Here is a 144,179-nt window from a genome sequence, read left to right as displayed (position 1 = left end):
TAGAGTAGTGGTTAATGTAAAAGTAACCCATATGACTCCAGTGGTTCAATCCATGTCTTCAGAAGTGATATGATAGGTGTGGGTGAGAAACAGATCAATATTTAAGTCCTTTGTTACTATAAATCTCCACTGTCATTTCCACATTCTTCTTCTTGTGTTTATGGCGATTTACATTTGTTATGCATATCGCCATCTACTGGGCAGGAAACCCACACCTGTCATGTCACTTCAGTTTGCCTTTATGTGCTTTTTGGACCTCCAAAATTTTGATACTCATTCGCTTGCATTGTGTGGACCTACAGAGCTGAAATATTCTTCTAAAAATCTTCATTTGTGTTCTGCAGAAGAGAGAAAGTCATGGCATGAGTGTGAGTAAATGATGAGAGAATTTACATTTTTGGGTGAACTGTCCCTTTAAAAGACATATTTGAAAAACGCAAATCGTACTGGGAGGAGTTTGAGATTTGGTCTTATTAGCCAGATAACTCAAAGCATGTACAACTGAGTTTTCCTCACATGCTTTGGGTGAAATTCCTATTGGTTTCTCTTTAAATTGAACCTCTCTTTTCATTCAACGCCAGCTATTTATTGAAACAAAGCCAGGATAAAATCTTTTCTTATGGTTTTTAGAAGTGGCCATTTTCAGATCATCTATTCATCTCAATGTTTTCAGGTTTACTGTAAGGGAAATGAGTGTTGCCTCATTATTCTCATAGCTTGAATTTAAACGGTTTGTGTAGCATTTGATGCAGCAGACATAATGCATGACAATCATGCTTTTATATATGCATCGTTTTATAGTTAATAATTGAAGAACTATTACATTTGTACAAAGCCAGATCAGTTGTATCACTTGCAAATGTCCTGAATATGACATGTATTTTATGTATATTTATCTATTCACTTTGTAAATGCCATTTATGTTGTGTTAAATTCAACGGCTTGTGGAAGAAATGTGAAGGGAAAAACTGGAATAGAAAAGCATAATAGTTTATTTAGAATGATATAATAAATAATATGACTATTACACCCCTATCCATGTGTTAGCCATTAGTCTAAATCTATGATCAAATGTCCACTTTTACCCATTCACACACACCAATGGCGGCAGAGCTGCTATGTAAGGCGCTAGCCTGCCATTGGGAGCAACTTGGGGTTCAGTGTCTTGCCCAAGGACACTTCGGCATATGGAGTCATGTGGGCCAGGATTCAAACCACCAACCCTGCGATTGGCAGCCGACCCGCTCTACCAACTGAGCCACATGATGTGAAGTGCTGCTGCTGATATTGGACTCAATGTACAGACAATACACCACTAGATGGCAGTATGACTCAATTCAACTCTTTATATCTCTATTTTCAGAGGACTAAGTTATAGTAGCTTTGAGGCCATCTATATGCTGGTGAACTTTAAAAGTATAAACAAAATACATATTTACCATATATGCACATTTAAAAACTAAAACCAGAGGTTACCTGAAGAGAGCTATATCGAGAGCCAGTTATCTCAATGGCAATTTCTCTGCTGGCACATAATCAGCAGTTAAACAAACAAAATGCTAATTTGAAAATGCTGTTAATTAAGTGTCTCAGCAAACAGTGAAGAATGACCCAATGTAATCATTTCTATTTATTCGTCTAATAGGATTAAAAAGCTTTGACAAATATTCAAGGTGGATTTCAGGGCTAGAAATCTCCTTATAATATCAACGCTGGTGAACAGGCCTGATTAGCATTTACACAAAGAACAAAGCAAATGTCAACATATCACAGCGAATCTCTGGAGTAGCTGCTCAACGCCTCACAAAAACGATGGGATTACATCCATCAATTGGTTTATTCATGAAACATCACTTGAGCTTTTTCATCGTTATTTCTCGTGTGAATCCGTCCCCAGTGTAGTGCTGTCGACAATTCACTCAGGCGAGCCGAAGACGACTTGACTTTCTGACGCACGACCTAACAAACAAATTTAATTGCAAAAGCAAATATGACAAGCTATTGGTTTTGCTGGGTGTCTTTAAGTAAAGCTTCGGCCTACCTGGAGTTTCTTCCGCAGAGAAGATAAACAGGAATACACAGCGCACTGAGAACTTTAGGCTTTTGTGGCATGGTGTGTCAAATCAAATCAATATATGGAATTGATGTATATGATGCAGTCGCAGGTATTTCAATTTCAAATGTGGCTCATCTTAGTCAATCAACAACCGTCAGAAGTCATATATGAGGCGCAACTCGTTCATTTGGTCATGACTCAAATTAAACATTAAATGTGTAATATGTATTTGGGCTCGTGAGACTAGTTGTTGATGTTACAGCAGGAGTTTTGTTGCCATTTATGGTATTTTATAGAAATTAATTTTATAAATATAATATCTTAAAGGTCTATGTAAACACCATTTGCAAGGTTCTGCTCTAATAAAGGTGCTGTAAGCGATTATTTTTCATGGAAAGGTATGCAAAAATCCTACTATTAATGAAATAAGTGTCTTGAGATATCTCACTGGTCTCTGTGACAGCTGTAGACTTTGTACACAGCAAACAAAGATGTGCTTTTCACCTGTCAATCATTTTGCTCGTTCTCATAGTGTTGTATTTGAAGTGGATCATTGAGGCTGTGATTCATAATGTTTGTCAGTTGAGGGCGCTATTGTGCCACTGTTGAATTTCAAAGCCACAGGAACAAACAATGCTGCTGTTTTGCTCGGCTTTGGCCTAAAAATGATCTTTGGAGGGCGTTTTTTTTTAATAAGGGGGCGTGGCTAATTCAACGGCTCAGTCATGTGAAAATTTCCGAATGCTAAAAATCGCTTACAGCATCTTTAAAATATGAAATTGAAATCGATTCCTTTGATAATGAATTGGGTCAAATTTAGTGGAAAACTCTGCGAGTTGCGTGCCTCCGGAGTCGTAGCTGGGCACCACCGACAGACACCGAGCGGCGACGGCGGTGTTCGTACCTTCATAGAAAATAATCTTTAAAATTTTAGAATGCACCATGTTGGCCGCAAGATGCGTCCAGTGCACTTCCCCCTTTGAAGTTTCCCTGCTGCTCACGCTTTACCAAAGTTGTGTTGAGAAATATGGATGAAGAGACAAAAACTATTGTGCAATGAGTAGCCCTATTTATATCTGATAAAAATGGCATAATAGATCGATAATTATCAGGAAAATTTCCTGATTGTCAATGCATGAAAAAGGCATCGATCCCAAGCCTACTACTCATCCAGTCAAATTTTAGAGCCATTATTCATGTCTGAATTAAGACATAATTTAGTATAAATTCCTTATGTATTTATGTGGACAGTCTCTGTAAATTAGTTTCAACAGGTTTTTTACTAATATTGTGAATAATTTTTTTGCTCTCACAAGTTTATGTGTGTTACACGCACACACACACACTCACATACACACACTTTGACTGAACAATCCAGTAGCCCCTCCACTGGTCTCTACAGGCCCTGTAGCCCAGAAATATAGCCCTCGTCAAGTCTCGGCCTAGAATCGGCAGTTTATTCTGTTCCACTGGGCCAAAGAGCTTTAGTTCATCTCTGCAAACCAACACATCAGTCATGACTAGCATAAGCCCAGTTCATAAGCCAACACAAACACCCACACTTCACAAGCACACTATATCACATTTGTGGTGTAATATACACTAGTAAATGAAGATAGAGATCACTTCAAACCTGGAAATGTGATGAGAAATCAAGCAGAGTGAAGTAAAAGCAAAAGCAGGCAGAAATATATCACTTTTGAGCTGGATATTCAGTTCAGTCATCTTTATTTTCAAAGCTTGGATGGTCATTCCTAGCCATTCAATGATAAAATAAAGAGAATGAAAGGTCACTCTATTTTTCAAGAGAGTGAAATCTACTCTGATCCATGCAGTACCGTTTCAGACCATTCTGGCACCCTAGGCTCTTTGGTGCCCTACCAGCAGGTGGCAACCTAGGCAACCACCTAGTTTGCCTATGCCTAGAAATGGCACTGTCCTTTTCTGCATATCGCTGCCCCCTTCGGCATATAGCAGCGCCACTTTGTGGCCTGTTCTGCATAACGCGGTGGCCCATTTCAGCTTTTCGCGGCCCTTCGGGAAAAGTCCTGGTTCTCCCGATGGCTCCTGCCTCATAAGCATAAACAAATAAAACGTTAAAAGCTGACAATCTAAACTAAATGGATCCATTGTAACGCCTCTTGGTTATACACTTCGTCACACACTTTGGCTAGGATGACACCATTTCAAATCTTTGACATTGAGAGCAAAGTCATTTACTTTTGAAGCTTATCATTGAAGACTTCAATTCAAATGTCTTATAAGGGTCCACGTTTGATAAACAGAACAATCCTAATAGCTTCCATTGAAGACAATGTGACGCCATTATGAATTTCTTTGAAAATCTTGTTCATAGCCGTTGCTCAAATAGTGCATCTTGAGTGATATTGCCCACGGCTGACATTGAGAAGAGTTTTTAAGGGCATGACAGACCCTGCAATGTATTAATGAATGTTTTCATGAAATTCTTGACTCATTATCACCAAAGAAAGTAATTAGGACTGCTGTGGCATCATTAACCACGCAAATATACGCCAACCAAAGACATGAAGAGCATATGAAGGACAAACACAGTTTCAGGGCCCATTTCTAGATGCTTTTTCAACATCTATAAGTGATGGTCTGTAAGAGATCTGGCATTATTGTCTGCTCATTTACGGTAAATTCGTTTCGTTAGTTTTAAAGCAAACGTTCACCCAAAATTTAACATTCTGTAATTTATTCAACACCCTCGTGTTGATCCAAACCCATTATTTGTTTCTGTCTAACACAAAAGGAGGATTTCTAAAGAATCTTCACGCAGCAATTAAAATAGCAGTTCATGGTGCTTTTATGTTTTGTTTTTTCAACATGATCACATGAGAATTTTTCTGAGAATTCCAGTACCCTAAAATTGGACACATTATGCCGACTTACTGTCAAGCACTCTCCCATCTAGGGCTGGGTATTGAGTTCGATACATTTTAGGCACCGACCGAATTGCCTCTAAACAATCGAGTATCGAAAAATGTCTTGTCATTTGGTAACATATTTTGATACCTAAGGGGTTAATCTCGTCAACGTCAGTGATAAGCATGTAGCATGCTAGATGTGCCCAAATCTAAAAGTGCCGGTGATTGGCTGTGTTTAGGCATCAAGGAAAAACACTAGTTTATGCCGGTTACGCCCAGAGATGTGGCTCACACGTGAGGCTGTAGTGTGTATGCGTCTCAAACCCCATACATGTGAAAGATGTGGAAAAGATCAAAAGTGTGGCTACATTTCTCCAGGCTCGATGTCAACAGCGCGCAATGCAATATTTGCGACAAGATAATTGCTGCCAAGACCGGCAACACAACAAATCTGATAAAGCACTTGACAGTGCACGGAATAAACTTAAGAGCTAAAAGTTGCTCCATCTTCGTCTGCAAGAAGCCGGTGCAGTCATCCCATCAGCGTCCTGCCACAGAGCTTCCGTCAACATGCCCACCACGAGTCCTCCAAAACTACTGATGAATGCAGCGGCGCTATGACTGGGACTCTGACAGGTAAGGTTAACGTTTAGCAAACAAACAAAATCTGCTATTTTGTAGTGGTACATGCTTGTGTACTTGTTAAATTAACGTTTCTGTGCGCGGTGACATAGTCCTATAAACTGAGACATAGATAGCTAGATAAATTGATGCTAAAAAGGTTGACAGTAACTGATCATGTTTAACTCACATTAACTAGTTATCTTGTTAAACCATACTTATCCTTAGTGTTGGCTGAATTAACTGTTTAGCTTTTCTGTTTTTCCCTCTTCACATTAATGTTATAGACTCTGCCCCTGCCGACCCTGGCATGAGGAGACCAGAAGGCTCAGGAGATGAGTCTTTGAGTCTGTAAACAAAGTCAACAAACTGAAAAAATAAAACCAACGTTTTTTTAAGGTAATGTTTGTAATCTTGTTAATACGGATTTCATAAAATTGGTATTGAAAAAAGTATCGTTTAGGAACCAGTATCGAAGTCAAGATATCAGTATCTGACTTTTTGGAATGATACCCAGCCTTAGTCCCATCAGACATTTTTCATCGGCTCAAGTGTGTTTACCTTCCCTTGTGGCAGAAGGGTTTGGGAGGCAGAGTTCATTTTTGGACATTTCAACCAGAAAATGGAGCTCACACATGCTTAGACATTCAACAAGAGTTACTGTTTTGGCCACTGGGGGCAGGGTTTCAAATTTCAGTGTTCACAGACCCATTTCAGCTGAAGAAAGGTCAACCTATTATTTCTGATTTCACAGTGAGATCAATCTGTTTTAATTAATTAATTTATTTATTTATTTTGCCCTTTATGAACTGCTGTTGCATGGAAAAGAGTAATGTGTGCATTCTTCAGATTTTCTCTTTTTGTGTTCAACAGACAAAAATAATGGCATACATGTTTGGAAAGACATGAGGGTGAGTATATAATGACAGAATTGTATTTTTGGTGTGAACTACTGCTTTAATATATGAGACAATAAGTGATCTTTATGGATATTCTCAGATAAATTGATAAGCATCTCACAATCCTGCATCTTATTTGAGAAATAAACAACGTCCCCCACGGAGCGACTATGAATGCTAAAGCTCTCAAGGGCTGAAGATATCCATGTTTTGTTTCCACGGATGGTGGCAGATATTAAATCAAGAGGTCTTACACAACTCAAGACAAATGTTAACAGCACTTCAGTAGAAAACCAATGCACGGTATGGATCAGAAGACAGTGTCAACAGACACAAACAATTTATTCAGTCGTAAAATGTACCTGGTATTTTCTCCTCTGGTCATTTCCACACAGAGTGAAGTCTAATCCAACATCATAAATATGCTCTTAGTACTTCAGTCGTATATCTTTACAGAGATGTCACTGGTTGAGTCAATAGACTGTGTGCATCAAAATAATACCGTATGTTCAGATATATTTACATATTAACTGTCCATTATGAGGGACTCTTGTACTGTAAATGCATAACAAGCTTGTCTGATTTAAAAAGTATCATGAGAATTGGCACATTTTGATAGATATTCTGGTCTCCATGGAGACACGTGGCACATGGTGAAGTTTTCACAAAGGCTGTAATATGTCCACATACCCATATGCTTATTTCTCTAAAAGGGGTCAAAACTCACTTAAATAAGGATCATTTTTTGCGACATAATAAGTTTTAGACAAACTAAAACTCCAGTGTAGTGGACTGAAGCACATAACTGGTAATCAGAAGGTTGCTGGTTTGACCCCCACAGCCACCACCATTGTGTCCTTGAGCAAGGCACTTAACTCCAGGTTGCTCCGGGGGGATTGTCCCTGTAATAAGTGTACTGTAAGTCGCTTTGGATAAAAGCGTCTGCCAAATGCATAAATGTAAATGTGAACACACACACACACACACACACACACACACACACACACACACACACATAAAACTATATAATGAAGGCAGATTTCGAAAGGTTGAACTGTGCTCTTATGACAAGAGTATTTCCCATAAATATAAGGCTGGGGCAAGTTGTCATATGTGTTTTAGTAATTTCATGAAATTCATTAATTACAATTTCCACTGCACAAAACATTGGTCTGATTTTGAATGTAACCTTTTCAATTTTTGCACTTTCATAAAATATTTTCAGAATTTAAATTTAAAAACAGTTTAATTTATTGCTGAAAAGCCATCAAATAGCCATTATAATTTGTAATTGATTTATTTATTTTACTTTGGATAACAGATTGGTATTTCACTTTTCAGACAAATGCATTCTTCTCCGATCATTGTCAATTAACAGCAGGTTTCCATTGTGACAATTTACCCCACACCAAAAAAAGTGCTAACATAAAAATGTGCTTTATGTGGTTGCATCTATAAATTAACAGGTTTGATTCAAGTAAAAATATATATATTATTTAACATGTCTGAATAAACCTGAATACATTAGGTAACACTAATAAAACTACAAAAAAGAGGCTATTTGCACTAAGTGCAACAAGCATTAGATGCTATTTTATTTTGGCAGATACTCTTACACCCCTGTTTAAATACTAACATACATTATAGTGGCATCACTGCAATATTTTGATTGTGTTTATTTGGAGTCCCACAGACTCTACACCAACCCCTACCATACCCCTACCTTACAAAAACGAACCATGGTTTTACTACAGTAACCACAGTAATGGTTACCATGGTTAATTTTATCCGGATCAAATCCTTCTCTCAACTCCCCGACCTTCACTGTGACCAAATCACTGCAAGGAATCTGTTTTATTTATTACTATAAGTAGTATAGGAAATATTAAGAGTAAAGACATGTCAAGGGGTGAGATTCGAACCCGGATCTCCAGCGTGACAACACATACACATACTCAACTCAACTCAATATTATTTATAGAGAACTTTCAAAAACCACACTGGGTACCAAAGTGCTGTACATGGAATTACAAAAAATAAATAAAATCACATACACACAACACCGCAAAAGTCTCTATCACCTTGAGTTTTTAGGCGAGATCAAGGAACTGACAGACACAGCTGATCACCAGAGCGGAGAGACCTTGAAGGTTGATGCAAGCTTATTAAAGCAGAGATGCACTCTGGTGCAAGACCATGAAGCACCTTAAATACATACAGCAAACCTTTGTACTTGATTCTGTATTGGATCGGTAACCAGTGTAGTGAAATCCATACTGGGGTAATATGCTCTCGTTTCCTTGTTCCATTTAATACCGTGTGCATACCGTTGTTAGACCCAGAGCTACTACAGTTGCACATAAATGTGCAGTTTGTCATAAAACTATTGGAGTGCAGATAGTCACTTAGTTATCCAATTTCTTAATCCACTAAATGTCTAACCCTTTAACCAGTTTAATGTCTCTGCCCCATCGCGAAAAATTCAAATATGCCTTAATTTGATCAGCAGTTGACCCCAAATAAATCTGTGGCTGTTTTGAGTTTGGTCTGAGCAGTGGTGGGTGGAGTTGGATGGATGGATGGATGGATGGTGGGCGGAGTTGGATGGATGGAAGGATGGAGTTGGATGGATGGATGGAGGGTGGGTTGAGTCGGGTGGATAGATAGATGTATGGATGGTGGGTGGAGTTGGATGGATTGATGGATGGATGGATGGTGGGTGGAGTTGGATGTATTGATGGATGGATGGATGGTGGGTGGAGTTGTATGGATTGATGGATAAATGGATGGTGGATGGAGTTGGATGGATTGATGGATGGATGGTGGGTGGAGTTGGATGGATTGATGGATAGATGGATGGTGGGTGGAGTTGGATGGATTGATGGATTGATGGATAGATGGATGGTGGGTGGAGTTGGATGGATTGATGGATGGATGGATGGTGGATGGAGTTGGATGGATGGATGGATAGATGGATGGTGGATGGAGTTGGATGGATGGATGGATGGATGGTGGGTGGAGTTGGATGGATTGATGGATGGATGGATGGTGGGTGGGTGGTGTGGAGTTGGATGGATGGAGTTGGATGGATGGATGATTGATGGATGGATTGATGGATGGATGGATGGATGGATGGATGGATGCATGGATGGTGGATGGAGTTGGATGGATGGATGGATGGAGGTGGATGGAGTTGGGTGGATAGATGGATGGATGGATGGTGGGTGGAGTTGGATGGATGGATTGATGGATGGATGGATGGATGGATGGAGGGTGGGTTGAGTTGGGTGGATAGATAGATGGATGGATGGTGGGCAGAGTTGGATGGATGGATGGATGGATGGATGGATGGATGGATGGATGGATGGGTTGAGTTGGGTGGATAGATAGATGGATGGATGGTGGGTGGAGTTGGATGGATTGATGGATGGATAGATGGATGGCAGGTGGAGTTGGATGGATTGATGGATGGATGGTGGGTGGAGTTGGATGGATTGATGGATGGATGGATGGTGGGTGGATGGAGTTGGATGGATGGATGGGTGGATGGTGGATGGAGTTGGATGGATGGATGGATGGTGGAAGGAGTTGGATGGATGGATGGTGGGTGGATGGAGTTGGATGGATGGATTGATGGATGGATGGATTGATGGATGAATGGATGGATGGTGGGCAGAGTGTAAATAGACACTCCAAATGGGTCAGATCAGGTAGACAACAATTTGTCTCCTTAAGACAACAATTACAGGTTTCACATTTACATGCATATACATATTATGGGGCATTTTGTCACAAATTATATATTTTTTCCTGGCTAATAATGGTGGAATTTATTTCGAGGTATAACCCCATTCTGATTAATATTCACTTGAGTAAAAAGAGTGACAACTAACAACTAACTTAATTGTTTACAACACATCCTGTCATTGCTGAACTAAAGTGAACTTTGGCTAGTAAACTATAGACTATATTTATGGTGCTGTGAGAAAACTGTGAAAGAAAATACATAGGCCTGCATAAAATCTTTTGTCCTCTGGCATAGCACTGCTCATAACAGTGTGTGTTCGTCATCTAAAGGAAAAGACGCCTCTTCACACAGTCTACCGCTCGGGGGCGCTCTTGTGTCTTTTTTCTTTTGTACACTGTGTCAGGGTCAAATCGTGATCCATTTCTTTCACCGAAAGGCAAGTTGAAAAACGAATGACATGAAGTTCACTTGCAAAGCGTCATCTCATGTGTTGAGTTCGGTTTCTTTGTCTTTTTTATTTTCTTATTGGTTTATCCTGAGACCTAGAAAATATGTTTTTGACATTTTGTTTTGCATCACTAAGGTTTTTGGTGCATGTGTTTTTTTTATGGAAAAATTTGTATGCATATTTTCTTATTAAATTACATTATATTATATTCACCTTTTTCTTGGGGGTCTTACTGGGGAAACGAATGTGGGTGGGACTTCTGCCAGATGTCCTACAGCATTCCCTAGCTCTCGCTGCGGTCATTTCGACCCTGTTTACAGCTAGTAAAAAGATGCGTTTCGGATTATCCGATCACAAATGGTCAGCACTAAATATAGTTGTAAATAGGGTGCAAAATGTTTTGTGATTGGATCACAAAAAAACATATGAGGTAGTCAAAAACCACATTGCATATGAGGTTTAAAACACCAACCTGAAGCGTCCTGGACGGCAGCGAAGCACCACCGCTCACCAGTCAGTTACCTGACGAACAAATGTTTAAACTTGTGTGCAGATTTAAAAGGAAATAACTTTCCAATCGGAAAACTTGCATTAGCAATGACATACCCAAGGATGAGAACTTCACGTTTCTTCCTCAGTGTGTCTGTCTGTCTGATTTGAACATGCAAGTTTCAAGCACACACATCTGAAGCTGAACTAACAGAGGTTGGCTACTCCACTAAAACAACCGATAATTTTGCTTGAAATGTCTGGAAACTTGAGAAAAACATTTCACATAGGTGAAAGAATACAGTTTGGTTACTTTGCATATTGTTCCCTGTAAGGAGAGCAGACACTATGGGAAAACCCATAAGGGTTTGGGCTTTGAAACCCTAAACCATCACGGCAATTTGATTGGCAGGTAAAGCTTAGCACTCCGCCTATGCTGACGTATCGTGAGCATATAAGCATATCATCAAGATTTTCTGACTGAAGGAAAGGAGAACATTTCACTTGTCTTGTGATAGGAAATATCAGAAGCTGACATTATGGGAGTCATATAACAGAATGCCGTAGCACTCATGTGCAATGCCTACTGGCCATTACAGGGTATTCAAAGTCATTGCTGTAGCCACACCAACATATTGAGAAATAGGAATGAAGGTGGAAACAATAAACCAATGGCTCAGTACCAAGACAGAGACACTGGAGCAATGTCTCATCACATATTCCCTGTTAGCGGGAAGGAGGGAAGCAGAACCATCACCTGGCCAAGGGCTTTGGCACAATGACACTAGTCGACAGGTCAGTGAAACGTTTTCATGTGCTCTCATTCACCACAGTGTGAATACAGAGACCATAGCAAGACCATAGCATAGTTTTCAGTGATCAAACTTCTTCCTCCATAAAGATCTGGGAAGAGAGGGAAAATACATTCAGGTTGTATAACCTGGCAAATGTGTTAGCGGAAGCCCAACCTGCAGCAAGACATATGTCTTCTAGGGGCACACCCTTTGCCAAAGCCCAGATATAGGCCATACTACTGGTAAAATGGGCTTTAAGGCCCATGGGACATTGTATGCCTTGCAAGTCATATGTGAGTGCAATAGCATCCATGACCTAGTGGGACATTCCTTGCTTGGAGATGGCCAAACCCTTTGTGCGGTCTCCAAAGCAAACAAACAGTTGTTCTGATACACTGAATTGACTCATTAGTTCAATGTACATGTGTAATGCCCTCACAGTGCATTTGTAATCTCCACAGTCCGACTCAAGGGGAGATTAGGGTTACCCCAACCCTAACAACCTGAGCCCTAAGAGGGTTGCCAGCACTTTCACTTTGGGCGCATAACATTCCCTGGGTTTAAGAATAGCCTTTGGCAGGTCTGCTCCAAACTCTACACATTAGTTAGTGACCAAAAAGGCATGAAGGTCTCCAACACATTTGACTGACGCCAAAGCAATTAGCAGCACAGTCTCCAAAGAGACTTTGCGTATGCTTAGAACCTCTAGTGCTTAAAGGCTCTTAGCCATCTCATACCACACAGAAGTCTGCTGACCAGAGGGTGTTTGCTTATGGACAAGCCCTCAGAGGTCATGAGTGGTCACTATGGTAGCAACGTAAGCCTCAAGCATGGATGAAGCAAGTTCTGCATCCAAACACAATTTCAGGAGAGTATTGTCTGCACAGGGCAATGCTTTGGGTCCTCATTTTGGGAGGAGTACCAGTCCACAAAGAGTCACCACTTTAAGGTATACAGTTGTACCACATCGGGGACCAGTGGCTGTTGGGACCATTGGGGAAACCAGTGTCTCGGTCTCCTCGTCTTCCCGCATATTGTAAAGTACTTAATGTAGCAAGCCGATGGGGAAACGCATATTTGCACTTCACTGGCCATCTGTGAGGTAAGGCGTCGGAGCCCGGTGGAGCTTGTTGGCATGGAGTGCCAGAGGCAATGATGCTTGGTCTCCAGGCAGGTAAACACATTCAGCTTCCTGATTACCTCCCAATACCTCTTAACTGATTGAGGGTGGAGTCTCCATTCCCCCGTCCTGTCACCTTGACGCTAGAGTAAACTTGCTCTGCCACACAGTTTGTACACCTTTCCAGGTTTCAAATGATGGAACTCTATTAAAGAGGACTCCCTTGTGTTGTCCAAATTTGCATCTGACCATCTTGGCGAGTATCACAATTTTCTGCCGAAACTCTGTTCTCCTCAAAAGCTAGCGTGGCAATAGCTAACAGTTATGCATAACTATGTGGCGAAGGTGACCGTGTTGCCAAGCGTGATGAGGGACCCTCATACTGAGCCAGAACTGGAGGGGTCTCATACGTAGATCGACTGATTGACTGTTCCTTGTGTGGCCTGTCATTCGTGCTGGGGCAAGCCAGAGTTCTGACATACTGAACAACAAACACGAAAGGTGAATACATTTCACCTTTTTTCAATGGCAGGGCTCTCTCAATTTTTGTAGAGTGCACTAAACTTATTAGTCATGTGTGCTGACATGGTAACCATGTCGAGTTTAATTCTTAGGAAGGAAACTTACTTATTTGGCATCAACACACTCTTTATCATCAGTTGACAACGTTCACAAGGCTCAAGTAAAAATAAAATGCAACTCAGGTTTAGAGCCTGCTTTGTCCTGTTTCCCACCATCGGGGGGAAAAACAGCAAGTGCCTTACCTGAGTGCATACATGTTTCACTAATGAGGGCCCAGCAAGCATCCCTTTCATCTCCCCCAAACATGTGCGGCATGTGCACCGAGTGTGAGGCACCAATCGTCACGTTCAGGCAAATTCGGTGAAAATCCCTCTTAAATTCTCTCTGGCTTCAACGCCTTACCTCACAGATGTCCAGCAAAGTGCAAATATGTGTTTCCCCCATCAGCTTGCTACATTAAGTACTTTGCAAGATGCAGGAAGATGAGGACACCGAGATACTGGTTGCTCCAAATGGCCCAACAGCCACTGGTCCCCGATGTGGTACAACTGTATACCTTAAAGTGGTGACTCTTTGCGGACTGGTACCCCTTCTGATATGAGGACCCAAAGCATTGCCCTGTGTAGACAATACTCTCCTGAAAGAGTGTTTGGATGGAGAACTCACTCCGTCCATGCTTGAGGCTTACGTTGCTACCGTAGCGACCACTCATGATCTCTGAGGGCTTGTCCATAAGCAAACACTCTCTGGTCAGCAGATTTCTGTGTGGTATGAGATGGCTAAGAGCCTTTAAACACTAGAGGTTCTAAGCATACGTTTTCTTCAAAATACTCTTTTAGGAGTGCAATTTTACCTAGAAGAGTTTTGAAAGCAGTGCTTCTTTGCCGGCGCATGCAAGGAGAAGAGTAGAACTCGGTCCCGCCGATTAGTTGCAGATGCTCAGTAAAGCATTGGTCTGGGGTTCCAGTAGGACACTCGATTTCTACGCTGCCCTGAATAAGGAAAACTCTAATCATTTGAAGCTGGGACACCCACCCCATGACAGGTACTCCCACTTCGTCAGCTTCTGACACAGCATCAAAGTTACCTTCTTGAAAAGGAACACACACACACATGTAATGTTTAGTATGACAGTAAAGCCCAGGATGTCCTCTTTAACAAGTACCAGAATTGTAAACATTAGCGTGAATGTTCGTAAGAGATATTAATAAAAATATCTGGTCACTGCAGTGGACAACAGTGTTATGAGGTGATAACAACAGTCACCCTCGATGGACCACATTCTCTCCTCCTACAGTGTTAGTAACCTTCTCAAGTCCCTCACAGCGCTGAACACAGATGCTCTCATGACAAGGGCGGCAGAGGGATGAAAAGATGCCCTCTGCGATGACTCTAGTGGGCGGCAGTGTGTTCACGGCTCCTGTGAGTTCGTGCCACTGGCGCAAAAACCTGCACAGAGTGGGAACAACTCCCACATCCAAACACAACACCTTGAAGGCACTCTGTCATTATGTAGCATCAGCAATGCTTCTGTCTCCAACACCGATGATATATTTGTGTGCAAGATCTTGTGTGGTACATGTGTTTGCCCCGCATAATAATCCTCTAGTTTTCACAATTCTGATAGTAGGTTACTTTGTAGATCCAGAAGTGTTCAGCATAAGTACTTCAATCCAGGCAACAACAAACAATTAGCATGCAAAGGGCTAGCTGTTCAGTGTTTATTACTCAGTGCTTTCAAAAATCAGCTTGTAAAAACGATCTGACAATGTAAGAAACCTGTTTACATGAGATTCAGATTATTCTCTAGTGTTGACGTCAAAACATAAACAGTCACCCGCACAAGATTTGTGCACATTGGATGAGCCGCTAAGAACGTCAGTAACGGTGTTTGCATATTTATGACCTTACCCTGTAAAAGAAAGTAATTAATGCGATTTATATAACCTCATATGTTGTTGGCTTGTGAAAGTATAAAAGCGCTCAGTGTGTTGACAGTGTCCCAAAAGTTATGGAAACGCTCTGTCACGTGATGAGAAATACAGCTGTGTTGACCCCTTTGGTCTCCATCTGTTGTTTTATACTATTAGCACATGTTTGCAATAAATATTGGCCTCAAATATTTGGACACAAACGTCATGCATACACAGTTAATTAATCAAGCTAATATGGACCAGTTCAAGCTGACAATGCTGCGTGGACCACTTGAGACTACAGAAGCCTACATGTGTTGATACATTACGCCTAAAAAGACTTCATATCCACTATGAATGTATTTTTATTTCGATATGCTGTTTTTAGTAACCTGTGAGAGACATGATGTGGGTGACTTGACTCAATGAAGTTCTTGATTTCAAGTCCCAAAATTCGAGCCCGAGTCAAGTCCGAGTCTGTGACAAGTCCAAGTCCATTAAAACTGGACGTGTGACTCGGACTCGAGTCCGAGTCAAAAACCGAGTACCCCAACTCTAGTAAAAACATTAGTGAAACATGTTAATGTGATAAAATTCAACTGTGGTTACGCTGCTTGAACCCCTGTGTAAACTTGAAGAAACGACTTCATATATCACTTAAAATCCTCTTGACACCATTTAAAAGTAATCATAAAAATATCCCTTTGCAACCACTGCACCGCTGTTATTGGACACAATAAAACTTCTTCTAAACACTATTTCCAGAGTCTCTCTGCACTTTTCAATGCATGACACATGGTATTTCTGGTGCAGTGCATGCACATAACTATTTTGTGTTCTGATTTGGTTTTATGCTGCGTCACTTTCTGGGCCAAGAACAGATTAGCTGTTCTATTCCCAGATTACACAGCTGCACAGATTAGGATTAACCCCATCCTGGACCTGAAAGGAAACAGATCAGAATCTTTTCACTCCAAATGTAAAACAGTGTGAAGATAAACTGACAAGAAATTTCATTCATCTAAATGAAAGTGTGTGTGTGTGTGTGTGTGTGTGTGTGTGTGTGTGTGTGTGTGTGTGTGTGTGTGTGTGTGTGTGTGTCAAACTGAGTGTGAACCATTTCATTTTGATTAATTGCAGAATGAGCTTTGGATTTAGCCAAACAAAAATTATTTTGTACACCAGTGCTGGTGCTTCTTTTGTACACCAGTGCTGGTGTTTCCTGCTTCTCAGCAGGAAACCGATGGAGTGCGTACTCCAGGTAGGGAATGAGGTTTTGCCCCAAGTGAAGGAGTTCAAGTACCTCGGGTCTTGTTCACGAGTGAGGGGACAATGGAGCGGGAGGTTGGCCGGAGAATCGGGGCAGCAGGGGCGGTATTGCACTAGCTCTATCGCACCGTTGTCACGAAAAGAGAGCTGAGCCGAAAGGCAAAGCTCTCGATCTACCGGTCAATTTTTGTTCCTACCCTCACCTATGGTCACGAAGGCTGGGTCATGACCGAAAGAACTAGGTCGCGAGTACAAGCGGCCGAAATGGGCTTCCTCAGAAGGGTGGCGGGCTTCTCCCTTAGAGATAGGGTGAGGAGCTCAGTAATCCGTGAGGAGCTCGGAGTAGAGCCGCTGCTCCTTTGCGTTGAAAGGAGTCAGTTGAGGTGGTTTGGGCATCTGGTAAGGATGCCCCCTGGCCGCCTCCCTAGGGAGGTGTTTCAGGCACGTCCAGCTGGGAGGAGGCCTCGGGAAGACCCAGGACTAGGTGGAGAGATTACATCTCCACACTGGCCTGGGAACGCCTCGGGTCAGCCCAGTCAGAGCTGGTTAATGTGGCTCGGGATAGGGAAGTTTGGGGCCCCTGCTGGAGCAGCTGCCCCCGCGACCCGACTTCGGATAAGCGGTTGAAGATGGATGGATGGACCAGTGCTGGTAAAAATGTATTTTTAATAGACTCCCACATTTTTTTTTTCAAACAATACTTTGTTTTCTTTTTAAAGACACATCGAGAAACAAATGTATATATATTCAGAGATGATATTCTTCTCACCACAATTATTCAGAGTGGTTATCTGAGTTATCGTAGAGTTTGTCAGTTCGAACCAGTCTGGCCATTCTCTGTTGAGCTCTCTCATCAACAAGACATTTCCGTCCACAGAACCAACGCTCACTGGATTTTTTTTTTGTTTTTGGCAGCATTCGGAGTAAATTCTAGAGATGTTGTGTGTGAAAATCCCAGAAATACTCAAACCAGCCCATCATTCATGTGATTATCCAATCAGCCAATCATGTGGCAGCAGTGCAGTGCATAAAATCATACGGGTCAGGAGCTTCATTTAATGTTCACATCAACCATCAGAATGGGGAAAAACTGTGATCTCAGTGATTTGTAGAGTGGCATGATTGTTGGTGCCAGATGGGCTGGTTTGAGTATTTCTGGGATTTTCACACACAACATCTCTAGAATTTACTCTGAATGGTGCCAAAATCAAAAAACATCCAGTGAGTGTCAGTTCTGTGGATGGAAACACCTTGTTTATGAGAGCTCAACAGAGAATGGCCAGACTGGTTCGAACTGACAAAGTCTATGGTAACTCGGATAACCACTCTGTACAATTGTGGTGAGAATATACCATCGGTTGGCATGGTATATCGGTTTTTTAGAGTAATGAGGGTTTAGGCTTAAATTAATGTTGTGGCTGATCGGTGTATATATATATATTGTTGATTTAAATATAGCAGAAAAGATTAAAGGAATATTCTGGGTTCAATACAAGTTAAACTCAATAGACATCATTTGTGGCATAATATTGATTACCACAAAATCTTTCTTTAAAACAAAATAAATAAATCTGGTTTACAGTGAGGCACTTACAATGCTTATTTACCTTTTGAGTGTAAAGTTATATCCAATTTTACAAATTTGATACCATGACCATGTAACGCTATAAACCTTAAAACCCTAAAACGGCCATGAAAACAACACTTTACAGCTCAACAAATAAACTGCGTTCAAAAACTTGCTGACTATTTACTTTTGTACTAGAAAGTAAATCTTACTAGTCATTTCATGAATCACACACTTATATAGGCAGCCATTTGTTGATGATAATTCTATATATATATATACACTCACCTAAAGGATTATTAGGAACACCTGTTCAATTTCTCATTAATGCAATTATCTAATCAACCAATCACATGGCAGTTGCTTCAATGCATTTAGGGGTGTGGTCCTGGTCAAGACAATCTCCTGAACTCCAAACTGAATGTCAGAATGGGAAAGAAAGGTGATTTAAGCAATTTTGAGCGTGGCATGGTTGTTGGTGCCAGACGGGCCGGTCTGAGTATTTCACAATCTGCTCAGTTACTGGGATTTTCACGCACAACCATTTCTAGGGTTTACAAAGAATGGTGTGAAAAGGAAAAACATCCAGTATGCGGCAGTCCTGTGGGCTGAAAATGCCTTGTTGATGCTAGAGGTCAGAGGAGAATGGGCCGACTGATTCAAGCTGATAGAAGAGCAACTTTGCCTGAAATAACCACTCGTTACAACCGAGGTATGCAGCAAAGCATTTGTGAAGCCACAACACGCACAACCTTGAGGCGGATGGGCTACAACAGCAGAAGACCCCACCGGTACCACTCATCTCCACTACAAATAGGAAAAAGAGGCTACAATTAGCAAGAGCTCACTAAAATTGGACAGTTGAAGATTGGAAAAATGTTGCCTGGTCTGATGAGTCTCGATTTCTGTTGAGACATTCAGATGGTAGAGTCAGAATTTGGCGTAAACAGAATGAGAACATGGATCCATCATGCCTTGTTACCACTGTGCAGGCTGGTGGTGGTGGTGTAATGGTGTGGGGATGTTTTCTTGGCACACTTTAGGCCCCTTAGTGCCAATTGGGCATCGTTTAAATGCCACGGCCTACCTGAGCATTGTTTCTGACCATGTCCATCCCTTTATGGCCAGCATGTACCCATCCTCTGATGGCTACTTCCAGCAGGATAATGCACCATGTCACAAAGCTCGAATCATTTCAAATTGGTTTCTTGAACATGACAATGAGTTCACTGTACTAAAATGGCCCCCACAGTCACCAGATCTCAACCCAATAGAGCATCTTTGGGATGTGGTGGAACGGGAGCTTCGTGCCCTGGATGTGCATCCCACAAATCTCCATCAACTGCAAGATGCTATCCTATCAATATGGGCCAACATTTGTAAAGAATGCTTTCAGCACCTTGTTGAATCAATGCCACGTAGAATTAAGGCAGTTCTGAAGGCGAAAGGGGGTCAAACACAGTATTAGTATGGTGTTCCTAATAATCCTTTAGTTGAGTGTATATTGCACTTTATTTATGATTTGGTAGTCTGGGACTGAATGCTGAGTGTGTGGTCACTGTAAACACTGTAAATCCTCTTTCCTTTAATAAGGGCAGTTAATTACGTGACATTGTCATACCGTCTGGTGGGATGAACATGCCAAGTCCGCTTTAAGTCGTGGACTGTTTGGGTCACATGGGTGTCTGGCAGTCAAATGACAATGAGGCATGTGCCCGTTGAGATAAACAAGTCTGGATTTTGGAAGTGGGTCAGATCAGCCAACAAACACATACAAACACAAACAAACAAACAAACAAAACAAACACAGCTGGGCTCAGACACATTTGTCTGGGGCATCCCCTCCTCCTCGCCTCTGTCACCATTCACTCTTTGTATCAATCTGATACCTTTAAAACACAACTTTGTTTCCAGGTAGACTGATATAAAAAGCCTGTGCCCTTACTCTTGAAAGTTGCATATAAATAGTGTAAACAGCCAATCAGATGAGCGCTTACTACATCAAAAAAGTGTATTCCAGTTTGTTTGTTTTTTTGTGCAGTGTGTCTTTAACAACAACAATTGAATTACAGGTCTCTCTAGGACAAAGGAACACAAGTATCTTTTCTCTACATGTTAGCAACGGTAAACCAACTAGCAAGGTCAAGCAAATACAATACTAAGCCTATGAACATGTGGGTAAAGCATTCTTGACCCAGTAGACAGGGGTGGCTGTGGCTCAGTTGGTAGAGCGTGTCGGCCACTAATCACAGGGTTGGTGGTTTGAATCCTGGCCCACACGTCTCCACATGCCGAAGTGTCCTTGGGCAAGACACTGAACCCCAAGTTGCTCCCAATGGCAGGCTAGCACCGTGTGTGAATGTGTGTGTGAATGGGTGAATGAGTTACAGTGTAAAGTGCTTTGAATACTGTTAAGGTTAAAAATGCCCTATGTAAATGCAGACCATTTATGATTGATAGTATGAATGCCAAACATCTTGACATTTTATATAAAACGCCAATTGGATGAATTTGAGTGAGGGTTCGCTGAGCTCAAATGTCAAATACAAAGACTTCTAAAGTCTATCTAAAACAGAAAATGAGGTGTCATTACAGGATCCTTTAAATATTGAGTAAACATTTTCCCCAAAAACATCAAACTTTTACCCAAAGTGATTTATCCAGACATGCTGTTGATACTGAGCATGTCTATGTGAGAGACGTGATCAGGGCTCGACATTAAGCATTGTTATGTGCTTCACCTTTGGACAAGTAAATTGGTCATTCACAACAAAAGAAAGGACATAAGAAAGAAAAGAAAACAACCTTTTTGTAACGTGTTCCCAAATGTATATTTTTGTGTAAATCATCTCTTTGAGAGTACAAGTCAATTCTCACCAGCTGCATTTAACACCAGCTGTTTAATATTGACAAAATGCATTGAGAATATTAACTCAATAGAGAACACTGCTGCCTAATCAGTCATGTTGTATATTCAATACAGATATGCTTATTAAAGATAGATAATATGTTTTCATTGTGGGTAATTTATAAAGGTATATTGTTATATTTTTATTAAAATTGACTGATTCACATGGCAGAGAAAATACCTTGAATACATACAGTTGAAGTCAGACGTTTACATGCACCTTATCCAAATACATTTATACTCAGTTTTTCACAATTCCTGACATTTAATCGTAGAAACAATTCCCTGTCTCAGGTCAGTTAGGATTACTACTTTATTTAAAGAATATGAAATGTCAGAATAATGGTAGAGAGAATTATTTATTTCAGCTTTTATTTCTTTCATCACATTCCCAGTGGGTTCAGAAGTTTACACACACTTTGTTAGTATTTGGCAGCATTGCCTTTAAATTATTTAACTTGGGTCAAATGTTTTGGGGAGCCTTCGACAAACTTCTCACAATAAGTTGCTGGAAATTTTGGGCCATTCCTCCAGACAGAACTGGTATAACTGAGTCAGGGTTGTAGACCTCCTTGCTCAGATTGCTGCCAAGGTTTTGTGATGCCACTCAAATATCTTGACTTTGTTGTCCTTATGCCATTGTGCCTCAACTTTGGAGGTGTGCTTGGAGTCATAGTCCATTTGGAAGACCCATTTGTGACCGAGCTTTAACTTCCTGTCTGATGTCTTGAGATGTTGCTTCAATATATCCACATAATTTTCCTTCCTCATGATGTCATCTATTTTGTGAAGTGCAGCAGTCCCTCCTGCAGCAAAGCACCCCCACAACATGATGCTGCACCACCATGCTTCACGTTTGGGATGGTGTTTTTCGGCTTGCAAGCGTCACCCTTTTTCCTCCAAACATAACGATGGTCATTGAGGCCAAACAGTTACATTTTGGTTTCATTAGACCAGAGAACATTTCTCCAAAAAGTAAAATATTTGTTCCCATTCGCACTTGCAAACTGTAGACTGGCTTTTTTATGGCGGTTTTGGAGCAGTGGCTTCTTCCTTACTGAGCAGCCTTTCAGGTTATGTCGATATAGGAGTCATTTTACTCTGGATATAGATACTCGTCTACCTGTTTCATCCAGCATCTTCACAATGTACTGCTCTTTCTTCAATCTAAACACTTTAATATCCATTAGTTTCAGGCATCCAGGGAACATCCAGTCATCAAACAACAAGGTCCACATTTTAATAACATTTACAATCGTATTAAAAGTTAATAAGGTTAATCATGTTAGTCACTATGAATGAAGCACCTCCCGCTGTTGTTTTGAGTCCTTGAATTGGTCGATTCGTAGCTAACATTCTCTGTTAATGTCCTATAATATTGTCCTTGAATGGCTTGAAGTTGACAGACATCACTGATGTACCTTCAAAATGTGTGTTTTGACATTTAAAAGCATCCTTCATTAGTCACTGTTTGAAACCCACTGTATCATATCATATTATCTACACGCATTGGCGTACAAACAAAACTTTGACTTTTAATTGATCCCTGAGTCTGCCTCTTTTATAATGCTTGATAATATGTTTACCCAGCCTTCGTCGTGTCCGCCAGAGCGGGCTGACTCAGAACAGCATCTCTCCGTGTGAAAAGACTGCAGACAATAAAGTGTCATCCATTAGTTTTTTACCTTTTCAGCTCTCTGTACTTGTACCGGCCCTCAAAGCCGGTTCTTTTGTCATCGGCCCAGTGACTCAATGTGTGCTACGGTTGTAAGTTCAAGACAGATGTGAGCCACTGAAATGTGTATGATGTTCTACAAACTGATTAAAAGGGTTGCTGGACTAATGTTTGTTTTTTACTTTTGTCCATTTCGAGCCACGTCTGCCTATAAGGAGATCAATCCAGTTCCTTTTAGTTCCTGTAAAGAAAGAAACACAAAAAAGTGTGTTCTTTATGTGTTAATGGAGACTTTGTAAAGGGTGACTTGAAGGGTGGGGGAACTCGCTCTCTTTCTCTATTTCTGCCACCCCCTTATCCCAAATCTTTTCTATCTCTCTCAGTTTCTCACAATGGGAAGAAAATGAAAAACCTAATACAAAATTAATTACATTCAGAGGCTAATTCACTCTCTGATGAGTTCTTCGTAATGCTCTTTGAGAAAGAGAGAGAGCTGATAATGTTTCAGATGAATCTTTGTGATCTTGAATGAGCTCCAATTAATCTGAAATTTGTCCAGGATAATGAAGACTACAGTATGTCATAGGGCCGGTACTAGCCTGCAGTCTTAGTTGGGGCATATTGACATTTAGGGTGGGCAATAGGTTCTCTTTTCATCTGACCACTATCTGACTGGGGGGGCACAAGTAAAATCTAGGGGGGCAATATTAGAGCCAGCCATGCCATTTCGGTTCACCATGGAGGTTCTCTGTTCACAAGAAAGATCTCATGAATAACACGGCCAAAAAAAAGAGTTTAAAGTCATGTTCATCAACAAGAACTCAGTAAAGAAATAACTATCCAATCTGTACAATTGGATGGAAAAGCATGTCCTCAATCTAAATTGTAGTCTTCAGATTGGGTGTCATGTGGATGTTCAATCAGATTTATTTCATTTTCAGCAGAAATGTGGGTGGTGCTAGCTACTGGTGCTATTCCCACTGGCATGAATGAGAGCAATTGTACATGTTTCACCACCCTGTTGGCTAGTGTCAATTGGCCAGGCGATCGCTCTGCTCCCCTTCTCGATAACTGGGAAAACAACTGCGTTGAGATATTGATCCACTAGCCAGTATGGCGGAAACACTTTATTTTGATGGCACCCCTAAAGATATTCAACTCACTATAAGTGACTTATCAACTGACTTGCTATAGCTAATAAACAGTGTTTGAATAAAAACCTATATACAGGTTACTGAAAGTCTACTGAATGTTTGTTGAAACACTGTTTACCAGCTATAATAAGTCAGTTGATAAGTCACTTATATTCAGTTGAATAGCTGTAGGGGGACCTTCAAAATATAGTGTTACTGTCACGTTCATGTCTTGTTTCAAAGTTTAGTTCCTGTTCAGGTCATGTGGTGTCATGTCATGTGATTTACTGTTCCCTCATGTGATCTTGTCATGTGTTTCCCCTATTCGTGTGTCTTGTTTTCATTGGTTTGTTGTTTTATTACCTTGTTATCAGTCTTGTCTTTTCATTGGTTAAAGTTAATTTAGTCTTGTTATCTTGTTTATAGTTTAGTCTTGTGATTGGTAGTCTTGTTTACCTGTTACCTATGTCATTGTATTTAAGCCCTCATGTTTGCCATTGTGGATTGTGAGGTATTGTTTGTGAATGTAACTTTGTTGTTTTCCCAAGCCCCAAGCCCCAAGCCCCAAGCCCCAAGCCCCAAGCCCCAAGCCCCAAGCCCCAAGCCCCAAGCCCCAAGCCCCAAGCCCCTTACAGAGCCCTTATTACAGGGACAATCCCCCCGGAGCAACCTGGAGTTAAGTGCCTTGCTCAAGGGCACAATGGTGGTGGCTGTGGGGATCGAACCAGCAACCTTCTGATTACCAGTTATGTGCTTTAGCCCGTCGGTGCGCATGATGGTGCTAGGAACAGATGGCAGAGGAAAAAAAATGTCTGTGAAAAATCTAAAGAAGATCGCAATGTTTGTAATTGTAACTATATCAAATATTATTAATAAAACACGGGAACTTATTGTGTGGGCATTTTTTGCCTCCTTATTTTAAATTTTGGGGATATTTTTGTCAATTTCGGTGGCATTTTTGCCCCGAGTCCCTGTTAATTTCTGACACTATTGCCATTGTACCTTTCTAAGGTATTTAAAAGTTTGTTTTTGACATACACGTATAGTAGCAAGTAAACAAGATATCCCCACATATATGTCAAACTACATTGTGTAAATGTTTGACACAGTTAAAACATTGCCTACCTTAAATACAAGTGAAGTTTGATCAGTGGTTAAATGTGTTCAGACGGTTCCCTCATACCTGAATGAATGGCTGCTTTCCAGAATAAAATGAAATATGCAGAAAATCACAGTATCTTGTAGTGACAGGGCAGAAAGTCTCGGAGAAGCTAGAGAAGAGAGGACACTGGAGGAAGTTTATGAGAGCTCCTGTGCTTATGATGATGCGGTGACCTGCGGGCTTCCATTGTGCAGCACACAGCATGCTCATCGGCCTCATCCGAGATGATGATGAGTCTCCATATAGAAGGGAGGTTGAACGGCTGGCCGTCTGGTGCAGTCAAAACAACCTGGAGCTGAACACGCTCAAAACGGTGGAGATGATTGTGGACTTTAGGAGGAACACCCCATTATTGTCCCCCCTCACCATTCTAAACAGCACTGTGGCAGCAGTGGAGTCATTCAGGTTTCTGGGCACTACCATCTCACAGGACCTGAAGTGGGAGATACACATTGACTCCACTGTGATTAAGGCCCAGAAGAGGTTGTTCGTCCTTCGCCAGTTGAGGAAGTTCAACCTGCCACCAGGTGCTGCTGAAACGGTTCTACTCAGCAGTCATTGAGTCTGTCCTCTGCACTTCAATAACTGTCTGGTTTGGTGCAGCTACGAAATCAGACATCAGAAGACTACAAAGGACAGTTTGGTTTGCTGAGAGGATTATTGGTTGCCCCCTGCCCCCCCTTCAAGAACTATACACTTCCAGAGTGAGGAAAAAGGCTGGTAAAATCACTCTGGACCCCACTCACCCTGCCCACTACCTTTTTGAACTGTTGCCTTCTGGCCGGCGCTTCAGAGCTCTGAGCACCAGAACCGTCAGATACAGGAACAGATTTTTCCCTCAGGCCATCCATCTAATGAACAATTAAATTGCCCCACTGAGCAATAATTATGTGCAATACACAGTTTAATTTTAATTTAAATTTATATTATCCAACTTATCCACTTCTGCCATTACTTACATTGCTCTGTACATAATATACAGGTTTTTGTTCTTATATAACAGATTGTAATAGATTTGCACTACGTGTGTATGTGGGTATGTATGAAGGTGAGTGTATGTACGTATATGTATAATTATTTATTTTGTGTTCTTTTGTTTTTAATTACCTATGTCTTGCTGCTGTTTTTGGTATTGTTTGTATTGTTGTTGACTGGAAGCTTCTGTCACCAAGACAAATTCCTTGTATGTGTAAGCATACTTGGCAATAAAGCTGATTCTGATTCTGTTTGGCGCTTATAACTTTCTTCATCCCAAAAATTCAGAAATAGTATGTTGTTTTTTTGTACTTTGTAATTGTGGTAAAAAATAAATGTAGCGAAGTTGACAACTTAATTTATAATCAACTCTAAATGAAAAAAACTACTTTTATTCATTTATACTTTAAAAATAGTTTTAAAAAATTACTCAAGTACTGTAACGTGAGTAGTACCAATACCTCTGCTAGTAGGCATTGCACATCAGCGCAACGGCGTGATGGTTTAGACGGCTGTGGCTCAGGTGGTAGAGCGGGTCGGCTACCAATCGCAGGGTTGGTGGTTCAAACGACTCACATGTCAAACGACTCACATGCCTGGCCCACACGACTCCACATGTCGAAGTGTCCTTGGGCAAGACACTGAACCCCAAGTTGCTCCCAATGGCAGGCTAGCGCCTTGCATGGCAGCTCTGCTGTCACTGGTGAACGAGTCACAGTGTAAAGTGCTTCGAATACCGTTAAGGTTAAAAAGCGCTAATATAAATGCAGACCATTTACCATGGTTTACAGCTCCCATAGCATCAGCTTCTGACGCAGCGTTGAAGTAACCTTTTTGAAAGGGAACATCTCTGTAACTACGTAACCATGGTTCCCTGAAATGAGGAAACGAGACACTGCCTAGCCTTGCTGCAGATATTGATTTTTCGCTGTTATGGGATGAGAGATACGCTTTCCCTCCCTTTCTATGCTCACTATGACATCGGCATAGGCAGGGCGCCAAGCTTCACCGGCCAATCATATTGTCATGATGGTATAGGGTTTCAAGGTCACTGCCCACTTCAGGGAAACAGGGTTAGATAGTAACCGAGACGTTTTGAACTGTCCAACCTAACCAGGCATGAAATGCTGACAATTTGTAGTGACTAAAAATGGTATTAAATTAGAAAAATGCACAATAGTTGTCTCCACTATATTGACATTTTCAAGAAGCTTTTTAGCCCTGTTTATGATCTAAATGTGTTAACTGAAAGTCAAAAATGTGGAAAACTTAAAAAAAAATTAAATTAAAAAAAAGTAAATTCTTTCCAAATTTTGGGGCAGTGTGAGAGCACACCAGACAAGACAGAGCGAAACATTACTCACACGTCTTGTTCACTGGACACTGTCTGCCTTGATATCGCAGTTGTCATGGTAACACTATCACCCAATCGCTTCTAAAAAGTAGATCACTCTGCTTTAACACTTCCTGTCCTTGTCGATTATGGCACGTGGCGTATGAAAACCACAAACAAAAAAAGTCCCGGCTTCCTCTTTCGGCGGGCACACAACAGTGTTTACCTGCCTCAGTTTCTGCACATACTCTGCCAAAACCAATGACCATTTTAACATTTCAGGGAATTTTAAAAGATTACATTTGAAAACAAACACAATTAGGCTAGCATTTGGGATAAAACTACAACTTTAATGTCCTAAGTTGCCCTTATTGAGAAGATGTTGGTATGTATATCCATATCTAGCCCCCACTGATATCAACATATAGGCTATTAAAGGGGATGTGTGTAATACTTTTGGTGTTAAACTACCTTCTCTTATTTGTCCAGAGCGTGGGTGTGGCATAATGTTTACATCTTGAGATATTTGCAGACTTCCACTCCTTTCAGGCCTATAGAGTGTATGTGTTAGTGTGTTAGACGGTGTGTATACTGTATAGAGTATGTGTGTGTGTTTGCTGTGTGGATCTATAGATATGTTATCATCACTTCTGCCATTATCAGGCTCCACCCATGTGTGTTAATGGTGCATTTCATTCCTGTGCTTCTGCCTTTCTATATATTTAAGTGCACACTGTCTCCTGACCGAGTGACACTATAGGATGTGTTTCCTGCTCTCTCTCTCTCTCTCTCTCTCAGGAGTACACAATGTTCTCTTTTTCTGTTCTTTTTGTCAGACCACTGCATTTGTCCTTTTGCAGTGTTTGTGCATTTTTGTTTAGCTGGTGATCCAAGACAGAAATCCCTCTTATCATTTATTCTTGTTCTGTAAAGTAACAAGTATATGCTTCTTCAAATTCAGGCACTTTTATCACGGTAGGTTTCTAGAAAGTTAAGTCTGGTTACAGCATTTTTACAGCTAAATTGTTTGGTGTGGTGGAAATGAAGGCATAATTGTGGGACAGTTGTCATTTATTAAAAATTGATAATCATTTTCACTCAAATATTTAAATGGTTTATGTTGATGTCACTCTTTATTTAGAAGATCATAATTTAAACATGTAATAATTGTATTTTATTATGGATTTTAATAGTCCGGTCTGGTTCGGGACAATGCTAAAGCCTACTTTCTATCAGGAACACTCGCAGACTTGAGTGAAATTTAAGAAAACATTTATTTGATGAATATAAAACAGAAAGGTAATGTCTCTCTTTGGCGTAGGCCCCATCTGGCGGTCCAAAGAAGTTGTACTCGGAACCGTTATATCCTGCCGGAGATAGGAGGCAGGGGCGAGGAGCCTACCCCTGTGCAGGACGGGACTCAACAAGTGCTGGTGGGGTGGTGGAGGTTGCCGTGTTAGCACACTGAAACAGCAATGTGACTTATAAAGCAAAGGCTTACATGTGATTGGCTGGGAGTTACCCAGCTAATGGTGCAATGATGTACAGCTGCTAGTCTTCCCGCTATAAATACGCTGCGCTTACATTGATTGCATTACTGACCTCTAAGACCAACTTCAATTCCATGTGCTTGACCTGTTAATTCAAGACGGATTATAGCGGATATGAATCGCACAACTGACCTCCTTTACCAGAACTTTGACCTCTAGGCTGTCCTTTCACTTAGCACTCATTATGTGATTTTTTTCTTTGAGTATGAAGTTTCATGTGGGTCAAGTCAGTATGCACTAAATAGAGGCTCAGCACAAAGTCACGTCATGTTGTGGAAGTATTTGCACAGATAATTAAGCATGTTTATAGGCCAGTGGACAAGAACAAAAGCTGGAGTGTTTGACAGACATCTTCTCTGACATCTTTACGTGACTTCCAGTGAACCATAAATCCATTATCAATTTTATAATCGAGAATATTTTCATGTGCTGTATGACAGTTTTATTTGAATGGGATTCGTCACCACACAAATTGAAATATTCTGTAATTTACGCACCCTCAAGTTGTTTCAAACCTGGATAATCTTCTTTAATCTGAAGAACATAAAAATAAGTTATTAGCCTCAGTCACTATTCACTTTAATTGTATGGACAATAGATGCAATTAAACTGAATGGTGACTGAAATTAACATTCTAACATCTCCTTTTGTGCTTACACGGAGGAAATATGTCATACAGCATGAGACCAACACGAGGCTGATACTCAAAACAATAAAATGAAAAGTCAAGCCATAATTATTTGTTTTATTCATTTATTTGAAGAAAACAAAAGGCTACATACATTTCCAGGGACGGATTATGACTTGCAAAGGTCCTGAGGCCAATTATCTCCAAGGGCCCCCCTCCACCCAGAAGTTGTTGAGCGGGGCAGGTGTTCGTGGTTCATGGTGAAAAGTTGTTGCGCGTGGGGGATGTGGTGTTTGTTGATCATGGTGAAAAGTTGTTGCACATGGGGGGGGTGGGGGGGTGGATGTGGTGTTTGTTGATCATGGTGAAAAGTTGAGCGTGGGGTTGGGGGGTGTTCGTTGTTCCTTGTTGCCCAATAGGGTTTTCAAGCAGGGGGCACCAAACTAGATCGCGCAGCCTTAAAGTCCTGTCAAGGACCCCCTGGTAGTCAAGGGCCCCTGGGCACTGGCCCCATTGGCCTGGTCGGTAATCCGTCCCTGTACAATTCAGAAAGATTGCTTTGCAAATACATCAAATAGCTCATAACCAAACCCAGTTCAATATCGACAATAAGACATATTTCTCCACTTAAAAATATTTGTACTCAGAATAATCTGTGAAACAAGACTCGGTTAGAGGATAGAAAGCAAAACAGTTCAGTAGAAAGATAGTTTGTCGCGTTTGTAGTGATAATTGAATGTGCGTATCTCTTTGCAGGTTAGTATTCTTTACTACCAAGCTATTTGTAATAAAAAAAAGGTCTGTTAAATGGTCATTGTATTTGTTTGACCTGCAAACATTTTACAGTGGACCAGTGGGAGAGAAAAAGCCTGCGGGACAAACAAAATGTTGTTACTGTGAGTCTATGAGGTCTTTTGGTGTTTTTCGTGGTGAGAAACACTACATGCACAATCCACAATTCTCGTGACAGAGAGGTCAAAAGAAACAACTTTGAACATCAAACATGCTCTAATATAATTCTCTGGTGCTTTCAAAATGTAAGCTATGTTTTTAGCCACACCGTTAGCGTCCTAAGTATCACTGTTCTCAGAACTGTGGATTATGTCTTTGAAAGAACAGCTTGCAGTTCACCAAGAGATAAGAAACCTGTAAAAAGTCTATGAGACACTTTAAACAGGGACATTTTCAGCAGTGCCCACTGAATGGGTGAAAAATACTTGGTTTACTGTAACAAATGACGACAAAGAAAGCTTAAATGTGTGATTTCGGCATTACCAAACGACTTTTTAAAACTCACAGTTCATACAATCATAAAAAACAAACATTGATCTGCAAAGTCTGTCTGAAAGGTTTAATACCAAGTTATGGACATGCCACTGAAAATATGCAAACGGCACTTTCTGTAAAGACTAAACTCAATGCAACGCACGTTAGCGAGGAAAAGTGACGTAGTCGAAAAATGTGTCGTAAAAGTGAGGTAGAAACACTGCATATGTAAACCAGAACACTGAATACAGATCATTTCTAACCAACAGAGGGAAAACACCAATCGTCAGTGACATCTCCGGCCCGATCTCAAGAAAACTGCGCGACTGTGGTGACATTTTTTCTAAACAAAAATCGTATCGTGACAGTATCGAGGAGAATCGTCCAAAGTGTGGTGCTAAAAGTGAGTTAAATATTCTCCAAAACGGACTAGGTTTTTAAGGTTAATGCTCGATCGAGTTTTAGATCGACAAAAATGACCTCCATAGCCTAAACCCTAAACCTAAACCTAACTGACAGTGTCATAAAAAGCAAATGAAAATCAACGAGATGAAGCGACCACGTCATTTTGTGTTGCTTATTTGTCGCTTTCACCTCGCGTGTTGACTCGCGAGTGCCGCGGGACTCGTATACTAGTCCAATTGCGCGTGAAATGCAGTTGGTCATGCGCAATTATAATAAGTGTTCTGATGCGATATCACTATGTGAGGAAAAAGGGCGAAAAGTAAGTGTTTATGTACCGATCATCTGCAGTTTTACTCGGCATTTGTGCGAAAGCGAATAAAAGTCGTTTAAGCGCCTCTAGTGTTCATTTCACCGGGAAATTTGCGCGCGACTTACAACGAGCCGCGTAACAATCATTTGACAAAACATCCAGATGTAGTAACGTGATTATGTGAGATCAGGTTGAACATTTTCTGGAAAAATCTTGACTAGCAACTGCGCCCCCAAAATTTGCATCAGCACTAGAACCGTCAAGAATGTGGTCAGGATTAGAATGAACAAAGGTCGTGAACTGACGAAAACAGCGAATGTCTAACTACCGGACACATTTCTATAATATCTGGTAGTGTGTTGGACAGTTGGAGAAGAAACCAAGCTGCATGACCCGCTAGTGCCCTTAGAAACGGAACCATGTGACATTCCAACGGAACACAAAACATTCCACAATTCAAAGACTTCCAATTTCCCGACTGTGAGACAAAGTACAATGTGAATGTCACATCTATTCTGATGCCTTTTTTGATGTCTCGAGTGAAAAAGACAATGTGAAGTTCATCAGAGAGATGAAAAACCATCTTATCGCAATAGTTTAAGATTAACAGCCACGGAAGTTATTTGATCCCTTACCAAATCATAATTTACAAATCGACTGCCAAGTCAACATAGCAAATAACACACAATACTGCATTAGTATAGAAAATAGTCATAATGTTAAAACCTGATCTTGTGTGTGTCTGAAAACTGAACCTTTGAACAGAATAAAACAACTCGATTTAACAAAAGTGCCCCTGAACTGCAGCGAGGTTACTTGATCATTTATCAAACTAACAACTTTCAGAAATCACGTACAGCTTGGAAAATGCTTTGTTTAAAGATCTCTGATGGCGCCTTTTAAAACATTGAAAACACAAAACCATGGAAACAAAATACGGTGGCATTACAGGTAAAACAACATAATTGTAAAATCATTCATAAAAATAAAATTATGGAAACCATCCAATCCACTTGCTTCTACAAAACAAAATAAGGCACAAAGGTTGTTTTTGAAAGAGAGTGCTGTTGCTCGAGTCAGAAATACCGCCGAATACGAGAGACAGGGTCACTATGTACGCAAATATTCACATATTCACAAGTTCACAGTTTGCCTTCATTGTTGCAAGCTTTATAATATTCTTCTAAGGGACCTTGTAGAACATTCTAGAACGTTCCGAACAATTATTTCACTCCTACAACGCCGTTATCTACATCTAGCTACAGTATATATAGTGTCTGGTAAACCCTAGTTTTCACTCCAGACAGGATATGTTTGTTTGAGTACATAGTGCAACGTCTTTCTAAATCTGCTCTGAAACAACAGCACGTGGCCACACCAGAGAACAAGAGGGACCTAAAGTCATTGTTGGTCCCTCTTGACTTGAGGATGAAAAGAGGTTTTACTTTGTGTTTTATGCCCACTGTGTGTTTGGAGTTCCTTTGGTGGATTCTGTAACAAAATGAATCGGATCCAAAAGTAGAAAAATAGCCTGTTTATAAATATGCCTGCATAGCTTTTCCATGTGTTGAGTGAGTAATACAGATAATGAGTCCAGGTCACATCTGCTATTTGGAAGCAATCACGAAATAAAAATTCACAGTTTCAAGATCAGCTGTCGCTTTTTATTTTCCATTTGCGTGTAATTCCATATTTCACCACTCTGCAAACCTGTAGTGAGACAGCAAAACAGAGAACAATTAGTCAAATGTACATAGTCACATTTACTCGTTTCTTTTTGATTGCAAAAACTTTCTGAAAATGACTGTAAAGGGATTAATGGAAAGGAGGCGGCGAGAACCGGCTTGACAATATAAATAATAGTTTAATATAAAACTCATCGAAAAAGACAAACAAGCACACAGGTGTCGGACAGCTGTCCGTAAATCTCTCTCTCTGTCGCACTGCCGTCTTCGGTCAGCCTTTATCCCTATTGAGGGCTAATTAGCCTGATTAGGGGCCGGGTGTGCGGGGTCACGACCTGGACCCGCCCTCCGCCCTGCCACATTCCTCCCTCATTATCTCAGGCCGGGGAGCACCCCCTTTCCCTGGGGAGGGGCGTGCCTTCCGCCCTGTCTGCCGACAAGTGTGGCACCTACATGCCGTAACAGCGATCATGCCAAATGAACAAAACATTTTTAAAAAAGTGAGGGAAAGGCAGTGCCTTAACATTTACTTGCCGGTTCTCCGATACGCCGTAGCTTGGTCCTCGGCCACTCCACCCTCCACTCTCTAATGGACAACAGCCGCACCTCCCCGGGCGGATCGGAGGCAGTCCTCCGTCCCCTGGAGGACGGAACGACCCGCCGCGTATTTGGTGGATGGTAGGGGTCTCCCCCGTCCCTGGCAGCAGTAACCGCTCCAGGCGGTTGGTTGGAAGCCCCTCCTCCCCTCGCGGTCGGCTCCTCCGTCCCCCGGCAGATGGCTGCGGCTGCTCCTTTGGGGTGGATGGTAGGGGCGAGAACTCCACTATGGCGCACCCCTCCTCCTTTCTGCATTTGGGGACCAGTGTAAAGGAGGCGGTGAGAACCGGCTTGACAATATAAATAATATTTTAATTATAAACCAAAAAGACAAACACACACACAGGTGTCAGACAGCTGCACGTAAATCTCTCTCTGATGCACTGCCATCTTCGGTCTGCCTTTATCCCTCCAGATGGCCAATTAGCCTGATTAGAGGCTGGGTGTGCAAAATCACGACCCGTCCCCGCCCTCCCACAATTATATTTTCAGAAGAAAACTGGAGTGGCGTTAGCCTGCGCAAAACTCGCCACTACGGTGGTGTTAGTGGCTGCCAGGTCATTGCTATGTGGTGGCTAAGGTGTTACGAGTATTTTTTAGCACATTGCTAGGTGGTTACCATGTGCTTATAATATGGGGTTCCTTTTACACCGATTTTATCATTCAAAGTTTGTCATTTGAATGTCAGATTGCTTTGAAAGGTAAAAGCACACCTCTGCTCAACAAGCAACGTGATTTCAGGTATACTTCATCTCTGCAGCACAAACAGTGCGGGACGAGTAATGCACTAAATTTTAATACTTAGGCCAGAAACATACTATACTCAAGTATGTGTATGCAAATGCAAGCGCTTGACCAACACATTGCCAACACACAGTCCAGTTGTACATGCTTAACGGGTGTCATTGCGTTACAAACCTCAGGACTCAAGGGGGCGATAGAGCTACTGTCAAAAATCTGTGCCATTAAACTGGATGTGTTATTTTTCAGGTATGTTGACACTCTAAAGAGAAAACTCACAGTAAAAGCAAACAGTTCACATTAAAGTTCACAATAGCGGTCCTTGTGAAGAGAAAGCAACGCGTACTTCCGTTGTGTTATGAATTGCGATCTTGGACATTTTGAAACGCAACTACTCACGAATTCAAGCTTGTGTAACCAGAAGCGTTTGCTTTCACGTCCTTGCATATAGTCTGTTTTGGCCTTTACGGTTAAGGATTGTAACAATCCTATAACCGTAAATATGAGCGATAATAATAGTGATGCTTGCTTATGTGAAAACAAAATAATTCATTTATCTTAGTCACTGTATCTAATATTGTTGTCAATCAGTGTGCGAAATAACCATACTAGAAAGAGTCTTACTCAAAGTTTACTCTGCAAACCGATGAAATTGATTGTTTCATCTGGGTGTTGTCGGGCATGAAGCCTGAGTCAGCAGAAAATCATAAAGGGCAGCAAAGCATGCAGAATACTGTGGTAAATTTAACCACACTGTGTTGAAACAACAGCAAAAGCAGAGACTGTGTAACAGTGAATATGTGGGTTTGCTTTAAAAAAATCAGGTGTTAACTTGTTCTCGTTCAACACACCTGTGAATGTACTTTGAGGGAAACAAAATGTATAAACTATATATTCCATGAAACATCTCTATTAATTAGAGGTAGATCGATATATCAATTTTACCGATTAATCGGTACCGATAGTTGCTTTTTGGAACTATCGGTTATCAGATAAAATATATGACAATAGTTACCGATATTTCATTTGAAATTTTTCCCCTATTTATTTTGTATTCCTTATCAATAAACCTCATTTGGTGAATTATTTACATGCAATACTCTTCATCTGGTGAATCTATAGACTGTAAAAAGCTTCATTTGGTAAACAATCACATTCACAAAGAATTGTAACAGAGCCAAATCTTTAATTACATAAGAGTCCCCAGTGTAATTTGGGCTCGTTTACAGTAAAAAGTCCAGCATTATGCACCAAATCTTAATTTCTTTGGTTATTATTGGGATTTTGGTTGCACAAAGTGCTTTTGGGATTTTATAAATTTTGCTGCGTCAATGTCTGTGCCCTTTATATTAAGGAATACGTTTGTTTTATTATTATTTTGATCAATTTAAAAAAAAAAATAAATAAAAAAAAAAATTATACAGGTGAAACTCGAAAAATTAGAATATCGTGCAAAAGTTCATTAATTTCAGTAATTCAACTTAAAAGGTGAAACTAATATATTATATAGACTCATTACAAGCAAAGTAAGATATTTCAAGCCTTTATTTGATATAATTTTGATGATTATGGCTTACAGCTTATGAAAACCCCAAATTCAGAATCTCAGAAAATTAGAATATTACATGAAATCAATAAAAAAAGGATTTTAAATACAGAAATGTCGGCCCTCTGAAAAGTATAATCATGCATATGTACTCAGTACTTGGTTTGGGCCCCTTTTGCATTAATTACTACCTCAATGCGGCGTGGCATGGATGCTATCAGCCTGTGGCACTGCTGAGGTGTTATGGAAGACCAAGATGCTTCAATAGCGGCCTTCAGCTCTTCTGCATTGTTTGGTCTCATGTCTCTCATCTTTCTCTTAGCAATGCCCCATAGATTCTCTATGGGGTTCAGGTCAGGCGAGTTTGCTGGCCAATCAAGCACAGTAATACCATGGTCATTGAACCAGGTTTTGGTACTTTTGGCAGTGTGGGCAGGTGCCAAGTCCTGCTGGAAAATGAAGTCAGCATCTCCATAAAGCTTGTCTGCTGAAGGAAGCATGAAGTGCTCTAAAATGTCCCGGTAGACGGCTGCGTTGACTCTGGACTTAATAAAGCACAGTGGACCAACACCAGCCGATGACATGGCTCCCCAAACCAACACAGACTGTGGAAACTTCACACTGGACTTCAAGCATCTTGGATTGTGTGCCTCTCCATTCTTCCTCCAGACTCTGGGACCTTGGTTTCCAAATGAGATGCAAAATTTGCTCTCATCAGAAAAGAGGACTTTGCTCAGTGGTCCAACAGACCAGTTCTTTTTTTCTTTAGCCCAGGTAAGACGTTTGACATTTGAAGTCCATGTCCAGGACCCGTCTGTGTGTGGTGGCTCTTGATGCAGTAACTCCAGCCTCAGTCCACTCCTTGTGAAGCTCCCCCACACATTTGAATGGCCTTTTCCTGACAATCCTCTCCAGGCTACGGTCATCCCTGCTGCTTGTGCACCTTTTTCTTCCACACTTTTCCCTTCCACTTAACTTTCTATTAATGTGCTTTGATACAGCACTTTGAGAACATCCAACTTCTTTTGCAATTACCTTTTGAGGCTTTCCCTCCTTGTGGAGGGTGTCAATGATGGTTTTCTGCACAACTGTCAGGTCAGCAGTCTTCCCCATGATTGTGAATTCAACTGAACCAGACTGAGAGACCATTTAAAGGCTCAGGAGCCCTTTGCAGGTGTTTAGCTGATTAGAGTGTGACACTTTGAGCCTACAATACTGAACCTTTTCATAATATTCAAATTTTCTGAGATTCTGAATTTGGGGTTTTCATAAGCTGTAAGCCATAATCATCAAAATTATATCAAATAAAGGCTTGAAATATCTTACTTTGCTTGTAATGAGTCTATATAATATATTAGTTTCACCTTTTAAGTTGAATTACTGAAATTAATGAACTTTTGCACGATATTCTAATTTTTCGAGTTTCACCTGTATATATCTATATCTATCTATATCTATATCTATATATATCTCGCCCCATTAATCGGTTAACATCCTTTTCCACCACCTTAGTTATCGGTATCTTTAAAATCCTTTATCGGTTGACCTTCACTATATAAAAATGTATCTATATAAAATATCTGAATTTCAATAGGCAGTACTCTCCTAAATGTATGTATTTGACCCAAAAAGTGCATAAGCTATTTACAAGGCTGTCTGTATATTTTGGAAATGACACTACATGGAAGGACTGCCTGGAAGGACTGCGTGGAACGACTGCGTGGAACGACTGCGTGGAACGACTGCGTGGAACGACTGCGTGGAACGACTACAGGGAACGACTACAGGGAACGACTACAGGGAACGACTACAGGGAACGACTGCGTGGAACGACTGCGTGGAACGACTACAGGGAACGATTGCGTGGAACGACTGCGTGGAACGACTGCGTGGAACGACTGCGTGGAACGACTGCGTGGAACGACTACAGGGAACGACTACAGGGAACGATTGCGTGGAACGACTGCGTGGAACGACTGCGTGGAACGACTACAGGGAACGATTGCGTGGAACGACTGCGTGGAACGACTACAGGGAACGATTGCGTGGAACGACTACAGGGAACGACTACAGGGAACGACTACAGGGAACGACTACAGGGAACGATTGCGTGGAACGACTGCGTGGAACGACTGCGTGGAACGACTGCGTGGAACGACTACAGGGAACGACTACAGGGAACGACTACAGGGAACGACTACGTGGAATGCCGATAATCTCAAAATAGCCAAATATTGTCAATTTTAGTCAGCCTGGCCGAGTTATATATCACCACCTCATCTCGGTTTCATAACAAGTGGTAATAATAGTTGAAGACTGCAAAATTTTACAAAAACTTACAACTTTTACTCCCATAGATTTTTTCCCCAACTTTAACCACAAACCCAAACCCAACCATGATTTAAATGGCAAAATCCCTGCTGTGAACCAATAAAAAAAAAAAGAGAATTATCTGGGTTTTGAACAAGACTTCTTATGATATTTTCTTAAGTTTAACCCATAACCCAAACCATGATTTTAATAGGACAATAACTTTTGTGTACCACAGAAGAAAGCATCGAGATTTGGAAGGAGATGAGGGTCATTACAGGTTACTGACATACGTCGGTTGATTGCATAAATAAATCTGGAACGAGTTACCAAATTTGAGACGTTTCCATCAATAGTGTTTGACAGGAGGCTAGCTCAAATTTGATGGATGCATTGCATTGATTTAAATTCTGTTTGTTTGTTGATTGGTTGGACTCTATGGAAATGAACGTCGTACCTTCACGATGAAAGTCAAACAATATCTTGCGATTTTCGCCATCACCTACGATTACGAGACTGTTGTGTTGCACCTTTCTCTATTTTTGAATTGGTTGAATAATCAAGTTACACATTCCTGTAATAGTCCTTACGTTTTTGCATTTCATTTGTGCATTGAATGCCTTGCTTTGTTTCTAATATAAGGTGTGAGTGTTCGGACAGCTGATGAGTGGATGATTTATCCAGGAGTCATCCGAGCTGTAGATCAATTTCTCCACCTGATTGGATTTCGTCCAAAGCCAACCTTGACTGTAAGCACAGGGACGGGGAACCCTATAATACCGTCTGCCCAAAAGCATAAGTCTTTCTAAATTTGAGCTGGCAAAATGTACAATACAGACATTTTGAGAAAAAATACTTTAAATAAAAATCAGTTACCCAGAACCGAAATGCGCGAATTAGAGACTTTTTTTGGGTCACGCACGAATTGAATCTCGCATCTTACCATATTTAGGAATATCGTTTCTGTCCTAAAGATTTTTATGACCTCATAACTTCTTAAACAAATGGGAAATTATGCATTTGCCATCACAACGTGAAGTTTGTCGATAGATGAAAAACAGTTCAAGAGAAACAGCTTCCAATTGGACTGATTTTGTAGGGTGAATGTTATTTCTGGTTACATAACATGAAAACACTGTGTCTTACATTACCACCCCACCAATCTAAGAGCACATCCCTACTACCACCCCCAAATTTACCCAAAGGAGTTTACTCCCCCCAATGCTCATTCAATAGTTCAACAAGCTTTAATAACATATGTGATCTGACAAGAAACAAATGCTTTTTTTTTTTCAGACTGCAACTGGTACGAATAAAATATCAGATATAAACACATTTTCCTTCACTTATGTGAGACAGAAGCTGTGGTGTTGATCAACACATGTACAGAAACACGCCTACTATATATAGAACATGCTGTACCATAATGCATCTGCCCTTTAAACAGCCCTGTGCACTCAACGGCCGACTGTGGGGTCTGCCTTATATAATGCCTATAATCACAGATACAACACAGCCACAGCGAGCCAAACTACAGTAATCTGTTTAGATCAAACACTCCCTTTCGTTTTGTTTTTCAAACAAATACATACAACAATAGTTGTACAAATCACAGTAATAATTAAATAATAAAAACTTTTTTTTTAGCCATATACATAGGAACAAATCTAATTCACATACTGTCTTAAGACAGTAGATATGCAAGGGTGAATTTAGAAATGCTTTAATAATATATATTAAAGGAGAAAAGCAAAGCAAAACTGTAAATATTAAAGTAAATAAAAAGTGAAATACTCTTAAACACATGCTAGTGTAAATTTGTGTCAATAAATAGATTTAGATAAAAAAAATTAAAAAAAAGGAAAAACATTACTACAACTCAAACATAACGCCTAGTGACAAATTTGATACTCTAATAAAAAAATCAATAAACCCAGCAGATAATAATAATAATAATAATAATAGATAATAATAATTAGTAGTAATATTGATGGTAGGGGGTGGTAGGAGGGGTGTGTTCCAAGATTGGTGGGGTGTTAATGTAACAAAAACAAATGGTCTCCTAAGCAACCAAATTGGCCCGGTTGCTAGGGTGGGTATAGTCACATGGGGTAACCTCCTCGTGGTCACTATAATGAGGTTCTCGCTCATTATAGTGCCACTCATGTTCTCGCTGAACATGAGTGGCCTCAGCATATTACTGTACGAGAGGCCACAGACACCTCACTGTCTCTTAGACTGCCACAGAGAAGGATGGAGGCAGGGAGGGTGGATTTGGATGGGGGGGGCTTCTGTTTGCAGCTGCAATGACTTCTTGTCAATGGTGAGCTGATTATCTGTGGACATGGAAAATATGCTGGTGTCAATGCGTCAGAGTACCCCCTAAAATACCCCCCTATGAACACCCAGACTTGGGTCTCTCAGGACTAGCTCGCTTTGATGGATGGCTGCTTCCATTAAGGACATGTGGTTTGGTGGGTGGGGGTGGGGGGGGTTGGGTCCTGGCGTGTTGCATAACTGCTCTATATGCTCACAGCTCACTGAAGGAATGAGGCCATAAACCCTTGATGCATGAGTCACGTTCACGTCCATTCCTACCCATGCACACTGGATTGTAACGTATTGCAATGATGGTCAACTACAGGTTCTTCATATAGAGAATATTGGCTGGGCATTATCAAATATTCACTATATATTTGTCAAAACATTTTCAGCGCTATAACATTAAGCACCATTATATATCAGAGTATTATAAAGATTTGAATGTGTTTTTATTTGAACATTAAGCTTCCAAAAGAGCACGTCATTTGACAAATTTCGTGATCTTTCTTAGTCTGGTGACTCGCGAGTTGAGGTTAGGGTGTACTTTGTTTTTCCACGTGCTATTCCATCTTGCACAGCCTTTCAAAGTATACTCGACCACAAGCTTTATGGATGCATGCGCACTATGACTGCTTTGTGATGCTCTTTAGGATAGTCAACGGCAGGCACATGCGCAGATGACGCGTACAGACCAGGACTGTATGGGTGTCCAGAAATATTGGGTTGCATACAAAATTTTGTCAAGCGCACTGTGTACTTTAAATTCTCACATTAAACAATTGGAGTGTAGCTACATTAGAGTGGCAACAATGTGTACTTGGTTCCTCTGATTGAACAATTTGTTTAGAAAAAGCGAGCAAATATAGAAATATCGCAACCTATAACAAATACCGTCAAAAGACTGAAAAATAGAGTATGTTTAAGCTATGCTGCCCAGCACTCATAAGGAAGAAAGACTAATGTTTGCCTCTCAGTGGAGATGCGTGCTAACCTTTAGCTTTATAAAAACAGTCATTGTTTTAGAATAACTCGTGCAATCGTATGTTCTAGCCTTGGGACACAAAAAAACAGAGTTTTGATTAAAATAGTGCTATTAAGTGGGTTCGAAAATGCTATTTAATTTCCTCTGGCCTTTTCAATTGAACTTCATCCAATACAAAATCCTTAAAAGAATGCAATAAACTTTGAGGATATTGTCCCATCAGAACACTGCTTCAAGCTGCTGTGAAATGATGAGAGAAAAAGTATTACTGCCATTGTTTTATAACTTTTGACTCTTTCCCACGTCATGGAGCACCTGGGAATGTGTTGTCTATTAAACGTTGATGCTATAACCTCAGGCGTTTGCAACCTGCTGCTTAAAAGGTGTCAGATCTTGTTAATCAAATGACTAATAAAAGGAGTTCAGGGCGTGGTATGGGTTAACAAAAACCAAACAAGCTAGCGAGAAGGGCGATTGATAGGGACAGGCAGCCGTACAGGGTACATGTTGCCCCACAGGCCATATATGCTGATTTGATTAGAGAAATACAAAGCAGCATGATGGATGAGAAATTCTTGAATAGACAAAGAACTCTGGATGTAAACAGGTGAAATTACTGCCAGCATGTATGGCCTAGCTTACGTAAGGTCAATTTGGCACTTGAGTGGTTTTTAAGACATAAAATACATTTACGTAACTGTCAGTTATGTGAACACTGCCAATACCCAAATGTTAAATAACCTTCCAAGCACCCAAGAGGTCTTTGTGTTGAGACACAAGTATGTTTGTTGGTTTCAGAGGTGGAGCGTGTAATTTCTACAGAATTGCCAAAAAATAATTACTCATTTTCAAACAGATTTGCCAAACACTGCCCCATCCCATTGGTCGGACAAACAGATAGTCTCGCTCCACACTCACATGATTGGTTGAGCCAATGTTGCTTTGATGGACTGGTCGGAATGCTAATACAAACAGGGTGATGTTTTGATAGCACCACAGAGCCAAAGTGTTTTCCCTTTTTCCTGTGTTATACTGCAAGCCGTTACGTCTAGCCTGAATCCTTCACGTATGGACGCTTTTTCCCTATGCGCACTATGACTGCTTTGTGACAATCCTTAGTACTGTTAACGCCAGGGGCACATGCAGACAACGTGCACAGATGCGGACTGTCCGCATGTCTAGGAAAACTGGGATGCACACGGACATTAAACTCGTACTTTGATGATGATGATAACATTTGTGTCAAGTGCACAAGACGTAGAGGCACGTGGACAACCAAAGTACACTTTTGGCCTTATAGATGACTCTCCATATTAAGCTGGGAAAGGAGAAAGTATTTTAACATCAAGGCACTTCAACTTTAGGGTGCCTACACACTAGGGAAAGCACAGATTGAGCGTTTGATGGATAGGAATGCGTAAGCTCTGTTTGGAGGGTGTGGCAAGAACGTTGTCAGTTTCAATGCAAGCAGGCATTTCTGACTTCTGAAAGCACAAATGGACTCACCTCTAATAAATTTCAATTGACCATATGTCAGAATGCGTCGAGAAAAATGCTAAAAAGGGGAGCGTTGCTATTGCAAACCCTTGCGTTTTCCCTCTCGATACTTCTGACGCACAAATCAATACAGGAGCGTAAACTCTAGTGTGTTGCCACACTTAGACAGAAGTTGCACAAAATAGAATCACGAGTGCCCACCTGAAAATAGTTGTATGCTTGTTTTGGCCTAACGGGTCAGCTTACTTGGTCCATTCTAACTTCCAACTGAAATGCGTCGGGCCGGTCCTGCGGGTTTACTGCTAGCATGTCCTGCAGGAGTCGCTTAACACCCTCTGACATAATGCTACGAGTCTTCTGCGGGATGTGCAGAACCATCTTCGGATTCTCCAACAAGGCTTCGCCAACTGGGACAATCTCGCTCCCCTGTCGAATGTATGTGCCGAGGAGCTCGCGCTTGGACTCGGCGTCGATAAACGTGATCCTCTCGATCATGGCCCAGATTATGATCCCAAGTGCAAAAATGTCCGCCTTGGCAGTGTAGTGGCCCTCCCAAACTTCTGGAGCCATGAAGAAATCTGAGCCGCATGCTGACGAAAGCCAGAATTTGTTAACGTTCACAGTATTTTTGTTTACCCGATCATCGCCTTCATTCTCTATGCAGCCCGCACATACCTTGCTAAGGCCAAAGTCTGCGACCTTGATTACTGGGCTTCCTGAATTATGCGAGATGAGAATGTTGTCTGGTTTTAGGTCCCTGTGGACAATGTTGTTCTTGTGAAGGAAGGCTACAGCGCTGGTCAACTGCTTCATGAAAATCCGGTTGGTCCGCGGGTCAGGTCGCCGGGAGAGAATGTACTGGTTGAGGTCTCCACCATCACAGAACTCCATTACAAACCAAAGAGAGCACGGTTCCTCTGGGTAACCCAAGATACGCTCACCTGTAAAGATAGTAGATTGCATCAGTAAGTGCAATTGCAGTGGCTTAAGTTAGAGATCACAAAGTCAACATGAAACAACCTTTAACATTTTAAAATATATTAAAACTTATCCGAGATCAACAATGAGCTCCTAGTGGCCTCCGTTTATCAGGAAAAGTTCATATACACTCCATCTGGCTTTTGGGATTATTGTAAACCACTCTTTAGTGTTGACAAAGCAAACCTACTCCATTTTCGACAACATGTTCATTGAGCCATGTTCATTTTGCTGAGTCAGGCGTAACATTTCTGCACTGAATGCTTCTGGTCTTTAACTGATAAGCCACCATCTCTGACTCATTTGCAAACAGAGGCGGTTCTGTTTGATTCTGCGCGGTCTTGTTCAAACATCAGCAGCTTTACTGTTCATAACCAAAGTCTTAAACAAAGAGTGTTGCTTGAGCTAGAACTAAAGTGTTGTTTTAGCCAACTCAGAAAGGCTAGCAAAACACCAATCGGCCTATAGCTCAGCACAGATTTCCGTTGAGCAGCACGTTTGGACTCCTTCCAAAAAGCACTGTACATGTCTAAGAGCTGATAATCTGTCTGTGTTCTGCAATAACTAGCCCAGATTAACTTGAGGAAATAAGGGTTGGAAAATGCATTGAGAATAAACAGACAGATCAGCAGGACTCAGAACTGTGAAAGTGCTCTAAGAACTTCCAAATCCTTGGGAATACATTTCCCCCATATTTTGTAGGGGGATCACATAAAGTAAGGTGCGATTAGTAAAATATGCTACTTTGAACTATTCAAATGGAGTTTAAATGACATTATAAACAGATACTTTAACTGTATATTGAACAGGATTGTCTATGCAACATTTGGTGTTTCACTGCAGGTACATCCGGGTGCACACTGGACGATTTTTAAGATCCTTTACAATTGTTGCTTGTCAGATTATACAATACAATCCCAATTTGATCTTGGCTAAAAGTCATGGCAGACAATGCAACATTATGTCAGATCAAGGATGCATATCGTGGCCAAGAAAAATCATCCCGATTGACCGCATTGTTTGGGTGTTTCATTACACCTGGCCTTCACCGGAGGACACTGCCAGAACTTCGTCTGGGGCTACAGCCCAAATATACATCGGTTAGAAGTATTTCGGTTTGAAAGGATGAGCGTTTGACTGTACGCAGATGCGAAGCATTGGCGTCAAATCCGAAGAATGGGCTTAAAATGTATCACTAAGTTGAGCAGATCAGTGAGTGTTGATGCTGACCACCACCCCTGGAGTCACGAGTTGGACCAGGGTGTGCTGAGTAACTCCAGCCAGGTCTCCTAAGCAACCAAATTGGCCCGGTTGCTAGGGAGGGTAGAGTCACATGGGGTGACCTCCTTGTGGTCACGATTAGGGGTTCTCGCTCTCAATGGGGCACGTGGTAATTTGGGCACGGTTCGTGGAGAGTAGCATGAGCCTCCACATGCTGTGAGTCTCCACAGTGTCATGCACAACGAGCCAAGTTGGGAGAAAGTTAATTTAGACTCCATCTAGCTTTTGGGATTATTGTAAATCACTTTTTAGTATTGGCAAAGCAAACCTACTCCATTTTCGACTGCAAAATTGTACGGTTTATGTGTGTTTGGTAAAATCACTGCAATGCACAGCCTCTTGTGGCTTATCGGTTTATTAACTGACCTACTCATTATAGGTCATAAACCGACTGAACTCAAATCTAATCAACATATACAAGGCTAAACATATACCTGTAGAATAATATTAAATACATAACAAATAATACTAAAACAAATGTATTCATCTCTGCCCTAAAAACAAAGCCCTGTAAACCATGAGGATTATTTTTTCCTTTGTGGAAGAGGCCACTGAATGGTGACACTTACATAAGCACAACCACATATGGCACTTCAACATACTTTACACCAACACACAACTCTAAGCCAAGCACATACAAACCTAAAATAACACTAAAAGCCATTGGACAATATTATACGTCACTCGCACTTTATTCCTAATTTATACCCAATTATAAATATGCATTTGTACCATAACTGTACATACTATATTGTGGTATCCACTTCTATTTACATGCACATGTGACCAAAGAGAATAAGCAGAAGTGTTGAGGCAAGTGGCCTATCTGGGAGTGATGGGGTTAATGTATAATGGGACAGGAACATGATGTTCCCTCACTCACAGGGTGGCATCTGTCTTCCTACTTACAATAAGCTAATATGCATGGGTTTTTAATACAGTTGCATGCATAAAATGTGTTATATAACACTTTAACTTACTGTGCACATTTCCTTGGGATAACAAAGCAAAGCAAACCAAACTGACAAGTTTAGGTTACACTGCAACCTCTTTCCAATTGTTTCTGATCACTTGTATTGATCAGCTACTAACTGTCAGTCTAAACAAAGTCATTTACCTTTCAATGAAGTTTCCACTAATCTCAAATACTGTTTGGATCGTTTGTTCCCGTGGCTCATTTTCTGCGCCATTCCGTTTCTTTGCAGCACACACTCCTCGAGTTGCACCACATTTTCGTGTTTCTTCTCGATGCTCGCCAGGGCCCAGAACTCCGCCAGCGCCAGTTCCACTTTCTCGGGCGCGTCGCAGCGGAGCTTCTTCACGGCCACCCGGGCGCCTGACCTGCGGGCGATAGCCTCGTACACCACGCCGTAGCTCCCGCGACCCACCTCCCGTATCAAACTGTACCGGGGCGCCTTCAAAAGCGTCGCAGGTTCGAGCTTGGCGTTCTTGAGGAAGCCCGTGGAGAAACATTGTTCTTCCTCTATGGGATCATCTTCGTCATCGTTGTTCTCCACGGGCAGCGGGCGCAGAACTTTATTGACATCCCGCCTCAGGTTCGCGTTGGGCGGCTTGGCTCTCTTGCAGCCCCGCCGGAGGCTTGTTATTCTCCCCCGTGTCGCTTTGCGCAGTTCCATGAGTTTTAACCCCCTGTGTGAACATATGTTTCTGGGTAATACTCGTATATTTCATAACGTCCCTATGTAGGGAACTGCGGGCTGTCAGTGATCGTTTTGGTGGGGAAAATCGAAGGTTTGTTTGGATGTTTTAACTCACTTCGTCGCCATCGAAGTCTGTGGAATATAAACAATATTAACATCATTGACAACAGGAGAAGCGAGAGGGGGCGTGGCTTTCACGGACTGTTCCATTTCATTCAAAAGGGCGGGTGTGTTTTAAATATTGCATATTTCAAACGTTTTCTGCGTTCAGGGGTCAGTTTTAATTAATTTAATTTAACAAAATTATATTTGAATTATATATTATTCAATAAAAAAAACTGGCGCTTATAATAGAGCTTTTGTACGACGACACATAACAGAACCTCAGACAACTCAGTGAAATATACATTGATGTAAAAATCCAACGCTTATCATGTGAAATAACACAATGTTTATCTGTTTTACACGTTGACCGTCTTACGCTTTTTTTCTTGCGGTTGCTGGGTGGGTTGTTAAGTGCGGTGGACTTTCCCTGGACTTAAATATGAGAGGAGGGGGGCACGTACGGTGCTGCGTGCATCCGCAGCCACGCACAGACGGGCCTTGACGTCATCACAGAGATGTGCAAATATGTGTCAGGATCCCTATTTCTTTGTCTGCCTTTGTGTTGTTTTTATATTTTAATGATTTTTCTTAAAGGAGTTAGGCAAAAATGAAAATTCTCTCATTTGCCCACCCTCATGCCATCCCAGATGTAAATGACTTTCTTTCTGTTGAACATAAGCAAAGAATATCTCAGCACTGTTGGTCCATACAATGCAAGTAAATGGTGACCAACATTTTGAAGCTCAAAAAATCACAGACAGTCAGCATAAATGTCATCGATACAACTCCAGCTGTTAAATTAATGTCTTCTAAAGCAACACGATTGCTTTTGGTCCGAAAAATTATCAATATTTAAGTAGTTTTTTAATTATAAACAAACCCTTCTGATAAGCTTCACAAGTGCAGCTTTAGAAGACGTTAATTTAACAACTAGTCATATGGATGATGCTCATGCTGACTGTGGGATTGTGATTTTTGGAGCTTTAAAAGAGAAACCTCCATCCACTTGCATTTTAAGGACCAGCTGAGCTGAGATATTTCTAATTTTCTTCAAATGTATTCTGGTGAAGAAAAAAGTCACTCACACCTGCAACATCATGAGGGTGAATAAATAATGAGAACATTTTCATTTTTGGGAGAAATATTCCTAAAATGTATCACTCTCAGATACTTTTGTAAATATTTCCTCATTATGGCTATTTGCATAGGTTTTATATTATTTATATTAATTACAATAGATTTTTTTAACCATATATGCACATGTGGGTCAAAAAGTTGCCATATTATTTGTTATGCTTTCTCAAAGTGGTTCATGTGTCTTTGGGCGCTTGTTTTAATATTTAGTTTGCTATTTTTTTTAATACAGGAGAGTTTGTTTTAATAGGCTACCCCCAACCTCCAAACCTAAATTATCATGAACATTAATTTTAATGATACAAGACATTCATTTTTGAAATCAAATCCGATTGTCTTGTGTCACATTGCCTAAAATCAAAGCACCCAATATGACATCACAGCACCATAATTGATGGCACTATGACTTCATAATAAACTCGATTTGTGAGAGTCACAACAAATAATGTTGCATTCATTTCAACAATAGAAGCATCGAGCTTTAAAATGGACACAAACCCCTTCAGAAAACTACATGGTATGTATAATTGAATTCGAAACACCAAGTGGGCTCTGAGGAGAGTTCCTGCCCAAGAGTTTACAGATTTAATTGCATTCCACTCAAAGCCAGTGATAGTTTCAGACTGAAAGGGCACTTGGAGACGTGACAACGAGAAGTGGGTTGCAGATCAAATCATGGCAGTCTGATTTCAACTCATTAAATTCTGCATAACATACCGACACGACTCATGTTTATAAATGACACTGGTGTGCTTCTGAGGATCGTGTAATAGAAAAATAATAGTTTTGGTCGTTATTCTTGAGGCATTTGAGCTGTTTCATTACATTTCTCTTGCGGTAGTTTGACTCACCGGCTAGCTAAGCGAGGATGAACATGGGCCCCTGGACGTTAAGTAATGGACAGAGAACGGACAGCTGGATGCGAAATTAGTGTTTTACAGTTCTGGCATCGAACAAGCCCACTTGACCTCATATGTTATTTTCTTTTTTTAGGTCATTCTGACTGTGAAAGTCTTTATTAGTTGTCTTGACCCCCATCATTCACTCTTTCTGTCTTTACTGTAGGCATTTTCCTCTCGCAACTTTCAGGGTCGCTGTATTCTGTGACTCATGTGTGCTTTACTTCTTTCACTTTCCCTCTTTCTCCTCTTTGTCTGTAATTTTCTTTTACACGATGCACGTCTTATGTCACTTGCGTTGCCATGACAACATGAATGGCAACATTTTTTAACGAGAACAAATGAAATGTGGTGCGTGGGTTATTGTTGTTGTTTTGGAGGGGGGGCGGGGGTTTGTATATTTGTGTGTGTGGGGGGGGGTATGTATTTTTATAATTTCTTTAATTATATTAACTATTTATTTTTCCTTCACCTGTACTTCTTTTCTTTATGACTCATATGTTGTACTTCATACATTGTTGGATCTGTGTAATTTTGTGCATCTTATTGAACGTTTACGTTGAACCTTCTGTTCTTCAAAAACAAACCCCAAAAACATTCACAGTTTTAGTACAATGTCACGACTTTTCAGACGACTCCTTACTCACCTTATGAAAAATGTCCAACTTCTATCAATGTTACATTAACGATCTGGAACAACTTCGCCGTGACGCCATCTGAACCGTTGATTTCTTTCGGGACGCATCAGTTCATATTTAAAAATGGGATGATCCTATATTTCACGGGACGGGCGGCCCAGCGCTATTTCGCATTTAAAAATGGGACGATCCCGTATTTGACGGGACGGGTGGCCCAACGCCATTTCGCATTTAAAAATGGGACGATCCCGTATTTGACGGGACAGGCGGCACGACGCTATTTCACATTTAACCGTAGGCTATTTGACGGGACAGGCGGCACAATGCTATTTCACATATAAAAATGGGACGATCCCGTATTTGACGGGACAGGTGGCGCAGTGCTATTTCGCATTTAAAATGGGACGATCCCGTATTTGACGGGACAGGTGGCCCAACGCTATTTCGCATTTAAAAATGGGACGATCCCGTATTTGACGGGACGGGTGGCCCAACGCCATTTCGCATTTAAAAATGGGACGATCCCGTATTTGACGGGACGGGTGGCCCAACGCCATTTCGCATTTAAAAATGGGACGATCCCGTATTTGACGGGACAGGTGGCACAATGCTATTTCACATTTAAAAATGGGACGATCCCGTATTTTACGGGACAGGTGGCAAGGCTACCCGGAGGTCTATACGTTCTCATAAGATATGCATGGATGTGGAAAATCGTGAGTTATCGGGAGAAATTGTCAATCGAGTGTACAGCGGGTGTACAGAGTGTTGGCAGGTATTCCGGAGACCCTGGCTCAAATCCCGCTCGGAGCGGGCTGAGCAGGACCGGTTACATATATACTCTAAATTTAATAATTCAGATTATTTAAATGCAATACATTATTGTGGCAGACGAAGAAAGCATTGATGGGACAATACAAAAAGTTGCTTTATAATGCAATATATTGTGTCTCATCGTCGCATCATCCACATGAGTAGTGATGGATTACATGTAATCTGCATTACGTAATCAGATTACAAACATCACGTTAATGCCAAACCGATTATTTAAAGAAATTATTTCTTTCCCATGTCTGCATTTTATTATGGTATGATATATCTCCGATAACCCCGCCCCTAAACGGCACGTAATTTGACTGATTGTGATCGATCACTTTACATGTCAGTTATACAGTTTTTCCAGTCAAAGCGGGCCGTTCTTGACCAATTTAAGATGCTATATGGTCCATACCATTGCCGTTATAGTCAACAGTCTGGCGAGACTAGTTCCAAGCAAGCCTGAGTGTGGTTTGTAGTCAGTTTTGCGTTGCCTATACAGCTGGAGTTGCACTTACTGCCCCCTGCTGAAAACAGCTGGTACTTCAATTTTGAATTGCTTCGATGGTAGAAATATTCCTTATTATGGTCCAGGGACATGATTAATTGCTTCATGCATAATGTTTTATCGCACTAAATCAACATGTTAAAGCAACAGTTCAAGTATTTACATGTTTACTCGGTTCAAATTCAATGTAACAGATGGAGAGTGCTGGTAGTAACAGATTGCATGTATTCTGGATTACGTTACATTCAGGGCTGGACTGGTAATCTGGCATACCGGGCATTTTCCTGGTGGGCCGACGCAGTTTGGAGCCGATCAGGGGCAGACTGGCCATCAGGAGAACCGAGCGGGCCGGTGGGTTGTCTGCGAAATGGTCCGAATGGGCCGCGATATGCAGAACAGAACACAAAACTGCACCGTGATATGCAGAAGAGGCCAGTGAACATTTTTTGGGCTTCTTGCTATGTAAAATTCCAGGCCAATTTCTCTTCCCAGTCAAGCCCTGGTTACATTGTTTTATTAGAAATAAAAAAATGCAACAGATTTGATATAATCTTTATAATAATATGGTCAACAAATGTAAGATGTAGTGACAAGTCAACACAGTACTTGCCCGATAGAGATGAGTAAGTGACAGTTCTGTCAGGTGGCCCTTGGCCATCAGGCCTCCTTTATTGTTGAGTCCTGGACTGTCACAGTAGTCAGGGAAGTAACAAATTCTGTATACTTTAATAATTCAGTCTATTAATAAAAGCAATAATGCAACAATAACACTGTATATTAATTACAAATATATCACGGATGCCAGATTCATCAACTTCTGATTTACAGGCTGATATGATTGTCTGTGTGGACAGTCTTGCTCTATAACCTCAAGGGAGCAATAACTCCTGTTGCCCCTCTCTGATGTTGAATCTGTGTTCGTCCATGGAGTCACGGTGAGTGGTGACGGACGCCCCCTTCTGGCTGTAAACAGAAGAACACTCTGTGAAGCCAAGACTGTAAACTGTGTTTAGCAGATGCCAGACTTGTATTAATGTATGACGTTATAAGCATTTTCACCAACATAAAACAATAGCCAGAGTGTATTGTCGGGGGGGGGGGGGGGGGCAATTAAGGGGCGTGAAAGTTTGCCTGGTTTGCAGGCACAAGAGAAATAATTTTTGTTGTTCTGATGTGTGATGATCTGGTCAAATGTTAAATTAAGGAACGCGATCACAACGGGTGCGTTCATGCATTTACGCTGGGGTCTCGAGACGCGTTTTTAAAGGAACAGTTCACCCAAAAATTGAAAACTCAACATTTACTCACCCTCATGCCATCCAAGATGCTGAACACAAACAAAGATTATTTAGAAGAATATTTCAGCTATGGTGGTCCAATGCAACTGAATGGTGACCAGAACTTTGAAGGTCCAAGGCATCAGTAATCCATCACACTCCAGAGGTTAAATCCATATCTTCAGAATTGCTCAAGTTGGTTTTGGGTGAGAACAGACCAAAATGTAATTCCTTGACAGTGGTCTCATTTGGCGATCATGATTTCAAGCGCTATGCACCTGCGTGGCGCACTAGGATGTGTAATCGAGCTTGAGATCATGATTGTGGCTAGAGATTACAATGGCAAGATGTACAATGAAAAAGGAGTTATATTTTGGTCTGTTCTCACCCAAAACAGATTGGAACACTTCAGAAGACATTGATTAAACTACTGGAGTCATAGGGATTACTATTTATTTTACGATGACTTTATGTGATTTTTGGACCTTCTGGTCACCATTCACTTGTATTGTATGGACCAACAGAGCTGACATATTCTTCTAAAAAATTTTGTTTCTGTTAACATACACATCTGGGATGGCATGAGGGTGAGTAAATGATCGGAGCATTTTCATTTTGGGGGTTGGTTGTGGTTGGAGGTTTTGGTTTGTTTGTTTGTTTGTTTGTTTGTTTGTTTGAACACCATAATGTCCCTACTTCCTCACAGATATCACTGAAACAAGTGTCCTGAGGAATCACACACCTCTGTGACAGTCCAAGCTGTAAACATAAAATAAAAGTCAGGACAGCGAACCGTTTTAGCCAATCAGAAAAGCTTTCTGACTGTCAATCACTGTGGGACATGTCTCATTCGGCGGGTTTTTGGACAAAGGCATGTGGTTGAAGTGATTGGGATGTTCTAATTAGTGGGAATAATTCACCCAAAAAAAAGAAGAAGAAAGAAAGTAATAAAGAAAAGAAAATTACAAACAAATTTGACTGCTTCTATGGTGCTTTTATGCTTTTTTGTCTTTTTTTAAGCCTGACGGCCACGATCAATATGAGCTTTCATTGCACTGAAATGAGCTGCATATGCCGATATAATTATTCCGGGTTAAAAACAATTTAAGCTCAATCTGCTTAATGTTGATTAACACAAATAATAATTTTGACTCATCTCTCCTTTTCTATACAAAAAGCAAAAATCTGGGACTTACAATGGAAGTGAATGTGGCCAATTTTCGGACCGTTTAAAGGCATTAATGTAAAGCTTATAATTTTATGAAAACACTTACATTCATGTTTCTCTTAAAATACTTTTATTTGAGCTGTAAAGTTGTTTAAAATCGTCTTTTTTTTTTTGCCCCATTCATTTCCATTGTAAGCGCCTCACTGTAACCCAGACTTTTTTTAAATAAAAGCAGGGACAAGTCGAAATGTATTTTTGTGGTAATCAACATCAAGCCCCAAAATTGTTGATTGAGCTTAATTTGTACTGTACTGAACCCGGATTATTGCTTTAAGATGAATCTTCAAGTTCACCACATGAATACGGGACAATTGAGCATTTTTAGTGCTTCGTTACAGGACGGGGTCCCCCCTCGAGCATACCCGCTCTGAAATATGTGACAACTTTGGTAATACAGCACAGTTGGCAAACGCTAAGTTCTACAGAAAAATAACAGCATAAGTGTTTGGAATGACTTGATGGTGAGTAAATAATGTCAAAAATGTACATTTTAGATAAACTATATCTGAAATTACTGGCTTCAGGATGAAATATTAGCTTGTTGTGCCGTTAGGACACCCATCAAAAGCGCTATGACCATGAAGAGCCTCAAACAGTCAAAAGAAGTGATGAAGTGACTCATAATGTTGATGAATATTGATTGAAGTATAGCAGTGATGCAGGACTGTCACGTTTCATTCACTGACAGTTTTCAACGCCTTCAGGCATTATTGGATGGCTTTGCACCAGGGTCATTTCCTTTGTAATTCGGAGAATGTAAACCAAGTAAAACAATGCGTGCGAGTCATTGTCCCTTGTCATGTTCTCCTAGAACCATGGCCACCCAGACCTGCTGCGCTGGAACAGAAAGCTTTTGTCCTCCATCCGGAAACGTGGAAAAGCTTTCAGCCTCCAAACTGTATACACAGGCTCCATGCTGGTTACGAGACCCACAGAACTCTGTCTTTGAACCCTGCTCTGAGATCAGACCTGCTATTTGTCTCTGTACTTCCAGCATGTCTGGGAACATCTTAGACGCTGATTTGAGATTAGGACCGTAGAGTGGGATCGTGTGAGGATGAGCAGCTGACTTCAATCTGAATTATTTCTCAGCAGTCTTTCTCAAACAAGCTGAAAGGGAAGACTGCTGACTTATATCTCTCTTTAAATAAAGATGAAGAGAGCCAACAGCTTCCAAGATACACTGCAAACAAGTGGGGTGTTCCTAATGAGGGGTGGATGTTTTTCAATTCATCCCTGTTAGACACAAAAGGTCACTATTACTATTGCTCATACTTGGGGATCTGGATGTGAACAAATTGTTATGAACCCCTAATTTTAAGTATTAAACTTTGGTGCATAGGGTGTATGAACCAAACCGGTACTTTGGTCCATGTCTGCAGTAGGGACCAGAATATCATTGAGACTTGGTGGTTTGCTCTTTTGACTTGGGCCAGTAAATAACCACCCAATAAACCACTATTTAGGAACACCCCTGGAAACTGCCAAGGACACCTTAGAAAGTTCATAACTAAATGCTGAAAACCACTCAGAATACCTTAGTAACTGCATAGTAACGCCCTAACCAGGGACGGATTATGACTTGCAAAGGCCCTGGGGTCAATTATCTCCAAGGGCCCCCAAGGGGTTCATTGTTCATGCTCAAAGGTGTTTTCAAGCGGGAGGGGGGGGGGTCACCAAACGAGATCACGCAGCCTTAAAGCCCAGGGCACCCCCGGGCAGTCAAGGGCCCCCTGGTAGTCAAGGGCCCCTGGACACTGGCCCCATTGGCCCGATTGGTAATGCGTCCCTGGCCCTAAACACTCAAAACCTTAGCAACCATATAGCAGCGCCCTAGCATCCTCATAGCAATGGTCTAAAAAACACAATAGCAGTCGTATAGTATGCCCTGGAAACCACTCAAAACACCTTATCAACAGCATAACAACAGTCCAAAAAATTCAGAATTCCTCAGCAACTATATAGCAGTGCCCTAGCAACCACCCACAACACCCTAGCAACTGCATAGCAGCACTCCACAAAACACTCAGCACACCTTAGGATCACAAAACTGCGCCGTGATATTACCACAACACCATTTCCATTTTAGCAACTGCATGGCAACCACCCAGAACACCCTAGCAATTACTTAACAACACTTTACAACACACTCATAACACTTACACAAAAAATATAGTAATGCGCCGATAACCACTCACAACACCATTTCCATTTTAGCAACTGCATGGCAACCACCCAGAACACCCTAGCAACTACTTAACAACACTTTACAACACACTCATAACACTTACACAAAAAATATAGTAATGCGCCGATAACCACTCACAACACCATTTCCATTTTAGCAACTGCATGGCAACCACCCAGAACACCCTAGCAACTACTTAACAACACTTTACAACACACTCATAACACTTACACAAACAATATAGTAATGCCCTGATAACCACTCAGAACACCTTTTTAGTGACTGTATGGCAACCACCCAGAACACACTAGCAACTGCATAACAACACTTTACAACACACTCAGAACACCTTCTTAGTGACTGTATGCAACCACCCAGAACACCCTAGCAACTACTTAACAACACTTTACAACACACTCATAACACTTACACAAACAATATAGTAATGCCCCGATAACCACTCACAGCACCATTTCCATTTTAGCAACTGCATGGCAACCACCCAGAACACCCTAGCAACTGCATAACAACACTTTACAACACACTCAGAACACCCTCTTAGTGACTGTATGCAACCACCCAGAACACCCTAGCAACTGCATAACAACACTTTACAACACACTCAGAACATTTAAACAAACCATGTAGTAATGCCCCGATAACCACTCACAACACCATTTCCATTTTAGCAACTGCATGGCAACCATCCAGAACACCCTAGCAACAACTTAACAACACTCTACAACACACTCAGGTCACCTAAACAAACCACATAGTAATGCCCTGATAACCACTCAGAACACCTTTTTAGTGACTGTATGGCAACAACTCAGAACACCCTAGCAACTGCATGACAACAGTCTGCAACACACTCAGACCACCTTTTTAGTGACTGTATGGCAACCACCCTGAACACACTAGCAACTGCATAACAACACTTTACAACACACTCAGAACACCTAAACAAACCATATAGTAATGCCCCGATAACCACTTGAAAGACCTTTTTAGCGACTGCATGGCAACCACTCCAAAAACCCTAGCAACTGCATAACAACACTTTACAACACACTCAGAACACCTAAACAAATCGTATAGTAATGCCCCAAAACCACTCAGAACACCTTAGCGATTGTATAGCAACCACCCATAACACCCTAGCAAGCTCCTAGCAGCAACACTCTAAAAACCACTCAGAACATATTAGCAACTGCATAATGCCCTGGAAACCACTCGGAACACCTTAGCGAATGTATTGCAACACCCTGGTAACCACAGGGAACACCATAGCAATTGCATAATGCCCTGGAAACCACTCGGAACACCTTAGCGAATGTATTGCAACACCCTGGTAACCACAGGGAACACCATAGCAATTGCATAATGCCCTGGAAACCACTCGGAACACCTTAGCGAATGTATTGCAACACCCTGGTAACCACAGGGAACACCATAGCAATTGCTTAATAAGGTCCTGGAAACCACTTAGAACACCTTAGCAAGCATATAGCAGCTCCCTGGAAACAACCAAAACACCCTAGCAACCACAGAGCAACACTCTGAAGCCCAAGGTATACTTCGGCCTGAGTGTCCACGTACAGGACGCGTGACGCAGTTCTCATCATCAGCAGAGTGCTCAAGCGCTGATTGCACGTAGCCTGATTTTGTTGTAGGCCATCCGCCTCAAGGTTCGACCTGTTCTGTATTATGAGATGCTATTCTGCTCATTACAATTGTACATAGGGGGTAATCTGAGGCCTAGTCCCTGAGTGGATATATTTTAAGATGCCGTTTTCGTGTTGTGGACTGTGAAAACAGATGCTTTGGAAAACGATGACGCATTTTTAGTCATGTGATCTATCCAACCAAAACAAGCAAGATGGTGGCCCGTGTTATAGCGGCGCGTTGTTAAAAAACAAATGTCATTTTGTACAACCATCACATTGCGTTCCTTCAAAGGCGAAGGGAAGTTTACTCGGAAATGGTGTCCGGCGACGGAACACGAGGACAATTGCGTTTCAGACCGTACATGAGGCGGGGATTTTCCACATGCGCATTAACATGATTTATGCGTTTTCATACGTTTCAGTGTGGACGAGCAACTTTTGGAAAACGCTTGAAAATCGATTGGCTGATTCACCTGTACCCCTGCTAATCCCATGAATAAGCGGGGGTACAGGTGTAACTAATAAAGTGGTCAATGAGTGTATTTCAGCTCTGATAAACCTTCATTCAGGGTGTAAGTACAGCGTGGCTGGACATCCTCTGACGCAAAGAGCCTATGATGAATGCGCTGACACTTCTTTCAGCTTGTGTTCAAACGCTTTCGCTCTTCACTTTTTAAAGATATTCTTCAATGAGCTTGTCCATGCAATAACACTGGGGAAAAAAAGCATAAATATAAAGATGCATGACATGTTTCTATGCAAGAGAGATACAGAATAGCCCTCATTTTCAATGGGAATTAGTACAGAAGAAAGCGACCTTGGTCTCCAAAGAGACCGCGGTTGTGCACCATTAGTGACTAAGACAGAATGCAAATCATTTCTTGAGAATTTGTATTGCATTTACATTCATTCATTTGGTAGATGACTTATGGTGAGCATTGCAAATCTTCCTTGACAAAGAATGTATTAATGAACTTGAAATGTGGGAATGTTTAATGAATGTTTTGCAATTTTATGAGAGAATAAAATGCTAAATGGATGAGTGCTTGTCAGTCCATATTGTTGGCCTCCTGGATGTTTACATTAAACACTGTTTTTCTTATTTCATGTTTTTAATAAGAGTCATTTTGTCTCAAGTAAACAGGTTTTAACGGAGTTTCTAGCATATCTGTTTTGGGCTGAGACAGTCATGCGGTAATATGGTCTTAACACTTTCACTCGTTTTCTTTGATGATATGGCTGTGCAGAAATGAAGCATATGAAGCACATCAGGTCAACATTTCTTTTCCATTTATCTGCTAATTCAAAAGCATGCTGCAATTGATGAAAACAAGGCATTAGGCATTTCAAACAGCTTTTATGTTTCAAGTCCATCTCTGAAAAGTATTTTTGGTCCAAATGAATCACGGCAAACATGTTTATCACGTCTCTCTGAGCTTTTAGAAATACATGAATTTACCTAATGCGGTACGTCACGCGGCGCTACGCATTTACCAACCTGTAAAAAGCAACACGTTTTCTCCCTTCACCTGGTAATGCTTCTCAGCGCTTCTCAATTCTTGAGGATGAGTTGAGGGTTATGGGGTGTAATGAGAAGTTCAAAGATGCAACTCCCACTGTAATTATTTATGGCAACAACACAATTGCCTTTGCTGCTATGGTTACGTTCAAACCATATGCTGGAGAAAGTTCAGGTGATTTTCAATCTCGGTGGGCTAAAAATATCTCCCAATTTCTCTTTACATCAGGGGCTCTCTGCTTTCAAAACATCACACACAGCGATACCAACACCTAACCAAGCAAGTATGCTCAGAGATAAACAAGCTTGCATGTAAGCTTTGAGTAATAAGCAAAGCAAAATAGCATAACGACTTCCAGAACGCTTTTGAACAAAACGTGCGCTGTTTAATGCATTAGAGTTTGGTGTTAGCATGTTGCTAAGGTAACGAAGTGATACTCCAATAAGTATCAAAATACATAGCACACACACATATTTGGTAATATAGTTCATTTAATTCACTAGTAGTTTTTTACATTGTTATAATTAACCCTTAAATGCACACCTCGGGTCTTTAGTGTGGAACCTAATTAATCTCATCAATTTTCACGAGCTGTTATTTGTCCAAAAGCTATATGAAATGTGGACTTGTCAGAACACAAAACACGATTTCATTATTCTACTATATGGGACAGAGCCCAGAGAAGTCAGCGGCACTTCTAGGCAGTGCTGATGTATGGCTTCTGCTTTTTTACCAAAGTATCCCCGAGCCCATGTCATGATATCCATTATAGAAGAATCACGGTTTTTAGAACAGTGCAGTCAGAGAGACCGGAGAGCCCACGCATTCAGAAGTGGTCTTCCAGCAGGACAACGCCAATCTATATTCTCCACAGATTACAAGCGGGTGGCTGCGTAATCAGAGTGTGGGTGCTGGACTGGGCTGCCTGGAGTCCTGACCAGTCTCCAATTGAGAATGTGTAGCACATTATGAAGAGCAAAAATGGCAGCTGAAGACCTGCATAATGGATAAATAGGGAAACATTCTGCTTGCTAAACAACAAACTTGCATTCGTGTGCTTCAGTGCCCAAATGCTTAATAAGTGTTATTAGAAGAAATGGTGACGTGAATTACATTTATATTCTCATTACAATGGTACCTGTCAAGGGGTGGGATATATTAGGCGGCAAGTGAGCAGTCAGTTTTTGAATTTCATGTGTTGGAAACAGGAAAAATGGGCAAGCGTAAGGATCGGAGCGACTTTGACAAAGGTCAAATTGTGATGGTTAGACGACTGGGTCAGATCATCTCCACAACGGCAGGTCTTGTGGGGTGTTCCCAGTATGCAGTGGTTAGTACCTACCAAAAGTGGTCCAAGGAAGGACAACCGGCGACAAGGTAATGGGCACCCAAGGCTCATTGATGCATGTGGGGAGCGAAGGGTAGCCCGTCAGGTCAGATCCCACAGAAGAGCTACTGTAGCACTAATTGTTGAAAAACTTAATGCTGGCCATGATAGAAAGGTGTCAGAACACACAGTGCATTACAGCTTGCTGCGTATGGGGCTGCATGTGCCCATGCTCACCCTGTCCACCGCCGAAAGCGCCTACAATGGGCACGTGAGCGTCAGAACTGGACCATGAGCAATGGAAGAAGGTGGCCTGGTCTTATGAATCACATTTCTTTTAGATCATGTGGACGGCCGTGTGCATGTGCGTTGTTTACCTGGGGAAGAGATGGCAGCAGGATGCATCATGGGAAGAAGGCAGGCCGGCGGTGGCAGTGTGATGCTCCGAGCAATGATTTGCTGGGAAACCTTGTGTGCTGGCATTCATGTGGATGTTACTTTGACACGCACCACCTACCTAAAGATTGCTGCAGACCACATACACCCCTTCATGGCAATGGTATTCCCTGATGGCAGTGGCCTCTTTCAGCAGGATAATGCGCCCTGCCACACTGCAAAAATTGCTCAGGAATGGTTTCCATGGAGGTCCCACCTCGCAGTTTTACAGGACTTAAAGGATCTGTTGCTAATGTCTTGGTGCCAGATACCACAGGACACCTTCACAGCTCTTGAGGAGTCCATGTCTTGATGGGTCAAAGCTGGGTCAGGTACAAGGGGGACCTACACAATAATAGGCAGGTGATTTTAATGTTGTGGCTGATTAGTGTATATATATATATATATATATATATATGTGTTGTTGAAGTGCTTCCAATATTGCACAGGGTGAACAGAATTTACAAATCCCTCCTTTTTGTTTTATTAGTATTTTCCATACTGTCCCAAGTTTTACAGAATTGCAGTTGTAAATAGTGTAATAATAATAAATGCTAAAAATAGATCATTTTTAATTGCTTAATTACTAAAAGCATATAGGGTCGTTAGTGACCTGAGATATGTAATCGTGTCGCAATATATATTTGCACTTAAAATGAAGTGGCGTAGTGGTGGTGGCGTAGTGGACTAAAGCACATAACTGGTAAGCAGAAGGTTGCTGGTTCGATCCCCACAGCCACCACCATTGTGTCCTTGAGCAAGGCACTTAACTCCAGGTTGCTCCAGGGGGATTGTCCCTGTAATAAGTGCAGTCATAAGTCACTTTGGATAAAAGCGTATTTCATATCTCCATAAATTTACTTGCACAGGATATTGATTTCATTGTTTATTGCAAGATAAACTTTATTCAAGTACTTTATTCAAACAAAGGACTAAAGCATGATGATTTTCTGTGCAACGATGTTGAATTTTAAGTATCCCATATATTATGATGATGTTTCAGAGATTGACTTGATTTACATTTACCATTGCTATTTAAAATAGTAACGCAAATATAAACTATAGCAAGTTTAACACACTCAAAAAAATATTTTAAGGTTTACGCATTTCAATTCATATCAAAATGACAAAATTGAAACTTTAACAAAATAAAATTATTGTTTTTTTTTTAGCTATCCATCCATCCATCCGTCTTCAACCGCTTATCCGAAGTCGGGTCGCGGGGGCAGCTGCTCCAGCAGGGGGCCCCAAACTTCCCTATCCCGAGCCACATTAACCAGCTCTGACTGGGGGACCCCGAGGCGTTCCCAGGCAAGTGTGGAGATGTAATCTCTCCACCTAATCCTGGGTCTTCCCCGAGGACTCCTCCCAGCTGGACGTGCCTGAAACACCTTCCTAGGGAGGCGCCCAGGGGGCATCCTTACCAGATGCCCAAACCACCTCAACTGACTCCTTTCGACGTTTTCTTTTAGCTATATTAATTTAATTTGGTTAAACTTTACACAATTGAAATGAATGGAATTATGCAATATGTAATCTTTTTTAATGTATTTATTTTTGTATTCAAAGTATTTCTGGCTATTGCCATGCAACTCTTTTTGTTGATACACTTCAGTATCTTTGTAATCAACATTTCTCTTGCTTTGTTCACCGTTTGAATAGATTTTTAAATATTGTAGTAATGCAAAAAAACTAAAACAAAAAGACAGAATGTTAAGGTAATACTGCCTCTTCGTCTTTACAATGAAAGTGAATGATGACCAAAACTGTCAGTTCAGAACATTCTTCCTAACATCTCCTTTTGTGTTCAATGGGAGAAAGTCACACGGGATTGTAACATGTGGGTGAGTAAATGATGACCGAGCTTTCATTCTCGGGTGAACTATTCCTTCATGTGTCAATTCTGGATGTAAAAGAGGATGTCTCCATCGAGAATAACTCAGGATTGAAATGCTTTTGTTTCCAGGTAACTCGGAAGAGTAAACACTGACGACGGAACAGTCGAGTGTATAAAAACAGTGCCACATAGAGAATTGAAGATTGTGTTTGAACAGGCCCCAGCATTAGATTAATTATTTATTTAGGACGTATTCCTCACAACAGAGCACAAGACGGCTCCGTCCAGACCCCCTCCTTCTTTGCTTTGCCTGTAAGAATGTTCTGACTTTCTTGCTTTGACACATCTTTAAATGCCAGGACTAGATTACCACAAGCAGTAATGGTTTAATTGTTACATTTCGAGAATATATAGGACTAGACGATATATGTATTGCTCATAATACAGTGTGTGTGTGTGTAACTATGACATAGCACATGTAAATCTCTGAGATGTCTGCTTAAGAGCATTTCATCTGGAAAACATCACAATCTAATTAACATCTGCTAAACATCTTAAAAAGATCAGATTTACAAACCTTTTTAGTCTGTTTTGGAAACCCCTTGTGTAGAGTTTGTGAAGACGTACAGATTAAGTTCATTTTCGGCTCATTGAACTTCTCCTTGGAGGGGTGAAGGTTGATCTGTGAGTAGCGGCCAGAATGAATTGTTGGCAACTTGCAGGGAGATCGACGTGTCCGAGCTCAAGAGACTAACACACATTATACTCCAAGGTGATGTTGCTTAGAAACAACCATTTATGCACTGAACATCACTGACAACTGTTTTTCTCATTGTACGGTGAGACATTATACCAGATACCTTCCTACTGAGGTGTTGGCATATAAATATGTGCTTGTTGTGCCCTTTAATATTCCTTTCCAACAACACTACTGAAACAAACGTGCACAATAGAAATGCTCACAAACATTTGAATTGCTTTAATATTTATAATGGGAATTGTATTGGTTTAATGGAAGCTAGATTGGTTCATGTGGGTCTCTAAAGGTAATGTGCTGGCTTCTGTCAGAGGCATATCTTGTGGATACCAATAGGGATCGATACATATTTGTAATTTAAACCAATACAAACTATTAAATACACAAAACACAATGCAAAAACTTTTGCTAATGGTTTTAATGGTTGATGCTTTGCAATAGCAGAGACTATTTAGCAGAGATGGGCCACTTCTATCAAAACGAATGGGAGAAATTGGAACGGTCAACGGATGTAGAAAAGGAAGTTCCACCTTACAGGTAAAAGAGCCAATCGCCTTTTAGATCCAGACATCGCCTGTTAATCAACTCCAGAATGTGCATGTGCATTGGCGATTTTTGGCATAATCTGAGGTAAAGAAGCGCAATTTATGATATCAGTGTTGTCAGATTTCACTGATGTTTTGAAATATGGTCTTTGATCATAATCTTTACCAACCGTTTTGGAGAAAATAGCTGCCCGAGTGCGTTCCAAAGATGGCCGCCAAGTGGACTGACTTGCTAAAAAAGACTTTGGTAATAGTAACTGTATGTAGTTGATAATCACATTTTTCATGTATTTTTTTAACTAGGGAATTTTCCACAATCATTTCAGCTTGAACCGGTGAACGCACACACTCCATTCGTGCTTTGTTTTTCAGATAATTTAAGGTCTCCTCAGTATCTTTTTATCTTTGTCATTTTGGACTGACACCTAGTGGTGTGGATGCAGCATCATTCAAAATCAATAGATTTCAGTCATTGATGCCATTGTAATAATATACTATTCTCAGTCAGCTATGATTAATTTAATCCATGAGTGAAAGGGTCTAATTACTGGGCGGTTATTGATATTAATGCTGCGTTCCCGTCGTGTCGGAATTACTGTGTTACAAGATGGCAACTCAGAGGTTCTGCATTCGGCAGACACTTTTATCCAAAGCGACTTACAGTGCACTTATTATAGGGACAATCCCCCCCCGGAGCAACCTGGAGTTAAGTGCCTTGCTCAAGGACACAATGGTGGAGGCTGTGGGGATCGAACCAGCAACCTTCTGATTACCAGTTATGTGCTTTAGCCCACTACGCCACCACCACCAAACCACTTGGAGCCATTCACGTCCTGGGAATTTGGAAATTATCCATTTCTATGACAACACAACGGCTTTGTTGAGATTCTGAGATTCCAACTAATTACGTGTTCTACGAAGACGTGAACGCTTTTAGTTGGAAAAAGTCGGAATCTCTTAATTATGGTAATTCCTACATGTCGTGAATACACCATAAGCAAGTAGTATTTGGTTGGTCATGTGATTCTAACATGGCAGCCCCCGTGATGGGGACCCTCTCCATGTAGATTTAAACAGATTTTTTAAGGTTACTGATATATCTGGAGTCTTCATCTCATGTGAGAGCTCATTATTTTATATGTATGTTTCAAAATTATACATTATTTATTTTGATGACAGAAATCGCATTCAAATGAATGGTAACTATAGCGATATGCCGTTCGAGCACTTGTGTCGAGATATCGGACGATATGTCGATGAAACATAAGATATATATTGTTTAAAAACTAGCGTTTGTCTCAAAGATTGTTGACATTTGACTAACTGTGGTCAGACGCCAAATTGAGGACAACTTTTGTAAAACTTCATTTAAAACATGAGAGCAAATTCACCTAAAGTGCCAACTTTGCTGTCTATAATGTGCTTAAATATCTGCATTATTTTAAATAGGCCTAAGTCATATCCTTCCTAACATTACACATGTCCGCGGTTACTGAACATATCCTTCCTCGAAAGCCCCATTACATGCACATTGAATTTTGGAGTTCCAGAAACTTTTGGCATGGTGGACGTGTGCAATGGAAACGTGTACAACATCCATTAGTGGTTAATGGACAGGCAGAGGCTCCATTTTTGTAACAGAAGTCTGGGCCTTGTTGGCATCAGGTGGATTGAGTACGTTGAGATCTGGCACTGCAATCTTTTACAAAGGACTTACTGAAAAGTTCAAGCAGGCTACTAAAGGATATGACTGAATAGTAAAGAAAAAAAAGATGCATTCTTTGAAAAGAGGCAACAGAATCCTGCCTTGACCTAACTCGACGATTTAAGACCACAATTTGCTCATGGCACATCACTCCTCTTCGAAGTGGGAGTGTTTTAAATGGTATGAAAGCCTATGAGCTTGTCATCAAAGTAGAGGTAGAGTAGAGTAGAGTTGAGACTCCAACTCTACAATTCTTTATTCTTGTAGGCCTCATAAATATTGAAGAATGGGGGGTACATCGTCTGTGTTCCACAACTGCTTTCGGGTCCTTGAATTACGTATAACGTGCAAGTGATGGCAGCTGGTGCCCTCTGGTGCCCCCCAGCGTATAGGGAGCGACGGTACTGAATATTTTACTGGATATGACTATGTATTTTGTTTTATGCTTTATTTGACAGGGGTAGTGCCAGAAGGGTGGCACGGGGTGGCAGCTGCCACCTTAAAAATTAGCTTTGTTACCCCACTTGCCACCCCAACTCGGGCTGTCCTGGAGACAGCATGGTCCATAACACCCCCCTCCCCACCACCACCACTTCAGATGTACTGGATGCCACCCCTTACTCAACTGTTGCCACCCTTTTGCCACCCCTGGCAAAGAAATCCTGGACACACCCCTGCTGCTTGATTTATTTTATCATTTAACTCTTGTAAAAGAGATTTTATCTCAATGAGTTTTAATCCTGGTTAAATAAATGTTACTGACAAAACTGCGTTGACACTGAATCCTCTTTTTTTTGTTGTTGTTTTGTAGGGCACCATCCTCGCGTGGGCGGGATCAATCAATCCATCAATCAACTGGATCGTTGTTCTCATTGGTCAGATGAAAGTTCGTTCAGATGACTGCGTGGGCTGCTTGAATAAAAGAATGGAGAGTGCGTTGAATCGGAAGAAGAGCAAACCGTGGATGGATAAAGAGTGAATCTATCAAAGAACCGAAAGAAAAAAAGTTTCAGCCAGTTTCCCCAAGTGACTGACGCTTGGAGAACAAGCAAGCTCTGTTCAAACAAGGTAATGGACTAAATGTCGTGCAATATGTTTGCTAAAGCTTTTGGATAGTAGATACCCAATAGTAGAAAAAAAGAAGAAGATAATTAAACAAACATGCCTAAATCTGGATGAGTAAGGCACTTTCAGTGTAATTAATGGACTGGTGTAGAACTTCAAACACGCCAGACAGTTTCAAATGGGTTAAAAGGATTCGTGTAGGCTACTTATAGCCTGCGATGCTTGTTTGTATTCTTCTCTTGTACCTCAGGAATCACTATAGATGATGGAGTGGTCCGTTTTGGTGTTGATGCTGAGCTTGCCAACCTTGAGTCAGGCAGATTGCTCAGCGCAGTGTCTGAGATGCGCGCAACAGATTTCAGACGTGAACTCTGCAGTCAGCCGCTTGGTAAGATCGCTCTCAAGTTTCTGTATTTTTGTTTTGCATGAGCTTACCATTCAAACCATTCAAGTAAATGTAATAAATGAGCATGTCAAATGATGCAAATGACTTTAAAAGAAAATAAAATAGAGAATTTTTTTTTTCTGAATGAAAAATATCAATATTAATTATTTAAAAAATAAACAAATCGTCATGTTCTTTTGTCATTTGCACAAAAAATAAATAAATAATAATAATAATAATACAATAAAAATAAATAAAAAAAATCGTCCATCTCTTTTTTGCGCGGTTTCAGCACCACGGAGAGCGCAAGAGCGCGCGGGAAAATAGCGCGCCCAATTACAGATTGTAATGTTGTAGAAGTGGCACGTGAAAATATCAGAAATGCCTTTTAATACAAATAAAAACAAAACAAAAAAACATCTGCTATGCATGAAGGTTCTTTGAAGCATTTTAGATCCTTTTACCAAGAAATATTTTTGGATCCCCCCCAAAAAACAACCAAACGAGAGGGTTCTTGATTGAGAACCTATAGGCTGTAACTATCCCGATGGCAATACAACTAGTAGCTAGACATAGATGTTTTTTTTTTCCTACTTCAAAAGTTAAAAATGCATCCTATAGCATCCGGCAATCAACCCTTATTGATAGGCCTATTATTAAAACCTTTATTTTTTTAAGAGTGCATGGAGTCAAGTTAAACTTGCTTTCTTTTTTTCCAGACCTGTGAATGTGAAGGAGCCGTCCCATCTACTAGATCCCTAGAAAGATGCGAGAAGGCATTACAGGAGCTTTCAAATGAATTGTCGGACCTCAACGCCGATGTTGACCGAGAGCGAAGCGCGTTAAACGCGGACGAGCTCCAAGAGCCGGCGGCATCCAACCTCGTCAAACGATACGGGGGATTCATAAAGAGGATCGATAAGAATAAAAATAAAAATAAACTATTCGCCTCACCCTGGAAGGAGAACGCCGTCCTTAAAGGATTGTTCGCGAAGAAATACGGAGATTTGCTCCCGAAAATGGGCGCGCGAGACGTCCCGTCGATAACGGAAGACGAGGAGGGGGAAGATGTCTCGGATGAAAATGAAACGGGAGTTTACGACAACGATCTTCCTTTAAACGAAGTCAAACGTTACGGGGGTTTTCTTCGGAAATTCGGGCCAAAGACACGCGACCTCGGGGATGACAACAGCGGGCAGATGTTGCAGAAAAGATACGGCGGTTTCATGCGAAGAATTCGCCCGAAGTTGAGGTGGGACAACCAAAAGCGATATGGCGGCTTTTTACGTCGCCATTTTAAAATTTCCGCGCGCTCTGCCGAGGAACCCTCATCTTACGAGGACTACGGGTTATAGGTTACTGACTCAGTTCGCCAATGCATTCCAGTTTTTTCTTCACTAATGTCGTGTTTTCATCCGTGTTGAGGCTGTTTAACTATCCCAATCTGGCTGCTAACATCTGGAAGCATCAATCACGAATATCGTGCATCAATCATGCCTACAGGACGTTTTCAGTGACCAACCACTTGTTGTTTCCCGTTGACATACCCCAATGTAAACCAACAATACATAGCCTATTGCAGACAATGCATGTTTAAAATGACCAATAAAGGGCAAGAACTTTACCTGCTGAAATTGCACTGGAAATATGTTTTGTGTGACTTTTCTTGGAGTTTCTAATTTCCCCAGGTAGCACACATGCATCTCTGAGATGTCTGTTTTAGAGGGGTTCATCTAATGCATGCTTGGGCGTAGAATAAGGTGGGGGACGCGGGGGAGACGTGTCCCCCTCACTTTCAATAAACCCAAAGTTTGTCACAGGGCAAATGTGTTTACGCTGTGTCTTTCACACAGCAAATGTCTAAATGCACAAGTTTAAATTCACTGGTCACTCATGCCATTAATTCAATTCAATTTGAATCGATCAAGAGCCTTAAATAATGGGATAGTCTTGGGATAACCCCCTCACTTTTTAAATACCCCTTACGCCCCTGTTCTAATAAACATCTGCCAAGCATCTTAAAATGCTTTAAGCTAATCTACTGAGGAACAATCGCAGGACCTGCTCCGACACTGGACAGACAGTCCATAATAGTCTTGTTGGATAAACAGCACCATCTGTTGGTCAAACCCAGAATTACAAGTTAATTTCCTCTGCAGATTAAAAGCTGCTTTTCCTTTTAATAATTCTGTCCGTCAAAGTGTTGAAGACACACAGCTACAGATCCAAAAACATGAGAGGGTTTATGAGTCCTCTTCTATGTTGGTTATTCTGTGAATACAGATGAACCCCCTGATTTACTGTGGTTAACAGCCTGTGAAACATCCATTTAAATAAACACCATCATTTGTATTTATTTTGAAAGAAAAGATTCATACGGTCTAAAATATCCATTTAAAGTAATAGATTTTTAAATAACAGATTACAGGTCAAATTAATCATCTTCACCTTTTACAGATATCAATGTAAAGTACCTTCAAGACAACTAAGATGTTAAATGCGAAAAGATTAAGGGGGAAAATGTAACTTGTACATTGTGATATTAATATTTGAATATAAAAAAAAACAAAAATGAAGTACAAAATTAAAGGAATATTCCAGGTTCAATACAATTTAAACTGGATTAACAGCATTTTGGAATAATGTTGAATTCCATAAATAATTTTCGAATTGATCCTCATTTATTTATAAACAAAACTGGGTTACAGTGAAGCACTTACAATGGAAGTCAATGAGGCCAGTCCATAAACGCTAAAATACACACTGTGTTTTAAATGCATAGCAACTAGATGTAAACATTACACGTGTCAACGTGATTTTAGTGGGATAAAATCGCATACACACCTTAAAGGTGTAAAGTTATAGCCAATGTCACAACTTTGTTGCCATGGCAATAAAACTCTGTAATCCCTGTATTGGATATAACTGTACACAGATATGCGTAGAAGCGATTTTATCCCACTAAAATCATGTTAACACACATAATGTTGATGTCTTGTGTCTTTACTATATAATCTATGTGTATTTCAGCGTTTATGGATTGGCACCATTCACGTCCATTGTCCCAAGTCCCTTACTGTAACCGCTTTTGTTTTTATTAAGGAGGGACGATTCGAAAATAACTGTTTTGGTAATCAACATTATGTCACAAATGCTGTTTACTAAGCTGCATTTGTATTGAACACGAAATACTACTAAGTCAAATCTTGTTTGGTACAAAATGACTCTTTCAGAAGCTTTTGTCCGTCTATTTTTGACAACATTGTAAAAAGTTTACAATTACAAATCAATCAAATGAAACGCAACACAAGAATAACATTTAATAATCATGTCAAGCCAGTTTTGCCAAAAAGACACAAATATCTCAATAACAATACCCCTGGCAAAGTCATCAGTCTCCATGCCAAACAACACAAGTTCATCCTGTGTATACAAATTATACGACACACTGACATTTGGTAAAACGAAACTTTGCAAGAGAATTTCACTCCTTCTCTTTCTGGTCGTCACTGCGCTCGGCAGTCTGTTCTGCCTGCGGCTTAGCAGTCTCCACAGAAATGGTGTTTGCGGTACCAACAGCACTCACCGCACTAACAGGCACCGCGACTACAGTGTTGCCTGCAGCTCTCCCTACTGGTGTTGCCAGGTTCTGTATCGCGGCTCCAGCTCCCACTGTGGGCAGCGTGACCAGCTGGAACGGACTGACCACTTTGACAATAGTGGGTCCCGTGGTGCCCTCCGGTACCGCGGCAGCGCTCAGCATCGTTAGATTCGAACCGTCGCACTGAAATTCGGCCCCTCCTGGTGACGTCAGCACCGTGTATCCACCAATCAGAGGAGACTGCCCCGAGGCAGACAGCATTTTGTCCAATGGGATGCCGGCGAGTTGAGTGATGGGCAGGGTGAAGTGGGTGGGCTGCGCGGATGTGGCAGCCACTGAGGCGGGGCCGGATATGGCGCGGGTCAGGCGAGGGCGTTTGGAAGTCGGAGGCGAGGTCACAGGGGTCAGGGTCATCAAGACGTTGTTGAGGTGTTGCGATTTGCTCTTCAGTTCTTTGGCGCGCTTGCGATGTTCGTCGCACTGTTGCTCTAGGGCTAAAAACACAAAGGTTAATAGGACACTCTGGGCTTATTACAGAGCTCTCTGCATTCCTTGATTCAGATTGGTCAATCAATGCAGTTAAATGTGCAATTAATGCTAATCTGTATTGAACGTTATGCCAGTCAATCATTTTCCTATGTGCTGTGTTGTGATTGACTATGATTGCACACTATAATTGAATAAGCTGATTTAAATTCATCTGTGGCTACTACACTGATAATTAATTATTTTTGCAAACAAATGCAACTCACACAGAACATACTGACCCACTAAGCTGCGAGTGTACTGCTCTCTGCATCGGTCCATCTGGCTTTTGTGACCAGCAAGAACTTTCTTCACCAGGTCCAACATCCCAAAGTTCTGAACTATATTGTTCAGCAGAGCTGCATCTGTTCACATATTCAAACAGTAAACAATATCAGAAATGTATCAAATCTAAAGATCAGATCAATATAATGATTGGGTTAATGCACAGCAAATTTGTAGGCAATAAAATTAGGTATCTGTGTCATAAAAGCAGCATAAAAGAGAATGGACACTTCACCCTCCAACGGTGAACCATGTGTGCGAGAGATACGGGCAAGCTGCTTCGCATCTCCGGTAAATGTGCAACTTCTGTCATCTGAATCAGTTTCAAAATTTAAACCGAGAAAGAGAGATCCAGAGTGTACATGAAAGAGACTGAGAGGGACCTGGCCATTCAGCAAGCTGCAGCCAGGTATACCGGTAGAGACTGAATGGCAGCCAGAGAAAATACACCCGGTCCCTTATCAGGCAAATCAAGCCTCCGAGAGGGATAAAGGCCGACTGCGGCGGGTGGTGCAAGAGAGAGAGAGCGTTTACGGCAGCTGACCGTCATGTGTGCATTTGTGTCTTTTGTTTAAGTTTGTCATTAAAATTTATTTTAACTAAATTTATTATTTATATTGTCAAGCCGGTTCTCGCCGCCTCCTTTCCCTTAATCCCTTTACAGTATAGCGTCTAATAACGCATTGGCAATTTACACTTAAGTTTCTCTTGCCAATAAAGTTCGATATGAATTGAATTTGCCCATCTGATCCTCTGTAAAACGGCAGAAGATTTTGGCCAACTTTTAATTACAGCATGTCCACTGATTTTACAGCATGTATACATATAGTTGTATCAAAGATCAATACCTGTAAAAATGTGCCTAATTAAAACCATCAGAATGTGGGAAATCTCTGTGATTTGGACTCTGGCATGATTGTTGGTGTCAGACAGGCTGGTTTGAGTATTTCTGGGATTTTCACACACAAAAGTCTCTAGAATTTACTCAGAATGGTGAGTAAAACAAAAAGCATCCAGTTCTGTGAACAGAAATTCCTTGTTGAGAGGTCAACAGAGAATGGCCAGACTGGTTTGAACTGACAAAGTCTACAGTAACTCAGATAACCGCTCTGTACGATTGTGGTGAGAAGAACATCATCTCTGAATGCTATTCAACAACTTGAACTTTTTGTCATGTTCCTTAAATCATTCCTGAACAATTTATGCGCATTATCCTGCTGAAAGAGGCCACTGCCATCAGGGAATACCATTGCCATGAAAGGGTGTACGTGGTCTGCAGCAATCTTTAGGTAGGTGGTACGTGTCAAATTAACATCCACGTGAATGCCAGCACACAAGGTTTCCCAGCAAATCATTGCTCGGAGCATCACACTGTCTATGTCTTCTTCCCATGATGCATCCTGCTGCCATCTCTTCCCAGGTAATCGACACATGCACACGGCCGTCCACATGATCTAAAAGAAAACGTGATTCATCAGACTAGGCCACCATCTTCCATTGCTCCATGGCCTAGTTCTGACACTCAAATGCCCATTGTAGGCACTTTCAATGGTGGACAGGGTGAGCATGGACACTCTGACCAGTCTGCGGCTACGCAGCCCCATACGCAGCAAGCTGTAATGCACTGTGTGTTCTGACACCTTTCTATCATGGCCAGCATTAAGTTTTTCAGCAATCTGTGCTACAGTAGCTCTTCTGTGGGATCGGACCAGACGGGCTAGCCTTCCCTCCCCGCAAGCATCAATGAGCCTTGGGTGCCCATGACCCTGTCGCCAGTTCACCGGTTGGCCTTCCTTGGACCACTTTTGGTAGGTACTAACCACTGCATACTGGGAACACCCCACAAGACCTGCTTTGACCCCGTCAAAATCCCGTTTTGGAGATGCTCTGACCCAGTCGTCTAACCATCACAACTTGACCTTTGTCAAAGTCGCTCCGATCCTTACGCTTGCCCATTTTTCCTGTTTCCAACACATGAAATTCAAGAACTGACTGTTCACTTGCCGCCTAATATATCCCACCCCTTGACAGGTACCATTGTAACGAGAATATAAATGTTATTCACTTCATCTGTCAGTGGTTATTAATGTTGTAGCTGATCAGTATATGTATATCTGCATTATATATATATATATATATATATATATATATATATATATATATATATATATATATATATATATATAAATAAAGGTAAATAGGGGTAGAATAATAGGTGTTTTGTAACTCTGACCTTTAACCTGCAGTGGTGGGTCTTGAATACGTTCCTCCAGACCCTTCAGGATCTCCTGGATTTCTGTCTGCAGGTCTTCCATGACTTCATCCAACAACCCAGCATCCTTCAGCCCTCTCCAGAATGTCATGGTGTCCTCTGAAATAAAAAAGAATGGCCGGTGAGAGCGTTAGAACTGACCAACTGCACAGATTCAAAACGTTCCAAATTCTAATCCAAAATATCTAAACATTCCAAATTCTAAATCATCAAAACGTTCCAAATTCTAAAGCATCAAAACGTTCCAAATTCCAAAATATTCAAAATTCTATGGAAGATTTCTTGATCAGGTGGGATCTCACCTCCTATGGCCGTGACCCATTCCGTGGTGTCCTCAGTGTCTGAGGAAAATGCAGCTGAGCATCCATTCACTAGAACAACAAAACAAAAAAGAACACATTTTTATCTGCCCAATGAACAACTAATGGCATTATTCTAGAAATCATTCTCAAATCTTTTTCCCACAGCATGTGGCAACAGACAATTTCCTAAACTGCACAAAAATTTAATGTTTTTGTCAACAAACACAAACAATTCAGATTTGTGGGGTGTGTTCGTACCATCCACTGAAGCAGGGGTTGCGGGGGCAGTCTCTGTGGACTGCTGGCTGCTGAGAGACGCTCGTGACCCCACCAGGTCAATTTTGGTACTGCGGCAGGTGTTAGAACAGAGTCTGGAGTGCTGGTAAAAGTCCAGCTCACCTGAATCCATGATCTTCCTACAGGAGAAACCAGGAGAAGGTTCTCTTTAGATGGAGCTAAAACTGAATACTGAATGTTTATCTAGATTCTAGAACATTATATGGAACATTTCAGGAATTTTCATCTTTTTATGTTACTCTAAATGTTTCATAATCTTTTTTTTTATATATAAAAAGTGTAATAACTTTCTCCGCAGCTGAAATGACTTTTTATTTATGCATTTCTGACCAAAGACACATAGGCAGGGTCAAATACTATTAGCCAATAATATCTGTATGGAAAAGGATGCAATGAAAGTGAATGGTGACTGAGGCTATCCTTCTGCCTAACATCTACTTTTGTGTTCCATGGAGGAAAGAAAGTCATACAGGTTTGAAACAACATCGTTGAGTAAATGATGAGAAAATTTTCATTTTTGGGTGAACTATCCCTTTAAGTTGACCAGACCTTAACATAGTCCCATTGAGGCGAATGGCTCTCTTCCAGTCCTTCAGTGTGGATTTACCCGCCAGGTACACAAACTCCTTTGGACTGATCAGGTGCTCATTCAACTGGAACACAGTAATGATGAATATCATGAAGAGTGCATGAAGAACATTCAGTAACATCAAAGTCATTGCACAGTTCTCTACTTATGTGATATGAGGTATATGAGTGATCCTTTAACTAGCAATTTAATGTCCATGGGGTTGATTTCTTAAAACGAAGAGATTTGTACCTTTTTATTTTTGGTATATGAAGGTCACATTAAAACTGACTATGAAACCTTTTACCAGGTCTCCATCATTTATTTTTGGTACTTTTCAAATGCCATTTATGTGTATAGATGTTACCGTTTTAGCCTTGTCCTGGGCCCAGACTTCCAATATTAAACTATGAAAATCATTTCTAAAAATAAAAATTATTACATGTTGAAAACTACGATCATCTAAACAAAGAGTGAAATAAACATTTCGTAAAAAATGACGACTGTCCCAAAGTTGTGCCGTTATTTCCACCACACCAAACAATTTTGCCTCTTGTTTGCCAAAGTGTGTCAGTGAAGAGCATGAGATGAAAGACGAGTGATGTTTGAAGAAAACAAGAAAATTCAAGGTAAATGTCACATGTGAGCAGAATATTTCTAATAGGTGTCATTTCCAATCAAGTTGTAATTTTGCAAATAAAAATGACATGTGACATATGTCCTGTGACGCATTTACATACACCGTTGAACACTGTAAGAAGACACATTTTTTTTTATAAAAGTAGTGAGAATGTGAAAAATATGGAGAGTTTACATTTCGGGTCCATACATGTGTACACAGTACATTTACCTGCACACATTTGATGTTGATGCCAGGACACACAAATTTTTTCCATACGAGGTTGGCTTTGCTGTCTCCGCATGTTATTGGGTATAAAATATCTGCATCCACGTCTTCAGAAAGCTTCACTGCATAAATATAAACATGCAAAATATATAGTTTCATCTGAATTCAAAACTTTACCAAAAGTTTAAAAGGGCTTTTACAGTGCGTTGCCAATTTATGTAATATACTTTGATTATTGAACTGGCCACTATGGTGTTTAAACATAACTAGATGAGGCCTTCAATAGAATATTTACATTTATGCATTTGGAGGACGCTTTTATCCAAAGTGACATACAGTGCACTTATTACAGGGAAAATCCCCCCCGGAGCAACCTGGAGTTAAGTGCCTTGCACAAGGACACAATGGTGTTGGCTGTGGGGATCGAACCAGTGACCTTCTGATTACCAGATTACCAATTATGTACTTTAGACCACTACGCCACCACCACTCCAGAATATATAAGACAACAGATACAATTCAGGAGGAATTCATTACGGCCCAAACATTTTAGAAATCTGGGGCATTTTTGTCCCAAGCATTGCTGAATTTCTGACTCTGGCTGGTGTTTTATTGGCCTATAAGCAATGAGTCACTTGAAGCCCAGCATTACTGTGATTTTACCACAGATATGCTTGTTATTCCTAACAAACTCCTTAAAGGAATATTCCGGGTTCAATACAACTTCAGCTCAATTGACAGCATTTGTGGCATAACGTTGATTACCACAAAAATTAACTTTCAATCATCCCTTCCTTTTCTTTAAAAAAATGCCCAAATCTGGGTAAAATCTGAGCTTACAATGGAAGTGAATGGGGCCCAATTTTTGGAGGGTTTAAAAACAGAAATATAAAGCTTATAATTTTATAAAAACACACATTAATTATTGTTAAATTGTGTGTATTATTTGAGCTGTAAAGTTGTTTAAATTGTCGTCTTTATGGTCGTTTTAGGGTTTACGGCATTACGTCATCACGCAATGAAGTTGTAAATTTTAATATAACATGGCTGGGTAGCTCAGCAAGTAAAGATGCTGACTACCACCCCAGGAGTCACGAGTTTGAATCCAGGGCATGCTGAGTGACTCCAGCCAGGTCTCCTAAGCAAACAAATTGGCCCGGTTGCTAGGGAGGGTGGAGTCACATGGGGTAACCTCCTTGTGGTAGCTATAATGTGGTTCTCGCTCTCTGTGGGGCGCGTGGCGAGTTGTGCATGGATGCCACGGAGAATTGCGTTAAGCCTCCACATGCGCTATGTCTCTGCGGTAACGCACCCAACAAGCCACGTGATAAGATGCGCGGATTGACGGTCTCAGACGCGAGGCAACTGAGATTCATCCTCTGCCACCCGGATGGAGGCGTGTCACTATGCCACCACAAGGACTTAGGGGGCTTTCACACTAGCACTTTTGGTGCGCACCCGGGTTCGAATGACATCAGAGTTCGGTTCGTTTGGATGATGTGAACGCTGTCTTCCGAACTCGGGTGCGCACCCGCGAACCGTACTCGGGTCCACTTAAAAAGGTGGTCTGGGGTACGGTACGGTAAACGTTAGCTCTTTCGTGCGTGCGTGCATGTGTGTGTGTGTGTATACACTTACCTTGACGAAAAGCGGGACTGACGCACACGCACTGCAAGCAGAGAGATGATTTCTGCTTGCCTTCGCAAAAATTGTCTTCGGCGGACAGCCCGCTGTCTTTTGAACGATTTCAGTATTTTTGCGGCAGACAGACGCAAGTGTGTTTCTGTATCTTGATGTTGAAAACAAAACCAAAGGTTAAAAAAAAGAAGAACAAATGTGAACCGAGCAAGTCTATTCATTTTGACGCCTTTTCATTTCGCGGTTATCAAGCAACACGATTACGCACCAGCTGCAGCTTGATGACGCAAGCGTACCGCGGTTCGGATACAAATATATAATGTGAACACAGTCCATCGGGGGCAGGGGGGAGCAATCGAACTCGGGTTCGGAACAGGCAGTCGAACCAATTGTGAAAGCCCCCTTAGAGCACATTGGGAATTGGGCAATCCAAATTGGGGAGAAAGTCCAAATATAAAATGAGGGACGAGTCGACATAAATCTTTTGTGGTAATCAACATTATGCCCAAATGCCCTAGATTGAGCCCCAAATATTCCTTTAACCGTGGAAAAATCACTGTAAATAACAGACTCTCTTGGCTTAATAATCTATTAGTATGTCTTTAATTTGTGAATCACAAGTCATACCCAAGACAGTCTCTTTAGGTAGGGAGATGCTGGTGCTAGACTCAGCCTCTGACTCCATGGAATGCGCCATAATGTTTTCCCTGCACAGAAAAAGACAGAGAAATGCTTTCAGCCTGAGAGAGGTGGATGATGGGAGCTGATGAGATACGTTTACATGTTCTCACCCAGACTGTTCCAGGTCTGTAGCCACCAGTATGTTCTTCTCCTCGTCTGAGGAGAGAGTCTGACCGGCGGTGTCCGGGGTCGTGACCACCACCACCTCCTCCATGTGGACGTTCACCTCAGAGGATGATGCCATGAGATCAGAAGCATCAGACAGCTGTCAATCAAACGCAGCAGTACTGAGGAGGGGAAATAAAATAATGTCACATCCTTCATTACTGATCATGAAAGTGTCCAAATGCCTGAGAACACTGAAAATCTGGGATTTTTCTTAATTTTAAACCTGAAAATGAATAGAAGTATTTAGGATGTTGTAAAATTCAAAGGCTCACCGTGGTACTTTAATATATCATGGCACTTGATGATCGACATATTCATAAGTGATGTTATTTACATGATACTCCATAATACATAAAACAATAATACACATCATGGTACTTTTTTGTTAATCAATAATCATAATAACCCAATCAGTAATCACAATCAAAGCCTTAATAATGCTTCTAATATATTGGTTAGTTTTGCATTAATACATTTTTACATCAAGTGATTTGCTTTATATCGTGAATTTTTTTTGTTTACATCAGCAGCACAAAAATCAGCGCTATGAAAGCACACAATATGTGATCATTTCGAGAAAATCTCGCTGATTAAATAATACACGGGAAAAGCTAAATAAATAGTATGTAAACATAAGTAAACGTTACCCATATGAGCTCAAATTTGTGTTACGGAAGTGCTGAACAGATCGACTCCACTGCGCATGCTCAATCATGACGTCACGCGCGTGCGCGAACCGCCCGCTATCCACTAAGTGGGGCGCTATTCTTCTTATTCTTCTACTACTTTTGAGGTTTATTCGTGGTTGGCAAAATGAATTACCGCCACCAACTGGTATGGAGTGTGGATCAGACTTGCTAGTGTTTCAAAATACTTAAAAAATAAATAAAAATCCTTCTTTTCCATCTTCCCTATTTACTTCCCTTTTTTCCCTTCCTCCTATACTTTACCTTTTCTTTTCCTTAATTATATCCTTTCCATCAAATTATTTATTCTAAGATAATGAAATAGGACTCGATAACTCTTAATTTTCTGGGCTCTTTTGTAGAATATCTATTATATTAATGACTTGTTTAAAATACTGACATAAATAAATAAAATACACACGTCGGCATATTGAGAATAATCAGTGTAAGATTTGTTGTGCGTGGACGCGGTCTGGATACCAAAGTTTAGGCATACAAACTTGTGCACAAATTAGGCCAGATGAAACCCCTATAATCTCATGTAGCCTACGTGATTGTCTTGAGGTGTAATTTAAGATGGATTTGGATAGTTATCAGCAGGGCGGACTGGCCATAGGGAGAACTGGGACTTTTCCCGGTGGGCCGCCGTGTTATGCCAAACGGGCTCTATGCTGGTTTCTATGTAAAATCCAGGGCCAGTTTCTCTTCCCAGTCCGTCTCTGGATGTTATAGTTTGTCTATCTTCACACAATGCTTTGAAGCATGTTTTCATTTTTCAAATATTATCGATAGATAAACTGTAAATGCTCTGCACTTATATAGCGCCTTTTTAACCTTAGCGGTATTCAAAGCGCTTTACACTGCTCCTCATTCACCCATTCACACACCAATAGCGGCAGAGCTGCTATGTAAGGTGCTAGCCTGTAATTGGGAGCAACTTGGGGTTCAATGTCTTGCCCAAGGACACTTCAGCATTTGGAGACGTGTGGGTCGAGAATCGAACCGCCAACCCTGCGATTAGTGGACAACCCGCTCAACCACCTGAGCCACAGCCGCCCCAAAAGCCGTCATTTCTTAAAGAAGTTTCGAGAATTTGTCTATTTTTTGACGCTAGGGAACTACGTTGATACCAAAGTGAATCCGTGTATGAACATTACTGATCTATAGTCAGTTTTCTAGAAGCTTTCAGAACATCAGACCGATTCAAACCAGTTTTGATCTGATCGTTAGTCAGTGATTTAAGATTCTCAGTAGATCACCTGATGCGTTTCCAAAATATGCAATATTAACGCAGAATGTTATATTTGGAAGGATGGTGGGAGATGCAGATCTATTTTGAGTTTTATACTTAAGGGGCCAGGGCAGAGACTATTTAGCAAATGAATGGGAGAAATGGGAACGTTCAATGGATGAAGAAAGGGAAGTCCCGGCCTACAGATAAAAGAGCCAATCAAGTTTTAAATACAGATATCGCCTGTCAATGAACTAGAAAACGCGCGTGCGCATTAGCTACTTGTTGTATCTTAGATACAAATGAAAACTCAGAGAGAACTGTTGCATCTTGATGGTCTCTTTAATTCAGGACTCATCTCAATTACCAACGATACACACAGCGCTTTGTTCTCTCCTTTTAACAGTGCTACAGCACACCAACATAATGCGCCACCGCCCCCTACTGGACAAACCCAATATCAACACAACATTACTCAAGCCAGTATAATAGACTTTTTCACACTCCGGGTTTTCGGACGCGGAAGTAGACATTTGCAGGGTAAATTTCGACAGCGGTGAATGGGAGAACGGTTTGTGTTTTTAACTGCACCATCCTTCAATAACATTTCCTTTGCAAAGTTTGAATCGTATTATGACTGGTGCAAAACCAGTCCGCGCACACACATAGTTCATAGCACGATGAATACTCACACACTCAGGTGCAGATCGCAGGAAACATATCCAAACGGCCAAATACGTCAAGCTAGTCCATGTTTACACCAACACTCACCAATGATTAAAAATGGCACAGATGGGCGAAAGAAACAGTAATCTGAGCAGTTTGTGTTCAGTACAGCTAGAGGCGGTTATTTTTGAATAAATGTCTATGGAGGCGATTCCTCAATGTGCTGAATAAACTGCTTTTGTGAGGAATCGGCTCATTGCCTACTGAATTTACTGCCTTTCAGCTAATATTCAACATGTTTTACACTAAACAATGCTGCTGGTATGAACTGCGTGAGGGGTTTACTACGATAAATTAATATTTTATCAGAGAAATCACGGATGATTTTGCGACAGGTAGGTGTCACTTTACGGCTCTCCACATACATTTATATGGTATCCGCAAACGGTGACGTACTGTCGTAACACGCTAATTGACCGTCACGCTCGCTATTGTTGTGGAGCGTTTGTGGAGATAAAACAATCTCTGGTTTAGCCAGCGAAGAGAGAATAGCGACACATGAAGCCCAGCGTTTCCAAAACATGCCCAAGATATGCTTTTGTTTTGTTTGTGCGTTGATATTTACCCTAGGTAAGCTGTGATTTTAAACAAGATGGGTTGAACGTTGCCCGTCTCGGTGGCCGCTTTGTTTGAAAGCGCGTGCGTGCGTGCGAGCGCGCGCATATTTCACGAAATGTTTCGTTCACTAACCAAAATAATAGATACAGATTCTGATTCAATTAATTAAGTAATGAATTACTTACCAGAGCAAAATGTAATTTTTTCTTTCAATAAAGTAAATTTTATATCATTTATTATAATTATTGTAACTGAATATGCACATTTTTGTATTTAATCCAACTGGAATAAAAATCCCTGACTTCGTTCGCATATGGAATCTGAAAACACACACACAATAATAATAATAATTTATTTTATTTATCTTTATTACACTGGTTGTGTTCCCGGTCAAAACAGTAGTGGGCGGGGCCTGGGAATCTGCGAACAGCTATTCTGAGGCAGTGCTTATGATTAATGGTGATTAAAAAAAATGGTGATTTATCATTATAGAGTGGTTGTGTACACACACTGCCTTTAAAATAAAATAAATAAAAAAATGGCATCAGGTTGTAGCTACACAAAGTAAGAAAAGAGCCTTAAGTGGTCGTGGAGAAAACATAGATGTGTGAAACATTGAAACAAAGCAAAAATGCATCCTTTATGACCAGATCTGATATGTGTGTAATCCACAAACACTTAGTTCTCCATTCCTGATGGCTGCTCCAGCATTATCTCATTTTCTTGCGGCTGGTTCTGATTTTCCTCAGTCCTCTGCAAGTCAATACAAATATAATTACAGGACATTGTAACCAAGTGAAAATAAATTTGTGTTGATGCTGCTGATGCTAAATGTATTAACCATTTCTGGGTTATTATAGTTCATATATATTATGCACGTAAGGCACATTACATGTTATGCCTTACAAATAAATTAGCCAGAACAGAGCGAATATAAAAACACCATAGGGAGTGTTACCACTTTCACAATATAAGAGGATCAATATAAAAGACAAAAACATACAAATAACATGTAAATATCATTAAATACAATATTTTTGGCACTCCTCTAGGAACACAGGTTGGATGAGTCTGGGCAGACCTTGATTTTTGTGTTTTTGTAAACAAAGACTTGCAAAAGAGTCATTTTTTCGCTTGGTTATTGATACTTATTACTCAGTAATATCAGACATTAAACACTCCTATTGATCCTCTGTATATACACTGCCTGGCCAAAAACGAAATAAGTCACTGTTTGGATTTAAGGCAGTATTGTGATCTGGGGTTGCTTCTGTTGGTCGGGTCGAGGCTCAGCGATGTTATGCGCCAATAAAAGGAAGTCAGCGGTCTACCTGAATGACTGACCAGGTTATCCCATCAATGCATTTTTTCTTCCCTGACAGCACGGGCATATTCTAGGATGACAATGCCAAGATTGATTTGATGAAGAGTGTTTCAGGGAGCATGAGGAAGCATTTTCACACATGAATTGGTCACCACTGAGTCCTGACCTAAACCCCATTAAAAGTATTTGGGATGTGCGGGAAAGACTTTACGGAGTGGTTCGACTCTCCCGTCGTCAATACAAGATCTCAGACAAACATGAATGCAACTCTGAATGGAAATAAATGTTGTGACGCTGCACAAAGTTGTCTAAATAATGGCACTACCAATGCACGCTGTAATCAAAGCTAAAGTTGGTCCAATTAAATAATAGATATGCAACTTTTTGTTGTTGTTGTTGGCTAGGCAGTGTATTTTAGCTGTGATAATTCTCAAGCGGGGGGAATCGCCAAACTAGATCACACAGCCAGATTCTTAATTTCAGACAGCTCAAGACTGCAGGCAGCCCAATCTAGCACCCACACTCTCTGCTTACGCAGCCATGCACTTGAAATCCAGGCAGTATGTGGTTTTTGAAGTTGTCCTGCTAGAAATTGAAGGGACGCCTCTGGAAAAGACAGCATCTGGATGGCAGCATATGTTGCTCCCAAATGTGTACATATCTTTCTACATTAATGGTGTTCTCACAGATGTGCACGTTACCCATGCCATGGGCACTGACACACCCCCATACCATGACAGACACTGGCTTTTGAATCTGACACTGATAACAGCTCGAATGTTCCTTTTCCTCTTTGCCCCGGAGAACATGACGGCTGTTTTTAACCAAAACTATATTAAAATGTGGAATCGTCGGACCACAAAACAAGATTCCACTGTTCTACTTTCCATCTCAGAGGAGACGTGCCCAAAGAAATCAGCAGCATTTCTGGACAGTGTTGATGTATGGCTTCTCCTTTGCACAATAAAGCGTACTTACAAAGTTTGTTTACGGAGTATTCCAGAGCCGATGACATGATATCAATTACAGACAAATTACGATTCGAAAGACAGTCACGTGCAATCGGAAGTGATTTTCAGCTTTGCCCTTTATGGAGATCTGACTGGATTCTTCGTATTTTTTTAATTACAGTATATTGTGCACTGAAGGTGGTGAAATTCCCCAAATCCTTCCAATTTGTATTTGAGGAACATTGTTCTCAATGTGCTGGATATTTTGCTGACGTTTCTGTTGGCAAATTGGCGACCCTTAATCCATTCTTGCTCTTGAAGGACTAGGCTTTTCTGGAGGCTCCTTGTGAACTATAACACGTTTGTCTCACTTGTTTAACATCTCTTTCACCGCGCCTTATTTCAACTAGTCAGAGTGTTATTAGTCCTAAATTGCCCCCATCTCAACTTTTTTGGAATGTGTTGCAATCATCTGATTTGACATGACAGTATATTTTAAAAACAACAAATAAACAATTAAGTCAAAATGTAAAACATCAAATAACAATGTGTTATTGTAGTACTCCCAATATAGCACAGGGTGAATAGAATTGACGAATCACTGCTTTTTGGTTTTATTTTCCATACTGTCCCAACTTTTAGGGAATTGGAGTTGTATTTCCAAGGCAGATGACTCTGTTTGCATTACGTTACTTTCAGAATACTTGCCTTTCTAAAACATTTATATTTCCAGATGACACCAGCACCAATGATCACCAAGATGACCATAATAACAGCAGCTGTAGTTATACCAGTAAAAGATGAAGTAATGTACATGGAAGAGGGGGGAGGTTCTGGGGGGGGTTCTGTGTGTGACAAGCATAAAAACACAAGTTAAACTGTACAATCAGCTTACATTTGAACTCTTCTTACTGGAGTTGTTACTCTTGGTAACAGATAACCTGAATGATTGAACATAATAATAACAATGACAAAAACAATGATTGTTCCGATACCATTTTTTTTTTTTAAACGACTAAGAGTAACAATATTTCCTTTTCAGTACTCGACAATTACGTTTTGTTCTGAATCACATAAGTAGTGCGTGCGTGTCTCTCTCTCTCTCTGCAACACAAAACAGCTGTTAGAGATAATTTGCCACAGGTGTCAATCCTTACCACTCTTATGTGGAGTGGTGGTGGCGTAGTGGCTAAAGCACAAGGCTGTTAATCAGAAGGTTGCTGGTTTGATCCCCACAGCCACCACCATTGTGCCCTTGAGTAAGGCACTTAACTCCAGGTTGCTCTGGGGGGATTGTCCCTGTAATAAGTGCACTGTAAGTCGATGAATAAAAGCATCTGCCAAATGCATAAATGTCTTCCTCTCCCTGTCTCGCTCTTTACAGACATCATTCGGCCACGCCCCCCTAACCACAATAATATTTGATTATATTACACAGAACCTTACAGCACAACACTAGAGTTATTTTTGTCAAATAAAGTGCTGCATAACAGACATGAGATATTGCTTGAATACAACTACTATTGATGTATTAATGTTAGTAGTATCATAGTGAATATTACATAAGTATACAGTAGTGAGTTATATACAGTATTTCTGTCTTTCTGTTTTCCATTTGAATTGAGCTTTTGTATTAGCGATGCGAAGCCCTGTACGTTACAGTGCGTTTTTGATGGTAGCTTCTCACTTCCGGAAAAGCAGGTGTGATTACTACATCATAAAAGGCTGCTATTTAATTAAATAAATATGTACTTTGTAAGTGCCTCTCGCTACAAAGTGAATTTCGCTACGGAGCGTGCGTTTCTCATGATGGTGTTTTCTGTGTATCAGCCAAACAGCTGTAAAAGGTGTGAGCAGCCAATGTCGGCAAAAGCGCTCATATTTAAAGCGTGCAGCACATGCAGACTTTATATGTATCTCATTAAATTGCAGCCTTTGCCATTTAATAATCACACTAGGACATGACGCACATTTTAAATGTTTACGTAATGACATTCATACGTCAGATGGTATCGGTTTTATGGTATCGGAGCATTTTTACGAGCACAAGTACATGAGCGCGGTATCGGGACACCCCTAATTGTTTTCCAACATTTCTCACAGTCAGTGTTTACACTCTCCAGAATGTCAACTGACTTCTGGCTTACTTATACAATAGGTGAGTGCACATTTAACTGGGATAGGAGAACGGTCAATGTCTAAAAAATGATACACTTCCCCTTTAAGAAGGCAAGCTATAGTGCAATCATACTTACCATAAACGGTTACATTAAAAATCTTATTTTTCATTTGTTTACTACTCAGGTTGTACACTTCGTAAATCCCCGATTGACTGCGGCTGACGTTCAGCAGGGTCAGCGTGACACTCTCCTCGTCGAATTCAAGTGACACTCCAGATTTCCAGCACTCGCGTGTGCAGGTATGAAAATGGCAATTTAACTGTGCAATGGGATCCTTTAAAGTGCCTTTCATGAGCATAAACAGAAATTGAGGGTCATTCTCCAGTTTATTGATTTGAATTGAGATGGTGACATTGTTTCCTTCCATCACCTCCTGCGACTCGATCTCAACATCAACAGCTGCAGCAGGACCTTTTAAAACAAAACAATATATATATAGTCATTTTACTGAGGCTTTCATACAGTGACATGTACACAGCTCATGCATTACAAGTTCAGTCCGCCTGGAGTAACCCAGGTGTATTATTTGGACAGTATAGTGTCCAGCATTTGTGAACTTGAGTAATACCGTTTAAAAAAAGCACCTCATGAAATGGCTTGAGAGTGCGCAGAGCTGTACAATGGGTGGCACCTCTGAGGAACCTAAAATATAGTTTTGATTTGTCACTACATAATTCCCATACTTGGGTCATTCTTGGGATTCAGTAATATTTCAGTCCATTATAAGTTGGTGGTTCGCTAAAATGAAATGTTAAAAGCTTTTTTGCAAGATGTTGATATGCTCATTATAACGGATTACGAGAATTATTGCATTAAAATAATCTTTATCATAAAACAATGCATTCTTTCTATCATACACCAAGCATTTTGTAACTGAATTTGTAGCTAGAAAATCAATAATTTTCAATGAAAATGTAATAAACATTAATTTTGAAACTTTGAATAATTAAGATGATATTGCGATAAGAGTTACAATACTGGATGATTAAAATTAGAACACAATTGATTGTTAAAGGCCAGCACAAAAATCTGAATTAAATTTTTTTTTACAAAAATAATGAGACCTCAGAAAGACACAATTTCATAAATGTTATATTTGTAGACATGAAATTGGTATGAGGGGCACATGAGCAGTTGATGTTTATTTTTGGAATTGTGTAGAATGATTTTCAAAGCACTTCCATTATGACCGTTGCGGAGTTTAAAAAAAGGATTCCAAATTAGAATAATAATAATAAAAGGCTTTAATGCCTGAGGTGGGAAATTATGACGTGTTGGACGTTTAATATGTGCAGATTGAGAAAACTAATCAAATGCCGATCAAGTTGAAATATAACCGACTCTTAATTCTTTCACTGTTTAACATTAGGCCTATTTTAAAAAATTTGGAATTGTAATAATAAATAATAACCAGATATCGTTAGTAGCGTTAAGATGTCAAATGTAAAAAATAACAAAAAAATATTGTGTACTCTTTCTAGGTTTAAAATATAAAAGCACATTTCAACCTAAAATGTCTTCAGATGCATCCATTTATTAGCCAAAATGTTTTAGTTATTGCTATGAGATTTATTGTATTATTGCCCCTTTAAATGCCTCATCAAACTAAAAACTGCAGTCACACTATTGAGTCCAGACTTACACGTGATGAACGCCAAAACCAGAGGCAAGAGGGTAACGCTCGACTTATTGATGACACATTCGCATTCCGATGACATTTTGGTGTTGTTTTTGATGTTTTTGATGTTAAACGAGAAACTTTCAGCACGTGATAGCCGGCGTCGTCTTCTTCCTCTTAACCAACAAAGCAACACAATGTGCATTATCGCCACCTGCTGATCTGGCGTGTGAAGCCTTGACATTGGAAGAGGAAAAACTATGGAGCACAAAACATGCAAAAATAATAAATAAATAAATGTAATAATAACAAAATAAATAAAGGAATAAATGTCTTGATAAAACAAATATAATTGGTTTTTAATGAAAGTTATTCCTGAATTTATTTTTGTATGACTTTTTTTACTTTTACTCTTTTTATTTATTGTTTTCTCTTTTTATTTTTATTCTTTAAAACTTTTTTTATTCTTTCATTTGTTTTTTTTATTATTATTTATCTATGCAATCATTTATTTTAATATTTATTTATTCCCACCTGTATTTATTTCTATATTTAAATATTCCCACTTTTATTTATTTTTGTAATTATTCTTACATTTCTGTCTCTTGTATGATAATGATGTGGGCGGGGCCTGTTTACCATTGGCTTATTGTAGCGTGTGCTCGATTACTCTGGACTTGTTTTGATGTGACGTCAGGTTATATATTGTGTAAACTAAAGCTATTTGTGGGGCTAAAAACACAAGAGCTTCAGTCAATCCAAGATGTATTGTTTAAACTACAGTCACAAAATAAATGGGGAGCGGTTTCTTCAACAAAACCACAAAATGAGCAAGTTTCATAAATTATATGATTTAACCTTGTCCTTTTCTCTTTTTTCTGTGTATAAAACTTCATATTTTGATGTCTGCAAATCCATAATATTGTTTTCTGTTGTTATGATTGTTCATTGTAAAAGATACAACCATGCTTCATTTCCCTGATTGTTTATGCATGTATATAAATCTATATCTGACTAGTTGCGCGACATGTGAATGAAGTCGATAACACGCATGAAATAACTGTTTCATTTAGAGTAGAGTTGCTTATTGATGTTTTAGGAGAGCTGTAGGCCTGGTATGAATGTCGAAGCACATCCTGGATTGTTAAACTCTCTGCAAAACGTTTCCTGCATATTCAAAATCTGTGCGAGTCAGAGCGTGCTGAGGTGGGACGTCCATCTGCTCCCGATAAGTGCTATTGAGCTCTCGACCAATGATGCACTGGAGCTCCGCAAGGACCGCCTCCCTCATTTACATGTTGCACACAGAAAAGTACAAATAAATACATGTATAATTAAATATATAAATATGGGAATATATAAATATGCAAAATAAATGAATAAATAATTAAAAGTTAAAAATAATAAAAAATAATAAATAAATTCAGGAATAAATGTAATTCAAAACTAATTATATTTGTTTTATCAAGACATTTATTCCTTTTTTATTATTATTATTATTAAATTTATTTATTTATTATTTATGCAGGTTTGGGCCTCCATAAAAAACTACTTCAGCTACAAACAAATCAAATCACATACCATCCATCCATCCATCCATGTCAACGCTATCCTGTGTACAGGGTTGGGGCTGAGCCTATCCAGCTAACATTGGCAAGGGGACACCTGGACAGGTGCCAGTCCATCGAGGCCAAATCACACATTAATCTTAATTCTGTTGATCAGGCAAGGGATATTTAACCCATAAATGAAAATTCTCTCATCATTTACTCACCCTCATGCCATCCCAGATGTGTGTGACTTTCTTTAGCAGAACACAAATGAAGATTTTTAGAAGAATATCTAAGCTCTGTAGGTCCATACAGTGTAAGTGAATGGGTGCCAATTTTGTTTAACTCCACAATACACATAAAAGCAGCATAAAAGTAATCCTATAACTCCAGTGGTTAAATCAATTTCTTCATAAGTTATATGATATGTGGAGTACTTTTATTTTTGCCCTTATTTGGATTTTGGAGCTTAAAATGTTTTGGCACCCATTCACTTGCATTGTATGGACCAGAAGAGCGGAGAAATTCTACTAAAAATCGTTGTTTGTGTTCTGCAGTCACACACGTCTGGGATGGCATGAGTGTGAGTAAATGATTTGAGAACTTACATTTTTGGGTGAACTATCCCGAGAACATCATAAAAAATCTTTGGGGCAATATAGTCCTGATATCTGAGGCAAATCTAAGGAGGCAATGCCCCTGCTAAGCCACTCTTTAGATACCAACAGAAACAGATCAATATTTAAGTGCTTCTATATTATAAAACGTTCACATTCTTCTTTTCTTTTTGGCAATTCGCACTCGTCATGCATATCGCCACCTACTGGATTCTGATGATATAGATTTCAACAATGGAGTCTTTTTATGCTGCCTTTGTGTCCTTTTTGGGGCTTCAAAGTTTTGGATGTTGAATTGCAGAGCTGAAATATTCTTCCAAAAATCTTTATTTGTGTTCTGCAGAAGAAAGAAAGTCACACACATCTAGGAGGCATGAGGGCGAGTAAATCATGAGAGATTTTCCATTTTGAGGTGAACTAACCCCTTAATCCCTCGATCCCATTGTGCTGATCTGGAGAAGAGTTGTTTTAACAGATTTTCTGTCGCTGTTTCTGTTCAATTCTTTGTTTTTCAACGCATTAGTACTATTACCTATTATTCATTTGTATTATTTATTTCCTCTTTAACTATCTTAACAGATCCTATGCTTATATTTGGCGAATGAAAACTTCACTTCAGGTTTTCAATCGGTAATCGATTATTCTGCCTGATGGCCAGAGAACCCGGAAGTAGCGCCAGCGTAACAATCGCAGATCATTTGAGTGTCAGCGGCCTGTCTGTCTACTGTTGATACAGAAGAACAATGCGAGTCACAGCGGTGTCAAGGTGAGAATAAAGACGATCAGACCTGCAACATCACACTGTGCGTTTGATGGATCTGAATCTGAAGAGTTGAAGCAACGTGACAGCGCGCGCGCACGTGCATCATATATTACAGCATTAATGTTTATTTTTCTTTGATCTGAAACATTTTGATCAGTCCGCATGTTGGAAATGGACAGATTCAGTGGTTTGAAAAGCATCTTTCCAGTTGTATATTTGTGTGATTTTACACGAACAAAAAATTACTATGCTACTATGATAACATGTACCATGGCAATACTGGTATGCTAGTTCATTGATGTACCATGTACCGTAAATATCATGTTATATGAATATAGTAATCATTCAGTACTATGGTATATATGCTTCAATGGTCATAGAACAGATCTTAAATCCTATTGGGGAGTTCTATATAACCCAGCACCAGCTATGTGGCTTTAATGCCTTTATGACAGGGACAAGTGGGAAAAGATAGAAATGTATTGCAGTGAGACGGGTTATCGGTATATGACAAGCAGGATTTGAGCCTGTGTCCTTAGTGAGATGTGCACTACCACTGTGTACCATGTTATACTGACAAGTTTGTGTCATTCATATATATATATATATATATATATATATATATATATATATATATATATATATATAATCTTATTCCCAGCTCTCCGAGGATCCAGGCAGTGTTGACCAGCGCTGCTTCAGGTCTAGAGGGCTTCAAATCTCACGCCGTCTTCCAGGAGATCAATAAGAAGCTGCAGGAGGTACGAGAAGCGCATCTCAGTTGATCTGAATTCATCCACTGTGGTTATAAAGCCTCTTAACACTTCGGAGTCTCTGCTCGCGGCATCACAGAGAGACCAGATGGATCTGAATTTGTGTTGTTGCAGCTGTAATCATGTGAGCACTGTCAGGTTTCAGGCTTTTCCCAGCTGGCTTGTGTTGGAGGGTTTTTATGCAAACCACAGAGTTACTGGGTTCTGAAAGGGCTGTGAATTCATTAAACCCAAATACATATATTTATATATATGGCATTGATTAACAAACTCTGAGCTTACAGTACAGGTAGACCCTCTTAAGGGTCACCCCATTTAGCCCTCACACAGACGAGTCATTGCTAATTCAGACACTTACCGTTAGCCATAAAATAACAGCCAAAAGTACCATGGGGAACATCTGAAGTGACCTGAAATGATTGTGTGTGTGTAGGATGGAGAGCAGTTTGTGAAGAAGATTGGAGGCGTGTTTGCTTTCAAGGTGAAGGAGGGGCCGGGTGGGAAGGAAGCCACCTGGATTGTTGATGTGAAGAATGGAAAAGGCTCCGTTGACAATGACACCGGTGAGTCTGTTATAAACTAGTAGAAGAGAAACACTGTTTGTAAACATCTCAGGTGCAGGGATTTTACAGGAAAACTGCTGTAAACATTGTCTGTTGGGGGTCAGATGTTCAAAGAGAGGTTTTCTCCCAAAAATATTTTAAGACGCTCTCCTGTGTGATACTGAAAACCTGAAAAACAGTTAACAGAATAACTCTCGCTCTTGCTACACACACACACACACACACACACACACACACAAACAAACACACACACACACTTCTTACAAACATCAAAAATAACTTGTATCAGCTTTCCCAAAGTCATGGTAAACTTTTTAAGGTACACCTGTACACCTACTTATTCATGTGATCATCTAATCAACCAATCATGTGGCAGCAGTGCAGTGCATAAAATCATGCAGATACGGGTCAGGAGCTTCAGTTAATGTTCACATCAACCATCAGAATGGGGAACAATGTGATCTCAGTGATTTGGACCGTGGCATGATTGTTGGTGCCAAACGGGCCAGTTTGAGTATTTCTGGGATTTTCATGCACACCAGTCTCTAGAATTTACTCAGAATGGTGCCAAAAACAAAAAACATCCAGTGTGCGGCAGATCTGTGGACGGAAGTGCCTTGTTGGTGAGAGGTCAACGGAGAATGGCCAGACTGGTTCGAGCTGACAGAAAGGCTACGGTAACTCGGATAACCACTCTGTACGATTGTAGTGAGCCTAATAGCATCTCAGAATGCACAACACATCGAACATTGAGGCGGATGGGCTACAACAGCAGAAGACCACGTCGGGTCCCACATCTGCCAGCCAAGAAAGCGGAGGCTGCAGTGGGCACAGGCTCACCAAAATTGGACCGTTAAAGACTGGAAAAACATTGCTTTGGCTAATAAATCTGGATTTCTGCTGAGGTACACAGATGGTACACTGCAGCCTCAGGTTTCTGTTCTTGGCTGACAGAAGTGGGACCCGACATGATCTTCTACTTTTGTAGCCCATTTACCTCAACGTTCGATGTGTTGTGCATTCTGAGATGCTACAGAGTGGTTATCTGAGTTACCATAGCCTTTCTGTCAGCTCGAACCAGTCTGCCTATACTCCATTGTAGTGTTGTCAAAAGTACCGACTTCAGTACCAAGTCGGTACTGAAATTAAAAAAATGTGACGCTTTGAGCGCTGTTGAGCGGAATCGTAAACACCACTGTTTGGCCATTGTGTTCACGCGCTCATCGGATATGTCTGTGATCGGCTACAATGATCAGCGCTTCAAAAACATGTTGTAAATATACATCAATGACGCTCTTCAGTGAGCGCTTGCACAGATACACACGGGAACGTTTTAAAGCAGGACCGGTCTGCTGAGAGACGGCTGCTTGTGCTTTCAAAAGCTCCCACTCCCATTTTTAAATGCTCCCGTGCGTTGATCATTGTAGCCAATCACAGACATATCCGATGAGGGCGTGAACACAATGGCCAATCAGAGGTGTTTACGATTCCGCTCAAAGCGTCACATTTTTTAAATTTCAGTACCGACTTGGTACCGAAGTCGGTACTTTTAGACAACACTACTCCATTGACCTCTCTCATCATCAAGGCATTTCCATCTGCAGAACTGCACTGTTAAGTTATGTTTCTTTTACTGCGCATGTGTGAAGAGCACCTTTTATGGGGGAGCGCGTTTTTTGCAGAGTTCAGTCTGGCGTTCTATGAGAGGTAGAGCAGCTGTGTTATGTGATGAAACAATAAATAATCTATTGTCTGATAACTGTTGTAGTTATTGAATTAACATTGGTAGCAGAGGATGGCTGCTGCTGTGAGTTACAAAAATCCTCCACCGTTTGACAAGAAGACGGCTTATGAAAGTTGGAAAAATGAGATTGAAATTTGGAGACGTGTTACTGACCTGGAAAAGAAAAAGCAAGCCTTGGCAGTTACTCTGTCACTAACGGGGAGAGCAAGGGACAGTGCTCTGGAAATTTCCACTGAGGATTTGAATAATGACATGGGAATGCAAACACTCATAGCGAAATTGGACTCTGTATTTTTAAAAGAAGAAAAAGATCGGCAGTACGAGGCGTACACGGAGTTTGGCCGGATCACTAGAGAGAGCAGTGTTTCTATGGTGGAATACATCGTCGAGTTCGACCGTCGATACAACAGGCTACGGAAGTTCAAAATGGAGCTTCCTGATGCCGTACTAGCCTTTAAGCTACTTGATACTGCCGGACTTACTGTTAAAGATAAACAGTTAGCACTTACAGCTTGCTCTAGTGTTTCTTTCACTGACATGAAATCAGCCTTGAAAAGAATTTTTGGAGATAACGTTACTTCACCACGAGAGGGCGGCAGTGTACTGCAAAACACAGATGGTGACACTGCCTATTACACGAGATATTCAGGAAAACGGGGACACAAGTCTAACATTACAAACCCCAAACCATAGCTCAAGGCACAAACCCTCTTGATAAATATGGAAGAAGAACGAAATGTGCAATTTGCCAAAGCACGTATCACTGGGCAAAGGACTGTCCAAATAAAAAGGAAAATGTAAGACTGACAAAAGATGAAGCACTAAAAGATGACGTTGAAGAATGTAACATCACTTTGTTTTCAAATGAATCTTTGTCTAACACAGAAATTTTCATGGTGGAGGCTTTAGGATCAGCTGTGATTGACACAGCCTGTACAAGAACTGTGTGTGGAGAAATATGGCTTGAAGATTACACAAGTGGGCTGCCACAGAGTGAGGTACTAAAAATAGATGACAAACAAAGTGCAAGACGTTTCAGATTTGGTGATGGCAAGGTTGTTTATTCCACAAGGAAAGTTACCATTCCAGCAAGGATAGGACATACCCGGTGCAAAATAGAGACGGAAGTTGTTCCTGCAGAAATACCAATGCTTTTAAGCAAGACTTCATTGAAAAGAGCAAGTGCAGTTCTGGACATTGCACGTGACAAAGCAACGATGTTTAAACAACCTGTTAAACTTGAACTAACATCTTCAGGACATTACTGTGTGAATTTGAGAGAAGACAGTCATCCAGATGAAAAGGAGACAAGTGAGAACAAGACACAAAATGAAAATGAAATTCTTGCTGTGACAGAAAACATGACAACAAAAGAAAAAGAGACAGTCCTATTGAAACTACACAGACAATTTGGACATGCTTCAGCTGATAGACTGCAAAAATTACTGGCCTGCTCAGGTAATCACGATGATGAAAGCAACACAATTCTCAAGAACATTGTTAAAAACTGTGATACATGTAACAGATACAGCAAGCCAAAACATAAGCCTGTAGTGGGTTTGCCTATGGCATCAGCCTATAATGAGACTGTGGCTGTGGACTTACATGAGCTTGAGCCTGGAGTATGGTATTTGCATGCTGTTGACCATTTCACACGCTTCAGTGCAGGGAGTATCGTCACCACAAAGAACCCAAAAGAAATAGTGAAGCACTTTATTCACTGCTGGATAAGTGTTCATGGTCCCCCATGCAGATTGTTTAGTGATAATGGAGGTGAATTTAATAATGACGAAATGAAGGACATGGCTGAAAAGTTTAACATTGAAATCAAAACAACGGCAGCGTATAGTCCATGGAGCAATGGCCTTGTTGAAAGGCACAATCTGACTCTAACTGAAATTTTGCTGAAACTGAAGAGGGACAACAACTGTGACTGGAAGACAGCTCTAGATTGGACACTAATGGCAAAGAACTCCATGCACAATGTGCATGGTTATAGTCCCTACCAGTTAGTGTTTGGGCAGAACCCGAATCTTCCCTCAGTCCTCATCAATAAGCCTCCAGCTCTAGAAGCAAGTATGAGTAGTTGGATAGCTAAACAAATCACCACACTACATGCAATGAGAACAGCATTCACAGAAGCTGAATGCTCAGAGAGAATTAGAAGAGCCCTTCGTAAGCAACTGCGTCCCGTTGATGACAGATATGAAACGGGGGACAAAGTGTATTATAAGCGAGTAGATTGTAATGAGTGGAAAGGTCCAGGTGTGGTCATAGGCCAAGATAGTGTGGTTGTATTTGTCAGGCATGGTGGAACCTATGTTCGGGTGCATCAGTCTAGACTAAGAAAGGTGGATGACCCACAAACAAACCTGGAGGAGACAGAAAGGGAACAAATAAAAAAATATGACAATCCCACAATAACACCAGCAGCAGATCTTAATGACACTGAAAGTGAAAATGAGGAAATGACACCAGAAAATGATAAACCCCTTAATGCTGAAGATGTCAGTGAACTTTCTGCATCAGTGCTACCTGGAGGTGATAGTCTTTATCAATCCCACACGCCACAAACCTGCTCATCCACGAACTGCGAAGGTCTAAGCCTAAAAAAAGATCAAATAGTTAAATACACAGATAATCAAAGTGGACAAATCCATACTGGGAAAATCCTCGGCCGAGCAGGAAAGGCAACCGGCAAACACAAAAACTGGTACAATTTGCAGTTCAGTGAGCCTGAGGAAACTGCAGGCACAACTGCATCAGTCAATCTAGGACAAATGGACAATGTTCAGGTGATTCCATCCGAACATGCTAAGTTGAGCACTGACTATAATGAAGATGATATATTGATAGTACATGATGATCTCTTCATACATGAAAAAAGTACAGAACTTAGCACCTGGAAGAGAAATAAAGTCTTTGAAGAAGTGAAAGATGAAGGCCAGAAGTGCATCTCCACGAGGTGGGTGTGCACACTTAAAGAAACAACTGCTGGAGTTGTACGTAAGGCCAGACTAGTGGCTAGAGGCTTTGAAGAAATCAACACTCAAGACCTTCCCAAAGACTCACCTACATGTGCCTCAGAGTCTCTTAAAATGATCATGGCAGTAATATGTCAAAATAAATGGCAGCTAAACTCCATAGACATTAAAGCAGCCTTTTTACAAGGTAAAGAGTTATCCAGAGATATTTACATTCGCCCACCACAAGAAGTGCAGAACAAAGGAACCATATGGAAGTTGAAAAAATGTGTTTATGGCCTAACAGATGCTTCTTTATTCTGGTATAATAGAGTAAAAGACACCATGCAACAATTGGGAGCTACCGTGTCAAAGGTAGATCCAGCAGTATTCTACTGGGTGGATGATTCCTGCAAGGTGACGGGGATTCTTGCGTCACATGTGGATGACTTTATTTGGGGTGGTACAGATGCATTCTCCATAAATATCATTCCTCAGTTGAAAGCTGCCTTTCAAGTTGGACGGGAAGAACATGACAGTTTCAGCTACATTGGAATAAAAGTACATTCTAAGGATGATGAAATACAAGTACAACAAGGAACGTACATAATAAATCTGCAACCCATCTCAGTGGATCCCACCAGAGCAACACAACGTGAGGCGTCATTGACAGATGTTGAGATGGACATGCTAAAATCAAAGATTGGACAAATATTGTGGGTTGCCAGGCAAAGTCGACCTGACATTATATATGACATATCCATGTCGGCATCTAACACAAAGCATGCTACTGTTCAGAACCTGCATTGTGCAAATAAACTTATCCGAAAACTAAAATCAGAAGAGGTCATCTTGAGGTTCCAGTACTTAGGGGAAATAGTTCGGTTAAATTGGTGGTGTACAGTGATTCCTCAATGGGAAATCTTCCGGACGGTGGCACACAGGGTGGTCATTTCATCATGCTTATGGGGGAAAATGGAAAATTTTCACCTATATCTTGGCAATCAAAACGGATCAGAAGAGTTGTACGGAGTACCTTAGCGGGAGAGACTTTGGCACTTGCAGATGGAGTTGACAGTGCAGTTTTCCTCGCAACACTATACTCTGAGATTACCACTGGTGGCTGCTCATGCATCAATGTGCCTATTGTGTGTGTAATAGACAATCATTCTCTTCTTGATGCTCTAAAATCGACAAAATCTGTAACCGAAAAGAGACTGCGTCTAGAAATCAGTAGTATGAAGGAGCTTATACATTCTGGAACTATTCAGCAGATCTTGTGGTCAGCCACTAAAGAGCAGCTAGCTAACTGCTTGACAAAAAAAGGCGCATCTGCACTTGGCCTTCTGAAAGCCCTCAGCACAGGTGTTTGCTATCTTGAGCACTGAATGTATTTGCTTATGTTTTGTCAATGTCTAGTCATTTAAACTGAGGTACTTAAGTTAACCTGTTATCCTGTTATAATTATATAACAAAGTTCAGTCTGGCGTTCTATGAGAGGTAGAGCAGCTGTGTTATGTGATGAAACAATAAATAATCTATTGTCTGGTAACTGTTGTAGTTATTGAATTAACATGCACTTCACTGGATATTTTATGTTTTTGGCTCCATTCGGAGTAAACTGTGTGTGTATGAGTGTGTGTATGTGTGAGCGTGTATTTATCACTTTGTGGGGACCAAATGTCCCCATAAGGATAGTAAAACTCAAATTTTTTGACATTGTGGGGACAGTTTGTCGGTCCCCATGAGGAAAACAGCTTATAAATCATACTAAATTATGTTTTTTGAAAATGTAAAAATGCAGAAAGTTTTCTGTGAGGGTTAGGTTTAGGGGTAGGGTTAGGTTTAGGGGATAGAATATAAAGTTTGTACAGTATAAAAACCATTATGGATTTTCCGTCTATGGAAAGTCCCCATAAAACATGGAAACACAACATAAGCTTAATGTAATAATAAACAATAAAGCCCAAAAATGAAATGAATAAGAATACAGAAATTCTATTATAGCTTAGAATTATACAAATAGAATAAAGGTTCATGATTAATGCATTTTACTGGTCTTAATGTGAACTATACATCAGTGTACGTTGTTCGTTCGTCTTTGTGAACATTTATTGAAATTACTTTCCTTTTCGACTGACATCACCAAACCATATGGCCCAAAAAACGTTCTCTACTCAAGTATGCGAGTGCTTGGCCAACGCATTGCCAATGCACGGTATGGTTGATCGTATGTTCTTGCGTTACTATAGCGGTAGCAAACCTCAATCAGTCCTCAAGGGGGCGACAGAGTTACCTTGAAGTGTCTGGGGCCATTATACTGGATGTTATAATTCAGATAAGTTGCTATAAATACATTGACTTTAACTTACTTGTTAAGCAAAATTCTCTTCAAGCAGTTGAGTTGAAAGAGAAAACTCACTGGAAAAGCAGACAGGTTACACTAATCTCGCTATAGTGCCCCTTATGGCAACGTTGAGAATGCAACACGTACTTTCGTTTTGTAATGAATTGTGGTCTGACACATATTGGAACGCATCCATCCACGAAATCGAGCTTGCGTAGCGAGAAGAGTCTGTGTTCACATAAAGTATGTTTTGGGATCAAACCCGCCAATTCTGATGTAACATGCTTTTTAGCAACTACTTTAACCTCCAATTCTTGGTCATTTCTTCTCTATGAACATTGTCTTTTTGCCTTTCCCAGAAAAGAAAGCCGACTGCACCTTTGCCTTGGCCGACTCTGACCTGCTGGATCTGATGACAGGAAAGGTTAATCCACAGACTGTAAGTACCAAAGAATTGTGGCCAGGACTGGACTGGGAAGACAAACCGGCCCTGGATTTTACATAGCAACTGGCCCAAAAGTTGCTGGGGAGGGGGGTGGTGCTGTCCATTTCTGCATATGGCTGCCCCCTTTGGCGTTTTGCGGCCCATTCTGCACAACGTGGCGGCTCATTTCAGCTTATCGTGGCTCGTTTTGTCAAAAAGTTTGGAGACACTTGCCTTAAATGTTATATTAGAAAATGTTATATAGATTTTTATAAAAGAGAAATCATGGGACTGGTCAGGACAGGGGATGGGGGTTCGTCTACTGAAGAAATGAACAGGTGAAGCCTATTTTAGGATCACTGTTTCTCATTTTAGATATGATTTTGGGGTGAAATGTGACCTGTACACTTTCTCTCTTTCGTTCACAGGCGTTTTTCCAGGGCAAACTGAAGATCACTGGAAACATGGGCATGGCCATGAAGCTTCAAAGCCTGCAGCTGCAGCCGGGCAAAGCCAAGCTGTGATAAGCCCCGCCCCAGTGGGCGGAGTCTTGAGGAGATCCTCCCTTAGAGTTTACTCCGTTATTGTAGCTGCACAGGAGTCAGAAACGAATGTGTTTCTGCGTTGTAGTGTTCAGCTCTTCTCTAACAAGTTAAAGGAATAGTTCAACCTGAAATGAACATTTTGTAATTATTTACTCACCTTCACACCATTCCAAACCCATTTATGGTGTTATTTACTTTTTGTTCGTGGAGCTCAATAGTAGATGTTTTTAAACCCATCACTACAACAGTTCACAGTGACCTTGTCTCCAAAATGTACAAAAGGATTTGAAGATGTGAATTGCAACTTCACATTTCTGTGTTTTCCCCTCACAGTGCTGTCGTCTGGCTTCAGAGGACTTGGAATATAACTCAAATAGACTTTTGACTTTTTTTGGTGTATTTCAGTCCCTTTTTTTCCGCAAATAAAATAACAAAATACAGGTTTGGAACGACATGCGGATGAGTAAATAAGAATTTTCATTTTTGAGTGAGCTATCCCTTTAGTTATGAATCACAGGAGTCTGGAAGAGGTACACAGAAGATACTTAATAAGGTCTATTTGTATCTTTGCAACAGTTTTCTTATAATTGGCCCCCAAAACGCTTTAAATTGTATGTATGAATTCTGTAATATATTGGAAGCAAATGTTGTTCAAGTTGCTGCAGGTTGTGTGCGTGCGCGCGCGTGTGCGTGTGAGTGTGCGCGTGTGTGAAAAAACCCTCAACTATCAACACAAATATTCAGCATGGCACAAGGCATTTTTTTTTTAAATGTTGGACCGCAATGAATTCCTTTTCATCTTTAGTTATTCCAGATCTTCTGTTTGATGGGGCAGGTTTACAGTACACCTTAATAAAACCAATCAGTGAAAGGATGTATAGTACAGTTTTAACTGGAAGTTTATGTCTGTGATTTATGAATGTTTTCCCTGTATGTATGCATGTACTCATCTATATTCTGCCCACCAGATTCTAAAGATATTTTGTACTAAATAAACTTAGTCTTTCTCATTAAAAATGACAAGTCTTGCTTACAAATGCCTCTCTCAGTTCCTCCTTTTTTAAACAATGTTTAAGATGGATGGTGGTCAGATGTTCAGGTAAGGTCAGATCTTTAGCCTTGTGTTTAAATATCACTCTTTTGCTCCGTCTTTACATTTTTAGACACATGAGTGTAGGAATGTCAGTTGTTTAGACTGAGTGTAATATTGTGCCAAAGGTCCTGTGAAACTGAAAGGTTGTAATTCCACTGCACTGTTAGTGCTCTAGTGTTGTACTTTTTAGTTCCCTTACAAGTCAGTTCACTCAACATTGCGTCATGCTGATGCATATGGGAAATCCATTTTCCGACGACCTAGTTCTAATCCTACAATAACAGCAATCCTAAGATTGGCTATGGTGTTTAAGCCCCGCCCTTTTAGGCACTGTCTGCTATATAAGGGGGCATGCACCATTCCTCAGAATTTTCTTCCTTCAAGACTGCAAACATCACTCTCGTCTAGAAGCCCTCCACAACTTCACCGTCAACATACACGAGTCGGTGGCAACGAGAAGACTCTCCGCTCCCATGCAGTGTTCTGGCGAACATTTACTCCACCTCGCCGCTTGACACTGCGCTGGTGAACGGGCCGCTTCAGCATCCCGATTCCCCCCAGTGCTTCGGCAGGAGTTTTGTATTCTTAAAAGCGTATTGTTGATATTGTGATCACATTCGAGGTGTGTATTAATGAATATTGTGCGCAACTGCTTCCTGGTGGTGAGCGGCGCTCAGTCTCATCTAGCGAGTGAGACGATGCAGCCATTATCCGCTCCGCTGATGTGTGGTGGGTCCACAATGCTACACAATTCAGCTCGTACACCGGCTCTCAGTTCGAAATTAAACTTCCCTCCCAAATTCACTAGGTGGGGAAATTAAGCATTACTAATGACACTTGAGGTATGTATATTGAATGCTGTCATCACCCTGTGATGTCTGTGGCATCCTGATTTTCCTTCCTCATTACTAATCACACTTTGGGGTATGTATTGAATACTGTGCACAACCACTTCCCGATGTTGAGGGGTGCTCTGTCTCATCTAGCGAGCGAGCCGACACGCCATTTTCCACTCTGCGAATGATTGGCGGGCCCTCATGGCTGATTCAGTTTGTACGCTGGCCACCTTGCTCCCAGTGTGACGTTAATGTTCCCTTCTATATTCACTCCATAGGGAAATTTATTTTTGAGGTGTGTATTGGATGCTATCACCGTCCTGTGTGGTTTGTGACGTCCTCCGGGACCAGGATGCTACTCAAAATGTTGTTTCTGTGTATTGCGTTCTATATGAACGTTCTCAGAAATGATCAATGCACTCATTGCATGAGTTTGCACACACATTCTGCAACACTCTCCAATATGGAACACCAAAGGGGTCCTATCATCCACAGTCCCATTACAAAATAGGGTGTGATGGTGCAGTGAAGAAAATTCATGGATATTGTTTAGAACTGTAATATCCTCTGGTCTGTTCCTAGCTTCTCGCACGTTCACAAAGTGCATCAATTTGGCACTCACCCCTCAGGGTGCGCATTTTGAACTAATTCAATGATTGGCTATTACTGGCCCAATCAGAGGCTATGTTATGCCAGCACCTGGACTTATTGCTCCAGCCTGTGCCTCAATGTCAACTGGGTGAAGAGCATGTTTTTCCCCGGCCAGCAAATCTCCTTTTTGGGAGTCTGTCTACCCATCTCAAGAGCTAGCGGGTTCAGGCCATTCTCCAGTGTCTCCAGAACACTTCCACTGAAGCTGTTTCAAAAAGCATTGGGGCTTATGGTGGTGGCATCTGCCATCATTCCATTAGGTCTTTAACACATGAGACCACTTCAGTGCCAATTCATGGCGTGCCTGGCGCCAAGGATGCATGCGCATTGCTATATCTTGCTGCTGTCCAGCTGCTATAGCACATTAGAGAGCTCCGCCAGCAAGGTGTCATGCTGAGGAAGGTTTTCAGGTGGAAAGTGGTGACTACGGACACTTCCAACACAGGTTGGGGTGCAATGTGCGATGGACGCCCGGCCTTCTGTACCTGGACAGGTGCGAGGAGGCGTTGCACATCAACTGCCTGGAGATCTCGGCTGTTTTCCTAGCCTTAAATGCTTTTCAGTCTGTAATAGTAATAGACTATATGACTGTAGTTCATGTATCCATTCTAAGGCTCACCATGAGGGTTAATCACTTGCAGAATACTCATGTCAGTCGCTGATGTCTGTTTAAGATTGCTTCATCAGGAAAACTTTCTAATTCTAATTAACATCTGCTAAACATCTTCAAAAGGTCAGCTTTACAAACAAAGTCATAAATGTCTTATTCATTGCCATTTGAGAGGAAACGTCTCTAGACGTATTGCAGATGAGCAAACAACCTAAAAAATATGTCTTCCAGATGTAAACGCATCAAATAGATGTCTGGGTACATGTGCTATCAGGGTATCTGTTAGCATTCCCATTCATTTCAATGGCACCTGATCAGCTAGCACAGGGTTCCAAGGAATCTGATCTGCATCACTGTCAATGGAAACAAAATTGGAAAAATAAAAACCCTTTTCATGTTCTTAAGAGCCCTTCAAAAACAATACGTCATTGGAAAAAGATGTACTATAATGTAATTAAATAAATGCGGTTTAAATGTTTTAAATACACAGCTACTATTGAATGTCTGTCAATGGAGAAACACGCTGTTGGGCATCACATAGGATGTAGTTTCAACATCTACCACTAGAGGCTAATGGAAATACCTGCTGTAATGAAGCAAGCGGTGGCCCAAGTGCCAAGCCAGAAGCTTTACTTAAGAAGTCATGCAAGTAATTAGGACAAATCCAAAATCACAGTCAGAAAACAGGCAATGGCAAAACAAGATAGCAAATAGGGGGTACAGACTCGGGGGGGCTGTTTACACCACAGCGTTTTCAACTAAAAACGGAAAACATGTTATGCGTTTTGGCTGTTGTTTGCACGACAACGGCGTTTTGGGGCCTGAAAACGTTTCAAAGTGCAAGTTTTTGAAGACGATGCTGTTATCGTCTCCGTGTAAACATCCAAAAATGCAAATTTGTGAAAACGATGACGTCATGCGCATGTGTATTACGCGTCTATAGTCTATATGCATGCACGCGAGTACTTCAGAACTACAATGGCGGACTACAGGACTGTGTTTGTGCTTGACGCTTCTCCAGCAAAGTAATTTTAGTAATAATTAGTAATAATAATTTTAGCTTATATCAAGTTAATAAAGAAATATCAAAGCTACTGATACAAATTAGCATTTTTAATATTATGGGGTGGCTGAGTTGCCTGACAGTCTTGGTGGGGGATCCTTGGATCGAACCCCTGTGCTAAAGTTACACTACTTAATGTTGAGGGGTCAATCTTTAAGATGGAGCTGGCGTAAAGCCAGAACTGTTCAAAGTAAGAGCTTTGGAGCTTTGTTGATTCTTGTTTTTCTGTGTCTAGCACTTCTGGAAAGTCCAGAATTTTCCACAGAATACTGGCCTGTTTCCATCCTGCCACGCTTTTGTTTTTTCTTTGAAAACATTGTCTGAAACCTCAAATCCTTGAAATTAACCAGCTCTGACCTAGATTCCAATGCTGAGATCATTTCAGTCTCTCTCTCACTCTCTTTCACTCACTCTCTCTCTCACTCTTTCTCTATCACTCTCTCTCTCTCTCTCTCACTCTCCATCTCTCTCTCTCTCTCTTTCTCTCTCAATTCAATTCAATTCAATTCAATGGGGCTTTATTGGCATGAATGTAAACAATACAATATTGCCAAAGCAGAACTACATCTTAATCTATAATTACATTTAGTTTAACAAATATAAAAAATAAAATAAATACAAAACAGGTTCAGAACTGCTGAAGACCACAGTGTTTAAATAACTGAAGAGAACTGACATATACTTACACATAAATGAATACACACACATATACTGAGGGTCACTGTGGTGAACATTGGGGTGACACACGGGGGTAAAACACATAACACAGATGCTCTCTCACTCTCTCTCTCACTCTTTCTCTATCACTCTCTCTCACTCTCTCTCTCCCCCCATGTTGGATGTACTGTTGAATATTTCTGGATTCAGTTCTCTGAAGTAGTTCAAGTTGGAGTAAATAATTTTTTTTACACTTTTTGTAAAATCCTATGAATATCGCTTCATGGTCCACTAGCTGTCTGTTCTGTGTGTGAGCTGAAAATAAGACCGATCCACACAACACATGCATGTGCATGAATTTGGGGCTCCTGAAGGAGCTCTGAAGGGAGGGGTGTATATGTTTGGCTTTTGAGTTCAAATATCAACAGTCTTTCTCAGGAATCACTGACTCCACCTTTACAAATTAACATTATATTCCGCCTTCAGTACAGGAGAGGGAGGACGTCTTAATTTTGGCCAAAATATGGGATGTTCGAGAAGGATATAGCTGCAGGCCAGCTCCTAGAAGAGCTCTAAACCGCCAGCACAGATATACAGAGCCCCAACCTAACACTTTCCCTAACCCATATCGTGTGTGTGGAAGTGTCGCCCCCAGTTGGAGTTGGCCCAACCCCATTCTGGAGTAACCCCGCCCCCTTGTGGAGTTACTCTGCCCCCGTTTGGAGATTTCCGGGCTGCAGCTATACCTACTTGGGACGTTCTGCTATTACGGGACAGTTGGCGATCCAACTGATAAGCCTGTGCTAACATCCCATCATGCATTCCCTACACTTCAATTACCCTACAATGCTAACATATTCCAAAAAGCACATAAAAGCAGCACAAAAGGAATCTAACTCCAGTGGTTTAATCCATGTCTTCTGAAGCAACATGATCACTTTTGGTGTGAAAAGGATACATTTATAAGTACTTTTTAACTATATGTATCATGTCCGGTCAGCAGTGGTATGCGCGTGTAACGTAATGGTGTTGGCATGTAAGACACGTGAGAACTGAAGAACTTGCGACACACCAGGAAGAGCAGTGCTGTTTACAACTGAGTAGGAAGAACGCTGTACAGGTGATTCATTGGTTTTGGTTTAGATCTGTATTTGTGTCTCTTTGTTTACTCACAATGGTACATTTGTGTCCCTATCCTGGATGTCTCAACCGAGATGCAAATATGTGAAACAAGAGGCCATGTGAACTCGGCGCTCTCCTGAATGCGTGTACGGCTGGTGACCGGAAGCGATTGGTTTATAGTTAAAAGGTACTTAAATATTTATCTTCTTCGCACCAAAAGAGATCGTGTCACTTTAGAATACGTTCGTTTAACCGCTGGAGTCATATGGATGACTTTTATACTGGAGTGGTGGTGGTGTAGTGGACTAAAGCACATAACTGGTAATCAGAAGGTTGCTGGTTTGATCCCCACAGCCACCACCATTGTGTCCTTGAGCAAGACACTTAACTCCAGGTTGCTCCAGGGGGATTGTCCCTGTAATAAAGGCTCTGTAAGTCGCTTTAGATAAAAGCGTCTGCCAAATGCATAAATGTAAATAATGTCTGTGATTTTTTGAGCTTCAAAAGTCGGCCACCATCCACTTGCGTAAGGGCCTAATGAGCGAAGATATTTTTCTATTGTTCTTCAAATGTGTTCTGGTGAAGACAGAAAGTCATACACGCCTGGGATATCATGAGGGTGAGTAAATAATTTGAGAATTTTTATTATGGGGTGAACTATCCCTTTAATGTACAGCCACTAAATGTTGTTACTCAAAGAAAATCTAACAAAGCAAGTTTGTGGTGGGACTATCTGTTTGGTGATGCTTGTGGCGTAGGAATTGCACCCTCCAGCCTTAAACCTCGCCATATGAAGGTTTCGTTATGATCTACATATAATATGCACTTTACAGTGCAGTGGATTAGTGCTCTGCTCTGTCATCTGATACAACATGAATGATTCTCAATGTCTGTGGAGTTTCCAGTGTATGCGCGGTAGGATTTATACAGGACACTGTATATCCACACTAAGATTGCAGCTTCCACGGTTTAATAAAATCACACTAGGACATGTCACAATTTTAATGTGAGTAATTGTCCATTCGGTGTAAAATGAGTAACAGAACATGTGTTCAAAATAAGCATGTGAGCATTTTAAAGCTATCATGTGTCAGTTATACTGCGTGCTTGTACCGGTTTGAGTCGGAGCAAGGATCTACTGATACTGCAGAAACACTGGTATCGTTACATCTATTTTATTTAAGTATCGACTTGGTACCGAAATACTGGTCTAACATGTATAACATTGTTGCTCTCATGAAACACAAAAGGAGTTGTTTTAACGTTCCAGTTGCTCTTTAAAGGAATATTCCAGGTTCAATACAAGTTAAGCTCAATCGACAGCATTTGTGGCGTAATGTCGATTACCACAAAAATTCCTTTTCCTTAAAAAATTGCAAAAATGGAGGTTCCAGTGAGGCGCTTACAATGGAAGTCAATGGGGGCCAATTTTTGGAGGGTTTAAAGGCAGAAATGTGAAGCTTATTATTTTATAAAAGGACATAGATTCAATCTTCTATTAAAACTTGTGTATTATTTGTGCTGTAAAGATGTCTAAATTGTCATTTTAGGGTTTGTTGACATCACATCGTCATGGCAACGAAGTTGTAAAATTGGCTATAGCTGTACACAGAAAAGGTTATTAAGTGATGTCATCACACTAAAAGCATGTTAACATGTATATTGTATATATGTATTTTGTTAATTGGTTGCTATGGTAACTCCATCTTGTTGCTAGGCAGTTACTAAAGTGATACTTAAAAAGCTCCTTGCTACCCTGAGTCAAATGAACAAAGCCGGAAGTCTCTACAACGCTTTGGTGCAGAGATATGTGTTTTGTTAATTGGTTGCTAGGGTAACCCTATCTAGTTGCCAGGCAGTTACCAAGGTGATACTTAAAAGGCTCCTTGCTACCCTGAGTCAAATGAACTTGTTCATCGTTCACTTCCATTGTAAATGCCTCAGTGAAACCCAGATTTGTGCCTTTTTTTAACGTACGAGTCAAAAGACATTTTTGTGGTAATCGGCATTTTGACACTAATGCTGTCGATTGAGCTTATCTTGGATTGATCCCGGAATATTCCTTTAATTAAAACGAGACATGTAGAGTTTCCAAAGAGAAGTTTTAACATTGGCTTGGCTAAAGCCTTGCCTGAAAGTAAAAAAAGGATCTCTAGGAATGTTGTCATCAGTGCCAGGATTTCCGGAATAACAGAGAGACTTTGTGTATGTTAGTGTGTGTGTGTGGTTCATTATTACCATCTTGACTTTGACATATAACATTACCGTAATAACACCGCCATTATGCACAATTCCCATCCATGATCAATAATCAACCCAAATCATAAAGCACACGTTACAGTGGATACAACAGCGAATTCAAATTGCATGGAAAAAGAAGTTACTGCTTGTGTATTATAAGTGATGCGGTCTAAACCCGAGAGGATAATAAAAGCCACATGTTCTACTGAGCTGACCTATTTGTGTCCTAACTGTGCAACGTTCTAGATTTGAATATTGTACGAGTAAAGTGAGAACATATCTCCAAGCTATTGATGTTCAAACTGATTTTTTCCAGAACACAAAATCCACACTAGCCTTATATTTCCACTATAATCATGAAAAAGTAAGAAGTTCATTTTTGGCGACGCCGCTTATTCCTTTTCCCTCTTTGCAGTTTCCACTCTGAGTCGTCCCACATCTGGACGGTGACCGTGTCTCTGCATCTCTCCTGATCTTGTGATGTGGATGAGCTTTTTTAGGACCCTTTGACCCTTGGACTTTTGCCTCAGGTCTTGCGCTTGTCTTTGGACACAAAGGCCATAAAGGTATGAATCTGTATATTATACAGCAGTTTCTGTTAATGCAGTTCACAGTTTTTGGGATAGTTGCATGTCGATACAATCCATGCAGCCATTTCCAGAGTATTTCAACTGATGTTATGACATAAAACAGGTGTTTTCTAGGTTATCTCGTGTCGTGTTTATGCAGTGCTGGCTGTGGTTTTCATAGTGCTGGTTTATAGTATTTAAACTCTGGAAAATGTTGGTAAGTTACATTTAGTCGTATAAACGTGTGCACAGTATGTGTGACTGTATGTACAGTATGTGTACATGTATTTGGTTTAGTCTCAGAACATATATTTCCTTCAATAATTTATGGCTATTTTATTATTTGGCAAATGAATTGAGCACATTGTTCAACATACTGTATACAGTGGGGTCCATAAGTCTGAGACCACTAGTGAAAATGCTTTGATTTTGCTTTTGAGTGAAAAATGTAATTGAACTATTTGCATGAATTTCAGAATGTCATAGTGTTTGTTAAGACCCTCTTCTGCTTTAATGACAGCATGATCTTGAGCGTGCATGAACCAAATCTGATGATCATGTTGTCCAGCATGTTGTGAGTTTCAATAGAAGAAAGGAAATCTTACAAAGACTTTGTTTGTACAAAGACATTAACATTTTATATCTTTAAATTAAATGTATATACATAGACATATACAGTAAATGGCCAAAAATATATGACTAAAAATACTAATACTAAAAATATTCAATACATACATTTTAATATATATATATATATATACCCTAACCATATATATATAGGATTTAGCAGTCTAATTTCTCTCTCTCTCTCTCTCTCTCTCTCTCTATATATATATATATATATATATCATTAGTCATTTTTGCATAAACAAAATATCTAAAACTACTATACTATAAAACTTTTCACCGTTCCAAAGATGGCTGCCAAGCTGAAATTTTCAGCAATGTTACATTTTATTGTAATGTGGCAAATCTGTGCCCCCTTCGAAATTTTAAATGCCCCCTTGGGTAAATTATCCAGGCTCCGACTCGTATATATATATAAATAGAGTATAGACACACTCAACCGACCACTTTATTAGGTACACCTGTAGAACTAATCATTCATGTGATCATCTAATCAGCCAATCGTGTGTCAGCAGTGCAGTGCATAAAATCATGCAGATACGGGTCAGGAGCTTCAGTTAATGTTCACGTCGACCATCAGAATGGGGAACAATGTGATCTCAGTGATTTGGAGAGTGGCATGATTGTTGGTGCCAGACGGGCCGGTTTGAGTATTTCTGGGATTTTCACACACAACAGCTTCTAGAATTTACTCCGAATGGTGCCAAAAACAAAAACATCCAGTGTGCGACAGTTCTGTGGACTGAAACACTGACAGAAAGGCTGCAGTGACTCAAATAACAATTGCCAGTTGTGCATCTCAGAATGCTCAACACATCGAACATTGAGGCGGATGGGCTACAACAGTAGACCACATCGGGTCCCACATCTGCCAGCAAAGAACAGGAAACTGAGGCTGCAGTGGGCACAGGCTCACCAAAACTAGACAGTTAATGACTGGAAAAACATTGCTTTGTCTAACATATCTGGATTTCTGCTGAGGTACACAGACGGTCGTCCCACTGCAGCCTCAGCTTTCTGTTCTTGGCTGGCAGAAGTGGAACCTTAGTGAAAGTAGAAGCCAAAGTTAGCCTTTCTGTCAGCTCGAACCAGTCTGGCCATTCTCCGTTGAACATCAACAAGGCATTTCCATCCGCAGAACTGACGCTCAATGGATGTTTTTTGTTCTTGGCACCATTCGGAGTAAATTCTAGAGACTGTTGTGTGTGAAAATCACAGAAACACTCAAACCAGCCCATCTGGGACCAACAATCATGCCATGGTCAAAACCACTGAGATCACATTTTACCCCATTCTGATGGTTGATGTGAACATTAACTGAAGCTCCTGACCCGTATCTGCATGATTTTATGCACTGCTGCCACACGATTGGCTGATTAGATGATCACATGAATAAGTAGGTATGCAGGTGTAACTAATAAAGTAACTGGTGTGTGTGTGTATATATAATATTATTTGTTAGTTTTTGCAGTCATTGGACAGCTAACTGATTTTTCTAGAAAGTATTTTCCCCAAGTACCCCCCTCAGATCAGCACCATGTTTAAGACACCAGAATGTGATTGTTGGAACTCATGCCAGAATATTTTCCAGTTCATGTTCCCTCCAATTCCTTAGCAGGACATTGGGAAATCAGGCTACAGTAAATGTAATGTGTGTGTTTCTATAGTGGAAACTGCTCTCAAATCAGGGGTTTGTTGGTGTTTCCACTGGGAGAAAGGGGTGCATGAACTCAAGGAACCCTTCCACACTAGTTTTTATTTACTGGAGCAAATTAAACCACATTCATTTGTTCCCTCTGCATTAATTGCGGTTATATTGTTTGCAAGCAGTTACCATTTGTTTAAAGAGCAATGCAAACCATTGAGAAATCACAAATCAAGTAATGAGATTGTACTCCATCAAACCCTGCATTTCATGAATATGAATATGAATATGCTTCTTTGAGAATTGAAATGTAGGTTTAAGAGTGTTAATGTATAAAACGTGCATACAAATTACACACATTACTCTTTGATCATACATTAAGCAGCTTTCTGACTTTATTTTGTCATCCATCTATTCTTCACATTACATACGCATGTATGCATTTGCAGACACTTTTATCAAAAGCCACTACCGGTGCATTCAAGCAATACATTTTCTCAGCATAACTTTACACTGATACATTTAATACGCAATTTTATCACACTAAAAATCATGTTAACATGTATAATGTTTACATTTTATGGCTATACTTTTGAAACAGTGAGTATTTATGAATATCAAATGTCAAATGTCCCAACCCAGAAGTCTCTACAACGCTTTGGTGCAGAGATGTGTGTTTTGTTAATTGGTTGCTAGGGTAACCCCATCTGGTTGCTAGGCAGTTACCAAGGTGATACTTAAAAGCCTCCTTGCTACCCTGAGTCAAATGAACAAAACCGGAAGTCTCTACGATGTTTTGATGCAGAGATATGTGTTTTGTTAAATGGTTGCTACGGTAACCCCATCTGGTTGCTAGGCAGTTACCAATGTGATACTTAAAAGCCTCCTTGCTACCCTGAGTCAAATGAACAAAACCAGAAGTCTCTACGATGTTCTTGTGCAGAGAAATGTGTTTTGTTAATTGGTTGCTAGGGTAACCCCATCTGGTTGCTAGGCAGTTACCAAGGTGATACTTAAAAGGCTCCTTGCTACCCTGAGTCAAATGACCAAAACCAGAAGTCTCTACAACGCTTTGGTGCAGAGATATGTGTTTTGTTAATTGGTTGCTAGGGTAACCTTATCTGGTAGCTAGGCAGTTACCAAGGTGATACTTAAAATGCTCCTTGCTACACTGAGTCAAATGAACAAAACTTGAAGTCTCTACAAGGCTTTGGTGCAGAGATATGTGTTTTGTTAATTGGTTGCTAGAGTAACCCTATCAGGTTGCTAGGCAGTTACCAAGGTGATACTTAAAAGGCTTCTTGCTACCCTGAGTCAAATGAACAAAACCGGAAGTCTCTACGATGTTTTGGTGCAGAGATATGTGTTTCGTTAAATGGTTGCTACGGTAACCCCATCTGGTTGCTAGGCAGTTACCAAGGTGATACTTAAAAGCCTCCTTGCTACCCTGAGTCAAATGAACAAAACCAGAAGTCTCTACGAATTTCTGGTTCAGAGATATGTGTTTTGTTAATTGGTTGCTAGGGTAACCCCATCTGGTTGCTAGGCAGTTACTAAGGAGATACTTAAAAGGCTCCTTGCTACCCTGAGTCAAATTAACAAAACCAGAAGTCTCTATGATGTTCTGGTGCAGAGATATGTGTTTTGTTAATTGGTGGCTAGGGTAACCCCATCTGGTTGCTAGGCAGTTACCAAGGTGATACTTAAAAGCCTCCTTGCTACCCTGAGTCAAATGAACAAAACCGGAAGTCTCTACGATGTTCTGGTGCAGAGATTTATGGATTGGGCCCCATTGACTTCCATTGTAAGTGCCAACTTTATGCCACAAATCCTGTCGATTGAGTTTAACTTCGCATTGAACCCAGAATATTCCTTTAAGCAAAAGTCTCCAGTTGATCTCCACTAATGTCATTAATGTCACATTTTAATTCCTAAACTTGCAATTGTTTGCCTCATTTCTCCAGAACTCTGTACATTTGAGCAGGTGTCTTTTGATGCCCAGAGGTCCAGATTTGATTTGGTTCTGGCTGGATTGCTGGACATATTCCAGAGCTGGAGGAGGTATTTTGGACTTTGTTTGGGCCACGTGAAGGTATATTCAGGCCTGGAAGTGATGGGTCAGCGGTGTGGCCTGCTGGAGATCTTGTGTTTGGTTCTATTGGGCTGGACTCTTGTGCGAGGTCAAGGAAAAACTAACCTGGACCATCACCTGCTGGATGAGAAGGAAGTGGGATTGGATGGAGAGGGGGAAGACACATCTGGAGTGGTGAAGAATGTGGAGGAAGAGATATTTTGTCCAGAAAAGTGCAGCTGCACTGTGGACAGGGCGGTGGACTGCAATGGAGTGAGCCTCAAAGAATTCCCGCCAGAACTGTCTGAACACACCCGTCAGCTCTCTCTGCAGGTGTGTGTTCTTCTACTGAATATTTAGCTTGTACCTCGTTGATTTGCAAGTCCCCATTCCCTTTCATTGTATGGAAAAGAGCAGCTTGCAGATTCTGCTAAACATCTCCTTTTGTGTTCCATGGAAGAAAGTAAGTCAAACTGGTTTGGAACAACATTAGGGGGAGTAAGTGATGACAGTGGTTTCATTTTAAGGTAAACTGTTTCTTTAAATAAATGTTTTCCCTGTCTTTCCAGAATAACCAGATCACAGATGTCACACTAGAACATCTTTCGCACCTTCAGCAGTTGGAGACACTAAACTTACAGAACAACCGCCTCACAACACAAGGTACAGAGGTTGAGAGCGGAATGAGGAGGTCAGAGGAGGACAGCAGCTAAATAGAGCGAGATAATGTGTTACAGAAGTTCAGGATGAAAGAGAGAGAGAGAGAGAGAGAGAGAGAGAGAGAGAGAGCAGGATGAAGAGGGGCGTGCTGTGTTTAAGTTGCCAACAGAGGAACAGCTTTTTTCTGCATGTATGGTCAAAGGAATCATATCATACATTTTTCTTTTCATTACTTAAAGGCCAAGTGTGTAATTTCTGTGCCTCTAGTGTAGAGGTCTGTACGTGCATTAAGTTGAAGCCCAAACCACGCCAATACCCGAGACCGTGTGACCCGACCGGGACTGTCCAATTTTAAGCTCGAACCCAACCCGAAATCGATCACTCTTTACAATTTGATCTCCAAGGAAGTACATTTGTTGCAGTAGGCTGTATTTAAGCATCGTAACATTTGTAACCATATAGTAACTGTATAGACACACGGTTTTTAGGAGTGGTGGTGTAGTGGGCTAAAGCGCATAACTGGTAATAAGAAGGTTGCTGGTTCGATCCCCACAGCCACCACCATTGTGTCCTTGAGCAAGGCACTTAACTCCAGGTTGCTCCGGGGGGATTGTCCCTGTAACAAGTCGCTTTGGATAAAAGTGTCTGCCAAATGCAGAAATGTAAATCACTCCCGCCCCTCAGCGCCCCAGAGAAAAAGGTTTATCAAGCGGCGAAACTTTGCGACACGAAAAACAATCTGGAATCATGTGTATCAATCACATGAAGTCCCCTTTGCATCCTGAATTTCTTCAGAAAGTCGAAACTTTGTGACACTCGCACTAAAAAAAGTTTCCTCAAGATGCGTTTTTAAAAACGGAAGTTCCTTTTAATTTGACACGGTGTCTAAAATATGCCGCAGCCCCACGTGAGACACTGAAAAACAGCGAGAATCGGTGCAAAAGTATACCAGTCTGCAGTTTTCTGACCGGCCACGTCCTTCTCAGTCTCTGCACATGCTGGGTCTCTCTTTCATGGTTTTGCTTTTGACACTGGTTAAGATGAAAGTCAGTGAGGGTTTTCGGCAAAGTGATGAGATAAGGCAGCTTGCTTGTATCTCTTGCACACCTGGTTTACTGCTTGCGGGTGAAGTCTCCATTTTCAGTATAGTAAATACGCACCAGGGCTCATCGTGCTCAGGACATGCATTGCCCATAATGAATAAGCTTGCACTGCTCCACACAATCAGTTTCTGTGCGAGAATGTGCAGTCGAGCGTCCACCTCCTGAAAACGTATACCTGTATATGCCAATTTAAGCCACATAAAGTGGGGCAAAAGATTATTGGTGTTTTGTCTAGAGTACAGATGTGCCTGGGTTTGTTCCTGCAGGCAGCAGATGCCCTAACCCCACCTCCACCCTAATCGGAGCATGTAAGGCTGAGTAGCCTGCGAGGAACAACTCAGTACACCTTTCCTACGTTGCGTATTATATATGTTTTGATTCCGCCACACCTGTTACACTTTCTCACATATCGTAGTTGGTGTTATTTATATGCTAGCTTCAGTCTAGTTTTATGATGTAGACCAGGGGTCGGCAACCTTTTTGACATGGAGTGCCATTTTTTTATTTGACTGGCCAATGGCTGTGTGCGCGCCCAAATTCAGCGATTAGTTGAAATGAGCCATATGCCGATATGCCATCAATGGACAGCAAACATCACCCCAATCCCCCAAACCCCCAACCCCCCCCCCCAACAACTTTTGGCTCAACACCCCCCATGCACCCCCCAACCCCCAACAACTTTTGGCTCAACATCCCCCATGCACAACAACTTTTAGGCAAGTTGCTATGAAAAATCCCGGGATGATTTCTCTGTCCAGTCCTGGTATTACCCCTCCGAGTGTCAATGCTGGCACGCGTGCCATAGGTTGCCGACCCCTGATGTAGACTGTCCATACACATTCATTATTTTACAAAATAATGTGCGGCATGTAATGTAATAATGTTTGTGTGTGTGCAGGTCTTGATGATGAAGTGTTTCAAATTCTGGAAAGGATGAGTTATTTATACTTGGCAAATAATAAGGTGAGTCACCCCCTCTGACACAATTCAAAAGGCCATTTTAAGTTGTGCTTGGTCTTGCAAAACTTTCCGCCATGCTTTTATCCCTGCAGGCACAATGACGCTGGCCTGTGTAATCTCACCAGCCTGCTAATAAAATGACTTGATGTATATGAAAATGGGAAATGGTGTTAGTAGTGTTTGACAGCACATATATACAGTACTGTGCAAAAGTTTTAGGCACTTGTGAAAAATGTTGCATATTGAGGATGTCTTCCAAAATAATGCCATAAATAGTTTTCATTTATCAATAAACATCATACAAAGTCCAATAAACTTAAAAAAAAAAAAAAGCTAAATCAATATTTGGTGTGGCCACCTTTACCTTTAAAACAGCCCCAATTCTACTAAGTAGAAATCGCACAGTAATTCGAGAAGCAGGAAAGATGGCTTGCAAATACCCGGATGAGCGGTCTGATATGCGGGTGTGCGGTTGTTACAGAGAAATATCAGACCGCTAGAGGGCGCCATTGACCAATCAGAATCTATCATTCCAGAGAGCCTTGTAATAAGTAAGGGATAATGTAGAGTCAGCCATTTGGTAAACCCAGACAAGTTCATTAGGACCCGGATGCAAAGCAGAATAATAGCCGGCTGACTGTACATTATCCCTTACGTAATGATAAACTCAAACTTTTTTTCCAGCTCACGGCTGCTCCGAGACACCTTCCTTCCTCTTTGGTCAGTGCTGATTTCGCTGCAAACCAGCTCATCAGAATCTACCCCGGCACCTTTGGCCAGAAGCCTGCTCTGAAGTAAGCATGAAGCTCTCTTTTGACATGTTCTGCATTGTGTTGCATTTTGTTGCTCAGTGTATGTTAATCAGTCATCTATGTGCTGTGGGTCAGGTCTGTGTATCTCCATAACAACAAGCTAACAGATGCCAGTCTACCAGAGAACATGTTTAATGGATCAGACAACCTAGAAATTCTCATTATTTCTAGTAATTTCCTCCGGTATGTCCCGAAGAATCTGCCCATCGCCCTCAACCGACTACACCTGAAGGTATGGCCACTCCTGTGGTCCACTCCACATCCAGCTCAAATAGCTGCTTGATTAGGCTTACTTCGCTCAAAAAAAATGAAAATTCTGTCACCATTTACTCAGCATCATGCAATTCTAAAACCACATGCCTATGACTTTTCTTTCTTTCATGGAACACAAATGAAGATATATTGCACAATGTTTAGGCTCTGTAAATGACAAAGAAATCTATGTCTATATCTACATGAATAATGCCGCTTTACCACAGCTCTCAAATGTAATTTGTACAGCGTTCAATTCAAATAAGGCGCATCGAGTTATGTCATGCCACTTTTTTATGTCAAATTTCACTGATTCTTGCTTGTCAAACCCCATTTTGGGTCAAACTCTCTATTGTTTGTAAACCTGGACATTGCTTTTATATTACCGTTACATTTGGAAAGAGTGTCACCTATTTTGCCGGTGGTGGTGCTACTCTTCTACAGTAGAAACACAATAAACCCTTCATTTTGAGTTAAAAAAATTGTTTATAATTGGAATACTTACACATTGTGTCTTTTTTAAACAAATACAGAATCATGGTTTATATACTAAATAATTTTTTAATCTCATAATATGAATTTCTGCCTAAAACATTTGTGAAACATCTCTTAAATTTCAGTTGAAAAGTTATGACGCATATCTAGGGATCAGGAAATCATACAGACTTGGGGATGGTCTATTTTGACTTGGGCCAGTTAGCAACCATTTAGCAACTGTGACAGGGCAGAGGACGGGCGGGGTTGTGATTTTCCACTCCCGGCCCCTTATCAGGTTAATCAAGCCTACGAGAGGGATAAAGGCCTACTGCGGATGTTGGTGCTACAGAGAAAGAGAGTTTACGGGCAGTCCGTCCTATGTGTGCGTTTGTGTCTTTTGGTTTTAGTTCTTTATTACAAATATTATTTATATTGTCAAGCCGGATCTCGCCTCCTCCTTTCCATTGAACTGCTTTACACTGGTGCCGAAAACCCGGGAAGGGGGAGGGATATGCCGTTGTGGAGTTCTCACCGCTACCATCCACCCCAACGGAGCAGCCGCAGCCATCTTCCGGAGGAACAGCCGCGGACCTCGAGAGGAGAAGGGGCTCCTAACCGACCGCCTGGAGCATTCAGGGCCACTGCCAGGGGCGGAGGTGACCCCTACCAGCCGCTGTAACGTGGCAGGGTCTGTGGCCACCGACCGCGAGCGGGGAGGGGCTCAATGCCGACTGCCTGGAGTGGAAGAAATCTGATTTTTGTGCATATCTGATCATATGACAAGCAAGGGTTCTGGGCTACCTTTAAAAACCCTGTGAGACTAAGAATAGAAAATGGTAACAAAAAGGCAAGGTAAAGTTTGTTAATTAAACTTGATGACAACATTGCCATACAGTGTGTCTCTGTGGCTTGTTCCTGAAACAATAGACGTCCATAAATGATTCTTACAATAATCTGTTTTTCACACTAGAATAACAAGTTGGAGAAGATTCCCGCAGGTGCGTTTGATCATTTGTCCAATCTTCGAGAGCTCTACCTTCAAAACAACGTCCTGAGTAATGATGGTGTAGACAACCAGACCTTCAGGTCAGCATGACTGAATAACCAAGTAAAACAATTTCCTCCCACTCTTTCCATTGCTCAGCTTTCTTCTTGTTCATAGTCTTATAAAAACCTACCAGAGTTGTAATTGATGGAATATGTCCTGCCTTCTCTCATTAGTCAATTAAACAGTCTGGAATATCTGGATTTGTCAAATAACAACCTGACCACGGTTCCTCTTGGCCTTCCGCGGAATCTAATCCTGCTACACCTGGAGAAGAACTCTATCCAGAGCATTGCAGCCAATGCACTGGCATCCATTCGGAACTTGGAGTACCTTCTCCTGCACAACAACTGTCTCCGGTCTCGTTCAATCCATCCAGCCGCCTTTCAGGGTCTTAAGCAACTCCACACCATCCACCTGTACAATAATCTGCTAGAGCGAGTTCCACGTGGTCTTCCTCGCCGAGCAAAGATCCTCATGCTGCCCCACAACCTCATCAGTGAAATTGGACGCAATGATTTCATCACATTGTACACCCTCACGGAGCTCAACCTCAGTTACAACCGGCTCACCAACACAAAGCTTCACAGAGAGGCCTTCAGGAAGCTCAGGCTTCTGGAAAATATGGATCTGTCGGGAAACAAGCTGCAGGGGATTCCAATGGGACTGCCCAAGAGCCTTGAGATTCTCAAGATGAAGGACAACCAAATTACTTTGATACCAGAGGGGGCACTGTTGGGTATGACCAAACTGAGAGAGCTCTACCTGGCAAACAATCAACTGAAGCTGAACTCAATCTACCAGGGAGCTTGGCAGGAGTTGAGCGCACTCACGGTAAGAGCAAGAAGGTGCTCTCTGGTGGTGGGGATCATACATTACAGCAGGAGGATATAGAGAAACACACAAAGCACAGCTAAGAATAAAATGTCCTGTAAGGAAATTATGGCATATTTATTTAAAGCATTTTCATTGTAAGGTTCAATTTTTCCACAAGTGGCATTTTACTGGGCTTTGCTCAGATTTCCCACTGGTTATGTTTGAAGTTATCCAGTAAGTTTGTAATGTATGACTCTTTAGTTCCCTTTGCTATGTCTCCAGTACCATAACATTTAATAGGACACCTGTCATGATAAACTGAGTCCACCTGGTAAATCGAGTCCCGATGGGGGTAACCTTTTGTAATGCCAGAGCAAAAACCATCATGTTATCATAATTGCGTGTAATTGAAGTCTAGCTAACTGAAACAAACTTAATTTATATATTATTGTGTGTAACATGATTTAAAAGACATTAAATGCCGTATTTACATACTTATATCTGCATATACCATAAAGTGAATTTGTAAGCTTTTTAATCAGGAACTGAATAGAGTACCCATTACTTGCTCTACCAGGCAATTGAATTGCTGTGATGTTGTATGGGGACTCGATTTACCGGGCAGACTATATTTATCATGACACCGGAAATTAGATGGGATTCATTAAAACCCATGATTCATTACAAATGCAGAATGAACCCATACATAACACCCTGCAGAGTAAATGATTACACAGAGAGCTTTCATTTCTGTTTTTAGGCAGATACAGCAAATAAATTCTTCTGAGGAAAGAGGGGAATTAAGCAGACACCAATTCCAAGTTTTTATTAAAGCAAAATCATTTTTAAGAAATGTATTTCTATTCCATGCTTTCATATGTGATTTGTTTTTAACCAAACACAAACATTTGTCTATTGACATCTTCTGAATTGTATAAATGTGGCATTCTGGTTTCACGTTTGAAGATTGTGTGTCTGTATGTTTTAGACGCTGGATCTCTCTGGTAACCTGTTGTCTCATATACCTGCTGACCTGCCCGAGTCTCTAGAGTTTCTTCACCTCCAGAACAACCGAATCAGTACAGTATCTGACACATCCTTCCTCAACACTCCCAACATCAAAGGCATCTTCCTCAGGTAGTGTCCTTTATTTAATCTAAACAAGATTAGTCATAAATATGTGTGGTTCAATTTGCTGAAAATGACAAAAAATAAAATAGAAACTAAAAATTGTACTTTGTGTATACTGTATATATGCACTTGCCAAATGATAAACCCATCCGCTCTGCAACAGTAAGTGATCTGATCATTTCTGTCCTCGTAGATAAGTAGTAGAATAACCTTCAAACTCAGCAGCTCTGTTGGATTATCTTCCTGGTTTGATAATAATGAACTGCCCCTCCTTCCTATTTGGCCATCATTTCCGACCCCTTCTCTACTGTCTCTATCAATAAAAAGTAGAACGAAAATCAAAACAGTGCTAAATGGAATCATGTGCATCAATGAAAAGCACAGTGGGTGGACATCATTCCAATCTTGATGGAAGTTTCTAGATGGACATGCCTGGAGTGGTGGTGGTGTAGTGGTCTAAACCACTTAACTGGTAAACAGGTAATCAGTAGGTTGCTGGTTCGATCCCCACAGCCACCACCATTGTGTCCTTGAGTAAGGCACTTAACTCCAGGTTGCTCTGGGGGGGATTGTCCGTGGCATGCTTGAAACTGGGAATTTGTTCCCTTGTGATATTCTTAAAGTTTCCAATTATTTCATGATGTTTTATATTAATCTTTCAGAACATTAAAGGGATGGTTTGCCCAAAAAGGAAAATGTTGCTCTTATTCTCTCTCTTTCTTCCTCAGATTTAACCGTATCTCAGTTCACTCCATATCGGAAGAGTCTTTCTCTCACCTGGCCAAGCTTCAGGTGTTGGACATCGGCCATGGCAATATCTCTCCGAACCAAGGCCAGGGAGAGGGAGTAGAGGACAAGCACTTGCCGTATGAAGAAGAGAAGACAGATTCATGAGTCACACAGGAGAAGAATAGACCAAGTCATGCAATGAACTTTCCCTTGATCAGAAATGAAATAAAATGACAACAGGCATAAAATGCTTCATGAATGTGGACTAGTTAGATTCAGATCATTTCCAAAACCTTGACCAAATGCAAATGCATACAGTATTTACAGCTTAAGCCTGTGCATTTTCCTCTGGGGTGTTCATGCATGTAACTTCCACATACCTCTATAAACACAACCTTCAAAGTCCACATGAAATCAAATTGGGCCCCATTTACTTCATTAATACACGTCTTATATACGTCTTATTGTGCTCATTTCATCTGTGCATATTCCTGGAATCTTTCATCAAAATGATTTTAGCCTGATTCAATAACCCCTCTTACTTTTCAACCCCTCCAACCAGCTGACTCCATTATGGTAGTTAACTTCCAGTTCATAATCGAATCAATGCCTGATCCAAATCAAGTCCCATCTCTTTTTTTCCATCTCATTGATTGTTCTGTTTTACTCAGAAATAAGTCATGTCATGGAGTAAAATGGGTTCTGAATGTTATTTCATGTTGACTTCAATGCCATAATCTGACAATACTAAATGTGCCATACTGTTATATCTGACTTTCTATCTAATTCCTTAAAAAAAATGCTTCATATAATAATAGGAAGCAATATTAAGATATTAACATATATTAATATCTGGTGCAGGATACCAGACAATTGTTTATTTTTTTTTAATTTTTGCTGCAGTTTGTTAACATATGTTTGTTTACATTTATGAAAACAATTATATTTATGTCATGAAAACAATTTCACTTTTTCCAGAGAATTTGGCTCACATGCATATTTTATTTACCATGACACACTTAAAGGGAAAGTTCACCAAAAAATGAAAATTCATTCATTGTTTACTCACCCCGTGTTGTTATAAACGTATACATTTCTTTCCTTTTCTAAACATAAAGGGAGAACTTGTGAAAAGAAATGTAATGCTCTGTGATGTCATACAATGGCAGTTTATGGTGACCACCTCTTCAAGCTTCAAAAGGACACAAAAGGTATAAATCACAAGTCTGATAAAATATACCAGGAGACTCGTGCCTTTTTCTAAAAGCATACGATGAGGTTTGGAGAGAAACAATTCAAAATCAAATGCTTTATTCAGTTGCAATCATCTTCAACCATTGCTGTCGTGTGCACGTTCATGAGAGTGCACGAGAGCAGCGATTACACTACCCCCGCTCATGAGATGGTGCGTTCAAGCAAAACAAATTTGTTTATCTAAAAACAGGTCCACCACAGTGATAGTGACAACAGAAAACAACACAACTGCACACAAACCAGAGAACCCAACTTACTAAACATGTCTGAAGAGATTAAAGTCGAAGAATAGATGCATTTCTATGCCCAGCCTGTTGTCACCATCTCTTTGCTGGACCTGTTTTTAGATAAATGAGTCAAATTGAGCTTGAACGCCCCTCTTGTGAGCAGGGGCAGCGTTACTTCTGCTCTCATGCACTCTCATGAACAAGCACAGGACAACAATGGTCGATGATGATTCAACTAAATAATACATTGGATTTTGTTTTGTTTCCTACCAAACCTCATCGTATGCTTTCCTAACAATCACGAGTTTCCTGGAATTATTTATTAGATCCTTTTTGCATCCTTTTGAAGCTTGACGAAATGGTCACCATAAACTGCCACTATATAACATCATATGGTAAATGGTCTACACTTATATAGTGCTTTTTTAACCTTAGCAGTTTTCAAAGCGCTTTACACTGACTCATTCACACACACACACACACACACACACACACACACACACACACACACACACACACACATCAGTGATGCAGAGCTGCCATACAAGGCAACTTGGGGTTCAGTCTTGACCAAGGACACTTTGGCATGTGGAGTCGTGTGGGCCAGGAATCAAACTGCCAACCCTGCGATTATTGGTCAACCCGCTCTACCACTTGAGCCACAGCCGCCCCAGCAATTACATCACTGAGCATAATTGTTTTTCACAATTTCTCCTTTGTGTTAAGAAAAAGAAAGAAAGACATATGGGGGTTATAACACCACAGGGGTGAGTAAACAATGACTGAATTCACATTCTTTAGGTGAACTATCCCTTTAAGCACAAGTGTTGCTTTTTTGGCATCCTTAATCACTGTAAGAGTCAGTTCTTGGTTCGAATCTGGAAGCAAAACCAACAACAGATCAATAAAGGACAGTTGCTCAGAGAAGAAATGTAGCAAGATAAATTATGCATTTGTCAAAGCCTTGCATCCTCATCCTGCTCTGCGTCCTTAAGCTGCGTACACACTGCCAGCGACATCGCGCGTGACAGCGACTCCATCCCATTCATTTTCAATGAGAGCACAGCGACTTCCGGAGACACGAGCTGTCGCGGCGTTGGCGACTAGATGTGGGCGTGTCCAGCGACGTGACAAAGTTGAGACAAGTTCAACTTTATTCAAATGAAGAGCGACTAACGGAAGCGACAGCCAATAGGAGAGAAGACGGGAGAGCTCACGTGATCCTTCTCTCTCTTTCTCTCTCTCAGCTCCTGCAGTAACGGAAAGATGGATGAAAGGCTAATTCTTGCTGTTAGCAATTTTCCAGTGCTCTATGATATGGTATATCCAGCCGCAGCTCTTGCACCAGCCGGTGGTACTCGCCATGCTGACTCCGAGATTTAATGGTTTTGTGGACCCAGACAGACCGGCATTTGCATTTTCGCCGCAGATAAACAGCCGCTATGGCAAAGAGCACGCCTTGTTTCTCATTCATCTTTGATATAAAGCATTTTATGTACTGATCCATTTATATTTAGTCTTTTCCCTCCAAAATGTTTGCTTTTAGCGCCAAGAAAAGCAATTTGCTGGCAAGAGCAATGGAATGGCATCCGAGAATGTCATTTATAAACGTTACTAGGCAACCAGTAGTGGGAACGCCCAATAGCGACTTGACCGCCAGCCACTGGCGACCTGCAGCGACAAAGTTGCCGGCAGTGTGTACGCAGCTTCATTTGAATAGCAGATTTGCACTACAGGGTCCAAGTCTCCAGAAGTGTTTCTCATTAGCAGCAGCTGGCTCTGGATCTACAGAAATGTTTCTTCACCATGAAAATGAAATAGAAATGTCATCAGGGTTCCAACAGTCACGGATGACTTGTGAATATCTGTGTAAAGTCTGTTTTGCAGGCAAAAATAGTATTGTTCTACGTTAAATAAGCAACATGCAATGCTGAGATTACCTTGTTTAAAAGTAATTTCAAAATCCCAGTTTTGTCGAGTCAAACATGTACAGTCCTCCAAACATCCAATGCAAATTTACTGTAACTGTTCTTAAATCAACCTTAACCTTAAATATTTTCTCTTTGGTCTGTGGGAGTGTTTTTAGATCAGGAATGTGGGGGTGAAATAAGGGTGTTTATTGACACATTGTTAAACTATCCAGGAAAATATAAAGCCAATGTTAAATGTGTCTGCAATGGATGATCAACCCCCCAAACAAACACAAGTTTCTGATTGTAGTTCTTCAGATCTTCTTTCTGTCTGTGGATGAGTGTGAAGACCTGCTAGTGATGAGAAAGAGCTGTGAGTATTTGTGCATTTCTAAATTAATCTGTCTAGTGTCAAAAAAGTTAGAGTGTATTTCCAATGTTAAGTTACCAGGATGTCCACAGTCGCTTCATATTGGAAATGCTAAAAATTTTTAATTGGATGCTGGATTATTCTCCTCCCACATTGAGCGACCTCCATCACCACCTATGAGACATGTCAGATGTACGAGAGACCGATCGCTTTCACTGCCCAATCGTGACACCTCTGGATCAACTTCAAATCCCCTCAAGCTCAGTAAACTATGAAATCACTTCATAGACTTCAATGTATTCTGCAGCGCTGACGCGAGTCATGTGACAGACCCTTAACGCGTATAAATATCACTCACTTTTGCACATTAATCATCGCTCTTCACAATCACAAAAGTGACCAATTATGGTTTCAAAATTGCGAATTTCTCCGAAAGGTGAGGAGTTTGGAGTTTTTTCAGGCATTTATTTCTTTTGTGGAATTTTATCATTTTCCACAGCACACCTGACTATCTGAATGGGAAACGCTGTCCTAAGCAACCATATTGTCCTGGTTGCTAGGGAGGGTAGAGTCACATGGCGTAACCTCCTTGTGGTCGCTATAATGTGGTTCTCTCTCTCGGTGGGGCATGTGGAGAGTTGTGTGTGGATGCCGCTGAGAATAGCTTGAAGCCTCTACATGCTTTATTATGTCTCCACGGTAACACGCTCAACAAGTCAAGTGATAAGATGTGCGGATTGACCTTCTCAGATGCGAAGGCAACTGAGATTCGTCCTCCTCTTCCCGGATTGAGGCAAGTCACTACGCCACCACGAGGACTTGGAGTTCATTGGGAATTGGGCGTTCCAAATTGGGGAGAAAATCAAAACAAACAAACTAAAAGTTTAAGGCAAAGTAGTCAACATTGTGTTTTGAATGTTAACAATAACAAATGCAGAGTAGTAGCTACTCTGACTTGTCATTAGTCGTCTGTGATATATTTTTGTCTGTTCTTGCCCAAAACCGAACTCCTTTTTTTAATATAAATCTTGATATCAGCAGTGTCCTTGGCAATCGTGATTTCAAGCTTGATTACACTTCCTAGCGCCATCTAGCCAGAGCGCACATGAGTCAAGGAAGTTAGGAAGTTTAATCGAGCTTGAAATCATGATGACTAGAGACAGCAATGGCAAGATGTATTGTGTATGGCGTTTCAAGTGTAGTTACATTTTGGTCTGTTACTTCAGAAGACATTGATTTAACTACTGGAGTCTTACGGATTACCTTTATGCTGCCTGTATGTTGATTTTGAAGCTTGAAAATTTGGTCACCATTCACTTGCATTGTATGGGCAAACAGACATAAAATCTCCATTAAAATATCTATGTTTGTGTTGCACGGAAGAACGTCATACGAGTTTGAGATGACATGGGTGAGCACATGATTTGAGAATTATAATTTTTCGGTGAACTATTAAATGTGGATACATTTTTTATTACTTTTGCTCATGGGTTACGGTATGTTTTTCACTCAGTTTGACTTCTCAGTATAATTTTAATCCAGTATTCATAATTCAATCATTCAAAACCCTTAAATTATTTTGGCATCCTCCTTTTGAAGATGTACACATTTGAACGGCTGGAGAAAGGGCACTGGGAATGGGCCATGTCTCTTAGAAAAATATAGAAAATTGTCCCTGTCTGGGTGACTTGGTATAAATATGCATCAACTCACCATCTTTATTTATCAGTAATGTGACAGCATGCAGAAGTCAACACTGATCTGAAGATAGGCAAATGTTCAAAACTTTTCTCATACGTTCTTGGGGAATGCATTTTAATATAATAAAAGCAATACTTTTAATAAAATAATGAAATGTCTGTTCAAATTATAATTCATAACATTGTCAGTAATACTGCAGTTGGAAGAGGGAAAACAAATATTTTCTGAGGTAATTTTATCATCCAGCCCATTCTCTGTACATTTCACATCAAAAGATAAACTAGCTATTGTTTAAATTTAGAGGCATACAAACTTGAGGTTAGAGTTTCGAAAACTTTAAACATTACTTTCACTCCTCGAAAGTATGTGCATACCTCAAAACCAGCCGTTAAAAATGTCCGACCGACATACTCCATCATTCTTCTTCTTCGGTTTTATGGCGGGTGGCACCAACGTTAAAGTGCATTATCGCCACCTACTGTGTTGGAGTGGACCAGAGTTTATCCGCTCCCTCGTTTCTTCCTGGCCCCGCCTACTAGAAAGTGAAGCGTCATCAACTACATTTGATCATGATTGGACAATTACCTGATTTCCAAATGACTGTTCATGTGAATGCAATCTCTCATCCTATATAGGTTAGCGCGGATGGAAAGTGAATTGTTGCATTTCTAGATTTTTGAACTAGATCGATTTCTTTAATATTTCTACAGGATGTGGGTCATCATGAAACGGATTGTAGTGATGTTTGTTTTTGTCCATTTTGTAGGTGAGAAACTGTTTTCTCAACAATAGTTGTAGAGTTTAGTAAAGGTCTAAAATAAAAGTTTTAAACCCCTGTAAATCATACCCAATTGGGTATGATTTACGGGGTTTAAAACTTTGTCTAGTTTACAGGGGTTTAAAACGTTGTCTAGTTAACTACACCCCACTGGCTCTAAATCGAAGTCCAATTAAACCAATGCCAGAAGGCAATTGGATTAAATTGGGCTTAAAATGTATTCACTTCTTTAGATATGTACGTCTACTGTTCTTTATGCTAGGATCCACCTTATGTGTTTACATCTTGTGGAAATGTTATTATTATTATTTTGTTTATAGGGAATTATTCAGCTCACTTGACGATTTAACTTGTAATAAACAGATTAGACCCTTAAACACTTTGGAGTTGATCTGATTCATCCATGTTTCTGTTTCAGTGGCTCAAAGAAGTAAACCATGTGGCAAGCCAAAAATATATCCGGGCAAGCAACTGGATGGTCTAAACCTTAAAACATCGTTCAAACATGGGGAGAAAGTTGTGTATAAATGTGCTCTGGGTTCCACACAAACAGGGGGCAGTCCAACATCAACGTGTATGGATGGAGATTGGACCCCATTGACCATGGAATGTGAATGTAAGATGTTTCTAATACCTTCTTGGATAAAAATCTGTTCAAGGGATGGTTTGCCCAAAAATGCCATGTCTGATGTTTACAACGTCTACAGAATGCGTTATATATACAGAATGCGTTATAACGTCTTAAAATATTTTTAAAAGAATATTTAAGCTCTCTTCACAATGCAAGTGAATGGTGGCCAGATGGCAGAATAAAAGTAGTGACTCCAGTGATTAAATTAGTATCTTCTGAAGCACTATGATATGTGTGGGTGAGAAATGGATCAATATTTAAGCCCTTTTTCTGTAAATTTCACTTTTGACCAACTGGGACTATGCCCTTGAAGAATGTGCATTTACTTAAAAACAAAAAGTGGAGATTTATAGTTGAGGACTTGAATATGATCTCTCTCTCACCCACACCTATCATATTGCTTCTGAAGATATGGCTTTAACCACTGGAGTTTTATGGATTACTTGTATGCATTTAATCCCACATCTAAAGTAATTATTTTAGGGAATCTATAGACAAATGTCAGTTAGCCGATTCACCAGAATGACGTTGATATTTCTATTAGGGGAGCATGTGGAATTCTGTGGAGGAATGAGGGAAGCGTGGATCAAATGTGCCTGCATATGTAACTTAGCCAGCTGGTATGTGATAGCTGTGCAGTGTGTAAACATCACTCTTTTGTCCTTAAGAGAAGCACTAGTGACGAGGCTAGAGCCATGGCTTTTCAAGCCGCCTCGCTAATGCGTCCGACTCCCTTGCCGGTGATCGCTGGTCTGAATCCTGCTCTTAGCGGGTCGTGTAGGACCGGTGACACTGGTGCTGTGACACAGATGGGAGTGAGGTTTAAGGGGCTGAGAGTAATGATGGCCAACTGGTACTGTGCAGCGTGTAAACCTCACTCTCTTGGCCTTCAGAGATGTATTCACATGAGAGCCATGGCTTCTCTAGCTTCCTTGCTAGTGCGTCCGACTCCCATGCCAGGGATCACCGGTTCGAATCCTGTTCAGGTCAGATAAGTGGGACTGGTGACTCGGAGTATCAGACACTTCCAAGTAAGATGGCAAAATAGAAGGGACGTAATCAAGTTCTTGTGGGTCATTCTTCAATTGTGGTGGCTAATGGTGTCTCTCTACTGTGCAACAATAGAAATCAACTTTAAATGCCAATAAATCAAAAAATGTCACATTTGTATTTTCTAGGGTGAAAGCAATTTGTGCATTTGTTTCCTTTTTGTCTTAAAACACATTTTACGGAGTTCAAGAGATATAACACTTATACATCACTTAACTAACTTGCAATATTCTGGGACTGTTTGTTTGTGGTCCCAAAGAGAGTGGTCCTGAAACATTAGGAATTGGTTTCCAAACGGGAACCCTACGCTAATATTAAAGCAATGTTCTGCTCCAATATCTTGCTCTCTGGTTCCACAGTGGTGAAGTGTCCCGTCATCGACATCCCCAATGGTTTGGTACTCAACAATACTATGGGTTCTCCACAAGGGTTTGTGTTTAACACCAGTGTTAATATCACCTGCTCTCCTGGATTCAGACTAAATGGCGCAAATCAACTCCGCTGTGGTGCAGATGGTTCCTGGACCCCAAAAGTTCCCACCTGTGTGCTAGGTAGGTGGTCTTCAATGTGCAAGGGCAGGGGTTTTCAATGGTTGTACTGCAGTTTAAAGTCCCTTTTGGGCTTGGTCAATACAAAATGTATTGCAGATGGTTCCTGGACACCAAATGGTCCCACCTGTGTGCCAGGTATGTGGGACCTAGAATTGAAGGAAACCGTGCATTTTGCCCCCATATATTAACATTACAGCACAGCACATAACATATTTTATTTTCTTGGAGATCCAAATTCAGCTCCAATCACAACCTGCTCTTACACGTGGCAAGACCTTAAATTGTAACTTTGCCCAGTTACGTTATAACTAGTCCAAGTTGTGACTTGTGCATGGCTGATGCAACCAGCCTGTGAACCAGAAGTACTTTAACATAACAGGCAGGTGTCTAGGAGCTGTCAATTCTGTTCCTAGGAGTGCCACTTCCTGCAGGCTGGCTTGTTTTGTAATCGCTTTATACATGTACAGTATATCAAAGATTCAGTAACCACTCCTGTATGTATAATTTGTTTATTCTGTACTGCGTTTTTTCCAATGTGGTATTACTAAATGCTGTTTTCTCCATATCAGCGACATGTTCTACACCTGTGGTGGAAAATGGAGTGGTAAAACCTGGAGGGAAACCATCATACAGACCCAGTGAGACTGCGGTCATCATCTGCAATCAAGGCTTCATTATGACTGGCCCATCATATATTAAATGTAGATCTAATGGCAAATGGAGACATTTGTCCCATTGTGTCCGCAGAGTACCTTGAAGCATTGTCTGTTTACATCTTCCATTTGTTTGTTCATACACTGTGCTTCATTTGTGCTATTAAATGACTGAGCTTGATTTTGAAGTTTCTTTGGCCTTGTTCTTCACTAAAGGCAAGAAGCACCTTTCTGTGGATTGTTGCCTTAAGGGTTTGTACACCTTACATTTTTAATGGTAACAAAACTTTTTTTTTTTTTTTTTTTTCTTAACCTTATTTTAACACATGAAGTGCATTTGGTAACCTGAGAAATTCCAGTGGGTGGGTGTTAATGTGCTTATTGTGGTAACATCTACAATAATTGGTTCGAAATTGTACAATTTATCTGCACTTTTCACATGAGTGGTGGTGGTGTAGTGGGCTAAAGCACTGAACTGGTAATCAGAAGGTTGTAGGTTTGATCCCCACAGCCACCACCATTGTGTCCTTGAGCAAGGCACTTAACTCCAGGTTGCCCCGGGGGGATTGACCCTGTAATAAGTGCACTGTAAGTCGCTTTGGATAAAAGCATCTGCCAAATGCATAAATGTAAGGTTACTAGTTTTGCAAGTTAAAAATCCAATTAATTTTATTTCACAGCTGTATGTGCAATTATGCAGAGGAGCAATTAGTGAATCGACAGGAGTGCTTTACATATAACGCAAATAATATAAGTGGCAACAAAACGCGTCTTTGTGCAAAGTGTTCAATGTTATTTGCATCCCAGTACAAATGGTTGCAGATACTATTTGCATTCCTAATTAAATGCTAACCTACAGTATGGGGCATTACTGCTGTTTTTGGTATTGTTTGTATTGTTGTAGACAGGAAGCTTCTGTCACCTAGACAAATTCCTTGTATGTGTAAGCATACTTGGCAATAAAGCTGATTCTGATTACTGCAGCGTGTTAATTGTTAAAAGTCCCACAGATACCCTACGTCCACCTGTACCCCTAATTTTTGTAAGGGAAGTTTAACCATGTATTTACTACAGTAACCATAGTAAAATCACTATCATTTTGTAGTAAAATCATAGTAACCACAACATTAAACATGGTGATCAGGGGCGTGTCTAGGGGGAGGCTGGGGGAGACAGTGCCTCCCCTAGGATAAGCTCTGCCTCCCCTGAGAATTTGAGAAATAATCTGTCCATCTGATAAATTACAATTTAAAAGTGGATTGTTTTGTGCATATTTTTCCATCGCTAGCAGATGAGTGAGGTCTGACACAACAAAAATCCAGTTTTGGCGCTGTTTCACAGTGCGCGCGAGCTCGGCGTACGCGCTCAGAAAAAGTGCATTATGTCAGAACAGAACGCCAATGAAATGTTTACCTGGCAGAGCTTTAAAGCACGGGCAAACAATGAACTTTTGTGATTGCGAATAAGTGCAGTGTCCTGTGAGTGTAACTCTACCGCTGCATTAACATATGATGTGAATGTACGTGGAGTTTTCGGGGACTGATCGAGGCGCCAGAACTGCAGCTGACAGAATGTGCGGCGATGAGAAAGCAGTGTGCAGTGCACTGTATGCGGCGCACGAGCAGCGCGAGATGCTTTCACATATGCTGCGTTACTTTGTAGGCTAACTGATCCGTGGCTGTACTGTACCAGAAACACATAGGCATACTCACTATTTTATTTCAAATCCAGAAGTTATCAACTTTTATTTAAAAAGATTTGTCTGCATTGCGATTCTCTTTGTACACATATACACTCTTTAATCGACGTATTCACGTTAAAACCCAATTTAATCAACGTATTCAATGCATTACTTCTATACAGATGTATATATTAATTTGCTCGAGCAATTAAGTGGACAAATATTTAACCATGTATTTATATGAAAATCGCAAACATTTTAAATTAAAACTTAAAATTGACAAAAACAGCAGACTCATACCTTTTCTTTTGCATTTCAATTTTAATACAATAAATCTTGCATTTCACAAAGAACTTGTTTTTCCACCTCCACGAATGAGACTAGAGTCATTCATTATCCCGCCTTGTTGAGGTAAATTTCAGTTTTCCTTGCTTTACCCCGGTCTTAAAGTAAAAATGAGACTGTGAAAAATAGTAGTATTTAATTAAATACATTCATCTAAGTCTATTTTGACTATAGATCTCAAAACTCCTCCAGTAGCCCCTTAAATAAAAAACGAACAGTCTTAACTAGAACGTTCATTAAAAAAATGTAGCCTATTGCTTTTCTATTGGCCGTTATTGGGTGTGTGTCAGTCTGCTGCCGGATCACATTAACAACCAGAGTGTGCAGTAGTCACAGTCGTCAGCACTTACAACCAGAGAATAACATTAAAATACTGTTCTCATACCGTTCAAATGAGCATATCAAATTTTTTACCTGGGTCCACATTCACAAAGAATCTTATAAGAGGCTACAAGTAGCTTCATAACTTTAGACTCCTAATGTGTTTTACTAAGAGTAATTCACGAAGCATTTTAGCCCTAAAAGTAGCACCTAAGTCTGGAACAGCTTAGAAGAAGAAACCAATTAATGTACCTCTTGTCTATACAAACGTGACTTCAGATTCATTTAAACTCTCTCGTCTCGGTTGCCTACTCGTGTAGCACGTCTTCTCACAAGCAAACACCTGTCACTCATCACCAGGCAATCACCGTGATCTGATATATGAATCTGTCAATAATAATAATAATAATAAATAATAATATCATCATCATATTATTAATGTTGACCTGGTTTAACTAACTTTTATGTGATAGCCCTATAGTCTAATAGGGGCCCTGTACCTATCTCTGGGTTCCTGGCTTAGAAAAAGATATGCACTAAAACAGATTGTGTGTAGTATAGCTTAATTTTGTGCCGATTTTTTCAATTGTTTATGTTGCCCCCCCCCAAACATGATATCCTGGTAACCCCTCTGATGGTGATTATATTAACGGGATATTACTGTAGGAACACCATTGTCTACCGCATTAATTTGGCTTTTGCCAAAAATCATGTTTACTATAATGTTACTATGGTAAACTCATTTTACCCAGCTGGATCAAACATTTCTTAACTCTGACTGTCACAGTGACCATCACTGCGAGGAAATCAACCCTTTGTTCTTTAAAGGGGTCATGACATGGGTTTTTTTATTGTATTATTATGTTCCCTTAGGTGCAATTATAGTATTAATATATTTTTTTTTAAGAAAAACTTTTAAAATCTAGTGATTTATGACCTTTTCCCACCCTGTTTCTCATCCTCTGATTCAAACAGTCTGTTTTGGGGGCGTTTTCCATTTAAGACTTCAGTGTTAACGCCCACTGTTATGATTGGCTAACGTCAGTGCCTATGTATCAATTATTGACGCCTCCAGCCAGAACAATATGCAAGTAAACTAAGTAAAAACACTGTGATTATTCATAATGAATGAAATTGCGCTTTAAAAAGTAGTTTAAAGTTTAAAATAGATTACTTACAGTTTGCGTCGTCGTTGTTCCCAGAATAGTCGGCACGGACTTATCTTTGAGCAACAGTTTTCTGGCAAAGCCAGCATCATATTGAGATTTGTTCTCAAAACAGTCATCCTTAAAATGACTGGGACGTCCATAAAAATAAACTGCATCCATTTTTCCCTGACGTCTGGATCTTTCGGCAGCTTATTCAGAGGTTTTGTTTGACCACAGCCAGGAACAGCACATCTGTGTGGCATCGTAATTTTCCTGTGCACAAGTAGTCTCTGTCAGAGCTCGCTGTCCATCGACTGAACACTTGTGAGGCGACGGCGATACTGAAATGAGCGTAGTTGTCTTGTGCTGGAGGCGGTCATATGCAAACGCTGTTACGTCACTTCTAACCGACACGTCACTTCTAACCATGAATCCAGAACGAGCTGTATTTTGAGCTTGATTAAATAAATGATTCGTTTAGAATGGGGAGGACGTCTTAAAATATTAAACTTGCAGGACGTTTTAATGATACAAAGACCTCTTATATACCAAAAGATCAAGGCAAATTTGGTTTCTCATGTCATGACCCCTTTAATTTATTCCTATTAGAAGTTTTAAAGGAAACATTAAGAGTGGAAAAGGGGGATGGAGTGGAGAATCGAACCCGGGACATCTGGAATAAACAACATCCACACCGTCTTGTCACACTACACCACTGCGGGGTAGCAGTTTTCTTTCATTTGTGTTTCCACCCGACCATTGGAGTGTAAATAGCCCCGCTCTAATTCAATCGCAGTATTTTTGGTTTGATAATCGCACAACGTTTAATTGAAATCACAACATAACATGGTCTTACTAAAAATCTATATCTTAACATGTACCGATTTTGCATCCTGCATGTGTTTTTGTGGTGTTTGCGCTGTTGTGTTCTCCATGGATTCTCCCTTCAGTCAACAGACCAAATGTGTTTCTGTATCAAGTCAATGTTTGATGCTTTGTCTAGTCTTCAACTATTGCAACTCCATAAGTCGGAGTGTAGGGTTAGCCTGCCGTTTAATTTGTTGAGCTTGGTTTGTGATTTTGATGTTAGGTATTAAAGGAAAGCCTTTTTTTTGCATTTGCTTTAGATTATATTCTGAGTTTTGTTTGATTCACTTATTTTGGACAAAGTTATTGCTCCCATTTTAGTCTAGTCATTTAATAAATTAATCTCTATAACCCTGTGTTATCTATCTTTGGTCTGACGGCTGGTGTGGAAATCTAGCAGAAACCTATTATTGTGCCCATTCCCACCCTAGAATGGGCGTAATAACCAACTTCCATCCATCTCAAATATAATACCCATTTATCTCTTATTTTGGTTCTAATAGTGATAGTGATCCGACTCTCCACCCTCTCTTCTCTGGTCATTAAAGGAACTGTGCTTGACTGATTTAACTCCATCTCTCAGAATGGTCCTTCAAGATGGTCTGGAGAGCGGAGGTATCCAAGGCACATCAGTTACTTACTGGGGTACCTCAGGGATCAGTGCTTGGGCCATTTCTCTTCTATATACACAACATCACTGGGACCCATCATTCAGTCACATGGTTTCTTTTACCACTGCTACGCTGATGACAAGCAACTCTACTTGTCTTTTCAGTCCAACGACACCACAGTGACCGCTCGAATCGCTGCCTGCCTGGCAGACATCTTGGCCTGAATGAAGGAACACCGCCTGCAAATTTTCCTCTTTTGTAAGTCGCTTTGGATAAAAGCGTCTGCCAAATGAGTACATGTAAATGTACAATAATAGATCTCTTGTGTTTGAATTATATCACTGTATTCAGAGTCCAATGAAGAGTTGACCGTAACCTTGACACAATGGCAACGTTGATCTTTTAATGGAGGGATTCTACAATGAATCTGACAAGGACATTTCTGATGATTCCATGTGCTATGTCTAGTGGCCAAAGGTTATTGATCATGGACGAGTTCACATGGACCTTGATTAGTTTTCTGGAGATTAATAGTTGCTGTGCAATTGGTTGCTAGTAGTCCTTCCTACTCTACTCAAAGATGGATCACGTAACCTCTGTTGTGTGCATTGCCATTGCTAGACGTTGCATTGTCACCGCTTATTTTCATAACATTAAACTCTGCTTAACACATCACCATCCATCACAGTCGCTCATGTTGCCATGTCGCTTTGTCACCATAATTTAAATCAGTCTGAACGTTGCTTTACATTAATGATCCGGTATGGTATTTGTGGTACTGTGCCTCATAACTCTTGTTTGAAAACAGAAAAAGAAATTTGGTAATGCAAATATGGAAAACAAGACTATAAACAACAGCTGATGATTCTTCAAGCTAGTAAAATAATTGAACTTTGACACATTCTGATTTGCCATTGGTGTACGAGGGTTGGTGGGCAAGTGACTCCACACCCCACCATAGAAATGATGGTCAGCCAATATATATGTTTTTGGACAATTTAATGTCCGTTAAAGACAGTTTAGAGTTTGAAAATGCCAACATGCCATTGTCATACAAACTTCAGTTAGTTAATTGTTTTTGTTTTGGGTTTTTTGGACAAAAATTTACCAGATATTCTACCTCCTGAAGCTACCAAACACTACGCAGTCCTTCAGCCTATTCTGACTGGGGTTGCTATTTAAATGTACAGTAATGTCTTAAAGGAAAATTGTCAAGTTAAAAATAGAATTAAGTAACTACTAATTTACTCATTAGTGCCCAACTAATGGGGCGGCTGTGGCTCAGGTGCTAAACCGCAGGGTTGGTGGTTCAATTCCCAGCCCCACACGACTCCGCAAGTGTCCTTTGGCAAGACACTGAACCCCAAATTGCTCCTAATGGCAGGCTAGCCCCTTGCATGGCAGTTCTGCCACCATTGGTGTGTGCATGTGTGTGTGAATGGGTGATTGGGACACAGTGTATAGCGCTTTGGCTTTATAGCGCTTTATATAGTGCTATATAAGTGCAGACCATTTACCATTTACCAACTGAATCGAGAGAATCTTCAGTCGCTTGCTACACACTAAATGAAATGGCAAGTTCATTAGCTGTGCCAGTATATATTTAATCTGAGTACATTTCTGCTTGACTGACAACTCTAAATAAGTGCAATTCCAACTTCCTACTGGGAAAAGTGCAATGGAACGCCATTTGAAGTTGTAATTCCAACATGAAAAATAGTGCGGAAATTTTAAACTCTGATTTTGCCGAGATGCATGTGTGTGTGACGTCACGCAATCATGTCGGTACCCAGGAAGGAAATACTAAATAAGTAATAAACATTCACTTGCATTATATAATATCGATGAATGAAAGTTCCTACATTGCTAACGTATGTAAAACACGCTTTATCAGGTAGAGTAGCAGTTGTTCAAAACATGGCAAATTATACTCTCTTGATAATCGTACATGTAGCACAAATGCTAACATGGCCGATTGTTTCTGAATTGGGTTGATAAGAGACATCTGTAGTAATAGTCAAACACCTGCTAAGCTAACGGGAGCATTGCAGTATTGTTTCCCTAAACGTCATCTTCCGAGTATCTGGCAATGGAATGTGGTCGGAGATCTGTGATATCAAGTAGGAATATCCAAACATCCGAATTGAATGGAACGCAGCATAAGTCATGATCACTTTGGACTCAAGGTGTTGAACTACAGTTTCCCAATTTCTAGAAGAATTAAAATAAAAATGATCAAAATATAGGATAAATGTGCCAAGGCTGTAACCACATAACCACATATTCAGGATCGGGGCTATTAAATGTGGGTATGGATCTTGACCATATCCACACAAATGTAAGATTAAATGTAAAAACTTAAATATTTGGGTAATTCAATGTTTGGCATTAGACTGTGTGTTAATAGTTTGGTGTAAAAACTGTGACTGACTATTTTATACTGTCTGTATTCGCTATTTTTATATTTTTTACTGTGTGTGTATATATATATATATATATAATTTTATATCGATGAAGTAGTGGTGTGGTTGTATAATTTAACATTTTATTTGCATGTCTAATATGCATTGCTCAGAAACAGAATTTGAATGTTGCATCAATGCAAAACTGAGCCCCATAAAATCGTAAATCATAACTTTAGCAGTACTTTAAATGGCAGGCGTCAAACTAGCATCTTTCTATTGTGCTTTGGGGTGTTTAGTGTACAACCGTAATTTCAAGAACACTGTCTAGAGAGAAAAATAGGGGCTCCTTGTGAGTTAAAAAAAAATGTAAACCTTGAAAATAGTTTTTCTAATGTTTACTCTTTCCTAATCTGTTTAATGTATCTTCATTTTCTTATAGATTTAACAAAAATCTAGATATGGTCACATGGGATGTGTCAAACGTTTCGACATGCAAGCCATCTCTTTTTTCAGTGAATTCCAGCTCTTGCTACATTTTTCCCACGTATTTTATCGCCTGCTCTCTCGGCGTCAACACGGTCCTTGGTCTTCCAGCAAACTGTTACATCCTGTGGCTGAGCGTGAAAGAGATGATTCGAGGGCAGTCCACCGAAATCTTCGTTGTCAACGCTGCACTTGTTGAGGTCATTTACTGCATTTCCTTTGTTTTCGTTGTACGACAGTATTTCTTTAACTGTCCTGAATGCAAGACTGGGGTGTACTGTTTTGGAATGGTTCTGTTGGTCGGTCGCCCCCTGTTTCAGAGTTGCATCTGTGTGGAGCGTTACTTGGCAGTTCTGCATCCTCTGATCTTCCTGAAGCTCAAACCCATGAAATACAGGATTGCCTGTTCTGCTGTCGGATGGGTTCTGATCTTCAGCTTAAGCCTAATAGTTACAGTGGGTGTAGTTGAACTTCCTAACTTGGTTTTGTCACAAATCCTTATTTCTTTCACCATAAAACTGTACAGTTGCTTGATGGTCCTGAAAGCTTTGGTGCGTCCTGGACCTGGTCACGACGTCAAGCAGAAAGAGGCAGTGAACCAGGATAAAATCAAGGCTTTTCGGATCATTCAGATGGTTCTGGTATCTGCTGTTATTATGTATGGTCCTATGATTGTCTCTCTCATCCTTTTTCATATTGTAGATTTAAAGACGTATCTTTTGTCCTGGTCCACTGCCTTGTGTTTGGGGATAATGTCAGGGTTTGTGCAGCCTTTCCTGTATCTCAAACGAGTTGGCAAACTGCCCTTTTGTTAAAGGTGCTTACCAAATGGGATATGCTTTGGTATGGCGTTACTTTAAGCATTATAGGCACCAATCCCATGATTTTTAGAGCTAATAGATGGATATATCTAACATAAAAATAACATGGGTAGGTCATTGAATACCCATACTGACCACTAATATTGGAGGGCTGTCTATGGTAGTTAGGACTCTGCTTGATTGTCATGTTGACTTACTAGAAATTAGATGTTTTTCTGCATCTTTTCAAGAGCTACTCTTCCAGGATGTTTTATTTTTGGGTGAACTATTGCTTTCAAGTCATTACTTCGTAAAGCACAGATGGTCTTTGCTGTTAAAATAAAAGGTGTTGTGATTTACATTATTTCCAGTCATTAAATATGGTGGGGTACTCTTGTGTGTTATTTATTGCGGCCTGCTGTCACTGCTATGTAAATTATGAGTGTATATTTCATCCTGGACTCGCAAACACCATCAGTTGCTCTTGTCACTATACTGTGTTTGTATAGTACTCACGAACACAGATGATAAAATCCACCACGATCTCCAAAATCAAAGGAAACTGGGTGTTTGAAATACACTATGATAAATCCTCCGGCAGGCAACTCGTTAAATAATCCAATGTTGGTTTTGATCCATTGGTTTGACTTTGGTTTTATCTTCGCGCACTTTATTCACACTCTGATCGCAATGTTTTTTTTGGATACGATTCAAACGAATTCCCAATTATAATACAACACCACCAAAGTTAAAATTAAAATACAAAACATTTAAATTGAATATATACTGTAATATATAATTCATCCTCTGTAGTAGTGCAAGATGGGGATCGTCCGATTTATACAAAATGTATTTTTTTTAATTTAAATTCAAATATAAAGTCAAATATTTTATGTTGGCCCAATTGTTTATTTTCAAAATGTAGTTTAATCATTTCATATGGAGAGAAAATTGCTTCTAATGCAGAGACAAACGGAAAGAAATTCACCAATAGAAAGTTGGTTCACAAATAAATTGAATCAGATCCACAAATAAATGTACGTTTTTGGAGTTTCACAAAAATGAAATTAAATATATGTTGGGAGTTTTTAAAAAATTAAGTGCGTTCACAAATAAAACACAATTATGTCCAGAGTTCCTTTGTGAACCGTACGCATTTTTTCGCGAATCGCTTGTTGTGCATTTGCGGATGGCAGAGTTCTGAAATATTTCATGTGCGAGAGCTGCGCACAATCCACATATAGGTGGACTCCACCCATCTTCTACTCAAGCCAATCAGATTATTGCCACAATGCTTGGACCAATCGTAGCACGTTCTATCTTCAATCACGCTGCGTTTTACTATCAGGGTGGGACCAGAGTCGCAGTGCTCTCATGAGCATGGAATTAAGCACTAACAGATACGCTCCAAGGCCGCGAACTCTTAAAGTAACGGATGCCATCAGAGGAATACCATGACTTATGGTTTGTATCATTGTCTCTCAGTTATAAACATGTGTTAAGTCTTGTTAAATGTCGACAGCTGAATATTTCCCATTTGTAGAGTGGATTTAAGAGTACACATTTCAGTTTAGAAAATTGGTAGAAAATTCAAATAGCAGACTCATACAGTCAGACAGGTTAGCTATAATGGCAATGATCAGGACACTCTACAAATGGGCAGTTCTCAGCTGTCGACATTTAACAAGACAATACACACGTTTATACCGAGAGAAGATGTTACAAACCTTAAGTCACAGTATTCCTCTCATGGCGTCCGTTTCTGGAGCTTATCCGTATCCATGCTCATGAGAGCGCTGTGATTCTGGTCCCACCCTGACAGTAAAACGAAGTGTGATTGGTTGAAGATAGAACGTGCTACGATTGGTCTGAGTAATGTCATTTTGGTAGGTTTGCTGGAATTGAATAGTAGGTTGAGATTTAATGGTAGGCTGTGACAACTGACCCATGTCTCTTCTACATACCTCATTTTTCTATTTGCGTAATTACCTCAGTTCTTTATAATTCTGCACAAATTTTAACTTTATTTATTTATATATATTTCTATATTTGAAGCTGGCATACCAAAATAATTTTAAAAATCTAGCAAACAAGTATTCAAAACAACAAATATATGGGTAATATGATTCCTTACCCACATATCAGAGATAAGATCACAAAGATTTTATTAAATATACAATTTTAGCAGGATTAGTCTTATATTTTTACCATAAAAACAACCCTTAAACATGCTGTATTCATTGTTCTATTAGCTTTACTTTTGGACATAGGACAACATAACATTTTAAAAAAGACCACTAGATTACCAGGGGAATTAGTTGTTGTTGTTGTTTTTGACAAAGTCATGGCAAATCTCTGCCTTTTGGCGAGGGTCTCCTCAACACTTTAATGGCCATTTATTGTTCAAAATAAATAAACAATTACTTCCAGGTGCAAGAAAACTTCTGCCTTTCTCTGACCGATAGAGGTTACACTGCCACCTATTGGTAGCAGGTGAATGATTTCATTTCAGGTGTCACTTCCTCTTGAGAGACAGAAGATCTTCACTGAATGTCCATCCTGCTCTGTTGAGGTGCATCATCGAGAGAACTGACGCGATTCAAAATAACACCTGATACTCCTAAAACAAAGTGCATCAGTATGTGGGCTTTCATCTTATTTGTCATCAGTGTGGAGGGTAAGAAACTTTTAAATATAATATTGCTTTTGTTTATATACAGTTTATATAAAATAATGGTCATGGGTTCGATTCACAGGGAAATACAAACACACTGATACAAGGGTGTAGATTCCAGAGGGGATGGGGGTGGGGGGGGTGGAAGAGGTAACCCCAATATTTATACCAGGATCAATGGAAACATGAAAATGCTTCACACTGCAAGCCCCCCAATGTCCAAGCCAAATCTACGCCCTTGCACTGATAAACTGTATACATTAAATGCACTGTAAGTCGCTTTGCCTAAAGGTGTCTGTAAAATGTAAATGCCGTATGGACAGTCGCAAGGAAGCAAATGGACGTCTTGGCTTGCATAACCACACACTTTTGTGTGACAAGGCAGGTAAACGTATATCCAACGATCAAAAGGTTTTACAGTCAAATTTGTTATCCAGGAAAGTCCTAAATAAGTCAATTTCTGGGTGTTGTTGTGACATCCACAGACCAAAAATATTTTTTAATTCAATTAATACATTTTACACATAGTTTACCTTTTGTGGAAAAAATGAGCAGACTTCCTGTTTGCTTAACAAACTGTAAATCAACCCAGAGACTGATGTCTTTTTAGAAAAAAATGTAATAAAAAAACTCGTTTTTTGTCGTTTCAAATTAAAACAATTGAAACCGATTCAATAAAAAAATGGACCATATTTTTTTAATAATTTTTTGTTTTGACTCTTTGAGACAAAGAAACACTTTCTGGTCAAAGCCGTGTCATTTACATGCAGCATTGTCTAAAACCTCAGAAGCGTGAGGCTAACTTCCTTTACCACAACTTGCTGCTTTCAGTCCAACCACATGCCTGCTATAGTGCTGCACAGTGAACACATGCATGGAAAAGTTATGAAAGATCTAGTTTAAAACCGGAAGTGTCATAATTCAATCAAATGTATTTGGTCAACACAGACTACAGATAGCGGGATTAAAACAGCAGCTTTCTGATCATGAGGCTCAAAATAGAGTCGCAATATCTCTTGATATTTGTTCTTTGACTCAAATTGGTAGTCAAAAATATGATTGTAGTAACTTGTTTTTATTTTCCTCATATCTCGTTTTCATTTTGTTCCAGTGGGTGGAGAAGTTGATGATGTTGAATCAGTTACAGTGAGGGAGGGTGGTGTCCTCAGACTACATTCAAGAGTTGTTGAATTAAAGGGGAACTTACAAATATTGTGGACGGCTGAAAGTGGCAGTCAGAGTGCCCGTGTTGCACAGATGTATCATGGGAATATTTACACCCACTATGATGAGAGATTCACTGGCAGAGTGCAGCTGGAACAACAGACTGGATCTCTAACCATCTCAAACATCAGAAGCAATGAATCTGGAATTTATAAAGCATTAATTGTTAATAATAAACAGATTGCAGCAAGGGAGTACAAAGTGAATGTATATGGTAAGTTATACCTGCAAACAATATGGAAAAATAACCTTCCCAATGTTAATATTTTGGCACTTTTCCACTGCACGTAACGGTTCGACTCAACTCGCTTTACTTTTCTGAGCTTGCTTTTCCACTGCAGTTTAGTGCCGCCTCAATGTGGGTGGGATTATAGGCTGATCGTCATAGTTACGCCGCCTCTACTGCCGTGACATCATCTTAAACGCGACACAAACATTACTGACCATAAACAATAACACGACCGCTAGCTGTTTGCTACTAGCTCATTGTGCTGCATAAAGCAGTTGTTGCATGGTGATTTTACACAGGTGTAACAGTTAAATTGGCCTGGTTGTTTTAGAAACTTCCAGTAGCTGGTCAACTAAATAAAGTGAAGCTTTCAAGCAGAGTATAGAGTTAACATAACAAAACGTACCATCATCCATCGTGGCCGAGTCCAGGACACTCTCCCTCCCATTGCCATAGATAGCATCCATTTGGTCGAACCACTTCCACTTTTCCTTGATGGTTCTGTAGTCACTTAAGTTTTTTAAACTTTTCGCTACACTGTTGGTAGGTCCGGTGGTAGCCGTGTGCGGCCAACAGCTGAGACACTTACTGAGTGACTTTATCGTTTCACATCTTTTCGTTTGTCGCTAACGAGAGGAACATCTGCACCTCATTAATTGACCACGCCGTGGTTTTGTGCACAACCATTTCTTTTTATGCTGAATAAAAATTATGCTGTTCTCGCTGTTGCTAACTTTAAAACTAGCGGGTTGATGTCACATGTCGGAAATCCAGTGACGATGGTAGTGATGATTCTCCCTGACCAATCAGTGATCTGCAGGATTTTGGCGTCACATTTAGTATCGGCTCGGCTCGCTTGGAACCTCGACCAAGTTGGTACTAAAAAATGTACCAGGTACCAGGAACTATCCAGTGTAAAACCCCCAAAAAGCGAGCAGAGACGAGTTGTACCGTGCAGTGGAAAGCCCCATTTGTTAATGTTCTCTGCTTGTTCTAAAGCGACTGTCTCTGTACCTGCCATGAGTAGCAGCT

General features: G+C 40.6%; 8 protein-coding genes across 10 annotated transcripts in view; 5 read left to right on the top strand and 3 right to left on the bottom strand.

Annotated features, from left to right (window-relative positions):
- The window catches only part of LOC127625415 (peptidase inhibitor 16-like), a 9,404-nt gene extending 8,349 nt beyond the window's left edge, over positions 1-1,055 (top strand). Inside the window, exon 6 of the mRNA XM_052100700.1 lies at positions 1-1,055. This exon is cut by the window's left edge and continues 1,769 nt beyond it. The gene's annotated coding sequence lies outside the window, so the exon portion shown is untranslated.
- Positions 1,056-29,986: 28,931 nt separating this feature from the next.
- LOC127625412 (serine/threonine-protein kinase 35-like) lies at positions 29,987-47,413 on the bottom strand. The gene is made up of 3 exons (XM_052100697.1): positions 46,739-47,413; positions 43,564-44,303; positions 29,987-33,392 (listed from the first exon to the last, which is right to left on the bottom strand). The coding sequence occupies exons 1-2, from the start codon at positions 47,256-47,258 to the stop codon at positions 43,600-43,602; spliced, it is 1,224 nt and encodes a 407-aa protein (XP_051956657.1). The 5' UTR covers positions 47,259-47,413; the 3' UTR covers positions 29,987-33,392; positions 43,564-43,599.
- A 19,406-nt stretch (positions 47,414-66,819) lies between these two features.
- Positions 66,820-68,943, top strand: LOC127625417 (proenkephalin-B-like). Its single transcript, XM_052100702.1, has 3 exons — positions 66,820-66,936; positions 67,184-67,321; positions 68,038-68,943. The coding sequence occupies exons 2-3, from the start codon at positions 67,196-67,198 to the stop codon at positions 68,671-68,673; spliced, it is 762 nt and encodes a 253-aa protein (XP_051956662.1). The 5' UTR covers positions 66,820-66,936; positions 67,184-67,195; the 3' UTR covers positions 68,674-68,943.
- A 719-nt stretch (positions 68,944-69,662) lies between these two features.
- On the bottom strand, positions 69,663-81,772 carry LOC127625411 (glucocorticoid modulatory element-binding protein 2-like). 2 transcript variants are annotated; one of them, XM_052100696.1, is made up of 10 exons: positions 81,711-81,772; positions 78,445-78,621; positions 78,281-78,360; positions 76,019-76,137; positions 75,150-75,253; positions 74,562-74,719; positions 74,304-74,372; positions 73,963-74,100; positions 71,687-71,809; positions 69,663-71,413 (listed from the first exon to the last, which is right to left on the bottom strand). In XM_052100696.1, exons 2-10 carry the CDS (start codon positions 78,576-78,578, stop codon positions 70,803-70,805), a joined length of 1,536 nt encoding a protein of 511 aa, XP_051956656.1. In that variant the 5' UTR covers positions 78,579-78,621; positions 81,711-81,772; the 3' UTR covers positions 69,663-70,802. The 2 variants fall into 2 exon arrangements, with proteins under 2 accessions (XP_051956656.1, XP_051956655.1); XM_052100695.1 differs by lacking the exon at positions 81,711-81,772 and adding an exon at positions 79,150-79,219.
- Positions 81,773-82,069: 297 nt separating this feature from the next.
- On the bottom strand, positions 82,070-87,940 carry LOC127625421 (uncharacterized). The gene is made up of 4 exons (XM_052100714.1): positions 87,800-87,940; positions 86,233-86,568; positions 84,686-84,822; positions 82,070-82,456 (listed from the first exon to the last, which is right to left on the bottom strand). The coding sequence occupies exons 1-4, from the start codon at positions 87,873-87,875 to the stop codon at positions 82,382-82,384; spliced, it is 624 nt and encodes a 207-aa protein (XP_051956674.1). The 5' UTR covers positions 87,876-87,940; the 3' UTR covers positions 82,070-82,381.
- A 2,638-nt stretch (positions 87,941-90,578) lies between these two features.
- On the top strand, positions 90,579-101,089 carry LOC127625422 (sterol carrier protein 2-like). The gene is made up of 5 exons (XM_052100715.1): positions 90,579-90,708; positions 91,367-91,466; positions 91,912-92,041; positions 99,455-99,534; positions 99,948-101,089. The coding sequence occupies exons 1-5, from the start codon at positions 90,686-90,688 to the stop codon at positions 100,041-100,043; spliced, it is 429 nt and encodes a 142-aa protein (XP_051956675.1). The 5' UTR covers positions 90,579-90,685; the 3' UTR covers positions 100,044-101,089.
- A 7,442-nt stretch (positions 101,090-108,531) lies between these two features.
- Positions 108,532-129,706, top strand: LOC127625410 (podocan-like). Of its 2 annotated transcripts, none has more exons than XM_052100693.1 (13): positions 108,532-108,600; positions 108,753-108,903; positions 113,143-113,582; positions 113,819-113,912; positions 115,911-115,975; positions 116,657-116,766; positions 116,860-117,016; positions 118,484-118,599; positions 118,735-119,392; positions 120,363-120,511; positions 121,234-124,998; positions 127,893-128,090; positions 129,515-129,706. In XM_052100693.1, the coding sequence occupies exons 3-11, from the start codon at positions 113,292-113,294 to the stop codon at positions 121,397-121,399; spliced, it is 1,806 nt and encodes a 601-aa protein (XP_051956653.1). In that variant the 5' UTR covers positions 108,532-108,600; positions 108,753-108,903; positions 113,143-113,291; the 3' UTR covers positions 121,400-124,998; positions 127,893-128,090; positions 129,515-129,706. The 2 variants fall into 2 exon arrangements, with proteins under 2 accessions (XP_051956653.1, XP_051956654.1); XM_052100694.1 differs by having other exon boundaries at positions 108,578-108,594.
- Positions 129,707-141,561: 11,855 nt separating this feature from the next.
- The window catches only part of LOC127625416 (SLAM family member 5-like), a 5,091-nt gene continuing 2,473 nt past the window's right edge, over positions 141,562-144,179 (top strand). Inside the window, exons 1-3 of the mRNA XM_052100701.1 lie at positions 141,562-141,697; positions 142,806-143,132; positions 144,147-144,179. The exon at positions 144,147-144,179 is cut by the window's right edge and continues 27 nt beyond it. Of these exons, the coding sequence (XP_051956661.1) occupies positions 141,661-141,697; positions 142,806-143,132; positions 144,147-144,179 (397 nt within the window). The 5' untranslated portion in view covers positions 141,562-141,660. The remainder of the gene's footprint in view (positions 141,698-142,805; positions 143,133-144,146) is intronic.

This window comes from Xyrauchen texanus, chromosome 31, assembly GCF_025860055.1.
Source record: "Xyrauchen texanus isolate HMW12.3.18 chromosome 31, RBS_HiC_50CHRs, whole genome shotgun sequence".
NCBI lineage: Eukaryota > Metazoa > Chordata > Actinopteri > Cypriniformes > Catostomidae > Xyrauchen > Xyrauchen texanus.
The sequence above is the reverse complement of the archived record's forward strand: the minus strand, read 5'-3'. Positions and strand labels throughout refer to the sequence as shown.

What these genes read in the sequence shown, in the direction of transcription:
- LOC127625412 (XM_052100697.1), bottom strand. Translation starts at nt 47,258, where the DNA reads ATGGAACTGCGCAAAGCGACACGGGGGAGAATAACAAGCCTCCGGCGG. An exon ending in AGTGGAAACTTCATTGAAAG is followed by an intron (nt 44,304 to 46,738) that starts GTAAATGACTTT and finishes CTATCTTTACAG; the next exon opens with GTGAGCGTATCTTGGGTTAC.
- LOC127625417 (XM_052100702.1), top strand. Translation starts at nt 67,196, where the DNA reads ATGATGGAGTGGTCCGTTTTGGTGTTGATGCTGAGCTTGCCAACCTTG. An exon ending in ACTCTGCAGTCAGCCGCTTG is followed by an intron (nt 67,322 to 68,037) that starts GTAAGATCGCTC and finishes CTTTTTTTCCAG; the next exon opens with ACCTGTGAATGTGAAGGAGC.
- LOC127625411 (XM_052100696.1), bottom strand. Translation starts at nt 78,578, where the DNA reads ATGGCATCATCCTCTGAGGTGAACGTCCACATGGAGGAGGTGGTGGTG. An exon ending in ACCTAAAGAGACTGTCTTGG is followed by an intron (nt 76,138 to 78,280) that starts GTATGACTTGTG and finishes ATATTTATGCAG; the next exon opens with TGAAGCTTTCTGAAGACGTG. An exon ending in CCCACCACTGCAGGTTAAAG is followed by an intron (nt 71,810 to 73,962) that starts GTCAGAGTTACA and finishes ATATGTGAACAG; the next exon opens with ATGCAGCTCTGCTGAACAAT.
- LOC127625421 (XM_052100714.1), bottom strand. Translation starts at nt 87,875, where the DNA reads ATGTCATCGGAATGCGAATGTGTCATCAATAAGTCGAGCGTTACCCTC. An exon ending in GGTTTTGGCGTTCATCACGT is followed by an intron (nt 86,569 to 87,799) that starts GTAAGTCTGGAC and finishes TTGTTTTAAAAG; the next exon opens with GTCCTGCTGCAGCTGTTGAT. An exon ending in TTTTAATGTAACCGTTTATG is followed by an intron (nt 84,823 to 86,232) that starts GTAAGTATGATT and finishes TGTCACACACAG; the next exon opens with AACCCCCCCCAGAACCTCCC.
- LOC127625422 (XM_052100715.1), top strand. Translation starts at nt 90,686, where the DNA reads ATGCGAGTCACAGCGGTGTCAAG. An exon ending in CGAGTCACAGCGGTGTCAAG is followed by an intron (nt 90,709 to 91,366) that starts GTGAGAATAAAG and finishes TCTTATTCCCAG; the next exon opens with CTCTCCGAGGATCCAGGCAG. An exon ending in TCAATAAGAAGCTGCAGGAG is followed by an intron (nt 91,467 to 91,911) that starts GTACGAGAAGCG and finishes GTGTGTGTGTAG; the next exon opens with GATGGAGAGCAGTTTGTGAA.
- LOC127625410 (XM_052100693.1), top strand. Translation starts at nt 113,292, where the DNA reads ATGGGTCAGCGGTGTGGCCTGCTGGAGATCTTGTGTTTGGTTCTATTG. An exon ending in CCCGTCAGCTCTCTCTGCAG is followed by an intron (nt 113,583 to 113,818) that starts GTGTGTGTTCTT and finishes CTGTCTTTCCAG; the next exon opens with AATAACCAGATCACAGATGT. An exon ending in AGGAGTTGAGCGCACTCACG is followed by an intron (nt 119,393 to 120,362) that starts GTAAGAGCAAGA and finishes TGTATGTTTTAG; the next exon opens with ACGCTGGATCTCTCTGGTAA.